Below are 134580 nucleotides of genomic sequence, written 5' to 3' on the forward strand. Positions count from 1 at the left end.
CCCTCTCTGATCTGTTTATTATACAAAAATGGTCTAACTATAAATGTTCTATACAGCAATATTTGCATAGTTTCTATCTGATTACAGCACTTTGCAAATACCAAATAAGAACACTGTACTGCCTTTTGCTGCTTAGATGGCTTTTCCCTGGGACTAGCCATAGATTTCATGGACTAGATACAATGATCACACAATGTGTGTGTCACAGGGGTCTGTGGGAGTACCAGCATGAATGAAAATTGCCTTGATATTGGAGTCTTTAAGGGGAATCCTACAGTAACTTGCAACTGTGGAGGCAGTGTAATATTCCAGAAATATCCTATAACAGTGACTATAGCATGAATGAAAGAATCACTAAATACACTGGTTCAGAAGAAAGGTAATGAAAGCTGAAGCAACAAAATGGAAGTTAAGAGTGGCATGTGGAGATAGAGGATAGTGAATGTAGCAAATGTTTCATCACAGGAATTTCAGGGTCTGATTTTGCCACATCTGACTCGTCTGAGTATTTTTAATTGGTATGATAGCCCCATCAAAGTTTATTTCAGGTTTTCTTTCTCAGGTGCTGGTGACAGTGTATAGCTGCTGCTTAGAATACACAACCTTTTTAGAAGAGAATAGTAAATCTAATATTGAAAATTAAATTTCCTCAGCTCAGCATGAAAATTAAATGTGTATCCAGTAATATACCAGGCAGCAAGTGATTTGAAGACAGCAATATAGAAAGCTCAAAACTGCAGGGATTTGGGATTTCTCTGGATCCATCTGTACTAGTAAATTAAACATACCAAGATTGTCCTTTGGCACTGAGTCCAGCTGACACGGAATAGCTATTGTCCATACATTTAAACTCTTTTACTCTCTGAAAGACGATGGCCACATCTAGACATTGTATTGGTAGCAGTCTCTAGCCTGTGCTAACTCCTGAACCTTGCCCAGGAACTGTTTGGCAGAGTGATAGCAAGCCTGGGTCAAAACCATGCCAGAAAACATGCTGATAATTTCACAGTGTAGACAAATTCAATAGCCTAGAAATGCTCCCTGGCATAACTTAATTTGCTGTTATAGGCATAGCCTGAAAGGGCAGCAGCTTCAGCCAGCCTTGGGTTAGGCTGACTTGTCTGTGGTGATAAGCAATGCAATGTGTTCACAAATGCTGTTCTGTGAGAAGGTTCCAAAGGAACCATTCCTGGGCAAAGAAGGTTAATGTGGTTGTGATGGCCAGAACACAAACTCTTTCTGGACCTCCCCTGTTAGCTGAAACAAGGTGAAATGCTGGGCAGCTTTTGTCATGGTTTAAGCTGCCCTCTGCCAGGTGAATGTTATCCAAGCTGTGGTCAGATATTGTTAGCCTAAAAAATTCCCCTCCCTCTCCTTTGTTTGTTTCTCTCCTTTCTACACAATACACCTGAGGTTTTCAACAACAGATGCTAAAGAGCTGCACAGCCAAGGAAAAGCCCATTATAGAACAGACAGAAATATTGTGTTCAGATCTCAGGGAACTGCCAGAAGTTCTTCATCCTTATATATCTTGGGAACCTTAGTTACTTCCAGAATTTGTATTTTTTTTCCTTAATTCAGGGATTCTTAGTGTTCTCTTTACTTTGCCCTGTTTATTCTGTATTCTGTTTCTTGTATCTGTTCTTTTGTTTATATTAAAGTTGCACCCATGGATCCAAGTCAGCTCAGATTTCCATTGTATTAGGTAAATAGCCAAGAAAAAAAAGGTCAAATAGTTAACTTTTTTTAGCCAGTCAAGTGGGAATGGACAGGTGGGAAGGGGAGATGGCTAATGTAGATATTTGTCAGGAAAAGAAAACTGCTTACCTAAAAAGCAGACAAGACAGCTTGACTTTTCTTTAAACTTTAGTGGATGTTAGTAGTTTATATAATCTATATAATGTATAAATAATGTAAATAATTTATATAGTTCAAAGGCATCAGAGCAGAAGCAAATATAAGCAGAGACCAAAAAGATAATGTGTGCTGCTATTTGAAGTTTGACTGCAATTGTTCATACAATGAGGCATGATGTGAGAGTAAGCACCAAAGAGTCTGAGAACGGGACCAAGAGTTTATGAGAGATTCACATCCAACTGATTAAATTTGTAAGTTGTCCTGGTTTTGGCTGGGATAGAGTTAATTTTTCTTCTCAGTAGCTAGACTAGTGCTGTGTTTTGGATTCAGTATGGGATTTGGTATGAGAAGAATGCTGATAACACACTGATGTTTTCAGTTGTTGCTAACAAATCAAGGACTTTTCAACTCCCCATGTCCTGCCCATGTGCAGGTGCACAAGAAGCTGGGAGGGAGCAGAGCCAGAGCACCGGACCCAAATTGGCCAATGGAATATTCCATATCATGCAACGTCATGCTCAGTATATAAAGGAAGGGTGACCAGGAAGGAGGGGGTTTCTCTCTCATTTCTTGGATTGCGATTGCGAGATCTTGGTATTTTGGGATTGCTAGGCAGGAACGGGCTGGGTATCAGTCTGTGGGTGGTGAGCAATCACGTTTTGCATTACCCATGTGTACTTTCTATTATTGTTATTGTTTTATTTTATTACAATTATTAAACTGTTTTTGTCTCAATCTGCAAGTCTCCCTTTCTCCCTCCAATTCTCTCGTCCATTCCCCCAGGCAGGGGGAGGGTGAGTGAGCAGCTGCGTGGTGTTTGGCTGCCAAATGGGTTTAAACCACAATAATCCAGCAGAAGAGTTTATCCAAGATCAGTGCTTTCTATATGCAGTGGTATGGTGGCAACTATGATTCAATACTCAGTGCTTCACATGCAGCATTGTTTTCTCAGAAAACCACAGTCTGTCCTGAGAAAAGAGTGGAATTTGATAATTTTATCATCTCTTAGTCTGGAGCATTTCCCCACTTCAGCAGAATTAGACTTTGTACTTAATGTTGGTCTAAAACAAACTCTGAAGTGGACAGATAATGACTGAGAGCTCATCTGCATTAAAAGTCTCTCTTGTACAGGTCCTGCTGGGTCTGAAATATAAAGCTTTAGAAGAAATATTGAGAGCACTTAGAGACTTGTGTAAGGAACTGAAGGAAGAAATGCCTCAAACATTCATCGACACAGAAAACCTCAAGGACAAGCTGTGGCCTTTGGATTAGTCTAAGGAATGTCACCCAAGGAAGCGGAGTGTATTGAAGGATGCACCCCCCACTCCCTTACAGTTGTACTGACAAGCTCCTTAGATAAGCCTCAAAGGGGGAGACATGGACTGAGCAGAAACCCTATTGTGCAAGCCAGACATCATGCTTGCTTTGTTAATGAATAATCAGAGAATCACAGAATCATTCAGGTTGGAAAAGCCCCTCGGGATCATCGAGTCCAACCCTCAGCCTGACTCTACAAAGTTCTCCCCTACCCCACATCCCCCAACAGCTCATCCAAACGGCCCTTAAACACACCCAGGGATGGGGACTCCACCCCCTCCCTGGGCAGCCTATTCCACTCTCTGACCACTCTTTCTCTGAAAATTTTTTTCCTAATGTCCAGTCTGAACCTCCCCTGTTGCAGTTTAAAGCCGTTCCCCCTTGTTCTGTCACTAATCACCTGAGAGAAGAGACCAGCACCAACCTCTCTACAATGTCCTTTCAGGGAGCTGTAGAGAGTGATGAGGTCTCCCCTCAGCCTTCTCCTCCTCACACTAAACAGTTCCAGCACCTTCAATCTCTCCTCATAGGATTTGTCCTCCAGGCCCTTCCCCAGCCTCGTTGCCCTCCTCTGCCCTCACTCCAGCCCCTCGAGATCTCTCTCGCATTGAGGTGCCCAAAACTGGACACAACACTCCAGGTGTGGCCTCACCAGTGCAGAGCACAGGGGGACTATCACCTCCCTACTTCTGCTGGTCACACTATTGCTGATACAAGCCAGGATGCCGTTGGCTTTCTTGGCCACCTGGGCACACTGCTGGCTCCTGTTCAGCTGCTTGTCAATGAGAACCCCCAGACCCTTCTCTTCCAGACAGCTCCAGCCACACCTCCCCAAGCCTGTAGCCATGCAGGGGGCTGTTGTGGCCCAAGTGCAGGACCTGGCACTTGACCTTGTTGAAGCCCATCCCGTTGACGTTGGCCCACCGATCCAATCTATCCAAGTGTCTCTGTAGAGCCTCCCTATCTTCATGCAGATCGACACTCCCGCTTAACTTGGTGTCATCTGTGAATTTACTGATGATACACTCTGTGTCCTTATCAAGACCATCAATAAAGATGTTGAACAGAAATGGTCCCAACACCAAGCCCTGAAGTGCTAAGGCTTGGACAATAAGCCCAAGCCAGAGTTGACCTATAGATGAATCCTGTACATTTTATAACTGATAACCATTGTGCTAATAGGTATTATACTAAGTTATAGCAAACCAACTATTCTGATGTAAAAGGTGGGAATACTGAAGCCTGAGCAACAGGCCCTGAACTGAAACTGCTAACTCTGTATGTAGTCATTAGTGAAATATGCATAGAAGACGTAGCTTAAACATCATAAAACATGTCTATCTTGAATGTATCCTTCCTTGTGTGTGTGAGCAAGATAACAGGGCCACAGAGACAGTTGTCTGGCCCTGTGACCTGGTGTGTGACCTTGCTCATAAACTAACTAGATAAGCAGAGAAACTCCCTTAGCTTCTCCCTTGAGCCCTGGCCAGGCTCTGGGGGGAACCTAACGTGAGATGAAAACCAGATATTTCCGCTTAAAACAAAGGTGCCAGCTATTCTGGCTTACTGATTTTAGGTATATAAGGCTGGACCCGCTCACAGTGACTTTGGAAGCCTCACCTACGGGTGGACGCACCGCGTAGGATTTCCCACTTGCCGGGACAGGCTCTCCAGATCCTCGCTGTAACCGGGGCTGCCCAGCGACTGCGGGTCTGGGTGATGATGATAATATATGCAAGTGGTGATGGATCTCTCTTAATCATTCTTCTCTCTCTCAGGTAGTAATGATTTGATGCATTACCCTGTATTTTCCTGTTTGTTTAAGTGCACTGTTCTGTCTTTTCTTACTGTATGTTTTCTGTATTATTCTGTTATATTATTTAGTTATTTCTAGTAAAATACGCCTGCTCTTTTCACTCTGGTGTCTGAGTTTAATTGATATCCCTAATCAGCAAAACAAGCCCTGAGGAACACCACTTGTGACCGGCCGCCAGCTGGATTTAGCTCCACTGACCACCACTCTCTGGGACCGTCCATCCAGCCAGTGCTTGACCCAGCAGACCGTTCGCTCATCCAGACCATGGGCAGCCAGTTTTTCTATGAGAATCCTATGGGGAACTGTGTTGAATGCTTTTCGAAAATCCAGGTAGACGATATCCACAGCCTTTCCCTCATCCAATAGTCAGGTCACCTTGTCATAGAAGGAGATCAGGTTTGTCAGGCAGGACCTGCCTTTCATAAACCCATGCTGACTGGGCCTGATCCCCTGGTTGTCCATTATATGGCTTTTAATGGCACCCGAGATGACCTGCTCCATGACCTTCCCTGGCACCGAGGTCAGACTGACAGCTCTATAGTTTCCTGGATCGTCCTTCCTGCCTTTCTTGTAGATGGGTGTCACATTTGCCACCCTCCAGTCCAATGGGACCTCCCCAGTCAGCCATGACTTCAGGTAAATCATGGAAAGCGGCTTGGCGAGCACATCTGCCAACTCCCTCAGCACCCTTGGGTGTAACCCATCCGGTCCCGCAGACTTGTGTGCAGCCAAGTGGTGTAGCAGGTCTCTGACCACTTCCTCTTTAATTGTAATGACCACAATTGTGATGGTGCATTCGCCACTGAAGTGGTAACAAGAACTGATAAGAGGTGATGATTTTTGGGATGACTGGTAAGATCTCTGGGAACAGAGGAAAAACCAAAGCTGGGCAATGACCACCGGCTCAACTGGAACCCCTGCTCCACCTTTTTCCTCGTCTCTCAAGGAAATGAATTTGTGGAATACCTGCCCCTCCTCGTCTAGTATACTAATCAGTTAATAAGATGAACTTAAAAGGGCAACAGAAACTTTGCTGGGTGTGCACCCACCACCCAGGATTACCAGACCTGAGACAACACTGGATCCAGGGGTGGTGATCCAGATTTCTTTGACTCTCTCTCCTTTCTTTTTCTTTCCTTTCTTTCTTACAGATTTATAAGAGACCACATTGCTTATTATCCTTTTCCAAGTTTAAGTTGTTTTCTACCACAAGTAAAACATTTTAACCAGTCGTTTGGTGTTGTTTCACCTTAATTTAACCCGAGGGGATCACAGAACTGTTGCGATTCTCTCGGCTTCTAGTCCGGGTCGTGACAGCTTGCTGCTATGAAAACAGAAAAGGCCTGAAGAAGATCTGGCGAATATCTGGACAATTCATAGATTTATGAATTTAGGTGTTGGAATGGGCTGCCCAGGGCAGTGGTGGAGTCCCCATCCCTGGAGGGGTTTAAGAGTCAGGTTAACCCAGCGCTGAGGGATCTGGTGGAGTTGAGAATGGTCAGTGTGAGGTTAATGATTGGAGTAGGTGATCTTCGAGGTCTTTTCCGAGAGGATTCTGTGATTTGCATATAAACAGTGCATCTCCCCACAAATTTGCTCAACTTCCTCCTTGTTTTATCTTTTAAACACTAATGTCCTCTGAGTTTAGTCCTCAGTTACTGTTGGAGTCGGAACTTGAAGGCTAACTGACAACACAAATTAAGCTAGCACTTGGGGATGGGAAACTTTGAGTGTCAGTCTGCTCCAACTTGGATATAGGACCTATAGAAAAAGGAGGAGTAAAGGTGTGGCCAAATCAGAAAGAAAAGCTAAAAGATCAAGCAGAAGAGCAATGAGAAGTCTGGCTAAGGTGCACAAGCAGAGGTGTACACATGCTGCAAGGCCAGATACAGTTTGAAGGCAAGTAAAAGGTGAAGAATGCCAACAACAGAGAGATGCAAGGTCTGCAGCTAGAAGTGGGCATGACAAAAGAAAGACTGAGCAAGCCAGTCAGAAAGAGGTATCAGATTCAGCATGATAGTAAACAAGATCAGGAACAAGAATGAAGTTAAGAACTAAGTGGGTTGGAAGAATATAGTACAGGAACTGATATACAGGGCTGGAATAGACAGAAGACAAAGAGAGGAGCAGTAAAATAAAGGACAAAGATGATGTAATCCAGAAATTGGCTGAATATGTGAGAGAAAGAACTCTGCAGACCCCAAGGTCAGTGAAGAAGGAGGGGGAGGAGGTGCTCCAGGTGCCAGAGCAGAGATTCCCCTGCAGCCCCTGGTGCAGCCCATGGTGAGGCAGCCGTGCCCCTGCAGCCCAGGGAGGGTAACGGTGGAGCAGATCTCCACCTGCAGCCCATAGAGGACCCCACGCCGGAGCAGGTGGATGCCCCAAGGAGGCTGTGACCCTGTGGGAAGCCCATGCTGGAGCAGATTTTCTGGCAGGACTTGTGACCCTGTGGGGAACCCACACTGGAACAGTCTGTTCCTGAAGGACTGCAGTCCATGGAAGGGACCCTCGCTGGAGCATTTCATGAAGAACTATAGCCCATGGGAAGGACTCAAATTGGAGAAGTTCCTGGAGGACTGTCTCCCGTGGGAGGGACCCCACGCTGGAGCAGGGGAAGAGTGTGAGGAGTCCTCCCCCTGAGGGGGAAGGAGCAGCAGAGACAACGTGATGAACTGACTGCAAACCCCATTCCCCATCCCCCTGTGCTGCTCAGGGGGAGGAGGTAGAGAAAAACAAGAGTTAAGTTAAGCCTGGGAAGAAGGGAAGAGTATGGGGAAGGTCTTTTAAGATTTAGGTTTTATTTCTCATTACCCTACTCTTATTTGATTGGGGAAATTAATTTATTACCAAGTTGAGTCTGTTTTGCCTGTGACGGTAATTGCTGAGTGATGTCCCTGTCCTTAACTCAACCCATGAGCCTTTTGTTATATTTTCTCTCCCCTGTCCAGTGATAGAGTGGCTTGGTGAACACCTGGCATCCAGCCAAGGTCAACCCACACACCTTTTCATTTTCGTGATTATTTTTTCAAGAATTGAAATGCCCTTCACTTCTGGGACACTGATGCAATCAGAGATTTAGAATATAATTTGTCTGATTGCACTGATTGCTGCTTGCTCTACACATACTGCCTCAGAACAGTTTTCTGACACATTGTGATTGGCTTGAATATTTTTAGTTAAAGCTTAAATAACTGTATTTTCATGTACACAAGCCAGTACAGCATAAAACGTGAGTGTCTGTAAAAATATCAAAACCTGAAATAAGTCCTCAGATATCCCATGTAAAATGAGAAGGAAAAAAATAAAAGTAAATGGAGTCTTAGCAAAGAAGCAGGCCTTCAGCAACCAGAAACATGGGCAGGCGGTTTAATCTTTCCCTGTTACTGCCCACAAATTTGTAAAACTTGCACTACTGCTAAATCCCAGACTTCTGGAGTGTTTGGGTCTTTTGTTGCTTCCCTCCCCACCCCACCTCCTTTTTGTAAAACACATAACCAATTCATATACTGTAAATAGGGATTAGGTTTTAAAATAAAATTAATGATTTTTCTTGCTGCATAAGCGCCTGTTGAGGTTTGAGCTCAGCCGGCAGCCAGACGCCACGTGGCCGGCCGTTCACCTCCCCCCTCTGGTGAAATAGGGGAGGGACAAAAAGAAGAGAATTCGTGGGTTGAATAAAAAGAAAGCATTTACTAAATATACCAAGAGAACAACAGTAACAATAGCGAGTCCAAAAAGGAACGGGTAAGATGCAGCAGTGGCTTACCGAGCGCGGCGACCGCCCCCCCAGCAACACGCGACCGCACCGGAACCTGAAAACGGCGCCCGCCCGAGAGAGCCCGTGCCCACCTGTATCCCTGGGCATGGCATCACATGGTATGAAATACTCCAATGACTGGTCCGGACCGGCCCTCCAGCTGTGCTCCCTCTCAACCCAGGGAAAGTTAACTCCATCCTGGTCGAAACCAGGACAGGACCTGTGGCAGGTGCATCCGCCCAATGAAAGCAGAGCTTCTTGGCTGCTGGAGTGCAGCAGCTCCCGACTGCCTTTGTTCTCAGGGCTCTGTGGTAATTGGCACAATTGCTGGGGGGGATGCAGGGGAGAGTGTTCCCATAGATTCTATGAAACTGCCACTGCCTGCACTATATGCAGTATAAATGCTATATATATATATATATCACATGATAGGTGTATGCCCAAGGTGTTAGAAAGATGTTTTGTTTCACATTATGAAAACATTCAATTCAGAAAAGAACCTACAAACACAGACCAGGTGAAAACAACAAAACTTCTACTTCAAAGTTTGACAAAATGGAACAAAATTTCCCCAGCTGCATTTTTTCTTTATTCTTTATCTCCTGGACGAAAGAACATCAAGAGAATTAAAAAATATCATCAATATTTCACCTTGACTAGAGAATGAACTGTTGCTTTCCTACACTTACGTTTTCCCAAGAAATATTACACTCCAAATTCAAATATGATTAATTAAAATGCAACAACAAAAATGCCCTTCTGGAAAGGGGTCTTCTCTACTCTGTGAGGAGAAGTTAAAAGACCCACCCACTGCATCAAGCAGAGAGCCTAAAGATCCTTCCAAAAGAAAGTGTCATACACAGGGCAAACAATCAGGATGGCTGCTTCTCAAAAGGAAGTGACAAAGATGGAAACAGAACCAGGCTTCCTGATTTGTAAACCATCAAGTCTTATTTCACAGCTCTTTGTGACTAAGCCAACAGTCTTTTCTATCACTTTATTCTGCTATTGCTTACATTATGTAGATTTTATTAATATAATGAATCCAAGTGACTCAGCATGAATAAGATGGTAGTTTGAGAAGGGAAGTAGATAAATCTTTAATTAAATAAGATGTTAAATAGAGGTGGTTGCTAAGAGAAGTGCCTCTGTGTGACATACAGCATACAGGAACATTCCTATGAACCTTACCAATTTGGGCAATAAATTTTGGCTTCTACAACTCTTTTCAGTCTTCTGCTTTATCTGTTCTCCTATCACATGCCACTTTCCCTTCCTTCTATTTGTTTGCAGCCTGCCACATGCTCCCCTGCTCAGAGGTAGTTCTTCCATCCCCTTCAAACACTACAAATGCCCCTGGATGCTGTACTATCCATAAGGAAAACATGTGTACTGGGTGTGGCTGAGCCGGAATTGGTTTTCCCCTGTAGCAGCCCTCACGGTGCTGTGTTTGATGTTGGGAGCTGGCAGGGTGTTGATAGCACCCTGGTGGTGTGGCTACTGCTGAGTGGTGCTTACACAGCACCAAGGCTCTTTCCGACATTTCCCCCCCCCACAGTGGGATGGGGTGGGCAAGACCTTGGGAGGGGACACAACCAGGACAGCTGACCCCAACTGACCAAAGGGATATTCCAGACCATCTGACGGCTGCTCAGTATAAAGCTGGGAGAAAGGAGGAAGGGGGTGGGGTCACCCTTGGTCCTCCGAGGCAACCCCTCCGCGTATGGGAGCCCTGCTTCCTGAGAAGGCCCGACATCGCCTGTTCATGGGAAGTAGAGAATAAATCTGTTTGCTTTTTTTTGCTTCCGCGCGCGGACCTTTGCTTCACTTTGCTTATATTAAAACTGCTGTTGTTTTACCCACAAGGGTTGGTTTTTTTTCCTATCTTATTTTCTTTCCCCTCTTTGCCCTGTTGAGAAAAAAAGGGGAAGGGGGGGAAGTGATAGAGTGACTTGGTGGGTACCTGGCATTTAGCCAAGGTCAAACCACCACAATATGCATCATGATTCAGTGGGCAGCTTAGCACCAAAACCATAAATCTGCCACTTCGGAATATCAAATATTGGTGGGTATGTAGAAGTATTCCTGCAATACTATTGAGTCACAGTTCAAACAGTTGCTATTAATTCTGTACTGTTATGGCCAAGTTAGAGTTCTTAATCTGCTAAATTTGCTATGTTCAGAGCACATTTCCCACATACACACTTTTGAGAAAACACTTTTGTTTTTAATATGAAGATATACACAACTGTTCTTACTCCTTCCTGTCCCGCATAACCACAACAGCTGCAAATATTCACTACATAATAGAGATGTTTCTTCCTTTGTAATATGCACTTAAGTCATCCAGCCAAGAAGCAGAAATAATACTAGTGTTTTACTATAGTGTAAATCAACTGACAGAGCTTACATTGATAATATTGATTTTATTTTATAGATTTTATCAACTTTATTTTATTGATTTTATCTATTGTAAAACTAGTGCTTTACTGTAGTGTAAATCAATAGATGAAGCTTATTGATAATACTGATTTTATTTTAGTCTAACAGTTGACTGAGGTGTAGTACTTCTTATTTACATAAGCCAAAAGGATTCATAAGGATCATTTCCAGTGTCCCTATTCCACAGATGTCAGGAGTATATGCTATATAGTCCCAGAGGGCAAAATTTCATCTTTATTGTATGCCATGTCAGTACAAATTTAATTAGACCCATCAGGTAGTAAGAGAAATAGGGTTCCCCCCTCCTCACATACCAGTTTCAGTCTGATTTGCAGAACATATCTACAGGATGGACACAGAATTGAGATAGTTCTACAGTCCTATACCTGAGCAAATACATCTTGTCTTTTAACCTGACTATACAGGCATATCCTTAGTCACTTTTTCCCACTACACCATAGCAACATTAGTACCCTACAGCAGGAAAATATCACAGCAGAGCTCCTTTACATGCACACTGCACATAACAAACCAAGGGGCTTATCTGCTGGCATACCTATTCTTTATACAAAAGAATACTCTCCATGTAGCACAGCTCTATCCAAGACAAGAGTACTGCTGGGATATTGATGTTAGCTGAGAGCATGATAATAAATAATTACTCCCATCCCCAGCCAACAGAACTACACCAGGAAAATTTTATAATTTATAGTCAAGAGAAAAGAAGATACTAGAGCATAATTGGACTTTCAGTTTTATTTATTTCATTTATTCCAAAAATCTAAGCTCCATAAGAATTTAAATCCCACTGTGGCAGTAAATCACACTTTGCAGTAAATCACAACTGCAGACTAATTGATTATGCAGTTGTCTACTGTGTTTAATTGTAGGGTCATAGAATATTTCAGATTGGAAGGGTCCTTGGGAGGTCATCTAGCCCAGCCCTCAGCTCCATGCAGGCTCAGCTATAAGACCAGACCAGGTTGCTCAGACCTGTATTCAGTTGGATCTTAAAAACATCCAAAAATTAGATTGCACAAGATCTCTGGGCAACCTGTTTCATTGCTTGACTATTCTTATGGTGAAAAAACTTTTCCTTATATCGAGCCTGGTAACCTCCTCATAGGTACAAGAAAGCTGCCCTAAGGTTTCTCTGAAACCTTCGCTCCTCCAGGCTGAGCAAGCCCAGGTCCCTCCTCACAAGGCAAGAGTTCCAGCTTCCTGGGCATCTTGGTGACTCTGTTGAACTTGCTCAGGTATGTTTATATCATTCTTGTATGTTGGGGAAGGTGGGGAGGGCAGGGGGAACTCAACACAGTATCATGGATGCACTTTAATGAGAGAAAGTGGAGAGGTGTGCGCTCCTGCTAATACAGTTCACAATGTTACAGAATTCTTTTATAGATTTGTCAGCAGCACCAAGGGTGAATCTCTATGTACTATGCATAAAAGACCATACAACATGTATGTATTAAAAACCATACAACATGTGTGTTTATACATGCACATTGTATACAGCTTAATTTGGGTTAACTGACAGGTAAAACTATTTTTAGCTGTTAAAGGACACAAAAACTTGAAGACTGCTAAGGAATCTAGTTCTACTTGAATCCCCAAGGGCTTTCCTGACCACTAAAAGGAAACCCATACTGGATGAGGTTCATCCAGCAGCATACTCAGCAACGCTATCAGCAACACTAATATTTTGCTCTCTTCATTCTATGTGCTCCATATCAGACTGACACAAATACCCCCAGATGTCCTCTTATCTAGCTGGTAGATCAGTTGACTTTTATTCTCACCTCCACATTAATTTTTCTTGGACTCACTCCTGTAAACTAAGAAAAACCATATGTTCGGGTTAATGCCTAAGCTATAGTGACACTTTAATTTAGGATTGAATGTACTGCACTGACCTTCTAAGGAGGACCACTAATCACTGGCTCTATTGTGTAAGCCTGATACTTTGTATAAACAATGCGAGCCCTGCTAATGACTATACCCTTGAAGAGGAGCTAAAAGACTCACAAAAGGGGAAGATCCTGCCCAAGAAGGCACCAAAGACTGGATAATTGCCTGAGAAGCATGAAGTCAGTGAAAATTGGTAGTACCTGGGGGAAAGGTCAAGGCAGCAGGGGGAGACTGTGACCACTGACTCAATTTAAGACCAAGAAGATGTGCCCCCCTTCACCCTTTGAGTTTACACAGAATAATTAAAAGGCACTGTAACTTTAAATCAAGATGAGGCATGTTGTTAACCAATGAGGGACAAAGTGATAAGAAACTACCCAATGGTCATTACAGTAAATGTGTATTCATGTAGTTTGAAGTGTATAAATACATTGAAGTTCTTCTGTGTGGTGTGCTAGCTTTGTGGAATTACCACCTAGCACCCATCTTTGCGCAAATATGGAATAAACTGATATCTTGGCTCTGTGTAAAACTGGTTTATGGCACACCAGGTACCGAACCCTGTTTGACGGACAACACTCCCACTTGGCTGTATTGGCCAGGCTGCTTTCTAATTAGAAGCTCAATCTGTCTCAGTTCATGACACCTTCCCACATTCTTCATAGATAGGAAACCTAATACTTGACCATTTAAGAAATCCCTTTGCTCAATATTACTTTGAAGGAAGGCTGTTCTCAGAAGAATTTGCAGGCTCATAATTTCTATTCCCAAGATAAACTGAAGATGTTGACCCTTAAAAGATCATATAACAGATATCATAGGCGTTTAACAACTGTCATGGTTTAAACCTGGCCCCAGCCAAACACCACGCAGCTGCTCACTCACCCTCCCCCTGCCTGGGGGAATGGACGAGAGAATTGGAGGGAAAAAGGGAGACTTGCAGATTGAGACAAAAACAGTTTAATAATTGTAATAAAATAAAACAATAACAATAATAGAAAGTACACATGGGTAATGCAAAACGTGATTGCTCACCACCCACAGACTGATACCCAGCCCGTTCCTGCCTAGCAATCCCAAAATACCAAGATCTCGCAATCGCAATCCAAGAAATGAGAGAGAAACCCCCTCCTTCCTGGTCACCCTTCCTTTATATACTGAGCATGACGTTGCATGATATGGAATATTCCATTGGCCAATTTGGGTCCGGTGCTCTGGCTCTGCTCCCTCCCAGCTTCTTGTGCACCTGCACACGGGCAGGACATGGGGAGTTGAAAAGTCCTTGATTTGTTAGCAACAACTGAAAACATCAGTGTGTTATCAGCATTCTTCTCATACCAAATCCCATACTGAATCCAAAACACAGCACTAGTCTAGCTACTGAGAAGAAAAATTAACTCTATCCCAGCCAAAACCAGGACATGGATCAAATTTGTTTGATAAATATTTGAGATCCCTTTGTATGAGACAGCTTTATGTCATATTTACCTGAGTCACTCTAACATTACATTGAATCAGATAATGTCTGTCATTGTGCAAATGATATACAAGCATAATGTCAAATTAATTTCTATAAGGTTAATATAATTCTGGTCAATTCAATAAATATGTGCCAAGCTGCCTGTTCTGGATCTGGATCAAATTTATACTGCAGTGTGTTCCCATATGTTACAAGCAAAAAGCAGGTGTGGATTCCTCAAGGATGAGGCATGACACTTGGCGACTGAAAGCTTTGACTTTATTGAAAGCGTAGCATTACCACAGTGGGAGCCCCAGGACACCAATGCTAGTCAAAATGGGGACCTGATGCAGCGGAGCCCTGCTCAGGGGTGAAGCTCAAGCGAAAGCACTGCAGGGGAACATAATAAAACCTGTGCTTATTAACATATCATACGTATGCAATGTCTTGTTTTGCTCATTAGCAAAATCACTGATGTAATGCAGGTGCTGTTGTCTGAATTCCGAGATCCACAGCTGGCTGGCATGTTGGTGCCTGTACAAAGGTGGGTGCAGATGGGGGGGGGGGGGGAAGTGAACTATCCTGGGTTACTGTGACAATGAGATAAAATGTGCTTGGGAGTCTACAGACTTGGATGGGAAGAAGCGAACTATGCCAGGTTACCGTAACAAAGTCTTCTCATGCCCTACACCGCATACTTGTGGAAGCATAAATGTCATTAGCATATAACTCAGAAGTTCCTAAAATATAGCTGAAAAAGACAAAATTTCTGGTAGAATCCAGTTGCTGTGATAACTGCATATATATTCCACAAGTCTTGATAAAACAGACTTTACATAAACATCAAGCTATAATATGCCAGAAGACTACATTTTCAGTCTTAAGATCACTGAGAAAAGCAATGAAAACACATTCATTTGTTACTGCCCTTGGGGCATGGACAGATGCAGAGAAGTATAATGTAAATTGCTTATGAAAGAAAAAAAGCTGCAAGTGTGTATTATTGTCCTAATGTTCCTTAGATATAGGTTTCATTCATATATGGAAATACAGAACTTCAGCATTTCAGTGTAGCAGCCTTAATATGTAAGCTCAGAATTATGTTGATGTGTTTTTCAGGAAATTGAAACAGCTTTTAGATTTTTACAGAAGACCTTTTGTGGAGGTGCTCAATTGGAATAATTCACCCATGTTTAATGGAGACTGTCTAAAACATTTTCCCTCCCTTAGTAGGAAGCTATGGGTAGGTATATTGCAGCATGAAGAAATCAATCCTTTACCCTGCTCACCCTGAGAAATTATTGGAAAAAATCCAGGAAAACCTCTGTCTTAAAAAAAATGATTGTTTTAACCTAAACTGCCTCATATTAAGAAAATTCTACAACAAAGATTGTACCATTTCTGGGTGAGTTCAGAATACAGAGAAATTAATCTTTTCCTGTAAAGGTGCTTTCTTTTTTTCTTGTCAGATGCATTTATCAAGATATACAATATGGGGATGTTGGTACAAATGTCTTTAATTTCTCTGACATCTGGCCTACCATAGCTAGTCTAAAGGACATGGAAAGCTGTTCTTTTAAATATCTGGTGTCAAGATGATTTCTATAGTGATTTATACAAGAGACAGTAAATAAAGGATGCTCTTGTTAAATTAAAATAGGTATTTGACCCTTAGAAATGCAATTGCTGTCATGTAGCTCCCCCTTCAAAAAATTTAATTAGGAAAATAAACCAATTAAAATAATAGTGTGCCCTCAATAGTGTGTCTTTGAACTTAATTCTGTTGTTCCCATTTGTTAAATAACACATCTTGTTAAGATCGTGAATTACACTTAGGAACCTGCTAGTACCGTGTACAAAGCTCATTTTCCAATAACGAGAGGCATGCTCTGTGACTGTTCCTCAGTCTGAAAAATGCTGTTTCTCCAGCATGGTATTTAATTTGCACCCAGTAATACAAAGCTAATACTTGAATGAGACTGAAAGGGATGATTTGGCCGCTAATGGCCCTGAAAGCCGGAATTTCCTGACCTCACCCTAGCAGCACAAGTTGCAGATCTGCCAAAGGCATTTGATAAGGAATGGGGGATTGTGATGGATATCAGAGTTCTGTGCAAAGCCTGTCCTAGTAATAGTAGCTGCATTTCTTATAATTGTGGCTATGTTTTTCATGTGGAAATAACGTGTGTGTGCATGTTTGTATTATCACTAAATCTCTCTTTCATTTTCTTCTTTGTTTCTTGTATTTAAAGTGCTTTAAAAAGTCTTTTCTGAAAAGCATTTTATTTTTTCTTTTTTTTTCTTTAAGTAAATGAGAGCCTAATTTTTGGCAAAGTTTTAGCAGCAGTAATGCTTGGATCACTTTGATCGCTATTGATATAAATCAAATAGGTATTTTACGAGATATTCATATTTCCCTAATTTGCAGTGAGGTTCAACTCTGAAATCAGTCTATATAAAGAACTGTGACTTTCAATGCTTGCCCAGAATTGGCAGCTCAAATGTCCAGTTAAAAAATAGAAATTCCAAGCCTGGTAATTCATGTCCTAGTAAACAGTTAAAATCTCAGTCTCCTTTTAAATATTTTTTTTTTTTGTTGTAAGTCAGCATCACTGTCAAAAATTTGAGCTCTTGTCTGCTTTTTTCATGATTACAGGTTTAATTTAGGGATTGGCTCATTCTGCTTTTATTCTAAATTTAAATAACCACAATACAGTAGCATGGGGATGTCAGATGTGGGGAAAATTTTGCCAATTTCATATAGTGTTTATGAAATAAATTTGTCCACAGCTCAGTGGCTATCCTTCAGCATATAGATGATGGCACATGCTATTGGGTTTTACAGCAGAGAGGTTTATCATTACTTTGTTTACTGTTTTTGCTCATATGAATTTATAACACATACTGACCCTTGCAGTTTTGGGGTTTTTACTCTGTCCTTCTAGTCATTAAGGAACTAGATCCATAAAGAGATTTAGAAGTGCTTAGACCTTTTCTAGAGGCCTGGTTCTTGGAGTAGAAATCACATACCTAGATTAGGCAACTGCATATTCCAATGCATACAGGTAGCTGAACATGTAGGACCAAAACTTAAAACATCCAGATGGTGCCCAGTGTGAAGGTCTGGTATTTGTAAAACAGCAGTAGGAAGCATAGGAAATGATAGGTCTGAAATTTTATAATCCTGAATTAGTTACATTCATAATGTCAGAATTCACAGCGTGAAAACATCTGCTGGGTTTAAGGGGCTTCTATGTTTTCTCTCTCTATGTTGAGTAACCAGTTTATTCCTAATCTGTCGGAGGTGGTGGTGGTTAAAGAATTTACCCAGGATGGGAGAATTCAGTGCTCACTGCTGCCAGGAGTCAGAGCCACTGTTCTCATCTTCATGGAGAAATTCCAAACTGTAGGCTCTGGAGATGAGTCCTCTTCTGTCTGTCTAAAGCTATGTCTCACTGAAGAAGCAATGCAAATTCCTGAGGCCAGAGACAAGAGAGGGTATTCACTAGGTGAGGGTAGTCACATGATAAGAACACTTTCCTGAGAAACAGGAAGCAGTCTTCAGCCCTTGGGCTGAGCAGGGTACTGAGCCTGGGTTTTTCTCTTTCCTGGATAAGAGCTATAACTGTGAGGTTACTATATAAAAAATGGTCAGTGACACGATAGCCACCACAGAACTTTGTTTTCCATTAGAAAAGTAGCAGTAGCTGCAGTGTTTTGTGCTGAACTCAATACTTTCGGCATGTGTCAAAGGCTGCTTTAAGAGAAGCTCTTTGGGGCTTTAGGTACATGGGTTCCTAGTTTGTGGTTTCCAAATGTACTGACATATAACAAGAGGGACCCCTGACCTAGACAGGAGAGGAATACAAAATACCTATTAGAAACAGTTATCTATAGTTTCAAAGAAGTAAATATTTTTAACTGTATCTTTCTTAAAATTCAGTTCTTAGCCTTACATTGATTAATTTTTATTAACACTATCAAACTCTCTCATATAAACCAGTGAAATACCCATTACACATCTCTGAGTGTATATGTAAATAATATAATAGTGGGAGGCATCTTTGTTCTGCAGTCAGGCATTGTGTTGCAATTGAGTTTTCTTTATTAGAAGGAATATAGTTCATGATAATTGTCCTGGTTTCAGCTTGGATAGAATTAATTTTCTTAAGCTGGGAGAGAGCATAGCTGGAGCGCCTGACCTGGATTTCGGCCAGGATAGAGTTAACTTTCTTTGAGCTGGGAGGGGGCTCAGCTGAAGTGCTGGGCCCAGATTAGCCATTGGAGTATTCCATATCATGTGACGTTATGCTCGGTATATAAAGGAGGCGGGTTCTGTGTGGCAGGATCTTCGTTCTGTCGGGATCGCTGCCGGGGGCAGGCTGCATATTGGTCGCTGGGTGGTGAGCAACTGCATTGTGCATTACCTGTTTGTACTTTCCATTATTGTTTTGTTACATTACAATCACTAAAACCTTTTTTTTTTATTTTCAACCTACAAGGTTTTTTTTCTTTTTCTTCCTCCCCTTTTTCCCCAGGTGGGGTGTTTGGCTGCCGGCTGAGTTCAAACCACGACAATAATACACAGCAGATTTCACTGCTTTAGGAGCAAGTGAACTCTGTACTAGGGATTCAATCGCTCTTCTCAGCAAGAGAGAGAGTTGGAAGGGAAGAGGAAAGCTGGCATGGTTAAAAGAGGTCTTGGATTTGATATTCTGTGCTGCTATACATGGACAACTCACTCAAGCTTTTCTATGTTTCAGACACTCCACCTGACAGGTATTCATTTTACCGATTTCATTGTACTATAGTGATAAATAGGTTACTAATGCACAAAGGAGCTCCAAGACTCAGAGAGAAGACAGAGAGGACAATGCATCATGTTTAAACTGCAAAGTATAGCTGTTGTATTGAGCACTAAGAAAGAAAGTGTGCCCTGCAGATTTTTCTTACTGTAGTCTTCAGTATTCTGTTATACTACTTACTGAATTAAAATACAAAAAACCAAACAAAAACCCCAAACAAGTCTGAACATCCTAAGTTAAGTGAGTTTTTATTGAGACACCATCATGGAATATGAATGATCTTGGGTCATCAATCAGGACCCATATTTCATCTATTGTCACTGGTGCCTCATGACCCTTGCTCATGCCTCACGTCACACTTCAGTCAGTTCAAACTTCACTAGCCCTAATCATAGTACATGGATTCTGGGGTGATAGTACTCCTATGATCTAGGATTTCTGCTTTTGTAAACATACATTTTGTTACTTAAAAGACAAACAAGCATTGATATTAATATTAGAGCTACAGAACCAACAAGTCTTTTTTCTCTAATTGTACTCTGCTTGAAAATTTCATGTTATTGGATCCCATAATCCACTGGTTCACTTGGTGATTTAAAAAGTAAACCAAAGGAAAATTAAATCAGTAGTGTAAAATTAGAAACTGAGTTTCTCAAAAAACTGGGAAATCTCTGTGCTTGGATTCTAAAAGGATCTGTTGTATTTGGGTGATGTAGAAGAAGTGAATCTTCGAAGTAATTGCACAAATTCTTAGGTGTAAAGTGATATAGCATCTCCCATGCCTTTGTGTATGTTGTGCTCTATAACTTTGTAAATGTGAATTAGAAATGGCCTTGGCACTTGGAGTCAGGTCCACCATATTCAACAGTCTCTCTCAGCCAATGTTTTTTATGATTCTGTTACTGCATGGATTTAGGATGAATAGGAATAGAGTAGAATAGAATATTTCGGTTGGAGGGGACCTACGACAATTATCTAGTCCAACTGCCTGACCACTTCAGGGCTGACCAAAAGTTAAAGCCTGTTATTAAGGGCATTGTCCAAATGCCTCTTAAACACTGACAGGCTTGGGGCATCCACCACCTCTCTAGGAAGCCTCTTCCAGTGTTTGGCGACCCTTCTGGTAAAGAAATGCTTCCTAATGTCAAGTCTAAACCTCCCCTTATGCAGCTTTGAACCATTCCCATGCATCCTGTCACAGGATACCAGGGAGAAATCAGCACCTCCCTGTCCATGTCCCCTCCTCAGGAAGCTGCAGAGAGCCATGAGGTCACCCCTCAGCCTCCTTTTCTCCAAACTAGACAAACCCAGAGTCCTTCGCCGCTCCTCACAGGACATGCCTTCCAGCCCTGTCACCAGCTTTGTTGCCCTCCTCTGGACACATTCAGGGACCTTCACATCCTTCTTAAATTGTGGGGCCCAGAACTGCACACGATACTCAAGGTGAGGCGGCACCAATGCTGAATACAGGGGGATAATCCCCTCTCTTGACCAGCTGGTTATGCTGTGTTTGATACAGCCCAGGATGTGGTTTGCCCTCTTGGCTGCCAGAGCACACTGCTGACTCACATTGAGCTGCTGTCAACCAGCACCCCCAGATCCCTTTCTGCAGGGCTGCTCCTCAGCCACTCCTCTCTCAACTTGTACTTGTGTCCAGCATTACTCTGTCCCAGGTGCAGAATCTGGCATTTGGACTTGTTAAATTTCATCCCATTGATGATTGCCCAATGCTCCACTCTATCTAGATCCCTCTGCAAGGCCTTTCATCCCTCGAGAGAGAGTCAACAGCACCTCCTAGTTAGCTATCAACAGCAAACTTGCTAATGGTGCATTCAACTCTTGCATCGAGATCATTGATAAAATATTGAACAGAACTGGCCCTAGGATTGAGCCCTGAGGGACACCGCTGGTGACTGGTTACCAACCAGATGTAGCCCCATTCACTATAACCCTTTGAGCCCTGTCATTCAGCCAGTTCTTCACCCAGTGCACCATATAACTGCTCAGTATCAAGACATTTATCAAAAAGGTTTTCTTGGTGGAACAAATGTGTTTTAAAATATTTAAACTAAACTCCATAGCCCAGGTCAGTTTTCTTACCCATTTTTCACCCATTGTTTGGTACTGAATTCCTGATGTTGTAAATTGCATATGGAAAACTTAATTCTTTGACGTGATGTCTTATCTTTTCCCTCAAAAATTTGTGTGCTGGTTTTGGCTGGGATAGAGTTAATTTTCTTCATAGTACGGGGCTATGTTTTGGATTTGTGCTGGAAACAGTGTTGATAACACAGGGATGTTTTCGTTATTGCTGAGCAGTGCTTATGCAGAGTCAAGGCCTTTTCTGCGCCTCAGACTTCCCTGCCAGTGAGTAGGCTGGGGGTGCACAAGAAGTTGGGAGGGGACACAGCTGGGACAGCTGAGCCCAACTGACCAAAGGGATATTCCACACCATATGACAACATGCTCAGCAATAAAACTAGGGGGGAGGTTGGTGTGGGTCCGCTGCTCGGGGACTGGCTGAGCATCAGTCAGTCGGTGGTGAGCAATTGTTTTCATTTGCATCACTTGTCTTTCTTGGGTTTTATTTCTCTCTGTTATTTTCCTTTTCATTACTATTATTATTGTTATTATTGTATTATAATTTATTTCAATTATTAAACTGTTTTTATCTCCACCCATGAGTTTTCTCACTTTTACTCTTCCAATTCTCTCCCCGCATGCTGCTGGGGGTGAGTGTGCAAGTGGCCCTGTTGTGCTTAGTTCCTGGCTGGGGTTAAACCATGACAGTCCTTTTTGGTGCCCAACATGGGACTCAAAGGGTTTGAGATAATAACAAATTGACCAGAGCATGTTAGAAGGGATTTATATCTGTTAACAGTTTCTGGTCATGATATTGATTTATCTGTTCTCGATATTAGTTTACCTGATTTGTGCCATGCTCATTTTTTTTGCTGTACATGTTAAAGACTGGTTTTGGCTTTTGCAGTTTGCTGTGCCCTGTAGTGCTTAGGGATGTTTTGCCTGGGAGATTTGTTATTAAAACACTGACCTTGAGCTTAATCTGGTATTTGGGCTCTGTACTGAAGCCATTACTGTACTTCGGGTAGCATCACATGGAGACAATTAACAATTATACTTCCTCCTCTGAGAGGTTTTTGTGGAGGAAATACAGAATGGCACCTTCACCACCTTCTTCCATGATGTTTTTCTCCCTCTGTATCGGGTCTGGCTGAGCCAGAATTGGTTTTCCCCTGTAGCAGCCCTCATGGTGCTGTGGTTTATACTGGGAGCTGGCAGGGTGTTGATAGCACCCTGGTGGTGTGGCTACTGCTGAGTGGTGCTTACACAGCACCAAGGCTCTTTCCGACATTTCCCCCCCTCTCACAGTGGGACGGGGTGGGCAAGATCTTGGGAGGGGACACAACCAGGACAGCTGACCCCAACTGACCAAAGGGATATTCCAGACCATCTGACGGCTGCTCAGTATAAAGCTGGGAGAAAGGAGGAAGGGGGTGGGGTCACCCTTGGTCCTCCGAGGCAACCCCTCCGCGTATGGGAGCCCTGCTTCCTGAGAAGGCCCGACATCGCCTGTTCATGGGAAGTAGAGAATAAATCTGTTTGCTTTTTTTGCTTCCGCGCGCGGACCTTTGCTTCGCTTTGCTTATATTAAAACTGCTGTTGTTTTACCCACAAGGGTTGGTTGTTTTGTTTTCCTATCTTATTTTCTTTCCCTTCTTTGCCCTATTGAGAAAAAAAGGGGAAAGGGGGGGAAGTGATAGAGTGACTTGGTGGGTACCTGGCATTTAGCCAAGGTCAAACCACCACAGTCTATTTTGGCGCCCAACATGGGGCGGGACAACAGCAGTTTTATATTAATTGTGCTATAGCTATAGCAGTTAGTAAGAGACAAGCTCTTGTGCTGGTCACGGGTTTGTTGATTGCGCTGCTTATCTTGATTTTGCTAAGCTTGGGAACATGCTGGAAGAAATTGGGAACATCATGAGTGGTTTTATTCTGCAGGCTCCCGAAGTACTTATTAATCCTTACGTTAGCTCTTTGATACTGTTCATTAATGCTATTCGCCTATTGTGGGCTGTGTGGAGCTCGGTAGGTTTTTGGTGTAAGAGAAGGCAAATTTTGGGTGAGACAATACCAAAATGTGCCCTGAGGCGGCCTGTCCCTGGGTGGCAGGGGGAGTGGAAGGATTTGGGCAGATTCCCAGGACGGTTATCACCTCCTGTAGCCTGGGATCTTACCCCTGAACAGGCAAGCAACCCCGCAAAATTGACACAACACCTGATAGAAGGGTGCCTTGTCTATCCCAGTGAACATCAGCAACTCCCAGCGCTGTACTGGGGCCTGGCCTGTGCTTATCGAGCTGCAGTTCAGTGCTCTCAAAGGACTGTGGTGGAGATGGGAACTCAAACAAAAACAATAACAGCAGAGATTGCCCCAGTAGTAAAAAAGAAACAGTGGACAAGGTGTGGTGGTGCAATCCTTACCCCCCCCCCCCCCCCCTTTGTTGGGCTGCTTGGTGCTAGGTGCGATTCCACCCACATCCCCGGAGCTATACACCAATCTGTGGAGATAAGGACTGACAATGTTAACGAGCCTGGCTCCTGCCCCTCCCGATTGCTCGGAAATGGTTAAAATGGCCCATCAACTCCTAAGGGCCTGGCACACCTGTGCCTGGGATGGGGTCAAATGGGAACAATAACAGAGTCGCACATTAATCAAATTCTTGTGTAACTGCTGGAAGGCACCAGAAGGCATTTGACAAAAGTCAATTATCTTGGACCCTATAAATGGCGACCACCAGGGAGACCCTTTGAGCTCTCCTGGATCGCAGTGGGCCTGTGACCAGCATCTCCCCTGAGCTGGGACGCCTCTCAGGTACCAAACCCTTAAGGTGTCGTCTGCTCCAGACGGAAGGCCAGGGCGAAGTCCCCTGCTCGAGTCTCAATTATCGCCCGTTGAGGAATGTCAAGGCATTGGGAGTATTTGCTCTAAACTCGAGAGGGAAATTTTCTTTGAGCTAGCTTCTCTTTACTCTGTGGGGGGGTGGGGGGGTGGGTACGTACCCTTGTTTCTGTGTGTGTATGTCCGTTCTGTGTTCATTCTACTGAATCCAAACACCTTTGTTTCTGTATGTTTGTCCATTTTGTTATGTGCATGCATGTGTGTATATATATATATATATAGGTACCGTTAAGTAAGTTAGTGTGAATCTTGTCATTTTAGAATCTGAATAAGTCGCTTTCCTTTCTTTTACTATTTCTGAATTATTTTATAATAACAAATTGCTGTTAGTTATTAATAAACCTAGATTTCTTATTAAATATTACCGTGTCAATACTTTCATCCGCGACACAAGGAGAACAACAGGTCCATACCCTCGATTAATAAGGGACGAAAAAGAGGAGGAAGAAGCGGGTCCTTCCGCAAAGGGGTCAGAAGAGGGAATAACAGAACTCAAACAGGAGGCAGAAACTACCCGGTCCCTGACATCATCAGAACTGCGAGATCTGCGGAAAGACTATCGCCGCCAGCCGGGTGAGCGGATTGCTGCCTGGCTGCTTCGATGCTGGGATAATGGGGCTGATGCTCAGCAGCTGGAAGGTAAGGAAGCCCAACAGCTGGGTTCCCTTGCTAGAGATCGAGGAATTGAAAGGGGAATTGGAAAAGAAACAGGAATTTGCAGTCTGTGGAGACGGCTCCTTTCAAGTGTTAAAGCAAGATATCCTTTCAAGGAAGATCTTACGGACAACTCCCCAGGGAAGTGGGCTACTGCGGATGAAGGTGTCCAGTACCTGAGAGAACTAGCAGTGCTGGAAGTCATCTATGGTGATCCAGATAGTGATGAAGCCCCTAAAAATCCAGAGGATGTCCTGTGCACACGGGCCATGTGGAGGAAGGTGATTAAAGGTGCGCCATCCTCGTATTCTGCGGGCTTGGCTGCGATGTACTATCCAGAAATGGATGTGGGAGAAGGACTAAGATGTACGCCAACTGTGGAGGCAGTCTCTTCCTGGCTTCAGAACTTTGAAGAGAGTCTTGGAACCTCCTCATCTCTACGGGCGAGTGCCTTAGATGTCAGGAGCACCCCAAAAAATCAGTTCTCTTCCACCCCAGTCAGAGGGAAAGGGAAACCCAGGCGCATGACACGTGGCGAACTTTGGTTCTTCCTGCGTGACCAGGGGGAGGACATGAGGAAGTGGGATGGTCAACCCACCTTCAAGTTGGAAGCTCGTGTACATGAATTGCGAGGAAAGACCCCTGCCAAGAAGAAGACATCCAAGAAGGTTGTTAATGTAGCTGGTGTGGAACCGCAAGAAAGTAATCAGCGATCTCCCAGATACAGGAAGACTGAGATCACCTCCCTTGGCCCTGATGAAGGAGTTTCCGGCCTGGCACAGCAAGGGTCAGACAGTGAATACTCTGACCAAGAACAGGAATAGAGGGCCCCTGCCTCCAGCCAGGAGGAGGAAAGGGATGATCGGGTGTATTGGACAGTGTGGATTCGATGGCCTGGCACATCAAATCCACAGAAGTACCAGGCTTTAATCGACACCGGGGCACAGTGTGCATTAATGCCATCAAGTTATAGAGGGGCAGAACCTATCTGGATCTCAGGAGTGACACGGGGATGTCAAGAACTGTCAGTACTGGAGGCCGAGGTTAGCTTGACCGGGGATAAGTGGGAAAAACATCCCATTGTAACTGGCCCAGAAGCCCCTTGTATCTTGGGCATTGACTACCTCAAGAGGGGGTATTTCAAAGACCCAAAAGGATACCGATGGGCTTTTGGTGTGGCCAGTGTGAACACAGAGAAGGTCAAACAGTTGTCTAATCTGCCTGGCCTCTCAGGAGATCCTTTTGTTGTAGGACTGTTGCGAGTTGAAGAACAACAGGTGCCAATTGCTACGAGGACCGTGCACCGACGGCAGTATCGCACGAACCGAGACTCTCTGGCTCCCATCCAAGAACTGATCCGTCAACTGGAGAGCCAAGGTGTCATCAGTAAGACACATTCGCCTTTTAATAGCCCAATATGGCCAGTGCCAAAGTCTGACGGAGGGTGGAGGTTGACAGTAGACTATCGTGGCCTGAACGAAGTGACGCCACCACTGAGTGCTGCTGTACCAGATATGTTAGAGCTCCAGTATGAACTGGAGTCAAAGGCAGCCAAGTGGTACGCCACAATCGACATCGCCAATGCATTCTTTTCAATTCCTTTGGCAGAAGAGTGCAGGCCACAGTTTGCTTTCACGTGGAGGGGTGTCCAATATACCTGGAATCGACTACCCCAGGGGTGGAAGCACAGCCCCACTATTTGTCATGGACTAATTCAAACTGCACTGGAAAAGGGTGATGCCCCTGAACATCTACAGTACATCGATGACATCATTGTGTGGGGCAACAAGGCAGGAGAAGTGTTCAAGAAGGGACAAAAAGTAATTGAGATTCTTCTGAGAGCTGGGTTTGCCATAAAGAAAAGCAAGGTCAAGGGACCAGCACAGGAGATTCAGTTCTTGGGAATAAAATGGCAAGATGGACGCCGCCATGTGCCTATGGAGGTTGTCAACAAGATAGCAGCTATGTCTCCACCGACCAACAAGAAGGAAACACAAGCTTTCTTAGGACTTGTGGGATTTTGGAGGATGCACATTCCAGGTTACAGTCAGCTGGTGAGCCCTCTCTATCAAGTAACCCGAAAGAAGAACCATTTTGAGTGGGGTCTTGAGCAACAACAAGCCTTTGAGCACATCAAACAGGAGATAGCTCGGGCGGTAGCTCTTGGGCCTGTTCGGCCAGGACCAGCTGTGCAAAATGTACTTTACACATCAACTGGGGAGCACGGCCTCACATGGAGCCTCTGGCAGAAGATACCAGGTGAAACTCGGGGTCGACCATTAGGATTTTGGAGCCGGGGATATCGAGGATCAGAAGCCCACTACACTCCAACTGAAAAGGAGATACTGGCAGCATATGAGGGGATTCGAGCCGCCTCAGAAGTTGTTGGTACAGAAGCACAGCTCCTCTTGGCACCGCGATTGCCTGTACTACATTGGATGTTCAAAGGAAACATCCCTTCTACGCACCATGCAACCAGTGCTACCTGGAGTAAATGGGTAGCGTTAATCACGCAACGAGCTCGACTGGGAAAACCCAACCGTCCAGGGATCCTGGAAGAGATCATGGACTGGCCAGAAGGTAGAGATTTTGGAGCACTGCCTGAGGAGGTGGCTCGTGCCCAAGAAGCACCGCCATATAACGAATTACCAGAAGATGAAAGGCGGTATGCTCTGTTTACTGATGGATCCTGTCGTGTGGTAGGAAACCATCGGAAGTGGAAAGCTGCTGTGTGGAGCCCCACAAGAAAAGTCGTTGAGGCCACTGAAGGAGAGGGCGAGTCAAGACAGTTTGCAGAAGTAAAAGCGATCCAACTAGCCCTAAAGATTGCTGAACGAGAAAAGTGGCCAGTACTGTATCTCTACACTGACTCCTGGATGGTGGCTAATGCCCTGTGGGGGTGGCTACAGGAGTGGAAGAAGACCAATTGGCAGCGCAGAGGTAAACCCATCTGGGCTGCTGCACTGTGGCAGGACATTGCTGCCCGAGTGGAAAACGTGGCTCTAAAGGTACGTCACGTAGATGCCCACGTGCCCAAAAGCCGTGCCACCGAAGAACATCAAAACAATGAGCAAGTAGACAAGGCTGCTAAAATTGAAGTAGCTCAGCTGGACCTGGACTGGGAGCGCAAGGGTGAGCTATTTGTAGCTCGATGGGCCCATGAAACATCCGGGCATCTCGGGAGAGATGCAACGTACAGATGGGCTCGTGATCGAGGGGTGGACCTGACCATGGAGGCCATCTCCCAGGTCACTCGTGAATGCGAAACATGTGCTGCAATCAAGCGAGCCACACGAGTAAAGTCTCCCTGGAACAGAGGGCGATGGCTGAGTTTTCGATATGGCGAGGCCTGGCAAATTGACTATATTGGACCATTGCCACGAAGACGCCAAGGCAAGCGCTACATACTCACCATGGTGGAAGCAACTACTGGTTGGCTTGAGACGTACCCTGTAAATCATGCCACTGCCCGAAATACCATCTTAGGTCTTGAAAGGCAAATTTTATGGCGACATGGTACTCCTGAAAGAATCGAATCAGACAATGGGACCCATTTTCGAAATAATCTCATAAACTCCTGGGCAAAGAAACACGGCATTGAGTGGGTGTATCACATCCCTTATTACCCACAAGCGTCTGGAAAGATTGAAAGATCCAATGGACTGTTGAAGACTATGTTGAGAGCATTGGACAATGGGGGATGGAAACACTGGGATATAAATTTAGCAGAAGCCACTTGGCTAATTAACACCAGAGGATCTGTTAACCGTCCTGGTCCTGCCCAAACCAAACCCCTTCATACTGTGGGAGGAGATAAGGTCCCTGTAGTACCCACAGGGCAATGGCTGGGGAAGGCAGTGTGGATTGCTCCTCCCTTGGGAAAAGGCAAGCCCACTCGTGGGATTGTTTTTGCTCAGGGACCTGGATGTACTTGGTGGGTAATGCGGGAGGATGGGGCTACTCAGTGTGTGCCTCAAGGAGATTTAACCTTGGGGGGAAAATAACCTGTGGGCTGAGTTGTATGTTGCAGGAAGTGATGGAGGAAGTAGGAACGACGAAGAGTGAACCAGATACATGCGATGATGACCCAAACCTAGCCGGTGCTGGAGTCCAACAGTCAAACATACTGCTCCTGTCCTGAACATCCACCTTGACAGATGGCAGCCAAGTCACTGAACATCTGGAGGAGTGAAGAAAGCTTACGGAATGGATAAATGAGTGTTATGTGGGACCTGGGCATGACGTAAATGGTATGGAATAAGGGGTGGAGACTGTATCGGGTCTGGCTGAGCCGGAATTGGTTTTCCCCTGTAGCAGCCCCCATGGTGCTGTGGTTTATACTGGGAGCTGGCAGGGTGTTGATAGCACCCTGGTGGTGTGGCTACTGCTGAGTGGTGCTTACACAGCACCAAGGCTCTTTCCGACATTTCCCCCCCACAGTGGGACGGGGTGGGCAAGATCTTGGGAGGGGACACAACCAGGACAGCTGACCCCAACTGACCAAAGGGATATTCCAGACCATCTGACGGCTGCTCAGTATAAAGCTGGGAGAAAGGAGGAAGGGGGTGGGGTCACCCTTGGTCCTCCGAGGCAACCCCTCCGCGTATGGGAGCCCTGCTTCCTGAGAAGGCCCGACATCGCCTGTTCATGGGAAGTAGAGAATAAATCTGTTTGCTTTTTTTGCTTCCGCGCGCGGACCTTTGCTTCGCTTTGCTTATATTAAAACTGCTGTTGTTTTACCCACAAGGGTTGGTTGTTTTGTTTTCCTATCTTATTTTCTTTCCCTTCTTTGCCCTATTGAGAAAAAAAGGGGAAAGGGGGGGAAGTGATAGAGCGACTTGGTGGGTACCTGGCATTTAGCCAAGGTCAAACCTCCACACCCTCGTTACAATAACTCTTCAGTATTCTGAACATCCTTGGGTAGTCAAAATACTTCTATTCGTATTTCTTGGGAATATTGCTTTGGCTTTTTCTAAGGTTAACAAGCAATTTAGGAATATGACCCAGCCTCCACAGCAGTGTGGTCATGTGTTGCAAGGCATGTAAGAGAATATGGGCAGGTATCTAGAAAGCTTCTCACCTCCGATGGTCTGGAACTTCACTCCCAAAGAAGTGTGGAATCCTGGTGAAGTGATAGAATGTTTAAAAATAAGAAGCTGTGGCTATTCCAAAGAGGCACAACTTATCACAGTCTTCTGGGGCCTGGCCTGCACCTACCGAACACTGCTCAATACTATTCAGCACCCTCAAGGAGAAGAGAGGGTCTCTGGATCTGAAAACATACCAACAGACACTATGGCTAAACCAGAGACTCAGCTCTCAAATATATAAGTTGCTCCTATAACTAAAAAGAAACAATGGAAGTGGATGTCAACTTGTTTAGTAAGGGATGAAGAAGCTTCTCCAAAGAGGGAGCGGGAGAGAGACTCAGAAGTGGCAGCCTGTTCTGCAGCAGAGCAGTCACAAGAACAGGATGAGGAAGAGCCTGAAATCATAAATGAGACAGAAACCACCCAATCCCTATCCCTAAGTTTGCTGCAAGATATGTGAAAATATTTCAGCCATCAACCAGGCAAGCAAATTCTCAGCTGGTTACTCTGATGCTGGGATACTGGGGCCAGTAGTCAGGAATTAGAGGGTAAGGAAGCCCGGCAGCTGGGATCCCTTGCTAGGGATAAGGCCATTGACAAAGGGATTGGAAAAGGGCAGGAGTCCTCAGTCTTTGGTGGCAACTCCTGTCGAGAGTGAAGGACAGGTGTCCATCCCTTCAAGGAAGAACTTGCAAATTCCCAAAGCAAATGGACCACCACTGAGGGAGGTATCCAGTATGTGAGGGAATTAGCCGTGGTGGAGGTGATCTACAGCAACCTAGATGACGAAGAATAGCCACGAGCAGGTTGAAAGCTTACGAGTAAGAATTAGAAACTGAGGCAACAAAGGGAACCTTGTGGTTGGTGTCTACTACAGGCTGCCTGATCAAGGGGAACCTGTTGACAAAGCCTTCTTACTCCAGCTACAGGAGGCATCAAGCTCGTAGGCTCTCATCCTGCTGGGGGACTTCAACCACCTGGACATCTGCTGGAAAAGTAGCACAGTGAGCTGTACACAATCCAGGAGGCTCTTGGAATGCACTGAGGATGCCCTGGGAAACTCCCCTCAGGGACAAGTGAGCAGAACAGAACTGGCAGATCTTTAAGGGCGCTTTCCATAGAGCGCAAGAGCTCTCGATCCCCCGGTGTAAGAAATCAGGAAAGGCAGGCAAGACACCAGCATGGATGAGTCAACATGACTGGCAAACTGGTAACAATGGATGACAAGGCTGAGGTACTCAACAACTTTTTTGCCACAGTCTCCACTGGAAACCTCTCTTCTCACACCACTCAAGTGGATTAACCAAAATAAAGGGACTAGGGGAGAAAAGTCCCTCCCACTGTAAGAGAAGATCAGATTCATGACCACCTGAGGAACCTGAACATATATAAGTCTATGGGACCTGATGAGATGCATCCCAGAGTGTCCAGGTTTTGGCCAGGATAGAGTTAACTTTCCTTGGGCTGAGAGGGAGCACTGCTGGAGGGCTGGGTCCCGATCGATCATTGGAGCATTCCATATCATGTGACGTCATGCTCAGTATATAGGCGGACGCGTGCTCTCTCATGCCCCGTTTTGGTTTTAGAAGTCAGCATGGCGGGATTTTTCTGGTGCAGATGGATTGCTGCTGGGGATGGGCTCTGTACTGGTCGCTGCTTGGTGAGCCACTGCTGCATTTTGCCCGTTTTGGACTTAATATTGTTACTGTTGCTTTTGTTACTATTACTAAATTATTTTATTCAACCTACGAATTTCTTTTTTTTGTCCTTCCCCTATTTTGGGGGGGGGGGGCGGGGGGGGGAAGTAAACAACTGGCCAATTGGCAATTTGCTACCGACTGAGTTCAAAGCACAATAGTTATTTGTCGGCCAACGTGGTGCCTGAGGTTTGAGATAATGGCAGAACGGGTAATAATGTTGATTGCTTGGCTCCTTAAGATTTTATCACCTCATTTGCTGTATGTATTTCCCATGCTGTTGCTCACAGTGCATCAGAGTTAAGTTAAGACTTTGTTTTTGCTGTACTATGTGATGCTTATCTATGACAGGGTGCTGTCATCGGCCTTGCGGCTATTTACGATTGTGTTTGAGGAATTCAGGAATTTCAGATACCTTTGCAATGTTGACATAAACATGGTTGCCGTGCTGTTAGAAGCTAGTGTGTACCTGAATGTGGTTCTGGTTTTGTTCAGGGTTAAGTAACTATTTAAGAGTATCCCTTGGAAATCTACCCCAAGGTTGGAGAATTATGAGTGGCTGGGGGTGTGGGGTAGCGTGGGCAAGTACCTAGAACAGTGGGCACCTCCGGTGTATTGGAACTTCACTCCCAAACAGGTGCAGAATCCTGAAGAACTAGTGAAATATTTGGAAAAAGTATGTTGTCACCCAGGTAATTCCAGAGAGGCACAGCTCACTGCAACATGCTGGGGCCTGGCCCATCCCCTACTGAGTGCTATTAAACACTGTTCAGCACTGTCCTGGTTTAACCAGGATAGGGTTAAGTTTCCCCAGCAGTGGGGGGAGCTCTAGCCGGGTTATTCAGATACCATGCGGACGTCACATCCTGGCAGGTCACATTTCCTGACGCGGGATCGCGGTGCACTCGTGGTTTTGTACATCTGCTCCTCTCACTGCTGTATTTGGTAGCTATTTTGCTCTGTTCATTGCTATCACTATTACTGTTATTGTTATTGTTGTTGTTTGTTGTGTTGCTATTGCACTGTTGTATTAAACCTTTCCTTATTTCAGTCTTGGGGCTTTGTATTTCACTCCCTTTGTGGGGGAGGGGCAGCGGCCGCGTGGTCTCAGACCCCGGCAGGGGCTAAACCACCACAACTTTGGCGCCCAACGTGGGGCTGGAGAAGACTGAGATAAGGACAAAAGGAGAAGTGTGTTAGAGCAATCTGTTAGGTGTAATTTTTTTTCTGTTTTTACTTGTATTGTTTGATAAGAAATGTTTGCAATGCTGGGCAATTTGCTTGCGTGGTGGGGCTGGATTAATCCTCACGTCCACTCTGTGCTCCTAGTAGTGGCATTTATTGTCGGTGGAAAATGTGTCAAGGGTTTTATTTTGCTATACTGGTTACTGTCTGCTTATAATGGGCTCGTTTCGCTGCTTGTGGGGGTGAACCGCTACCTGTTTGCTGCCTGGTCTTTTGTTTGGGGTCTCACCCCCTCTATGGGTGAGCCAGGGGAAGAGATCCTCTCGGTTTTTGAGAGTTTCAGCTATCCCTGGAGCACCCAGGCCACTGTGCTTGCGGCTCTGTGCTTTCTGAATGTCTGCCAGATCTTGTTTTGGGCCATGCGGTACTTCTCTAACAATAGCACCACCCGGAAACCTGCCCCGGGGGCAGATAGCTATAAATGGCAAGGTGTGTGGGAGAAGATGGGCAAGTGCCTGAGTCAGTGGTCACCCCCAACGTTCTGGGATTTTACTCCCGAACAAGTGCAGAGTCCTGATAAACTGGTGGAGTGTTTGGAAAAGGTGTGCTGCCAATCTGACAAACCCCGGGAGATGCAGCTCGCTGCGATGTGCTGGAGGCTTGCCCATGCTTACCGCATCGCCCTTAACACTGATCACTGCCCTCAAGGGGAAGAGAGAGCTGCAGGATCTGAAAGTGAACCTGCTGGTACAGCAGCTAGGCCAGGGGGACAGGCAGCGCCAGTACCGGTCGCCTCCATCAGCACAGCAGCTGAGCCGAAGGGACAAGCAGTACCAGTATCAGTTGCCCCGATACGAAAAACCAAATATACCAAAAAATCCCCTCGCAGTGCACAGGGTGATAATGAACCAGGCCCATCACGAGAGCAGGAGGAAGAGCTGGAGGTAACCATCCGATCTCTATCCCTCAGTGAGTTGCGAGATATGCGGAAGGATTTCAGCCGCAGTCCAGGTGAGCAAATTTGTACCTGGCTGCTCCGGTGCTGGGATAGTGGAGCTGCTGGTTTGGAATTGGAGGGGAGAGAGGCCAAGCAGGTGGGACCTTTAGCCAAGCAGGTTGGTATTGACAAGGCAATAGGGAAACAGTCTCAAACCCTCAGCCTTTGGAGGCGACTCCTGCTTGCTGTGAGGGAGAGGTACCCCTACAAGGATGATGCTCTATGTCGGTTAGGCAAGTGGACTGACATGGAGAAAGGCATCCAAAACCTCAGGGAAATGGCTGTGTTTGACATGATCTATGGTGATCTGAATGATGAGCAGTCACCATTGGATCCAGATCTGGTCCCTTGCACACAGCTGATGTGGCAGAAGTTCCTGCAAAGTGGACCAGAGGGACATTCCAAAGCATTAGCAGCAGCATCCTGGTTGCGAGACACTCAGACAGTGGATGAAGTGACTATGCAGCTCCAGCACTATGAGGGAAGTCTCCCTTCCTCCCAACATGCTTTGGTTTCAGCCGTAGAGGAACTGTCTCAGAGGCTCCAGAAAATGGAACAGGACATGTCCTATGTTCCACCTGCACGGGCCAATGTCTCAGCCATTAGAAGCAGGCGTTTCCCCACCCAAGAGAAGGGCGGTAGAAGGTACACACCACGGGGCACCCTGTGGTTCTTCCTCTGCCAGCATGGGGAAAACATGAGGAGGTGGCATGGACAGCCCACTCCCGCCCCAGCTGCACGAGTACAGCAACAGAAAGGGAAGACCACCATGAAAGGGGAGTCTTCCAAGAGAGATGCAGCTCCAGTGTCTAGTCGGAAATCCCCCAGACAGAATAGAATGGCCAACAGTATGCTTGACCCTCTTGAGGGGACCAGGAAGTCATTCCTGCAGGAGTCACTCTTAGATCAAGTGAGTGATGGTGAGCAGGATTAGAGGGGCCCTGCCTCCAGCCAGGTGGAGGAAAGGGATAATCGGATTTACTGGAAGGTGTGGATCCGATGGCCTGGCACATCAGACCCACAAGAATATAAGGCCTTGGTAGACACTGGCGCACAGTGCACCATGATGCCATCAAGCCACAGTGGGGTTGAACCCGTCTGCATTTGCGGAGTGACAGGGGGGTCCCAACAGCTGACCCTATTAGAGGCTGAAGTAAGCTTAACTGGGAAGGACTGGCATAAGCACCCCATTGTGACTGGCCCAGATGCCCCGTGCATCCTAGGTATAGACTACCTCAGGAGAGGGTACTTTAAAGACCCAAAAGGGTACCGGTGGGCCTTTGGTATAGCTGCCCTGGAGGAGGTTGAGCAATTGTCCACCTTACCCGGCCTCTCAGAGGACCCCTCGGTGGTGGGGTCGCTTAAGGTTGAAGAGCAGCGAGTGCCAATTGCCACCAAGACGGTGCACCGGCGGCAGTACCGTACTAACCGAGATTCCCTGGTCCCCATCCATCAGCTGATCCGTCGACTAGAAAGCCAGAAGGTGATCAGCAAGACTCACTCACCCTTCAACAGCCCTATATGGCCAGTGAGAAAACCTAATGGTGAATGGAGACTGACCGTGGACTACCGTGGCCTGAATGAAGTTACGCCAGCGATGAGTGCTGCAGTGCCGGACATGCTAGAGCTCCAGTATGAGCTGGAGTCGAAGGCAGCCAAGTGGTACGCCACGATTGACATCGCTAACGCGTTCTTCTCCATCCCAATAGCACCAGAGTTCAGGCCACAGTTTGCGTTCCCTTGGAGGGGTATCCAGTACACCTGGAATCGATTGCCCCAGGGGTGGAAACACAGCTCCACCATTTGCCATAGACTGGTCCATACTGCACTGGAGAAAGGTGGGGCTCCAGAACACCTGCAGTTCATTGATGATATCATTGTATGGGGGGACACAGCTGAGGAAGTCTTTGAGAAAGGAAAGAAGATAATTGAAATCCTCCTGAAGGCCGGTTTTGCCATCAAGCGACAGAAAGTTAAGGGGCCTGGAAGGGAGATTCAGTTCCTAGGAATAAAATGGCAAGATGGGCATCACCACATCCCAATGGAGGTGATAAACAAGATAACAGCCATGGCCCCACCAACCACCAAAAAGGAGACTCAGTCTTTCCTGGGCGCTGTGGGGTTCTGGAGGATGCACATCCCAAACTACAGCCTGATTGTGAGCCCTCTCTACCACGTAACCCGCAAGAAGAACGATTTTAAATGGGGCCCAGAGCAACAACAAGCCTTTGAACAAATTAAGCAGGAGATTACCCAGGCAGTGGCTCTCGGGCCAGTCCGGACAGGGCAGGAGATTAAGAACGTGCTCTACACCGCAGCCGGGGAGAATGGCCCCTCCTGGAGCCTTTGGCAGAGAGCAGATAGGGAATCCCGAGGCCGACCTCTAGGCTTTTGGAGCCGGGGATACAAAGGCTCTGAAGCTAACTATACCCTGACTGAGAAGGAGATACTGGCAGCGTACGAAGGAATTCGAGCTGCCTCAGAAGTGGTCGGCACTGAGACACAGCTCCTCCTGGCACCTCGACTGCTGGTGCTGGGATGGATGTTCAAAGGAAAGGCTCCCTCCACACATCATGCAACAGATGCCACGTGGAGTAAATGGGTTGTGTTGATAACACAACGGGCTCGAATAGGGAACTGCGACCCCCCAGGATTAGTGGAAATGATCATGAACTGGCCACAGAGCAAAGATGCTGGGATGTCACCAGAACAGGAGGTGAAACGTGCTGAGGAGGCCCCACCATATAACGAGCTGCCAGAGGAGGAGAAGCGATATGCCCTGTTCACTGATGGGTCTTGTCGCATTGTGGGAAAACATCGACGATGGAAGGCTGCAGTGTGGAATCCCACACGAGAAACCACTGAAACTGTTGAGGGACAAGGTGAATCGAGCCAGTTCGCAGAGGTGAAAGCCATCCAATTGGCTTTGGAGTTTGCTGAGCGAGAAAAGTGGCCGAGGCTCTATATCTACACTGACTCGTGGGTGGTGGCAAGTGCCCTGTGGATGTGGTTGCAGCAATGGAAACAGAACAACTGGCAACGCAAGGGCAGACCCATCTGGGCCGCTGAAGTATGGCAGGACATTGCAGCCCGGGTGGAGAACCTCGTTGTGAAGGTGCGCCATGTGGACGCCCATATACCCAAGAGTCGGGCCACTGATGAACATCAACATACCCAGCAGGCGGACCAAGCTGCTAAGATCGAGGTGGCTCAGGTGGACTTGGACTGGCAGCGTAAAGGTGAACTGTTCATAGCCCGGTGGGCCCATGAGACCTCGGGCCACCAAGGCAGAGATGCAACATACAGGTGGGCTCGAGATCGAGGGGTGGACCTCACCATTGACACCATCGCAGAGATCATCCACGGATGTGAGACGTGTGCTGCAATCAAACAAGCCAAACGGGTGAAGCCCCAGCGGAATGAAGATCGATGGATGAAATATAAATATGGAGAGGCCTGGCAGATCGACTACATCACACTGCCACAGACCCGCCGAGGCAAGCGCCACGTGCTCACAATGGTGGAAGCAACCACTGGGTGGCTCGAAACTCATCCAGTGTCCCACGCCACCACCCGAAATACCATCCTGGGCCTTGAAGAGCGAGTCCTGTGGCGACACGACACCCCAGAGAGGATTGAGTCGGACAATGGGACTCACTTCCGAAATAACCTCATAGATGCCTGGGCAGAAGAACACGGCATCGAGTGGGTCTACCACATCCCCTACCACGCACCAGCCTCCGGGAAGATCGAGCGCTACAATGGACTGTTAAAAACTACCTTGAGAGCAATGGGGGGTGGAACCTTCAAACGCTGGGACACACATCTGACAGAGGCCACTTGGTTAGTGAACACAAGAGGATCTGCCAATCGAGCTGGCCCGGCTCAGTCAAAACTCCCACATGTTGTGGACGGGGATAAAGTCCCTGTGGTGCACATGAGGGACCTGCTGGGAAAAATGGTCTGGGTTAGTCCTGCGCCGGGCAAAGGCAAACCCATCCACGGGATTGTTTTTGCTCAAGGACCTGGGTGCACCTGGTGGGTGATGCAGAAGGATGGAGAGGTCCGATGCGTACCACAAGGGGACTTGATTGTGGGTGAAAACACCGTGAGTTATACTGTGCTTTTGTTAATTTTTCTTTGTCAATGCTAATTGCTAAGTGGCAGCTGGATGTGACGCACATGGTATAGAATAAAGGGGTGGATTATGTCCTGGTTTAACCAGGATAGGGTTAAGTTTCCCCAGCAGTGGGGGGAGCTCTAGCCGGGTTATTCAGATACCATGCGGACGTCACATCCTGGCAGGTCACATTTCCTGGCGCGGGATCGCGGTGCACTCGTGGTTTTGTACATCTGCTCCTCTCACTGCTGTATTTGGTAGCTATTTTGCTCTGTTCATTGCTATCACTATTACTGTTATTGTTATTGCTGTTGTTTGTTGTGTTGCTATTGCACTGTTGTATTAAACCTTTCCTTATTTCAGTCTTGGGGCTTTGTATTTCACTCCCTTTGTGGGGGAGGGGCAGCGGCCGCGTGGTCTCAGACCCCGGCAGAGGCTAAACCACCACACCTAGTCCAAAGGGACCAGGGGTGGAGATAATCAAAATATCTTTAAATTGTTGTAATCCATGATTTGAGTTTCATGTTCTAGGAATTACTATAGCAGGAACCACCTGACCCAATGGAGGACAAGCCTTACAAGAAGCAGTGCAAGTGCAGCAGTGACCCGACCTGAGCTGGTTTTGGTGCCCAGTAACTCCACACAACACACCACCTCTCCTGTCCTGAGTGACCACCATAACAGATTGAGCCCAAAGTCATGGACTAAATGAAATTAGAAGACATTTTACGGACATTTTATGGACATTTTACAGGGGTGGTCCATAGACTAAGAGAACAATATCTGTGTATTATATCAAAGGATGGGAAGGGGGGTGGGGTGGTTAATGAGGATGTGTTGGATAGTGTGGGACCTGAGCATGACGTAAATGGTATGGAATAAGGGGTGGAGAATGGGCTGGTTTTGGCTGGGATAGAGTTAATTTTCTTCACAGTAGCTTGTAAGTGGCTATGTTTTGGACTTGTGCTGGAAACAGTGCTGATAATACAGGGATATTTTAGTTATTGCTGAGCAGTGCTTACACACAGTCAAGGCGTCTCTGCTTATCACACCACCCTACAAGAGAGCAGGCTGAGGGTACACAAGAAGTTGGGAAGGGACTGAAGTGCTAAGGCTTGGACAACAGGCCCAAGCCAGAGTTGACCTATAGATGAATCCTGTATATTTTATAACTGATAACCATTGTGCTAGTGGGTATTGTACTAAGTTATAACAATCCACTTATGCTGATGTAAAAAGTGCTAAAGCGTTGAAATACTGAAGCCTGAACAATAGGCTCAGAGCTGAAGCTGCTAACTTAGTATGTAATCATTAACAAAGTATGTATGCTCACTAGTGAAAGATGCAGCTTAGACAGAATATAATCAGTAGTGAGGATGAAATGCTGAGAGAATGTATCCAGCTTCCCTTGTTTAGCCTTGTTCAAGGCTGAGAACCCAAGTATTTGGCCTTGTTAGAAACTCCCTTGGTTCCCCCCTGAGCCCTGGCCAGGCTTTGGGTGGAATCCAACAGGAGAATGAAACCAGAAACTTTCTGCTCAAAACAAAGGTGCCAGCTATTCTGGCTCGTCGATCTCTGGTATATAAGGCTGGACCCGCTCACAGTGACTTTGGAAGCCTCACCTACGGGTGGACGCACCGCGTAGGATTTCCCACTTGCCGGGACAGGCTCTGCAAATCCTCGCTGTAACCGGGGCTGCCCAGCGCCTGCGGGTCTGGATGATGATGATAATATATGCAAGTGGTGATGGATCTCTCTTAATCACTATTCTCTCTCTCTCAGGTAGTAATGATTTGATGCATTACCCTGTATTTTCCTGTTTGTTGCTTTAAGTGCACTATTCTGCCTTTTCTTCCTGCATGTTCTCTGTATTACGCTGTTACATTACTTGGTTATCACCAGTAAAATACGCCTACTCTTTTCACTCTGGTGTCCGAGTTTAATTGGTATCCTTAATCAGCAAAACAGGGGACACAGCTGGGACAGCTGACCCCAACTGACCAGAGGAATATTCCATACCATATGGCATCATGCTCAGCAATAAAACTAGGGGGGATGTTGGTGGGGGTCTGCTGCTGAGCATTGGTTGGTTGCTGGTGTGCAATTTTTTTCATTTGCATCACTTGTCTTTCTTGGGTTTTATTTCTCTCTAATTGTTATTTTCCTTTTCATTACAATTTATAATAATTATTATATTATAATTTATTTCAATTATTAAACTGTTTTTATCTCAACCCAGGAGTTTTCTCGCTTTTGTCTTTCCAATTCTCTCCCCCCATCCTGCTGGGGGGGGAGCGAGTGAGACGCTGTGCTTAGTTGCCATCCAGGGTTAAACCATGACAGGAATCTTTGGATATTTGCAACTCTTAAATTTAAACTATTGCTACTTATTTCATCATTCTGTCATAATCCAGCTGAGGGCCAGAAAAGCCCAGTGATTATGGACAATACAAATTCTTTTATCTCTTGCCTTCATGAACCCCTTTATAATTATTGAAGCAGTTAGTGAAAACCAAGAAAAGTAATCAATAAAGGAAATAATTATCAGAATAGAAAGCTGAGGTAGATGAACCTGTGACAGTAATGAGGAAATTGCACAGAGGTATGCTCTTCTCATAGAGGATTTAAATCTAGTGGGAGTCCTAGCATCTCCCCTTCTATTCAGAACAGATGACATATACTGCATTTGAGATGCTTATTTTCAGTGATGATACCAGCACCTGCTGACTGCAAGCACTTATTAACATATGATAGAGAGTAGGCTAAGATGTTCCATCAATACAAGAGTATTGATCATGGATGGAGGGGGCAAAGAAGTAGAAAAAATAAACAAATTAATTTTTTTGCATCTTCAGTACCACAAAGCAGCAAGGGAAAAGGATCCAGGGAGAAGTGGATGTAATAGCAAAATTGGGATATACTAACCTCTTTACTCTTGCAACAGACTCAGATACATGAATATTGAGCAGGACTGACTGTATTTGGTGTGTCAATTATTGTTTATACAATATTATGTTTTCTCTCTGGATTGAAGGGCAAATGAATCAAAAAATGCCTTATGATTGTGAACTAAGCTGATATAGAAGAAACCAGAAGAATACCAATAACTCACTACTTCCTTCTGACAGGCTTTATCTTCCTTGTGCAGAGCCAGAATGCACACCATGCAATGAAAGGTTACACATTTAACCTTCCCTTGGAGAAAGATAAACTGATGATGCAGAAGCTGCATGACAGGTGTGACACTAACAAATTTCTGGTTCATTAATAGCCAAAATAAAGGCTAGTCAAAATCAGCGTTACCCAGAGCATCTCACAGGTTTTCAGTGTTTCAGTAGGAACTGGGTCTACTTTAAGGAAAATAAATTTAGCTTTGCCAGTGAACAAAACACAAAAGCTACCTTCACAGAAGACTCCACTACAAGTTTCTGAGGCCATAACTTTGTTTTAGAAAACTACATGCCATACTTCAGTTTTGACAGGTTATAAAGATAATAAAAATTAATCCAGTTCTTTTGGAGGGTAAACTGAGCCAATCTTTAATGTATATTTTTTTATAACATTATGCAAGGAAATATGACATATCATTTTGCAAAATGTTGCTACTCTAAAAAAAAGGAGAGAATAGGTAAAGGTGTAGGAGCTGATATTCTTTGTGTGTTTATGACATTTCTTCTTATGTAACTTAGTGATAATCCATTACCATCATTGTATGGAGGAAGTATATGCTTGCTCAATAACGTCCACTCTTGGGAATGTCCTGGGTCTCTAACACAATGCAATAAGAACTGACATGGCATTGATAACTCTGTAATTCTGTGTGGTGCCTAAGATGGGAGATAGGCATCACAGAGATTCATCAATCAGAATTTTCTCTTTTTAATCAACCATTTCTATCTGTTCTTACCTTGCACACAGAAGTACCTTCCCATCCACAATCCTCTGCTGAGTACTTTACTGAATCACATTCCATGTTTAATGTAATATACAAATAATTTTCTTAATAGTCCATGAATTAGCTTTGGTGCCTTTTCTGTACAGTGTTATTTCAAATAAGAGTACTAAGTGTCTGTTGTCAGAAGATTCTTTTCTGACACTAAAATGCAAATCCACTGGATAATGGTATATGGTATCAAATTAATATATTGTGGACAAAAGACATTCATGTTCAATCTGTATTTCTTACATATGTCCCTTCAGTTGGAATTACAATGAAGGACTAGAAGCCTGCAGGGCATACTTAATTTGTATCAATCAGGTTGCAGATGTACTTAATTTTTGCATCTTTGGCACAATCTCTGCATCCTGCTTTCTTCCCAGCTGTCAAATACACCTTGAAACTACTTTCCAATTTCAGTGTAGCAGGAGCACAACTATGCACTTGCTACATTAAAAAAAAAAAAAAAAAAAAAAAGAAAAAAAAAGGCTGTGCTCTAAGTTAGAACTATACTCTGTATTCCCAGTAACTCGTCTGTCTGAGCTCTAATGGCCATCTCTTTAGAAGAAAAGCCCACCAGGTGGAATGTTTTCCTGTACCTGTACAGCCAGCATGATGCAGCTGGCACTTAAAGTCTGACATTAAGGGCAGAGAGATCTTCCAACCTACTTCCTTGTATTTTGTGTCATGATAAAACAATATAAAATACATTTCAATATTTAATTCTTAATCCTACAACAAGGTTTACTTATGAGCAGACCAACCAATATAACACATTTTTCACGTTCGGACACGGTAACGATGCATGTTAATGAAGAGGTTTTGTGTCATGTATAATGACGCAAGCTGTGTCATACTGTGGAAAGTGATTTAGCAACTCACCACACAGAAGGCTGTACTTTTTAATTTTCTCCCCACTGAGAAACCCACCATTAAATTATCATCCTTCAAAGTTACTACTAAACATGCACAGTGCACACAAGCATCAAAAATTAGGATTTGAAAGGAAATGGAAAAAATCATTTACAGGAAAATAATATTAATGGAAACAATAAAAGGCAAAATACAGTCTGTACATGAACATCTTTTGAGTATCCCTATGGTTTCATGTTCCAGATTCTTCCAAATAAATGATCCTGTTAATCACCAATTTATGTTGATTGCACAGACTGTCACTGAAACTCTGAGTAATGACCCTAATCAATGCAGCTGATCCTAACTCCGGTATCTGAAAAACATAGCTGTGAAATAAGGGGATACTGAAGTCATTTACTAAAGCAACTATAGCATCTGTTTGAGTATATTACACTTTTAAGTAAATGAGCAATTTTCTGTCACTTTAAAATATTTTTTTTGCTAACCATTTTGTATTCATATATATATCAGGAAACAGATACAGACACATGTATATGTGTCCTCACATTTGCTGTTTTTCTTTCTTACAGTGATGTGCTTTTGATAATTTAAAAAAAAAAAAAAGATAGTTAAGCAAGCAATATTGATGCTGAACAAGTCCTTTTAGTCCTACATGCTTGTATCTAATACTTCTGTCCTCACTACACCAGCAATGCTCCCTTAACCCTGGACTGCACTACTCTGCCAAAGAGCTTCTCTTGCACTTCTGGGGTTACCTATTAGCCTCCCCCCCTTCAGCCCCACAGAGCACCTGCACAGCAATGGCATTTTGGAGGTAAAAAATTTTTTACAGGCAAAGTAAAGTTCTTTTGGCTTGTAACAACGCTGATAGTCCTGTAGCTATTGATACAAGGGAATAATCATCTGCTTTGCAACTTATTTACTTATAGCAACTTATAATGATTTCTGAATATTGCTTAATAATCCTGCTTGCCCAGACTGTTCTGCGGAATTTTACCAAGGGCTACTGTGTTCATCAAAACAAAGCAGTTTTCTGTGGAAACCTACCAAGAACTACAGTGTTCGGCAAAAATAAGAGACATGTCCTTGGAAAGCAGATGTGCTCTAACTAGTTTAGTCTTGGTAATGAATAGATAGCCATGTATGGACGGTAGAAATGGATACACTGGCACTTTTAGATGAGATAGAATGAGTAAACTGGCTGAAACCACTCTTGTTGTTCAAGAAATTGGCCAAGAGAATCTGCGCATGCTCCGAGGAGAAGTACAAGGTGAGGAGGACTGTGAGCCTTCCTCCAACAGACCCCTGAAGACACCCCCCAGGAGGCAATGCACAGGTGCAAAGAGAACATAAACTGCTGCCCCCAGCCTCTAGAGCTAACCCAGCCTCACTCATGCATATGGATGTTTGTGTTATGTAATCCAATGAATATGTATATCCACACTCGATAAGTTTTTGGTAAAGTGTGCTGTTGGTGTGCAAGCTTTGTGGAGAAATCCCCTTGCACCCCGGCGCTGGAGTAAACATACCTGCTCTATAACTCTCTCCGAGTTGTAGGGTCTGTTTCCGCAAATCACTATAATTTAGCTTGGTCACACAGGGTGATTTACTTTTCCTTTTTCTCATTTTTGCAATATATATGGGAAGTATCTGGCAACAAGATGTCCCTATTTCAGGGAATTTCTCATTAAAGAATTCTCTAGAATTCTGGATTGACTCTGTCTTTTTACTGTCATATCTCATTATGAAATTCATTGCATATTTGTGGCTATTAATCCCTTTTTGTCTGTTTTGCCAGGAACACCTTCCAAGTTTCTCTCATTTCTCAAATTTTCTGCTTTGGATTTTATTTCCTCTATTGTTTTAGCTTTCATTATTTTTCAAGTATAAATGAATTCTGCTATTGCTTCTCTTATATCTGATCTTGTTAGATCATTTTGGGTTTTCTCATTCAGTATTTTGCACAACCTCTTTCATAAAAAACTCAGTCTTATATGCACATAAATTGTGTTCTGAAATGCCTGTTTCCATGTTTTAATGAAGGGGTTAAAACTTACTAGGTCATAGAAGCCACCTGTGATAAATTATCTTGGACTATTCATCCAACTTGCAAGCCATGTGTCAGGACTATCACATGAATCATTTTACTTCTCACTGATAAGATAGCATTGTTTTACTATAACATCAAGGATATATTACTTTTGTAATACTACATTCTACACCAGAACTGGTATAAATCCTATTAGCACTTATCTTCTTATCTCCTGGAAGCAAAGCAAAAGAAATATTCAGAGCTATACTTGAACCCTAGACATAAAAATATGATTCCACCATTGTGTCCTTGCATCAATACCTGTTTGGAAGTAATTTCCCTACATGGCTGTACACTGCAAACACAAAAGATTTGAGGTCTGAAATTTTGAGTCAGAATATGTGTGGCTTAGTTTTCATCTGAACACTTGAGCTTCTGCCTTTTTTTTCAGATACCTGAAACTGGATTGGCAAAATGGCAACTGCCTTAAACCCACTGTTAAATGATACTGGTTAATCAGACGAGTATGAGTTATATAATTGTACCTTTCTTTTTTTCTTTGAGGCCCTGAAGGTAAGTTTTGAATTACTCTGGTCACACTTTGCTTTTGAGACACTGCTGATCAAAATTCATTTTGTGAGGGCTGCCAGGAGCCAGAGACAACAGTAAGAACCATTTCACTGTCTACATCCTGTCTGGCACAAGTTGTCAGGATTGTCCTACTGACTCACCCTGTGAGCAAGTAAACTGCAGGCTTATTTCTATTGACTCATGGAGGCTGATGGGAGGCATTAGACTTTAGATTTTGTTTCTAGGATTAAAATTAAAGTAAGAAAAAAATTGTAAAAAAATTAAAGTCTTGTGTATTCATTCAAAATGTCAGTAGTGCTGCTACCTGATTCACAAATCAAAAGACTGTGTATACATATGTATACACATATATATAGTTGCCTCTCAAGCCCTAGATTTTATATATTTGAATTTTGTTCTCCATCACAGTTCTTAAAACAAAAGTATAGTGCTTGTCCCTGACCCCAGAAGTCAGAACTAAAGGGAAATCCTGAGTATAGCGGAAGCTGTCAGCAACATATGCAGGCACAAATACAACTTTTTAGTAAAACATTTGGCGATTAGATTTTAAACTTTCTAACACTTTTGAAAACTGAACACAGATACAAGCTAAACCTCTCCTAAGGCTCTTTCATAAATTAAAGTTTATCTCACTCCTTAAAACATGCTGTTTAAACCATATTAGCTAACACATTTTTAAGGTTACAGCTTCCTCTGGTGATAAAAATGAAGTGTCTAATATTGTCTTATTGACACTTCATCATTGACTTCAGCAGGTAGAGACCTCTCTCAGAGGACATAACTGTGTGCATCAAACAGGTACTTGGGTAGACAGGAATCTTTGCATAGAAAGCTTAGAAGGGCAAGCATCACAAAATCAGAAGTTCATCAGTTAAATTGTTCTGTATCCCCAGCACGGTAGAGGATTACAAAATAATGAGATTCCTGAAGTAATGTACTAGAAAATCAAGAGAATAAAATATTTCCTATGCAATGTTCCAGAAATGAAATTACTCAAGAAATTGCAAACAAGTAAGCATGAATGAATGAGTTGGACATCAGGTCTTTATAAGGCATGGAGTACAGGAAATGACTGTGCTTTACTGGAAAGTGCTTCCAGTGTAGACATAACTATATCAACTAAACTGTATTTTGCCCTGGAATGTAATAAGCTGTCATGCACTGCCAACTTTGATCCAATAGCAAATCAAAATAAAGCAGTAAAACTTTTGCCCATATAAGCACATCTCTATTAGAGATGTCTCTTGGCACAGCTAGACAGGTTAAGAGTCAAAATTCTTCACAGCTCTGACATAGATGGGCTGGCAGAGGTCTTTTTGGGTGCAATTCATCTGGTCTATTCTAGACAACTGCTTTAGTATGAGATGAGTAATGAGCTAAAAGTGTCTGTTTCTTGCCATTGACCAAAAGGGATCCTCATGTGTTTTATTTGGGTATGGATGTCTTCAGTGTAGCAGCTAAATTTATTCTGAGGAGTCTTACCCACAGCTTTGGATGTTGTCAAGGTCTCAGAACTCACTAATAGACTACAAGATTTGTCTACAGAACAACAGTCTTAGGTGAAGGTTTCCCATACACCTTTACTTTACAGATCTAAACTAGCAAACACATCCAAGTAGACTTATCTCATACAAGAGAAAGATTTCTGTAGAGCTCTTGCACTCAGAAGATCATTTAGCTAATGAACTTATATAAGCTTTGCTGCTATGAAGCATTTCTAGCCAAGGCTTATCCCCTAAGGCACGTTCACTACCTGTAACTCAAGAAGGAAAACCATGGGATTTAACCTGTGGCAGACTACAAGAACAGCTGAGTACACCTGTGTGTGTATTGCAGAACTGCAGAAGGGTTACAGTATGGGCCAAGATGGCACCATCGCCTGCCATCCAGCTTCTTTTCTCCCTTTCCTGTATAGTCCCCACTGTCTGATCTCTTTCTCAGAAGGAGCAGAGGGCCTGTCCTCTTTCATCTCTACTGCAGACAGAATATTATTCTCCTCACTGTCGTGGTTTGAACCCAGCCAGCAGTCAAGCACCACACAGTCAGTCGCTCACCCTCCCACCCTGCCCAGGGAATGGGGGAAGACTTGTAGGTTGAGATAAAAACAGTTCAGTAATTGTAATAAAATAGAACAATAACAGTCATAGAAAGTACAAACAGGCAATGCATAATGTGATTGCTCACCACCCGCCAACTGATACCCAGCCCACTCCCAGCTAGCGATCTCGAAAGAACCAAGATCCTGTAGTTGCAATCCCGGAAGCGAGAGAAAAACCACCTCCTTCCCGGCCGTCCCTCCTTTATATACTGAGCATGACATCACATGATGTGGAATACTCCTCTGGCCAATATGGATCCGGCGCTCTGGCTGTGCCCCCTCCCAGCTCAAGAAAAATTAACTCTATCCCAGCTGAAACCAGGACAGTATCCACCCCTTATACCATACATGTTATGATCAGGTTTCCAATACATTCTAGACTAATGACTATCCCTTTCCCTGGTCTCAGATGTATACACACAGATATCATTCCCTTAGTCTATGGGCCATCACTCCAAAATGCATAGTGAGTTCATTTAGTCCATAATTTTGGGTTCCATCTCTCATGACAGTCTTTCAAGGCAGGAGGGATGAGGCAGAGTTGATTCAGTCAGTGGAGCAGGTGACCTTGTCGGATGTGGCAGGAGTATGGTGTGTAGTCTCTGCTATATTTGGAGGTCGTAGCTGATGTATCTGGCACGGCCCATGCTCACAGTCTGTGGGCCGAAGATGTCGATCTCAAGGATGTTACTGGGCACCAATTGCTGAAATCAGCCCTGACTCTATCAATGTTCATCTTCTTATTAAGGTGATGCCATTAGTATAATGTGTATAAACCATAGCAATGACAATATACAATAACAGGGTTACTTGACAGTTAACATCATACAATTCAATTCATTGGCTATTCTCACCTAAAATCAAATCCCCTCGAGGCACACATCGGACTTCTCCATCCTTCTACATTACCCACCAAGTGCACCCAGGTCCTTGGGCAAAAGTGATCCCACACATGGGTTTACCTTTGCCCATTGCAGGAGTAACCCAGACGGTCTTCCCCAGCATATTTTTAATGCGCACTACGGGGGCTTTATCCCCATCCACGGTATGTAGGAGGTTTGATTGAGCAGGGCCAGCTTGCTTGGCAGATCCTCTGGGATTGACTAACCAGGTGGCTTTTGCTAAATGCACGTCCCAGTGTTTGAAAGTTCACCCCCCATTGCTCTCAGTGTAGTTTTTAGCAACCCATTGTATCGCTCAATTTTCCCAGAGGCTGGTGCATGGTAGGGAATGTGATATATCCACTCAATTCCATGTTCTTTGGCCCAGGCATCTATGACATTATTTCAGAAATGTGTCCCATTATCTGACTCAATTCTTCCTGGCGTGCCATGTTGCCAGAAGACTTTCTTCTCAAGGCCTAAAATAGTGTTTGGGGCAGTTTCCATTGCTGTAGCCACCCCTGCAGGACACTTGCCACCATCCATGAGTCAGTATAGAGACAGAGCACTGGCCACCTTTCTCGCTCAGCAATATCCAAGGCCAGCTGGATGGCTTTCACCTCTGCAAACTGACTCAATTCACCTTCTCCTTCAGCACCTTCACCGACCCGTTGTGTGGGGCTCCACACAGCTACCTTCCACCTTTGATGTTTCCCCACAATGCAACAGGTTGACCCAGCGCTTGGGGATCTGGTGCTGTTGAGAACGGTCAGTGTGAGGTTAATGGTTGGATGAGATTATCACAGAATCACAGAATCATCTAGCTTGGAAAAGACCTTGAAGATCAACCAGTCCAACCATTGACCTAACATTGACAGCTCCCAATTACAGCATATCTCCAAGCGCTATGCCAACCCGACTCTTAAACACCTGCAGGGATGGGGACTCCACCAACCTCCCTGGGCAGCCCATTCCAATGCCTAATAACCCATTCTGTAAACAAATGTTTCCTAATATCCAGTCTAAACCTTCCACAGCGCAACTTGAGGCCATTACCTCTTGTGCTGTCACTTGGTTAAAGAGACTCATCCCCAGCTCTCTGCATCCTCCTTTCAGGGAGTTGTAGAGGGCGATGATGTCTCCCCTCAGCCTCCTCTTCTCCAGACTAAACAACCCCAGTTCCCTCAGCCGCTCCTCGTACGACTTGTGCTCCAGACCCTGCACCAGCTCCGTTACCCTTCTTTGGACATGCTCGAGTCATTCAATGTCATTTTTGTAGTGAGGGGCCCAAAACTGAACACAGGAATCGAGGTGCGGCCTCACCAGTGCCGATTACAGGGGCAAGATCCCTTCCCTGTCCCTGCTGGCCACGCTATTTCTGATGCAAGCCAGGATGCCATTGGCCTTCTTGGCCACCTGGGCACACTGCTGGCTCCTGTTCAGCCGGCTGGCAATCAACCCCCCCAGGTCCCTCTCTGACTGGCAGCTCTCCAGCCACTCCTCCCCAAGCCTGTAGCGCTGCTGGGGGTTGTTGTGGCCCAAGTGCAGCACCCGGCATTTGGCCTTAGTGAAACTCCTCCAGTTGGCCTCAGCCCATTGCTCCAGCCTGGCCAGGTCTCTCTGCAGAGCCTCCCTACCCTCGAGCAGATCAACACTCCCACCCAACTTGGTGTCATCTGCAAACTGACTGAGGGTGCACTCGATCCCCTCGTCTAGATCATCAATAAAGATGTTACACAGGAGTGGCCCCAACACCGAGCCCTGGGGGACACCACAACTGGATTTAACTCCGTTCACCACAACTCTTTGGGCCCGGCCATCCAGCCAGTTTTTTACCCAGCAAAGCGTGTGCCCATCCAAGCCTCGAGCAGCCAGCTTCACCAGGAGAATGCTGTGGGAAACGGTGTCAAAGGCCTTACTGAAGTCAGGGTAAACAACATCCACAGCCTTTCCCTCATCCAATAAGCAGGTCACCCTGTTGTAGAAGGAGATCAGGTTTGTCAGGCAGGACCTGCCTTTCATAAACCCATGCTGACTGGGCCTGATCCCCTGGTTGTCCATTATATGGCTTTTAATGGCACCCGAGATGACCTGCTCCATGACCTTCCCTGGCACCGAGGTCAGACTGACAGCTCTATAGTTTCCTGGATCGTCCTTCCTGCCTTTCTTGTAGATGGGTGTCACATTTGCCACCCTCCAGTCCAATGGGACCTCCCCAGTCAGCCATGACTTCAGGTAAATCATGGAAAGCGGCTTGGCGAGCACATCTGCCAACTCCCTCAGCACCCTTGGGTGTAACCCATCCGGTCCCGCAGACTTGTGTGCAGCCAAGTGGTGTAGCAGGTCTCTGACCACCTCCTCTTCAACTGTGCTGACCTCAGTCTGCTTCCCCTCCCCATCTCCCAGCTCACGAGTCTGGGTGTCCAGGGAACAGCCACTTCCACTGCTAAAGACTGAGGCAAAGTAGGCGTTGAGCACCTCAGCCTTTTCCTCATCCTTAGTTACCATGTTTCCCTCTGCATCCAGTAAAGGAGGGAGATTTTCCCTAATCCTCCTTTTGTTGTTAATGAATTTATGGAAACGGTTTTTATTATCCTTAACAGCTGTAGCCAAGTTGAGCTCTAGCTGCGCTTTGGCTCTCCTAGTGCTCTCCCTGCATAGCTTCACTACGTCTTTATAGTCTTCATGAGAGGCCTGGCCCCTCTTCCAAAGGCGATAGATTCTCCTTTTGTTCTTGAGATGCAGCCAAAGGTCCCTGTTTAGCCAGGCCGGTCTCCTTCCCCGCCTGCTTGTTTTCCGGCACACGGGAACAGCCCGCTCCTGTGCCTTTAAGACTTCGCTCTTGAAGTATGTCCAGCCTTCCTGGACTCCCATTTCCTTCAGGGCAGCCTCCCAAGGGATTTGGTTAACCAGTCTCTTGAACAGGTCAAAGTTAGCCCTGCGGAAGTCTAAGGTGGCAGTTTTACTAACTCCTCTCTTTGTTTCTCCAAGGATCGAAAACCCAATCATCTCATGATCACTGCACCCCAGACGGCCTCCGACCTTTACCTCCCCCACAAGCTCTTCCCTGTTCACAAGAAGGTCCAGGAGGGCACCTTCCCTGGTCGGCTCACTCACCAGCTGTGTGAGGAAGTTATCCTCCACACATTCCAGGAACCTCCTGGACTGTTCCCTCTCTGCTGTGCTGTGATCCCAGCAGATACCCGGGAGGTTAAAGTCCCCCACAAGAACAACGGCAAGTGACCGCGAGATTTCTCCCAACTGTTTGTAGAAAGCTTCATCCCCCTCACTGCTTTGGTTGGGAGGTCTATAGCAGACTCCCACAGCAAGATCTGCTTTATTGGCCCTTAACCTAATCCAAACACTCTCAACCCCGTTATCACTGTACTTGATTTCTGAGCTCTCACAGCATTCTCTTACATACAGGGCCACTCCGCCACCTCTCCTTCCCTGTCTGTCCCTCCTGAAGAGCTTGTAGCCATCGATTGCAGCACTCCAGTCGTGTGAGGCGTCCCACCACATTTCTGTTATAGCTATGATGTCATAGTTCTCGTGCTGCATGATGGCCTCAAGCTCCCCCTGTTTGTTGCTCATACTGCGGGCATTGGTATAGATGCACTTGAGATGAGCTCATGAGTCCAACACCCTTTTGTGAGTGTGGGCCCCATTCCCTACCAGACCCTTCTCAGGTGCTTCCATGATTTCTAAACATCTTTCCCTTCTCTCAAATGAAATGGCAGAGGGAGAGCCCTCAGCAGTCCACCATCCTTCAAGCCTTGTCATGCTTCCCTTGAGCTTGTTCCTAACAGGCCCAGTTATCTCCCTCTCCCCCCTCATATCTAGTTTAAAGTTCTGTCAATAAGTCCTGCTAACTCCTGCCCCAGAATCCTTTTTCCCCTCTGGGACAGCTGCATCCCACCTGTCTCATTTGTCACCAGCAGACCAGGTGCCTTAGAAACCTCGCCATGGTCAAAGAACCCAAAATTGCAACGGTGGCACCAGTCTCTGAGCCACGTGTTAATCAGATATGTTTTCCACCCTCTATCAGTGGTTTTTCCTTCCACTTGAGAGATTGATGAAAACACCACCTGAGCTCCCGAGCCTTCAATTAGCCACCCCAGTGCCTTGAAGTCCTTTTTGAGTGACTTAAGACTTCTCTCTACCACCTCATCATTATCTGCCTGGATAACCAACAAGGCATAGTAATCAGAGGACCGCACCAGAGCAGTGACCTTCCTTTTAATATCTCTAACCTGAGCCCCAGGGAGGCAGCAGACCTCTCTATGGTATGGGTCTGGTCGACATATGGGCCCCTCTGTACCCCTCAGAACAGAGTCACCCACTACAATTACCCTCCTTTCCTTCTTACTTTCACCACAAGCACTCAAGTTCCCATGGTGTTTCAAGGCCTCGGATACTCTAATTCAGCTGTAGTCAAGGTTAGGGCTTGTATAATTTAAATGGAAGGTAAATTAAAGTTCAATCTCAGCCCCTGTCAATGGCTTAATGTACAATGTAAATGTCATCCTGGTAGATCAAAGAGCTATAGTAGAATGTGCTGGAGAGAAACAACAGAAGGAAGAGAGAATGACTTTGAAGTTTTGCTGATAAATTTAGATCCTAATTTTAAAAGGTGAAAGATAAGAAATGAATGAGCTGTTGATCTTGTTTCAAAGCTCTGGGTTTAGATCAGGTTTGCATTAAAATGCAAAAATGCTTTTTTTAATTTTGTGGGAGAAAGCGTCACTGATTGTTTCTAAAAATATAGGAAAAATGTTGATAGCAGAAGAAAATGCTAAAAGACTGTCTTGTTTTAACAAGCAAAAGTAAACCCTGTATTGATATTATTCCTGTAATAATAATTCCTGACAGATAATCCTTAGTTTATTTGAAATCCAGAATTAAACAGAATCATGTTACCCTAGATGTCAAAATCAGTATTGTCTTTTTTGCCTTGTTACAATTCTGTTTGAAATTAATTTAAGGGGAATTTGCTTTGTTTTGACTTCTCCCTCTCTCTCTGTCTCTCTTTTAAGGTCAACTCAAATCAAAACATATTCTTGGGATAATGCCCAGGTTATTTTGGTCGGTAACAAATGTGACATGGAGGATGAACGGGTAATCTTCACTGAGAGAGGCGAACATTTAGCTGAGCAACTTGGTAAGAAAAGAAATTACAAAAGCTTTATGATTGCTTATGAGAATGCACAAAGTAATGTCATTAATTGCTATAGTACTTGAAATGTTCATGATACGCTCACTGTAAAGAAATAGTCATACACCACCTCCCTTTTGTTTCTGTAGGCTGAGGTCTGAACTGTCCTTGTTGATATCACTAAAACTGTAACATCATTAGAATGGACATGTGTCCAGAGATGACCTTATGCAGAGCTGTGACATGTCTGTCACCTAAAAGTGTCCACAAGTCCAGCACTGGCTCAGAGGCTGGCTTAGACTAAAGACATATCTGATAAAACATTCCTTATGCTGCACCTTAGATAGGAAGTACATTATGGCCTTTGTGATAAGCAGCAAGATTAAGCATGCGTATGTATATATACAGTATGTTTTAGTAATAGCCGTAGGCAGATACATCCTAGCCAGGGAAAAATTAAAAAAAAAAAAAAAAACAACAGCAAAAAAAACCTAGGAGGAGAGGAGAGGAGAGATTGAAGAAGCAGTTTACTCAAAATGTGAACTAGACCGTTATGTAAGTTCAGAACATTTGGGTTGTGATTTCCAATACCAATAATCCAAAACAGAAAGACACCAATATCCAACTCCCACTTGCACCTACTGCACGTTTACACAGGTGTAAATAAGATGAACCTCTGTTTCATAAAGTCTCCCTCTAGGATGCAAATGTTGTCCACACAGAAAATTATGGACCTGTGAAAATCTCTGTTCTTTCTGTTTCTATCCAGCAGTGATATCCTTTCATACCATGAAATGTTTTTGAGGTGACACTGGCCAAACTGTAATGGAAAAGCTCCAGAGCATCATAATAATACTACCTGGCCTGTTTTTTTCTCCAAATTTGCTAATATCTGGAGAGCATGTTCAGCAGGTGTGCACATCAAACCCTGGCATCATTAGAGGTCAATTTCTGTGCTGTACTGGGCATGGGAGCTTTGAGAAACTTCTCACAGGGGGCCACCGCTGTAGCCCCCTCCCCTGCTACCAAAAACCCCCACCACTCACTCAAACCAGAACAATTTCATATAAAATCTTACCATCCACAATATCCTTTAAATATACACAGTTTATCTGAGTTATGTGCTTCTGCTTTGAACTGGCCACTTGCTAGTTTTATTTGATGTTTCTTAACTGTTCTATTCTGAGAAGCAGTGAACAATTGTTTCCTCTTACCTGCTCTGTACCACTGTTGGGTTTAGAGACCTCTATCATACCCCTCCTTTTTCTCCAGGATGAAATTCCCAGAATATTTCATCATTCCAGATGCAAAGACCATTTCACACCTTATCCATTCCTTGTCACCCTATTCAGTACTTTTTGTAAGTGGTACATCTTTTTTTGAGAAATTAGTTCATGGTTGTTCATCATATTAGCATCATTAAAAGAGTAGTGTTAGAATGAGATGAAAACATACAGGATCAAATAAATTCAGTTGAGTCATGTAACTTTACCTCACAGAGATATCATACCAAGAAAATATAGAAATGTGACAAAGCCAGTAGAGACAACAAATTAACATAATGGTAATTGATGTGGGGATCACAGCAATCACATTTAAACAGGTTTATTCACTAATCACTAAAAAAAAAGGGTGTCAATCATAATGCTTATGCTATTTTGTCTCTTCATGAATGTTTACTCTGAGCACTACATGCATTGGCTATCAAGTGAAACCCCAATATAGTCAGCACTTTAAAACATTTTAGTAAAAAAGGCTTGGAACTTCTTGCAAGCAAATGCATGCATACTTGCCAGCTGCATTACTCACACAGCTTTTCAAACATATTCATCTCATGCATCTCAGCTGGGTTCAAAGCTTCATACATTCGTAAAAGTTTGGTGTCGCTTGTCAGAATAGAAATAAAAAGAATGACTCACAGATGGCATGAATTTCTTGGTTCCTTTTATTTGTGGTCTGAATGATATATTGTGATCTACATTCTGGCAAAGGCTTAGCAGGCAGAGGTGTGCGCAGAGCTTTGAACAGACACTGAGTAACTGCACACACAAATGGATGGTTGCATATGTAGTTTGACATATACTTTCCCAATTTATTTATGCCATTTGTCTGCAAATATGCCTGCAAATTAGGTACATAATTTTATATGTTTTCTTGCCTTTGGTTGTTCATGTACAACTCCTATTTGCTATGTGTATGCTACAAATCATTTAAACACTAATTAGTTTTTAATTCCAAATTCTGTCATTAGAGGGTATATTATATCTTTAAGACCAGGGCCCCCTAAGGTTGCTGCAGAAGTACAATCCTGTCATATGTTCAAACTATGCCTGTTCTCATGCTGCACCAGGTACTAGGGGGATACTGCAAGATGTGCCCCAAATGTCTGTCCATCTTTGCTGTAAGGCCCTATTTGTCCTATCCCACCTTTTTGGCTTGGGTTCATTAAGGCTCTAGAAAATTGAGCTGTTGTATCATAGAAACATTGGTTGGAAGGGACTGTGGTGGTTTAGGCCCTGCCGGGACCCGAGACCACATTGCTGCTGCCCCTCCCCCACTCTCCAACCGGATGGGGCAGGGAGCTAAATACAACCGCCGGGGTTGAGATAAGGAGAGTTTTAATACAACAGTGTAACAGCAACAAACCGAACAACAACAATAACAATAACAGTAATAACAATAAACAGAACAAGAGCCATACCGCACGGATACAGCAGTGAGGGGACCGAACCGCACAAAAGCCGTTCCTGCTCTTCCTGCACTTGGGCACCCAGATGCAACGTCAGCATGGTATTGAATAACCCGGCTAGAGCTCCCTCCCCACTGCTGGGGAAACTTAACCCTATCCTAGCTGAACCAGGACATAATCCACCCCTTTATTCTATACCATCTGCGTCACATCCAGCTGCCATTTAGCAATTAACAATAGCAAAAAAAAAAAATATTAACAAAAGCACAGTATAACTCACGGTGTGTTTTCACCCACAATCAAGACCCCTTGTGGCACGCATCGGACCTCTCCATCCTTCTGCATCACCCACCAGGTGCACCCAGGTCCTTGAGCAAAAACAATCCCGTGGATGGGTTTGCCTTTGCCCGGCGCAGGACTAACCCAGACCATTTTTCCCAGCAGGTCCCTCATGTGCACCACAGGGACTTTATCCCCGTCCACAACACGTGGGAGTTTTGACTGAGCCGGGCCAGCTCGATTGGCAGATCCTCTTGTGTTCACTAACCAAGTGGCCTCTGTCAGATGTGTGTCCCAGCGTTTGAAGGTTCCACCCCCCATTGCTCTCAAGGTAGTTTTTAACAGTCCATTGTAGCGCTCGATCTTCCCGGAGGCTGGTGCGTGGTAGGGGATGTGGTAGACCCACTCGATGCCGTGTTCTTCTGCCCAGGCATCTATGAGGTTATTTCGGAAGTGAGTCCCGTTGTCCGACTCAATCCTCTCTGGGGTGTCGTGTCGCCACAGGACTCGCTCTTCAAGGCCCAGGATGGTGTTCCGGGCGGTGGCGTGGGACACTGGATAAGTTTCGAGCCACCCAGTGGTTGCTTCCACCATTGTGAGCACGTGGCGCTTGCCTCGGCGGGTCTGTGGCAGTGTGATGTAGTCGATCTGCCAGGCCTCTCCATATTTATATTTCATCCATCGATCTTCATTCCGCTGGGGCTTCACCCGTTTGGCTTGTTTGATTGCAGCACACGTCTCACATCCGTGGATGATCTCTGCGATGGTGTCAATGGTGAGGTCCACCCCTCGATCTCGAGCCCACCTGTATGTTGCATCTCTGCCTTGGTGGCCCGAGGTCTCATGGGCCCACCGGGCTATGAACAGTTCACCTTTACGCTGCCAGTCCAAGTCCACCTGAGCCACCTCGATCTTAGCAGCTTGGTCCGCCTGCTGGGTATGTTGATGTTCATCAGTGGCCCGACTCTTGGGTATATGGGCGTCCACATGGCGCACCTTCACAACGAGGTTCTCCACCCGGGCTGCAATGTCCTGCCATACTTCAGCGGCCCAGATGGGTCTGCCCTTGCGTTGCCAGTTGTTCTGTTTCCATTGCTGCAACCACATCCACAGGGCACTTGCCACCACCCACGAGTCAGTGTAGATATAGAGCCTCGGCCACTTTTCTCGCTCAGCAAACTCCAAAGCCAATTGGATGGCTTTCACCTCTGCGAACTGGCTCGATTCACCTTGTCCCTCAACAGTTTCAGTGGTTTCTCGTGTGGGATTCCACACTGCAGCCTTCCATCGTCGATGTTTTCCCACAATGCGACAAGACCCATCAGTGAACAGGGCATATCGCTTCTCCTCCTCTGGCAGCTCGTTATATGGTGGGGCCTCCTCAGCACGTTTCACCTCCTGTTCTGGTGACATCCCAGCATCTTTGCTCTGTGGCCAGTTCATGATCATTTCCACTAATCCTGGGGGGTCGCAGTTCCCTATTCGAGCCCGTTGTGTTATCAACACAACCCATTTACTCCACGTGGCATCTGTTGCATGATGTGTGGAGGGAGCCTTTCCTTTGAACATCCATCCCAGCACCAGCAGTCGAGGTGCCAGGAGGAGCTGTGTCTCAGTGCCGACCACTTCTGAGGCAGCTCGAATTCCTTCGTACGCTGCCAGTATCTCCTTCTCAGTCAGGGTATAGTTAGCTTCAGAGCCTTTGTATCCCCGGCTCCAAAAGCCTAGAGGTCGGCCTCGGGATTCCCTATCTGCTCTCTGCCAAAGGCTCCAGGAGGGGCCATTCTCCCCGGCTGCGGTGTAGAGCACGTTCTTAATCTCCTGCCCTGTCCGGACTGGCCCGAGAGCCACTGCCTGGGTAATCTCCTGCTTAATTTGTTCAAAGGCTTGTTGTTGCTCTGGGCCCCATTTAAAATCGTTCTTCTTGCGGGTTACGTGGTAGAGAGGGCTCACAATCAGGCTGTAGTTTGGGATGTGCATCCTCCAGAACCCCACAGCGCCCAGGAAAGACTGAGTCTCCTTTTTGGTGGTTGGTGGGGCCATGGCTGTTATCTTGTTTATCACCTCCATTGGGATGTGGCGACGCCCATCTTGCCATTTTATTCCTAGGAACTGAATCTCCCTTCCAGGCCCCTTAACTTTCTGTCGCTTGATGGCAAAACCAGCCTTCAGAAGGATTTCAATTACCTTCTTTCCTTTCTCAAAGACTTCCTCAGCTGTGTCCCCCCATACAATGATATCATCAATGAACTGCAGGTGTTCTGGAGCCCCACCTTTCTCCAGTGCAGTATGGACCAGTCTATGGCAAATGGTGGAGCTGTGTTTCCACCCCTGGGGCAATCGATTCCAGGTGTACTGGATACCCCTCCAAGGGAACGCAAACTGTGGCCTGAACTCTGGTGCTATTGGGATGGAGAAGAACGCGTTAGCGATGTCAATCGTGGCGTACCACTTGGCTGCCTTCGACTCCAGCTCATACTGGAGCTCTAGCATGTCCGGCACTGCAGCACTCATCGCTGGCGTAACTTCATTCAGGCCACGGTAGTCCACGGTCAGTCTCCATTCGCCATTAGGTTTTCTCACTGGCCATATAGGGCTGTTGAAAGGTGAGTGAGTCTTGCTGATCACCTTCTGGCTTTCTAGTCGACGGATCAGCTGATGGATGGGGACCAGGGAATCTCGGTTAGTGCGGTACTGCCGCCGGTGCACCGTCTTGGTGGCAATTGGCACTCGCTGCTCTTCAACCTTAAGCGACCCCACCACCGAGGGGTCCTCTGAGAGGCCGGGTAAGGTGGACAATTGCTCAACCTCCTCCAGGGCAGCTATACCAAAGGCCCACCGGTACCCTTTTGGGTCTTTAAAGTACCCTCTCCTGAGGTAGTCTATACCTAGGATGCACGGGGCATCTGGGCCAGTCACAATGGGGTGCTTATGCCAGTCCTTCCCAGTTAAGCTTACTTCAGCCTCTAATAGGGTCAGCTGTTGGGACCCCCCTGTCACTCCGCAGATGCAGACGGGTTCAACCCCACTGTGGCTTGATGGCATCATGGTGCACTGTGCGCCAGTGTCTACCAAGGCCTTATATTCTTGTGGGTCTGATGTGCCAGGCCATCGGATCCACACCTTCCAGTAAATTCGATTATCCCTTTCCTCCACCTGGCTGGAGGCAGGGCCCCTCTAATCCTGCTCACCATCACTCACTTGATCTAAGAGTGACTCCTGCAAGAATGACTTCCTGGTCCCCTCAAGAGGGTCAAGCATACTGTTGGCCATTCTATTCTGTCTGGGGGATTTCTGACTAGACACTGGAGCTGCATCTCTCTTGGAAGACTCCCCTTTCATGGTGGTCTTCCCTTTCTGTTGCTGTACTCGTGCAGCTGGGGCGGGAGTGGGCTGTCCATGCCACCTCCTCATGTTTTCCCCATGCTGGCAGAGGAAGAACCACAGGGTGCCCCGTGGTGTGTACCTTCCACTGCCCTTCTCTTGGGTGGGGAAACGCCTGCTTCTAATGGCTGAGACATTGGCCCGTGCAGGTGGAACATAGGACATGTCCTCTTCCACTTTCTGGAGCCTCTGAGACAGTTCCTCTACAGCTGAAACCAAAGCATGTTGGGAGGAAGGGAGACTTCCCTCATATTGTTGGAGTTGGATAATCACTTCATCTACTGTCTGAGTCTGGGTGTCTCGCCACCAGGACGCTACTGCTAATGCTTTGGAATGTCCCTCTGGTGCACTTTGCAGGAACTTCCCCCACATCAGCTGTGTGCAAGGGACCTGATCTGGATCCAATGGTGACTGCTCATCATTCAGATCACCATAGATCATGTCAAACACAGCCATTTCCCTGAGGTTTTGGATGCCTTTCTCCATGTCGGTCCACTTGCCTAACCGACATAGAGCATCATCCTTGTAGGGGTACCTCTCCCTCACAGTGAGCAGGAGTCACCTCCAAAGGCTGAGGGTTTGAGCCTGTTTCCCTATTGCCTTGTCAATACCAGCCTGCCTGGACAAAGATCCCACCTGCTTGGCCTCTCTCCCCTCCAATTCCAAACCAGCAGCTCCACTATCCCAGCACCGGAGCAACCAGGTGAAAATCTGCTTGCCTGGAAGGAGGCTGAAATCCTTCCGCATATCTCGCAACTCACTCAGGGATAGAGATCGGGTGATCACCTCTGGCTCTTCCTCCTGTTTTCATGCTGGGTCTGGCTCATCTCCATCCCTTACTATGCGAGCTGACTTTTTGGTATATTTGGTTTTCCATATCGGGGCAACTGATATTGGTACTGCTTGTCCCTCTGGCCCAGCTGCTGTGCTGATGGAGGCGACCGGTACTGGCACTGCCTGTCCCCCTGGCCTAGCTGCTGTACCAGCAGGTTCACTTTCAGACCCTGCAGCTCTTTCGCCCCCTTGAGGGCAGTGATCAGTGTTAAGGGCGATGCGGTAAGCATGGGCAAGCCCCCAGCACATCGCAACGACTTGTGTCTCCCGGGGTTTGTCAGATTGGCAGCACACCTTTTCCAAACACTCCACCAGTTTATCAGGACTCTGCACTTGTTCGGGAGTGAGATTCCAAAGCATTGGGGGTGACCACTGACTCAGGCACTTGCCCATCTTCTCCCACACACCTTGCCATTTATAGCTATCTGCCCCCGGGGCAGGTTTCCGGGTGGTGCTATTGTTGGAGAAGTACCGCATGGCCCAAAACAAGATCTGGCAGACATTCAGAAAGCATTGTGCCGCAAACACACTGGCCTGGGTGCTCCAGGGATAGCTGAAACTCTCAAAAACCGAGAGAATCTCTTCCCCTGGCTCACCCATAGAGGGGGTGAGACCCCAAACAAAAGCCCAGGCAGCAAACAGGTACCGGTTCACCCCCACAAGCAGCGATACAAGCACATTATAAGCAGACAGTAACCAGTAGAGCAAAATAAAACCCTTGACACATTTTCCACCGAGAACAAAGACCAGCACTGGGAACACACAGGGGATATAAGGATTAATCCAGCCCCACCACACAAGCAAGTTGGTCAGCATTGCAAATGTTCCTTATCAAACAATACAAATAAAAACAGAAAAATTGCACCTAACAGATTGCTCTAACACACTCTGGTCAGGGTTTGTCTCTTTTTTTTGTCCTTATCTCAACCCTCTCGTGCCCCACGTTGGGTGTCAAAAAGTTGTGCCGCTGCCCCTTCCCCCACCCTCTGACCAGACGGGGCAGGGAGCAAAATACAAACCCCAGGGTTGAGATAAGGAGAGTTTTAATACAACAGTGTAACAGCAACAAACCGAACAACAACAATAACAATAAACAGAACAAGAGATATACTGCACAGATACAGCAGTGAGGGGACTGAACCGCACAAAAGCCGTTCCTGCTCTTCCTGCACTTGGGCGCCTGGAGGTGACGTCCGCATGGTATTGAATAACCCGGCTAGAGCTTCCCCCCACTGCTGGGGAAACTTAACCCTATCCTGGCTAAACCAGGACAGGACGTCTGGTGATCATCTAGTGTGATGTCCCACTGAAATCCACCTCTGACTCTATGTTCTGTGTCCTGGTTTTGGCTGGGATAGAGTTAAATTTTCTTGAGCTGGGAGGGGGCACAGCTGGAGTGCCAGACCTGGATTGGCCATTGGAGTATTCCATAATATGTGATGTTATGCTCAGTCTATAAAGGAGGCAGGTGCTCTCTCGTTTCCAGTCTGTGACGGTGGGATCTTCGTTCTTTTGGGATCACTGGCCGGGAGCAGGCTGGGTATCGGTTGGTGGGTGGTGAGCAATCGCATTGTGCATTACCTGTTTGTACTTTCCATTATTGTTTTTGTTTTGTTTTATTACAATCACTAAACTGTTTTTTACCTCAACCTACAAGTTTTCTTTTGTCCTTCCAGTCTCCTCTCCCATTCCCCGGGCAGAGGGAGGGTGAGCGAGCAGCTGTGTGGTGTTTGGCTGCCAGTCAAGTTCAAACCATGACATTCTGTCAAGCAGTTTTCAGGGCAGAGCCCTCCCCATCAGATTTTCTGTGCTTACTCTCTGCCACCCAGGGTCACCCATGGCTGGCAGCACCCAGAACTTCTGAGCATGTCTTAAGGTGTGCTCACATGCTTTGCAAATGTATCCTAGCACACTGTTTCTCTAAGAGGCCACCAACCAATGTCAGAAAACAAAACAAAGTGAGCCCTTTCTGGGTGAGCTCTCACATACCCTTCTACAAGGGCAGACAGAAGCCAGACCTCATGCTGAATTCAGGGCACCTGCAAAAGGCTATGGATGCTACGTGCCCCAGTGTCAGCAGTGCCCAGGGCTTCAGTGTGTCTCCACAGCTTGTCACTCACAGAGGTGGTCATTTTATCCCTCAGATTTTAACACATACCTTATTTTTCATATTTTGGGTCTTTTTTCCCCCCTCTCCATCCTCTCTCACTTCTTTTGTGCCATTTCTTCCTTAAAGTCTTTATTTTCAGCTTTTTCTTTCTTTTCTTCTCTTGATTCCCAGTGCTTTGAAAATATGTTCCACCAAAAATTAGAAGAAAATTTCTCACTTTAAACCAAAATCAGCCTGCCTTGCCTATTTTGTTTTCATTTTGTTCTTGGCTCAGGCATGTATATACATAATGGTCATGCTGGGGAGATGCCAGAGACCCAATTCAGGAGTGATCAGATTTCTTCAAATCAAACCCATTTAGCACCCCAGCAAGCCTGAAAGCAGAGCATTTCTCAGTGCAATGTGCTTATACAGGGTGTAATTTAGCACCCAGCACTTCTGTGTGATCTGACCAAGCCTGCAAGACCAGGTCTGCTCCTGAGATGGGGCAGGAACATGACTGGTTTCTGAATCCTGCCAGGAAATAGGCACGAGAGCAGCTCTGCAGCATCAAGACTGGGGTGAACCTTCACATGCCTTGGGGTATGAGCTCTGTGGGTATTAGGCATCTGTGTGCATTAGTCATCTGTGAGTTTAGGCAGCAACTGAAGAGGCATTTTTAGGGCTGTAGTTTTGGCATCTAAATTAGGAATCAAGTCGGACTTGGCACCTCAGCACACAGCTTGCTAGAACAGCAAGTTCTGTTTTGCCTCTGTGGCTGGCTAGAGACCATGGTGCAGAAGGCAGGGTCACCAGCACCTTCAGGAGCATGGACTTATGTCTGCATCTAACTTTGCATTAAAAAATTAAAATAATTGGGTTGTGCAGGAACATGCCTGTTCATAGTTCCACCCTTCACCATTTTTTAGTTCTTTTTAAAGAGCAAAGGTTAGTGCCAGAGGAAGGAGACAGACTAATGACACTGACAAACACCAGTCTTCTGTTTAGTTTGAACACACACAGGGTATTGGCAGACCAATTAAAGGCTGCTGTCCCCAGGATGGTTTTTTTTACAGGGGGGGAAATACCAGCCTGCCATTGTTTTCACGCACTTGGAGCTCCGTTACAGGAAAGTTACTTAATGACAATGAGAAGCAAGAGTAGTTTTCGCTCACTAAATGTCTCATGTAAACAAACAAACAAAAATTTATTTGCCAGGAATCTTATTTATTCCCCAAATGCCCTCTTTCAATAAGATATCTGGAATCCACAAACAAAATCAGTACAACTGGAACTTATATGGAAACCTGTTCTGAAAGACTGGAAAAGAAGGTATTTGCTGGTGCATTACCAGTAACTGCCTCTCATGTCTGTTTCTTCTGTCACAGCTGAGAGTCTCCCTTTAGCTTTTTTTTTTTTTATTTTTAATTTGACCACCCTAAAGGATGGATAACTATCTTACCTTTCTGTTAACAATGTTTACATTACCTCTATCCGTAATAGTGATAAAGTACTGCTCTTTGCTGAAATAATAATAGCAAAGTCCTATTTTGGGGCTTAATGTTGTTTTAATACTTTTCTTAAACTAGTCTAGTCCTTGGGCTTGTTTGGACAGCACAGGTCCCATCCAGCTGCTCTACAAAGCACAGCACAGTGTAACCAGATCTGCTACCATAGCTGCAGTTACAGGATATATTTTCATAGTGGTTTAGCCCCAGTAGGCAGCTAAGCATCACACAGCTGCTCACTCACTTCCCCCCAGTGGGACTGGAGAGATTTGGAAAGGTAAAAGTGAGAAAACTCGTGGGTTGAGATAAATACAGTTTAATAGGTAAAGCAAAAAGAGGAATTCAGTCACTCCTTCCCATCAGCAGGCAGGTGTTCAGCCATCTCCAGGAAAGCAGGGCTCCATCATATCTAACAGTTACTTGGGAAGACCAATGCTATAGCTTAAACATCCCCCCCTTCCTTCTTCTTCCCCCAGCTTTCTATGCTGAGCATGTTGTCATATGGTGTGGAATATCCCTTTGGTCAGTTGGGCTCCGCTGTCCCAGCTGTGTCCCCTCCCAACTTCTTGTGCACCCCCAGCCCCTCGCTGGTGGGGTGGGGTGGGGTGAGGGGCAGAAAACCCCTTGACTCTGTGTAAGCACTGCTCAGCAATAATGAAAATATTCCTGTGTTATCAACACTGTTTCCAGCACAAATCCAAACCATAGCCCCATACTAGCTACTATGGAGAAGATTAACTCTTTTCCAGGCAAAACCAGTACAGCTTTGAAGAACAACAATGGTCACCAGCTACTTTCAGCCCAGTTTTTTAGGAAAGATGACCTTTGCAATCCTGCTATGTGTGCCTGTCTCTCTCTTTAAGAGAGGGGTAGAGATCTCAAAGATATTAACAGTTCTGAGGAAGTGGACAACTGAGCAGAGGAGAAAGGTCTTGCAATTGCCTTGACTGACAGCCTGCAATGTGAATGCAAATCTTATTAGATACTATTCATAGCAGGCAAGATGATGAGTGCCTGTCAGTGCCCCCTCAGAACTGACCACAGGATTCAAATCCAAGAAAATAAGGCATCATTAGCTCCTCTCTTTTATATACTATAGCATCGTTAAATGATTCTTTCCCATGGCTTCCTAGACTTTGCCTTTTGTACACAGCTGTGTTACAAAGGGAGCAGCTTCCTGCAGCCACTTCTGACATTGCAGTCTCCTACTACTCCTCAAAATACTGGATTGAACAAGGCACTGACAAGAGTAGCACTAAGGATCACAGTTCAAGCTTTGTCTTCAAGGAAGGATAGCTATTGTGGGAACACACCCTTGAGGAGATCAGTTAACCATAACATCAGGGGTGGTAAATAAAATTGTCTTGGTTGTGGACAAACACTCTGAAAACAGGTCGTCTTCCTGATCAGCTGGTGAAACATTAATATAGTTCTTGTCTGTATTGGCTGTGGAATTGTGTTTAAAATGCATTAGCTAGTGTGTTCTTTTGATGTCACATTTTCTCAGAAAGATGGGAGGGTGCAGAATGTTCTTCCCTTTGCATATGGCTTGCCTTTCTGGCTTTTTTCTTCCTTATTTTTTGAAAGCAGGCATAAATAAGTGTTAATGAGCACTGATGAAGGAGCTTCTTTGGAGCCAGTACAAGTGTAAGGCAGAGAGGGAACAAAGTCAGTAATTCAGGATGCTTAGGTGTTTCAGGGTGGTTATCTAAACTGCTCTCTGTGCACTATAGCTCAGCAGGTGAGCAACACCACCATGTCCTGACTAGCCCTTGCTGTAGTGCTCTGCTGAGGCTGCTGAGAGCTTGCCAGCTTTCTTTGAGTCAATACTAGAGGGAAGAAGGTAGATAAGGGAAAGAGACATACTATAAGGACAGCAAAGGGAAAACTGAATGAAACACAAAAAAAGGGATTTAAGTGAGAATATCCTGATACATCTTACACACACAGTGTTCATATGTTCAGACAGCAAATGGATATTTTGGATTTTTTCAGATTCAGCTCTGCTCTGCCTTACCTACCTGCTTGCCTCTCAGGCTTTGTCATATCTTTGCAGTAATATGCTCTGCTTGTCTCATCCACATCTGCAGTAAAGATCATCATGGGTGGTGGGAACATGGTGTTCTTTGAGCTCTGCTGCCATCAGCATCACCAGGGAGTTTCCTCACTTCAGGCTCATACTCACATGTAAAACTTTTCCTCTCAGTTAATAACAAGCAGCGGAAAAAACCCTGAAGAAAGTATTAAAAGGCGGTATTGGGTTTGCACAGCAAGGTTTTGGTAGTGGGGGACTGCAGGGGTGGCTTCTGTGACAAGATGCCAGTAGCTTCCCCCAGATCCTATAGTGCCAGTGTCAGCTGGCTCCAAGATGGTCCTGCCACTGGCCAAGGCTGAGCCCATCAGTGATGGTGGTAGCGCCTCTGTGTCACATCCCAATTTCTCAGGATGATGACTCAGATTCGCCAATTCCCAGGTCAGGATTAAGGTGAAACGACACCAAGGATTCTTCAATTCACACAACTCAATTTTTATTCGCTCACAACAGATAATTGGCATGAAACTTTGTCAGTAATCTTTGCATCCTCTGCAACAGGCATTAAACTTACACCGACTAGTGGCAGATCTTATACCCCGATAAGCCTTAAACAGGCCCAAACAAGCCTTGTCTTATATGCGGGGATACAGGATAAGAATGGGAGAGAAAATGGGAAAGAGGAGAAGAGAGAGAGAGAGAGAGAGAGAAAGACAAAAAAGGAAAATTTCACCAGTCCTGGTTCCATTGTTAGTCCAGCCAGCCTAGGGGTCCAGTTCCAGTGGGGCACCACCACCCAGGGCTTTGACTTGTGTCCTTTTATTATTCCTTGCCCCTCCTCCAGGTGGGCACTTGGACTCGTTATCATGCCCAGTTTATGCTTCTAGAATTCTCCTTGCTTTTGGTACATGCACAGTTTGTACCTTCAGATTCTTCTGGAAATGAGTCAGTGGGCTTGGGGGTCATTGGGGAGTTACTCCCCCCTCCCCACAGGTGTGACCATTGTATGACCTTTCCTTTTGGCACATGAATTGTGAAAGCAGCTTCTCTCTTGGCTCTTCACAGAGTCACTCAGGATAGGGAAGTTCAGCCTCCAAAAAGTGTGGTCCCACCTTCACGGGACCCCCTCCTCTCACCGTGCCTCCCTGTCATTACCTGCACAGTCCTGGCATTTCCATAGAAACCATTTCCTTTGCCAAAGTTCTTTACCAGATGGTTGAGACATTAACTGTGGTTTCATCAGACCCTCACGCTCTGTGATAACATATTTAAGAAGGGGAAAAAGTTACTGTGCAACAGCAACTGCAGCCAGAGAGAGGAGTAAGAATATGTGAGAGAAAGAACTCTGCAGACACCAAGGTCAGTGAAGAAGCAGGGAGAGGAGGTGCTCCAGGTGCCGGAGCAGAGATTCCCCTGAGAAGCTTCTTGAAGCTCCCCCAGCTCCAAGTCGGACCTGCCTCTGGCCAAGGCCAAGACAATTAGTGATGGTGGCTGCGCCTCTGTGATAACATATTTAAGAAGGGGAACCTGGGAGGAGAAGGAGTTGTGAGGGAAATGCCTCTGCAAACACTGAGGTCAGCAAAAGAAAGGAGGAGGGGAGATTCACTAGAGCAGAGACTCTCCTGCAGCCCGTGGTGAGAGGGCAGGCTGTGCCCCTGCAGCCCATGGAGGTCACCAGTGGAGCAGATGCCCACCTGCAGCCCGTGGAGAACCCCACGCTGGAGCAGGGGGCTGTGCCTGAGGAAGGCTGGGACTCTGAGGGGAGGCCACGCTAGAACAGTTCATTGCTGGGAGGATTGCAGCCTGTGGGAGGGATCCACACTGGAGCAGATCGAGAAGAGCTGCAGACTGTGGGAAGGACTCATATTGTTACCATAAAAGCCATCAGAGGAACTGCTCCAGTGCAGGTAAGCCCGTACTGGGGGGGTTTCGCGGCAAAAGGGACCGGAAAGGAGCTTTTTTGGGGGGGACTTTTGAATCTTTTTGGAGACAGAAAGGCGGCTAGCCGGCTCTAAGGAGACTGGCAAGCCGGTGGGCGGGCAGCTGAGGAGGCGTGGGCTGTGGGCTGAGCCCAGGGCCGGTGGCGCCTGTTTCGAGCGAGGTGTGAACACAGCAACGGTCACTCGCCGAGGAGAGCAGCTCACACCCACCCCTCGATAACGAGCTGGGAGGGCTTCCTAGTTAGCGTGGGCGGAACCAGCACCACCCACCGTTAATTCGGTGATAAGAACCCTGTGGGTGATCAGACAGTACCTGTAAACCACCGGTAGCCTGAGCCATGGTCTCCACTCACCTCAAAAGCACCACCAGCAAAAACGTGGCAACCCACACAGAGCAACCACACAAACATGCAGCAGTCCAGGTCCCAGTCTGCAGGGAGTGCCTGAGCCTGTCAGTGCTGTTGGAGGGCCGCAGTGACAGCGCCTGTGTGCTTGTGTACTTGGTAGCAAGTGATGAGGGGAAGGCTGAGGTGCTTAATGCCTTCTTTGCCTCAGTCTTTAATAACAAGACCAGTTGTACTGAGGGAATCCAGCCTCCTCAGCCAGAAGACAGAGACTGGGAGAACGACCCCCCCACAATCCAGGAGACAGTCAGTGACCTGCTGCATCACATAGACACACACAAGTCTATGGGACCGGATGGGATACACCCGAGGGTGCTGAAGGAGCTGGCTGGGTGCTCGCCAAGCCGCTTTCCATCATTTCCCAGCAGTCCTGGCTGACCGGGGAGGTCCCGACAGATTGGAAACTGGCCAATGTGACGCCCATCTATAAGAAGGGTCAGAAGGATGATCCGGGAAATTACAGGCCTGTCAGCTTGACGTCGGTGCCCGGGAAGCTGATGGAGCAGCTCAGCCTGAGCACCATCACACAGCACATGCGGGACAACCAGATGCTCAGGCCCAGTCAGCATGGGTTTATGAAAGGCAGGTCCTGCTTGACAAACCTAATCTCCTTCTACGACAGGGTGACCCGCTTATTGGATGAGGGAAAGGCTGTGGATGTAGTTTACCTTGACATCAGTAAGGCCTTTGACACCGTTTCCCACAGCATTCTCCTGGTGAAACTGGCTGCTCGTGGCTTGGATGGGCACACGCTTCGCTGGGTAAAAACTGGCTGATGGCCGGGCCCAAAGAGTTGTGGTGAACGGAGTTAAATCTGGTTGGAGGCTGGTCACGAGTGGTGTCCCCCAGGGGTCGGTGTTGGGGTCACTCCTGTTTAACATCTTTATTGATGATCTAGACGAGGGGATCGAGTGCACCCTCAGTCAGTTTGCAGATGACACCCAGTTGGGTGGGAGTGTTGATCTGCTCGAGGGTAGGGAGGCTCTGCAGAGAGACCTGGCCAGGCTGGAGCGATGGGCTGAGGCCAACTGGAGGAGTTTCAATAAGGCCAAATGCCGGGTGCTGCCCTTGGGCCACAACAACCCCCAGCAGCGCTACAGGCTTGGGGAGGAGTGGCTGGAGAGCTGCCAGTCAGAGAGGGACCTAGGGGGGTTGATTGGCAGCCGGCTGAACAGGAGCCAGCAGTGTGCCCAGGTGGCCAAGAAGGCCAATGGCATCCTGGCTTGTATCAGCAATAGCGTGGCCAGCAGGGACAGGGAAGGGATCTTACCCCTGTACTTGGCACTGGTGAGGCTGCACCTCGATTACTGTGTTCAGTTTTGGGCCCCTCACTAAAAAAAGGACACTGAATTACTTGAGCGTGTCCAGAAAAGGGCAACGAAGCTGGTGCAGGGTCTGGAGCACAAGTCGTACGAGGAGCGGCTGAGGGAACTGGGGGTGTTTAGTCTGGAGAAGAGGAGGCTGAGGGGAGACCTCATCGCCCTCTACAACTCCCTGCAAGGAGGTTGCAGAGAGCTGGGGATGAGTCTCTTTAACGAAGTAACAAGTGATAGGACAAGAGGGAATGGCCTCAAGTTGCGCCAGGGAAGGTTTAGACTAGATGTCAGGAAGTATTTCTTTACAGAACGGGTTATTAGGCAGTGGAATGGATTGCCCAGGGAGGTGGTGGAGTCCCCATCCCTGGAGGTGTTTAAGAGTCGGGTCGACATAGCGCTGAGAGATATGGTGTAGATGGGAACTGGCAGTGTTAGGTTAATGGTTGAACTAGATGATCTTCAAGGTCCTTTCCAACCTAGTTGATTCTGTGAACTCTCTTAGACTTGTTTTGGAGTTCTAGAAAGCAGGCATTTTTTATTGTAGCACTGGGCACACACACAAATAACTTCGCAAAAAGTGAGCACGCCCCACATCTATGAGCAGTAGCTAAAATACATATTCATAAGTTTTCTAAGAAATGAGTTATATATGCATTAGATTTCCTGGAACTAATTACAATATCTGCATCCTAATTACGCATGTGCTTTCTTGCTGGGTGGTGGTCTCGAGGGGTCCCTGGGGGTCGTTGGTAGTCTTCCTCACCATGTCTGCTGGTTGACCTCAGTGCTCACACATGCTCACAAAGGTCTGTTTAGGAGGTGTTGTGCAGCTGTGTTGTGTCTTGAGCTGGTTTGTTTTAAGTTGTCCCGTCCTTGTTCCTGTTATTTTCAAGAATAGGCCCTAACGATCTTATTTATTACTGTCTTATCTTCAAACCCCTTTCTTCACAAAAGCACCAACCTTCAGCTGTGTCTGCACATTCCAGAAGCTGCATTGACACTGACCTAATTTATTCTCAGTAAAAAAAAATGTTTAGCAAGATGAAAAAGCAAGACAAAAAAAATGTTAGCAAGATGTTTTGGCTTACAATATCAGAGAAAGTTCATGGAGGAATGTCTCCCATGAGAGGGACCCCACGCTGGAGCAGGGGAAGAGTGTGAGGAGTCCTCCCCCTGTGGAGGAAGGAGCGGCAGAGGCAACAGGTGATGAACTGACCACAACCCCCATTCCCTGTCCCCCTGCACCACTCAAGGGAAGGAGGTAGAGAAATTGAAAGTAAAGCTGAGCCCCAGAAGAAGGGAGGGGTGAGGGGAAGGTGTTTTTAAGATGTGGTTATACTCACTGTCCTACTCTGTTTGATTGTTAAATCAAGTGGTGGTGTTGGTGGTGTTTAAATTAAATTGATGTTCTTTTTCTTCCCATAACGAGTCTGTCTTTTGCCCATGACCATAATGGGTGAGTCATCCCTTTCTGTCCTTATCTTTACTCCTGAGCCTTTTGACTGATTTTCTTCTTCCCATTCCTGAGGGCTCGCAAAACACCACAAACCACAGCTTTTCCTTTTCCAGGTCTCAACCTGTTCTCTTTCACCAAATCCTTTATTCGCTCTGCAGCAGTGAGTGGGGATTATCAGTTCAACTCTGCCCAATCTCTCCCTCTGGGAGTTGGGCAAGATTTATATGTTTTCAACAGCTCTAGCAAAGGGGAGCAGTCCAGATCAGGCTGAACCCGGGAAGCCATGATCATCTGCTGGAGGATTCAGACTCAGCCGATTTATATGTCCTCCTGTTACCGTAAATTTGGTCTCAAAAGAACCCCCTAAGACTTAGTTTGCAGTTTTAGAAGGCAGGCATTCTTTATTGCAGCGCTGGATGCACGGGGGATCACTCCACCTAACGCGCATGCTGAAAGACAAGGGCACGTTTATTATATACAATAAAAGAAATGAATATTCATGTAACTTCTGAGAAGTACCCACCTCTTTCCAGAGGATCTAATGCATGTGTTAATACATTGCGCGAGCATACTAAAATCTGGGGCAGGGTCTCCGAGGGGCTTCCATGGGGGTTTTCGGTGGTCTGTGGTGGTCCCTAGTGGCTGTTGAAGAGGTGTCTCTTGGTGTCCTTTCCGTGAACTCTGAGGGTTTTCATATAAGGCCTCGTCTTGGCTCATGGCTCTGTCTGTAAAGTTTCTCAGCTTTCTTATCTTTGGCTCCCACAGGTGTCTGTTGGTTTCTCTGCCCTCCCCGGGATGGACCCATCACAGTTGCAAAAATTATGTCCTTCGGTGCACTCTTGTCTGAGGCCCCTTACAGCAGTTAGCACCAACTGCTAGCAGCCATCAGCTAGTAGGCATCACTCTCTTCTCGAACTCAGTCGATATCCCTTCTGTGTTCCTCTCAATGACCAACTCAGGGAATCCCACTTCTGACACCAAAATTATTGTCTCGTCCCACGCGGTGGGTTACGAGGGGGTGAATCTTTTGAATTCCCCGAGATCCTGCGTGCTGGTGGAAGAGCTGGTCTGTGCTCAGCAGAGCCGCAGGGCGGGCGAGTCACCACAGTGACTCAGAGGAACAGTTGTGCTGGTGACTTTATTAACTGACCACTTTAGTAAGTGAATGGAGACACTTTGGCAACAATCAACTGATAACTGTCCGGGAATGAATAAAGGCACTTTGGCGATGAGACTATTTTCCTAATAACCCGTCAACAATCAACTGATGGCAATTCAACTCCTACAAAACTTATATACATGAATATATGTAAGAGAGAGAGAGAGAGAGCAGAAAGAGGAAAGAAAAGGAGAGGAGGAGGGGATAGGAAAAGGGGAATCACCACCCTTGGATCCCGTGTTATTGCAGAGTAGCCAGCTTGGTGGGTAGGTGGTGGGTTGACAAAGACACACGTGGGGTGTTGCCTTTATATAGTCTTTCTTACGCATGCGCAGTAGGTTGTTCCAGAAGGTTCTCATTTTCTCTGGCTTGTACCTGCACAGTTAGGCAAGTTCTGTCTCTGGGCAACAACAGGAGGGAGGGGGAGAGAAGCAGCCCACCGCTCCACCTCCGCAGAGCTTGCTCTGCTTCTCCACCCAGGGCGTCCCACTCGAGTTGTTTGAGACATCCTCTTGACGAACAGTTTCTTGTTTATGAACAGTTTGTGACAGGAGCATAATAGTCACGGAGCAGTAGTTTATTCCTTCACAGTGGCTGTATATATAGGGCATTTCTAAAATAATAGCACTCTCAAACTATTGTCAATTTTTAGATGAAACTGTTTTAAGTCGAATTTGTTTAAGGGAATGTATTTCGGCCAGTCCTGATTTCATTTGGCTTGGTATAAAGTAAATAACACTAATGTAGTTACTCTGATTGTGTTACAATTTTAACTGCTCTTGCAGTACTCACTCCTTTACATGTGTGCTCTCACATATTTTTTTTTTCCTGTGTGTGTCTCCACTCTTCCTTGCCCAAGAGAAGTTTGTATATTTATTTGAGATGTTGGAATATGTATCAAACATAAATGTGTTGTTTATTTTCTTAGGATTTGAATTTTTTGAAACAAGTGCCAAGGACAACATTAATGTCAAGCAGACATTTGAGCGACTCGTGGATATCATCTGTGACAAAATGTCAGAAAGTCTAGAGATGGATCCCACCATTGCTGCCGGCAAGCATAACACACATCTAAAGGACAGTCCTCCTCCTCCACAGCGGCCCAACTGCAGCTGTTAATGCAGCTATCAACAAAGGCAGCTCCAGTGCATTCTGTTGCCAACAGAGCATTTATGAATGGTCTATATGCCTTTATTTATATTGTCTTATTAATTTATTTGGGAGAAAAGTTTTTTAGTCTACATCAGCAGCTGGTTGAGCATGTGTGTGGAGATAGAGATGTTATGAGGTTGAAAGGACAATCCATTTTTTAGCATCTGGCTTTTGCATGCAGGATGGATATTAGTTTCTCTTTTCTTTTTGCTGTTTTACATTACACTTACTTCAGCTGGTGCCATATCCTCAGATCACATTTGCCTAGAATTGACTTTTGCTTCATGGGTTTCAGATTATACAGTTGAATCCTTAGGGTAGTGGCCAAGGTGTTTTAGAATAAGCTTCCTGATGTCACTTCTATTTTCTCCTGACTGAAAATCAATTTAGAAATATTGCTCTAGTGAGCCAATCACTCATTCTGTCCAGATCATTTATATAAGGGAAACTTCATGGAGTGTATTGCCTTGGCAAATCTATGCTCACTATGTTATACATCATGACTGCTTGGAAATTGCAGAAGTTAGAAAGGAAAAACCTCCAGCCTTCCTGGACCCAAAGCCACTGAACTTCCCTGTGAGTTTCCAACTGGATGTGGGTGTTCAGTGCAGATCCTCAGAGATATTAGGTACTTCATCCTGTTTGAATAGCTAGTATGCTTACATTTCCATGGGAGCTGCATGTCTATTTAATACCTTTCTGAAACTGGATCATTACAGAGATCCCAGTAGTACCTGCCCCAGTATTGGAGGGCTGACTAGCTCTTTTCATTTCTACCTGCATGAGATATTAAACACACAGTTCTGATATTACCCATGGCAGAGCCAAATCTATTATGCTCAGTTGTTCATAGCGAAAAACTGTCTTCTCATGTTCTGTCAAACCTGAATAGTTAAGCATTCAGGAATTTCATCTCCCATTCAGTCCCTGAGACAACCATCACCACACTGGCTACAAACACCTGTATTTCACTTAGACCTCTTGCAGAAGTGCTGCCGATATCAGTGAACTGGAGTTTGACCTCAATTTTACTTTGATAAGAATATCTTTTTTTTGACAATTCACAAGATTTTTAAAAACTTTAGGAATAATAAAAAATTGTCAACATTCCTGAAGTTAGGCTGAATATATTCATAAGATCAGCAAAAGGCTGTGAAGACAGCAGAATAAAGTACACAAATTCTTTTTTAATAAAGTGTGAACAATATTAATATTTTACAGTTTTAAAAAGTACTCCTCTAGTACTTGGTGGCAGTTTCTTACATCTGTGCCCTGGAGTACTTTATACAACTGCTTTACTTGGGTCACAGTGACATTTTTTTAACTAAATTGCATAATTGAAGAAGTGTTAACTGTTTTACTGTTCCTATTAGACAGGATTTAGGACAAGGCTGACATTTCTTAAAATGTCTGCAATGAGAAAAATTGGAAGACAAATTTAAAAAAAGAAGTAACACAAGTACTGCAAACTGCTCACAACTGCAAAGAAATCCCTCTACACACATTACCTTTTTTGAAGGTATTTTATATAAGCTCCTGAAACACACTAAGAGAAAATGGCCACACTTTTTTACTGGTTAAATAACCTGCATAAACTTTAACACAGTAAAAACAACTTTCAAACAAGGCATATAGACACACGTAAAATGGATATGCCATCAGGGCGCTACATTGGCTGCCTAACTTGAATAAATGTTCTTTCTTCAGTCTGGGGTTTTAAACAATGTCTGTCCTGTTAGCTAGCTTCCTTAAGCACTTGTTTTCCTAGTAGACATGGAGGCTGAACCTTCACTTGTTGACTTCCATGAAGGGAAAACACTGTCCTCTTTGGGGCCGATGAGCAGCCAGGTGGAAGAGGCATGTGCTGCCCCAACCATAACCCTGTCTCTCTCCAGAGATGCTGCTTTTCTCTCCCTCATCTAAGGTAGCATGTTGATAACTGTGCTGAGAGACTTTCCTTGATACCTCTTCACCCACTAGGTTCCAGCTGCTTTGGAAAAAGAAGTGATAAGAAGCTGAGGAAGCTTTGTGTGAGATGGTGGGCAGTTTTCCACCCTATGCTTGCTATGTGCAGTTATTCCTGCTGGAGAAAAGGGAACAGGGAAGCCTTGAGATAGCACTCAGCTGCAGCCCTCGGTCCTTTAGAAAAGGTTTAGGCTGTATTTTTAGTCTGAGCCATCATCCTCAGGCAAGGCAAGACAGCCTTACATGTCACATCTTACATGAGCTTGGGCATATCCTGGATCATGCAGCATGGCTACAGGTGCAAATATTCTCTCAGCTCTGCTCTAGGATGCTGGCTGCAAAATGGTCGTCTCCTGTGCATGTTGTAAATAGGAAAAAAGACCCCAAGATCCCCCTTGCTACAGCCACACCTTGCTTGCACTCCATTGCAATGAATTCCAGACCCTCCCTGCTTCTTTATGACCATATAGACTCTAATCAGTGGTGGCAATACATTATTAGCATATATCTTTTTAAAGAAATAGAGTTATAGATAAATGGTTCTTAAATAAGTTGAATTAATTGCTTTTCATTTTGCATCAAAAGACTGGGCAGAAGAGTAATAGAAAAATCAAAGAGGAAGAATCTCTCCTTTGGGTTTCTGAGACAACTAACCACCCAGGCCTCCAATATGTCTGATCTTCTGTATGGGATGGGGAAGGATGGGGGAAGCAGCTGCCAGAGTAAGTTCATTAGACTGCCAGCCATGTGCTATAAGGAAAAGGCTCATCTGAAGTACAACAGCAGAACCAGTCAGTAGATTAAAAACTCCTAGGATCTTTCTACTGACATTCAGACATTGTCATAGAGTTCAGAATTAGTCAGATTAATTTTTAAAGTGTTCACATCAAATCCTTGAAGGTTTTCAAGATCAGACTGGATAAAGCCCTGAGCAAATTGCTCGGACCTCTTAGTTGACACTGTTTTGAGCAGGAGGTTGGGCTGGATGACCTGCTGATGTCCCATTGAACCCAATTTATCCTATGTGTGGAAGTTCAAGTAGACCTTTTCTGAACAATCAGGGTTACCTGCTGTTGGAAAAGTAGGCTTTGATTTTCCATCACAGGTTGGCTTTTGGTGCCACATGTTTCACAGGAATATTGAGTTTTCTGCTATAAAGTTTGGTCAGATTTAGATCAGAAGCATCATGATCTCAGTATCCCTCTCAGCTGGAACCTGGCTATTATAGAGAAACACAAAAGACAGAAAGGCTTTAGGGAAAGTAGCTTGTTATCTCTTCCTCAAATATTCTAAAAATTTAGTTTGAATTCTGGGGGAACTAGCAGGACTGGAATTTTTATTCCATTTAAAATTATGCCCTGGCCTGTTTCATGGGGTAGGATTTCCAAAAGCAGCCTGTGCCAATCTAGTTTAGCTCCTATTGACTCATGTGACAGAATTGCAATTTTCTTAAATGCAAATAGAGTTAGGCTAATACTGAGCACTTCTGGAAATCCCATCCCAATCTGATCAAGGGACAAAATTTAAACAATCAATACCTTGTTCTTCACACATATCCATTGATTATGAGTTGTTGGATGAGACAAGCAGGATTTGGTTAGATCCCTAATCTATCCACTGTTGTAGCACAGTTCCGGCAAGAGAAAGTACCAGGCTAAAAAGAGATATATTTTAGTGATGGAAGAGGGCTGGATCATTAAAATGAAACCTGGGATAGGAGATCCAAAACTATTTTCAGCCTCATCACAATTCTTGGTGCAAAAGTACTCACACACTTTATGCTAATTTGTTGTCACTCTCAGCACAGAAATAGGACTGAATGTCATGGAGTCTTATTGGTCCAGCCACAGATAACCCCTTCAGCTGAGATTTAGGCCACTTGGAGAGATACAGCAGTTGACACACAGAGCACATTAAATTTATAAGAGATTAGATGCCTTTGGACAGAGTCCTGAGCTCCATAGTGCCAGCTGAACTAATACTACGCAACCCATTTTTCCAAGTTATGATCTAGACTAAAGCTTTTAGCAGCAGGCTAATCCTGTGCATGGGTAATGCACCAGCCTTATCATGCTCTGACAGTGTCTTGCTTGCTGCATGATCAAATTAGTGCTCAGAAAATGCCTTTGGAGCACATGACAGCATGGGATGTGACTGGTTCCTGTGGTGCCCCAACCCACCAAACAGCTAGCAAACCCTGCTGGGCTGAACCTTCAGATGCATGCTTTCAATTTTGATAAGAGTTCATCTTCACAACTGTTCTGATCCTGATAGCTCAACTAACTTATTACTGATGTTGTTGTTGTTGTTTGGTTTATTTAGACCTGTTTGATTGGTGTTTGAAATACATATGTGCTAGCCTGATTTTCTGTCAACAATACTCTCTCTCTCTGAACAGCTGTGTACATGACTGATACCTGGAACTGTTTGTTCCTTTGTGCTTATACTTAATGTAATGCCTAGAGAAACTACCTGAGCAACTACATCTATGTGGCCTTTGCAGAGCATCAGTCTGAAAGATTAAGTTTTCTTCCCAGTTTACTCAGCTCTTTATATTCAGCTGTACCACATGCACCTTCTTTATTTTAGGAATGAAGTGCTATTTCAGGGTGCACAAAATCTGCTGAAGTTTGATCCTAAGTTTGAGAATGCTTTGAGTTTAATTATCATTTTTAGGGAAAAAAATGGTGGTACAAGTTCTACATATGATGATGATGCCTTTGTTTCTTCAATAGCAGATGAATGATGCCTATTTGCATTCCAAAAGAAACACCCCCCCCAAAATATCCCCCCCCCCCCCCCCCACTACTCTATTCTATATTTGTTTGTGAGAGGCAAGTTTTATTACTTGCATTTTTAAGGGCATCAACTAAATTACTGTTCTGCTGACTGACTGTTAGGACATATTCCTCCTTGGCCTGTTTCATATAAACAGACACACAGTGTATGTGCCTAGTTCCTCTTTATGATGACAGATTTAGTGGTGTGAGACCATGAATATGTAAAACCTCATAGATAAACCCTCAGGGGATGTAAAGCAACAGATATTAATTTATGCCAACAGGGGAGTGAGTTGTGTTGATTTACATCATTTAATCCATAGGCAATAGTCACTTCAGAACACGCTGACTCCAGATTCTCCAAGTCTCATTTAAAGAGGCAACTCAGTTCAATTATTTTAATTATTTCTATCACAAAAGGGGAAAATGTTAATCGTTGCAATTTAAGCTTTTTTTTCTTTTTTTAAACTTTGTTTATCCATGGATGTTCATTGAAGCAAAAATTGTAACTACATATGTATAGTATACACATACACAGCAGTACGTCTTTGACACTCATTCAGTTCCCACTGCTACTTGTTCATGTTCAGTGCAGCCATCCCTAAATGCGACAGTGGAATTTATCCATAAATTCTCATTAGCACCAGAAATCAGCTGGGTTACATTTGCAGAGCATAGGATTAATATCCATAGTTCCAGCAGGTGTAGATGGCTTGTCATTTTATAGAATAAGGTACCTGGTATTTGATTTGGAGGGAAGCATAAGTCCTAATCTTCCAGTAACTTCAGGATCATGCATAACATGCAGAAATGAAAGCTAAGGATTGCTTACCACTTCTAGTGATAAATTTCCTTGAGTAATTCTGACATGTACCGGCAACTAGTGTTAAATGAAATGTTTGTGCTGTAACTCCTGTTTAATATGTCAGTAATGTCAGATGTGTCATAGCTCAGTTGGACTGTCAGAACTGAAATGTCTGAAATGTTGCATGAAAATATGTTATAAAAATAGGTATATTTTCTATTTTTTAATACCTCAAAACTGAGGAATCATGGGCCAATAAGTGCAATATTTAATGACTTAGTGTATATAAACTTGTGTGAAAGAAGTGTCATGTATGTGTGATAAGCTGTTGATGATGCCTGTGTGGCTTAAGATTTCCAGTAGCTGTATGTGTTTTGCAGTAAAATTTATATGGTAAATGCTTTACCAGTGTAGTGTAAGAATACTCTATTCTTAAGTCATTTGAGCTATTTTTCATATATGAGATGACAGTAAAAGATATCTGTATGTTTACTGCAAGTGCATGTCAATTTTGCTTTTAGACTTATGTCCTTTTTGAAAATGATCATTACACCAACACTAGTGACTTTCACTCAGAATATTCTTGTGACCATTTCTAAACTATTTGCCTATATTTTTAAAGCATGTTCTCTAGAAGCATTAAAAGAACCTCCCTAGAGCTCAGCAGTTACAGTGAGTTATTTATTCTTAAAGAATCAGTTATATGCTCTGTCTGCCTGTATTGCATATCATGTGGGCATGTTTGCTTTAATCTGATACAGTTAACTCATAATACTTAACTGAAATATTAAATAGGAGTACCCAATACTCTTGCAGATGACTCAGCAAACTTCAGTTGGTGCACTGAGTTAACATTTTTGGGAACAGCTTGAAGGTCACAGTCAAAACGGTCCAGCACAGTGGATGGTGACCTTAATTAGTCACTTCTGCCAATTAAGTTTCTTAACTTTTCTAGATCCTAAAGATGGAAGATACATCCTTAAATATATTGACTCAGACTCTTCACTCAACTGTTACATGGCCCTCAGTGATGAACAACTCCACTGTTAGCAGTAAATTAAAAATTCAGCCCATTACCTAACCATGATATTAAAAGAAGACATCCAATAATTTCTTTTCCCTTTCCAGTTATCCTTGCATATTTCTAATAATTCTCTAAGCACACAAGCAAGGCCATCACTATTCAGAAAAACCCTTGGGTACATTTGGCACTTTAAACCTTGAATCACTGATCTGCCGTGGGTTCCTAGCTGTGCCAACGGACACTGCAGAGGAGAAGCTCATTCTGCTAATTCTTGCTACATCTCTGGTTTCAAAAGAATGCATCATGCACCTTGGGAATTTGCTAAATAGAGATGGGCCACTGAGTCTGGATCAAGGAGAGTAACTGTTTTTGCTGAACAATTTTCATAACAAATTGTTTTCATTAGTAACACATGAAAAGGTACATAAGTAGATTTTTAGTTTGATCTGATGCATTTTTGTGACAATGTAAAAGGTTGATTTAGGTTTGTGGTGTTTGTTTTTTTTAATTAGCCTGGTCAGACAAAGAATCAAACTCTAAGTCCCACTGGAAACCAGTAGCATGGGTTTCCTTTCCTGTGTCATCAAATAGTTTCTCTGTGAAAGCAAAGTAGCCAGATTGCATTAAGCAGCACAGGAAGGTACTTGCAATGACCTGAGCAGTCCTTAAAATTCTTCCTGTTTTTATACCTTCTGCCATGAAAACTTCTGCAAAATTATAAAGACCAGAGTGAAATGAAAATGTATTCGGAGATAAATTTGGGATTGCTTAATAAAAAATGAAATTCTGGATATCTTTGTAGCTGAGCAGCAGACAAAGTAACAGTCATAATATGAGGTACCACTTAAATACAGATATACAGGCTGCTACAGGACTGAGGATGCATTACCTAAACATTTATTGCTAAGTGACCTGACTGTTCAAGGGCTGGCAGATAATTTTACCTAGTATTTTTATTATTCCTCATAGACATGTGATTACATACACAAAGATAAATGCTTACCTTGAAAATATGTAGCTGTTCTGTCTCCCTCAAGCTAACTTACTTGCTGAATTGTTCTTGAAGAAAAGTTGAAGTACTTGCTTAGGATACATTTGTGAGGGGGTGAGACTCAATCTGTCCCTCCTCCCCCAACTATTACTGCAATATAGTGACTGTGGTTCTAAAAACTGATAGTTTAAAATGCTGCTGAGTGACAAATTTTGTGAATCTTCTGCATACATCCATGGGAGCTCTTGTCTGAACATGAAGTACAAGTTTTATTGATGCGCAGAGTTTTAATTCTATGTGGAAGTAGAGACCGCGTGTATTCCATTGGACATTCTGTTTGTACGTGTTCCATATACCAAGTGGATTTTGTTTGTTTAATTTTGTTGTTGAAAGTTTTTTTCTTTTTGCGATTACAATAAATACTCAAGAGACTATATTCATGGATATCTCAGTTGTGGTGACATGGTCTTACCCCTCTCTCTGTTTATTTCCTTTCACTTACTAAAACTGTGAGAAAATTACTTGTTTTGATAAAATAATGGACAATGATACCACATCATTTCATTAATATCCCCTCAGTAGCACTGGTGAGTTGTAGTTCTATCTCCATATCTCCATCCCACAGAATTCACTGGAGATTTTGCCCTAGGAGTCTGTAGGAGAAAGATTAGACATTTCTCTACCAAAAGCTGTGTTGTGACAGCCTACACACTGGCCCTTTAGCATGGGGTAAAGTTTTTTCTTTTGACTTTTCACTGTATAAACTGTTAAACAGTGTCTGGTTTTGGATGCTATTATTAGTTTGCCATACAATCTTAGCCCATGTAACCCATCTTAATTGTGGGGGTGGTAGTTCACACAGTGTGATATATTACTGTCCAGGTATTGCTTTTTTCTAGACACACAGACACCCTTGTGCTAGTTTGAACCCTACTGCAATTCCCGAATTTATCTTCCCTTCACATAAATCCTAATCTTCATCCAATCTGTTGAAAAGGTTGCACTGTCCCCTGTGCCTTCCAGCTCCTGCTTGCAGGGTTCTACCTACAAATTCCTTTAGCTCATGTTCCCTCTCATTGTTCCACTGTGTTTCAGTCAAGTCCCCCAGTTTTTCTAGTATATTTACATCTCATCTGCAGAGTAAACATTGCCTAATTAATGCCAAGTTCTCATTCAACAAGTGCTTTCAAGCTTATTGCTCAGGGCTCTGTATCTCTAGGCAGGTTTCTGCTGAGGGGTCTATCTGTGCAGCTCGCTGCCCTCACTCATAGAGCTTCTCTTTCTTGCACCAACTCTTGCCACCAAATCACATCTGAGAATGAAACGCCCTTGTTCCTCCCAGCTATCAGCAAATTTAGTGTCTTCTCCATCCACCTTCCTCATGCTCTGTGAGATTGGCCCTAATGTATTTGCTTTGCCTACTAGGGTGAGTGGAAGACAAGAGAATGAGGGATAAGAGGGCGTTTTGCTGATCAGGGATATCAATTAAATTCAGACACCAGAGTGAAAAGAGCAGGCGTATTTTACTAGAAACAACTAAATAATATAACAGAATAATACAGAAAACATACAGTAAGAAAAGACAGAACAGTGCACTTAAACAGGAAAATACAGGGTAATGCATCAAATCATTACTACCTGAGAGAGAGAAGAATGATTAAGAGAGATCCATCACCACTTGCATATATTATCATCATCACCCAGACCCGCAGGCGCTGGGCAGCCCCGGTTACAGCGAGGATTTGGAGAGCCTGTCCCGGCAAGTGGGAAATCCTACGCGGTGCGTCCTCCCGTAGGTGAGGCTTCCAAAGTCGCTGTGAGCGGGTCCAGCCTTATATACCTAAAATCAGTAAGCCAGAATAGCTGGCACCTTTGTTTTAAGCGGAAATATCTGGTTTTCATCTCACGTTAGGTTCCCCCCAGAGCCTGGCCAGGGCTCAAGGGAGAAGCTAAGGGAGTTTCTCTGCTTATCTAATTAATTCATGAGCAAGGTCTCGCATCAGGCCACAGTGCCAGACAACTGTCTCCATGACCCTGTTATCTTATCCATGCACAAAGAAGGATAAATATACATTCAAGACAGCTACATCTTCCATGCATATTTCATTAATGCTTACATACTGAGTTAGCAGCTTTGGCTCAGGGCCTGTTGTTCAGGCTTCAATACACATCAAAATAGGTGGTTTGTTATAACATAGTATAATACCTGTTAGCACAATGGTTATCAGTTATAAAATATACAGGATTCATCTATAGGTCAACTCTGGCTTGGGCTTATTGTCCAAGCCTTAGCACTTCAGATGGGAAGGATAACAGGGAAGGAATAGATGACTTCTGACAGATACCTTGTGTCCTGGTTTAGCCAGGATAGGGTTAAGTTTCCCCAGCAGTGGGGGGGAAGTTCTAGCCAGGTTATTCAGATACCATGCTGACATCACATCCTGGCGCTGAAGCAAGAGGGTCAGTTAACACGTGTGTTATGCCATCGCTCGGTTCTCACTGCTGTATTGGTAGATATTTTGCTTTGTTCATTGTTATTACTGTTTTATTGTTATTGTTGTTGTTTGTTGTGTCGCTGTTGTACTGTTGTATTAAACCTTTCCTTATCTCAGCCCCAGGGCTTTGTATTTCACTCCCTTTGTGGGGGAGGGGCAGCGGCCGCGTGGTCTCAGACCCCGGCAGGGGCTAAACCACCACACCTTGGAATGAGGCTATTTTTGAATTGCTGTTATTTTGAATATGTTGGAACTTTTAACATATAGAACTAGAGAAAATTACAGATGGGTAGATCTACTAGGATAAAAACTGTCTCAAAAACAGGTGTTTCTTGCTCAAGAAAATACATTTTTATCTTATTTCCAGTCAGAAGACTGGAGACGGGGATAGAATGTTCCTAACCACCAAAGAAAAAGATGTCAGAAATGATGCTGGAAAGGAGAGATATAAAGTGGCACAGAAAAGATTCCCAACTTTGAGTAAGAAAAGACAAGCGGGCAGAATGTCCCAGTGAAGTGAGGGTGGATGATTTAGCAATGGGATCCACCAAAATCAAGACAGACAAACTGTGAGCTTACATCTAACTGAAGGGACTCTGCAAGTTAATCAGAAAACCAAGGCAGTTAAGTGCAAGAAGGGTTAGTTGTTTTTGTACAGATCTGTACAACTCTTGAGCTGTAAAGTGAAAAACAAAGGTGTGTTCAGAAATCTTATGAAATGCCTTACTATATCTGTGTATCTGTTTTGCACCCATGCAAGATCCTGAAGAGTTAAACTGTAAAACAGAAGATTTACAGCTTAACCAGTTGACATCAGGAAAAGATGTGCTTTAAGCTGTGGTGAACTCAGGTCATCAGTGGTAGGCACAGGTGATGGGAAGCTAGTGTGAGGTCCTATCCTTCGTGATGTGCTAGCCAGAGGGTCTGCCTAGAGTCTGGTCCACCAGACCAGCATCTAAGGCTCCACCAGGGCTCAAGAAGCTGGAGGTGCTGAAGGAGTGGCAGGATGAGGAGGCACCTCAGCCCAATGAGCAACCAAGTGCAAGAGTGAGCTCAGGCAGCTCTGTGACCCACCACAGGGGGATGGAAAATGAGACCAGAGATCATTCCAATAGTAGAAAAAAGGTGTGGAAGGGCCAAAGGCCCACCCAAACCCCCTGTTGTTAGGAAGATAAAAGACATCTTGGAGAGTTAGAAACTCTAGTGTTACGCTTCCTAACAGCTGCCCCAGGGGAGGATATCTGGGGCCTCCCCTAAGCAGGAACATGCTCTCCTGAGGAGATATTGCCTTTTCCTCATGTCCAAGTACACACAAAGAGTGACCCTGGGCAGGCAAATTATCAACCCCTAATGATGCAGTGCAGGCTAGCCTGATACAACTCAGTCAGACACACACAAGCATGCTTATAGCAGAGAAATCTTGTTCTGTGGCCGGTACTGGGGTGCTGGGTTTTCTGAGACCCCAGGAAGTGCATATGCACTTGTTTCAAACCAATGCTTGTGGTTAGAAAATAACTCTATGAATAGTTTTAGAACATCTGGGGATGCCACACAAGATGTCTGCCTCTAGCCAGCCTCTTAAAGCTTTAAAGCTTAAATAAGGTTTTAGGAATATAACATCAGGCAACCATTTTTTAAAAACATGCCCTGCTTTTCTTTCAAGATGTACCGTAAGAGCAAAGCTGGCCACCACATATCTTCACTTTTGCTGTTATCTTTAATACTCAATAAGGAAGAAAAAAGCTTAGCCCCTGACACTGATACTACCAGATCCTTTGCAGGTCAGCAACGCAGCATGTGCACCTTGCATCTGAGAACATGATTTTCAGGAACTATGCAGTAAAGGGGGGAAATTAAACAATCTGAGGGAATATGAAGAGGAGGGGGGCAGAAGAACTGGCAGAGTGCCTTGTTTGGAATCGAGAGGGGTCTCACCACAGAGCTGCTGAGGACACCTGTGCAGCTGCAAGCAGCTCTGAAGCTGAACATCATTTATAAGGGCTGTCAGATTTGATTCAGCAAACGTGTGCAAAATACTTTGTCATGACAATTTTTTGTTTGACTTAAAAATGAAGGCAAAACAAGTAAAAATATTGCAATCCTTTACAAAGGCCAGCTCTGGAAAATAAAGTGTTAAAGGATTTCACCAGACTGTGGGTATCGGGTTTGTCCAGAGGAATATCTGACTCTTCCTCTCTTGTGCCCTAGAGTCCCATCTGGGTCGTCAATTCTGTTAAAGGATTTCACCAGACTGTGGGTATCTCTAGGCTGGCTTTATTAACAACTCAGATTTGGGCCATCACCTCAGTGAGTGGCCACAGCTAACAAAAAGCACCCTCTATATATATGATATAACATACAATACAAAGAGTCTTTGGTGATTTTCCAGGAACTTTCAGCTCTCAATTAATCATCAATTTCAAAAGTCCATTGTATTCCACTGTTTCAGCTAGTTCTCATTGTTCCATTCCAATTCCTCTTCGGACACCACTGCTCACTGATGCAGTCTTTGGTCATCATGGTTACTTATCTTCTGAACAATCTTCATCATAATTCACTTTTAGACTTCTGAGAAAAGACTCAAAATGTTCTATTTAACATATACTTAAACTATAGGCCTGACACCAGATGCACAAACAGCCCATAGGCTGTAGGTCCGGTTGCATTCAAGAGAAGCCGTCAGGTTCACGAATAGTACAGTTTATTCTTATGCAACATCTACAGATTCTTTGAGATTGCCTACGAGAAATGCACAGACTGCAGGTTGGTTATATAACATTACACACAAAAAGGAAAACAATTGCAATCACACACATACTAAGTTCCCGGGTAATCACTCGGCCTAGCCAAGGGAATCCTACCAAAAAGTGTCCCTTCTGGGGGGGGGGAGGGCGAGAGCACAAACCCGTTGATCTGTCCCTCTGATTTGGTGTTGGATTATTGTCCTCCCCAGTTAGGTACAAACTTGGGGTAGTATTTATCATAGCATGTATGTGTGAGTGGGTGGGACTGTGGTCAAGCCATTATCTCTTGAATAATGACACAGTACATTCCTTGGTGCCAAGGGTGCACTGGTTTTTGTGGGAGAAGAGGAAGGGTGAGAGACAAGGTGGCAGACTACTGCAAAACAGTCCTTGAGAGGAGATAAGTGAAAGAATGGGACCGCATGGCCTCCACCTCGCTTCACATTCCTCCTTGGTGCCACAGCAAACACAAATCACCGGATCTCCATCCTGTCCTGTGTTTGTTCTGGGCACCATGTGTCAAGGAAATGTGTGTTTTGCAGATTTTTCATTGTTTTGCTTTTCCCACACTTCCAACACCTAATAAATGCCAAGCGCTTCTGTAGTGCTAGGGCCTGAATAATAGACCCTGAAACAAAGTTGACCTCTAGATGAACCTCACAACCAAACACTATCCATTATTAGTATCTGTTAATTAGTAAAATCTGTATTACCATTAGCATTTATTAATTAGTATCTGATCATTAACGAAATATGTATGCTCACTAGTGAAAGATGTAGCTTAGACAAAATGTAATCAGTAGTGAGGATGAAGTGTCATGAGAATGTATCCAACTGCCCTTGTTTAGCCTTGTTCAAGGCTGAGAACCCAAGTATTTGGCCTTGTTAGAAACTCCCTTGGTTCCCCCCCGAGCCCTGGCCAGGCTTTGGGTGGAATCCAACAGGAGAATGAAACCAGATGTTTCCACTCAAAACAAAGGTGCCAGCTATTCTGGCTCGTCGATCTCTGGTATATAAGGCTGGACCCGCTCACAGTGACTTTGGAAGCCTCACCTATGGGTGGACGCACCGCGTAGGATTTCCCACTTGCAGGGACAGGCTCTGCAAATCCTCGCTGTAACCGGGGCTGCCCAGCGCCTGCGGGTCTGGATGATGGTAAAGTATGCAAGTGGTGATGGGTCTTTCTTAATCACTATTCTCTCTCTCTCTCAAGTAGTAATGATTTGATGCATTACCCTGTATTTTCCTGTTTGTTGCTTGAAGTGCACTATTCTGCCTTTTCTTCCTGCATGTTTTCTGTATTATTCTGTTATATTATTTAGTTATTTCTAGTAAAATACTTCTACAGTTATGTTCAAATTAGCCATCTGAGTCACACAGGAGATCCAGTAATCCATGTGGCCCTATGAGTCTACAACAATTCAACCTACCTATTGCAGATGCTCATTCTAGAAATTCTACTTTCTAAATAACTTCTATCATGAAAGCTGTTTATACATCTTCAATGAAAATGCTCTGCTTGAAAGCAACTTTAAGAATATGCATTTGTGTTGAAATCAACTTTGCGATGAGTTACCTCAAATGTTATTATAAATGAAGCAGTTATCTCTACCTCCGCGAAGTTCTGGAGCTGTCAGCACTCATACTTCTTAAACTATTTCTTAGTTCCCTATAAAGCTCTGTACTATTGCTATAGTCAGAAAAAAATTACTATTAACCTAAATTTTATTTTCCTTTCACAAGAATGTGAAGAAATTCATTATTATTTTATGATGCTGAACAGACTGAGATGACAATGTCCTTCTGAATTATTTTAAGAGAAATACATAGTAAAATCCAGCAGCTGAACTCTTTAATAAAGGCTCCTTTATACATTATAGAAATAAAAAATACTTTCTGGTAAAATACATAATTCAGTGTTTGTATTTACTGCCCTTAAGCTATAATATAAGCATTAGCTATGGATATAAAGGAACACATTATCTCAGGAGAGGGTATTTTAAGGACCCAAAAGGGTATCAGTGGGCTTTTGGTATAGCTGCCTTGGAAACAGAAGGAATTAAACAGCCGTCTGTGTTACCTGGTCTCTCAGAGGATCCTTCTGTTGTGGGATTGCTGAGGGTCAAAGAACAACGGGTGCCAACTGCCACTACAACCGTGCACCGACGGCAATATCGCACCAATCGAGACGCTGTAATCCCTGTTCATAAACTGATTCGTCAGCTAGAGAGCCAAGGAGTCATCGGCAAGACGCGCTCCCCCTTTAACAGCCCCATATGGCCAGTGCAAAAGTCTAATGGAGAGTGGAGATCGACAGTGGACTATCGTGACCTGAATGAAGTCACGGCACCGCTGAGTGCTGCCGTGCCAGACATGTTGGAACTGCAATATGAACTGGAGTCGAAGGTGGCCAAGTGGTACACCATGATTGATATTGCCAATGCATTTTTCTCCATCCCTCTGGCAGCAGAGTGCAGGTCACAGTTTGTTTTCACCTGGAGGGGTGTCCAATACACCTGGAATCGACTGCCCCAGGGGTGGAAACACAGCCCCACCATTTGCCATGGACTGATCCATGCTGCACTGGAACAGGGGGAAGCCCCAGAACACTTACAGTACATTGATGACATCATTGTATGGGGTAATACAGCAGAAGAAATTTTTCAGAAAGGGGAGAAAATAATCCAAATCCTTCTGAGAGCCGGTTTTGCCATAAAGCGTAATAAAGTCAAGGGACCTGCACAAGAGATCCAGTTTTTAGGAGTAAAATGGCAAGATGGACGTCATCAGATCCCAATGGAGGTGATTAATAAAATAACAGCTATGTCCCCACCAACTAACAGAGAGGAAACACGAGCTTTCTTGGGTGTTGTGGGTTTCTGGAGACTGCACATTCCAAATTACAGTCAGACTGTCAGCCCTCTCTATCAAGTGACCCAGAAAAAGAATGATTTTACATTGGGGCCTGGAGCAACGACAGGCTTTTGAACAAATTAAGCAGGAAATAGTTCATGCAGTAGCCCTTGGGCCAGTTCAGGCAGGACAAGATGTTAAAAATGTGCTCTACACTGCAGCTGGGAAGAATGGCCCTACCTGGAGTCTCTGGCAGAGAGCACCAGGGGAGACTCAGGGTCGACCCCTGGGGATTTGGAGTCGGGGATACAGAGGATCAGACGACCGCTATACTCCAACCGAAAAGGAGATACTGGCAGCGTACGAAGGGGTCTGAGCTGCTTCAGAGGTGATCGGGACTGAAGCACAGCTCCTCCTGGCTCCCCGACTGCCAGTGCTGGGCTGGATGTTCAAAGGGAGAGTCCCCTCCACACACCATGCAACTGATGCCACATGGAGTAAATGGGTCGCGTTAATCACACAAGGGGCTCGAATAGGGAGCCCCAGCCGTCCGGGAATATTGGAAGTGATCACAAATTGGCCAGAAGGCAAAGATTTTGGAATGGCGCCAGAGGAAGAGGTGACTTGTGCTGAAGAGGCCCCACCATATAATAAACTACTGGATAATGAGAAGCGATGGGCCCTGTTTACCGATGGGTCCTGTCTCATTGTGGGGAAACATCGAAGGTGGAAGGCAGCTGTGTGGAGCCCCACACAACGGGTTTCTGAAGCTGCTGAAGGAGAAGGTGAATCAACTAATTTTGCAGAGGTAAAGCCGTCCAGCTGGCCTTGGATATCGCTGAGCGAGAAAGGTGGCCAGTGCTCTGTCTCTGATGAATCTACACTGACTCATGGATGGTGGCAAATGCTCTGAGAGGGTGGTTACAGCAGTGGAAACGTAGCAACTGGCAGCGCAGAGGCAAACCCGTCTGGGCTGCTGAATTATGGCAAGATATTGCTGCTCGGGTAGAGGACCTGGTTGTGAAAGTATGTCACGTAGATGCTCATGTACCCAAGAGCCGGGCCACTGAAGAACATCAGAACAACCAACAGGCGGATCAGGCTGCCAAGATCAAGGTGGCTCCAGTGGATCTGGATTGGCAACATAAGGGTGAACAATTTATGGCTCGCTGGGCCCATGACTCCTCAGGCCATCAGGGAAGAGATGCAACATATAGATGGGCTCATGACTGAGGGGTGGACTTAACCATGGATGTTATTGCACAGGTAATCCATGAATGTGAGACATGTGCTGCAATCAAGCAAGCCAAACGGTTAAAGCCCATTTGGTATGGAGGACGATGGTCAAAGTATAAATATGGGGAGGCCTGGCACATTGATTATATCACGCTCCCACAAACTCAGCATGGCAAACACTATGTGCTTACAATGGTGGAAGCAGCCATGGGTTGGTAGGAAACTCATGCCGTGCCCCATGCCACTGCCCGGAACACCATTTTAGGTCTTGAGGAGAAAGTCTTATGGCAGCATGGCATGCCAGAAGGGATTGAGTCAGATAATGGGACACATTTCCGAAACAACCTCATAGACACCTGGGCCAAAGAACATGGCACTGAGTGGATATATCACATTCCCTACCATGCACCAGCCTCTGGGAAAATTGAGCGATACAATGGGTTGCTAAAAACTACACTGAGAGCAATGGGGGGTGAACTTTCAAACACTGGGACGTGCATTTAGCAAAAGCCACCTGGTTAGTCAATCCCAGAGGATCTGCCAAGCAAGCTGGCCCTGCTCAATCAAACCTCCTACATACCGTGGATGGGGATAAAGCCCCCGTAGTGCGCATTAAAAATATGCTGGGGAAGACCGTCTGGGTTACTCCTGCAATGGGCAAAGGTAAACCCATGTGTGGGATCACTTTTGCCCAAGGACCTGGGTGCACTTGGTGGGTAATGTAGAAGGATGGAGAAGTCCAATGTGTGCCTCAAGGGATTTGATTTTAGGTGAAAATAGCCAATGAATTGAACTGTCAAATTACCCTGTTATTGCAATTCGTGCCCTGTAACATCCTCCTGCCACATCCAAAGCCTCCTGCTCCACCGACTGAGCCAACTCCGCCTCATTCCTCCAGCCTTAAAGACTGTCATGACAGATGGAACCCGAAGTTATGGACTAAATGAACTCAGCAGATATTGTGGAAGGATGGCCCATAGACTGAGGGAATGGTATCTGTGAGACCTGGGAAAGGGGTGGTGATTCCTTAGGATGGATTTGGAACCTGAGCATAACGTCAATGGTATGGAATAAGGGATGGGGACTGTCCTGGTTTTGGCTGGGATAGAGTTAACTTTCCTTGAGCTGGGAGGGAGCACAGCTGGAGTGCCAGGCCTGGATTGGCCATTGGAGTATTCCATATCATGTGATGTCATGCTCAGTATATAAAGGAGGCAGGTTCTCTCTCATTTCCACTTCTGGTCGGCGTGGCAGGATCTTTTGTTCTGTCAGGATCGCTGCTGGGGGTGAGCTGGGTATCGGTCACCAGCTGATGAGCAGTCGCATTGTATATTACCCGTTTGGACTTCCTATTGTTTCTGTTGTTTTGTTACCATCACTAAACTGTTTTTTTTAATCAACCTACTAATTCTCCCTTTTTTGTCCCTCCCCTATTTTACTGGGGGGGGGGGGGGGGGGGAAGATAAGCGATCAGCTGTGTGGTGATTGTCTACCAGCCAATTTCAAACAATGACAGCAACCAACAGAATCAAATGCATAACCACAATCCAGCAGTTTTGTCCATGAAATTATTATTGTGAACAGCATCTGATGTGAACAGAAGGCTTTTCAAGTTTTGCCCTAAAAAAATTGTTAAAAAACACTTTACCTTTACTGAGAGACAATACAAATCACATTTTTATAGATGTGTTTTTATGTATACACAGCATATTGATATAAACCTACAATATATTTGCATCACAACTGGAGAAGCTGTGAAACAACAGGGTGGTTATTTATACCTCCAGTCTGGAAATGCTTGAAAAACATCCTAGGCGAAGACATGATTTTTTAAAATAGTGGTTATATTACTGTAATGTTAGTTGAAATACCTACTCCATTCAGAGTTAATTCATCAGATGAGGATATTTCTCAACAGACACCAAACCATTTTGCTCAAAGATTATCTCTATATCTATAAAAGATGCTGGCACACAAATCAAATGTGTGCTCAGCTTGCACTGGACATGAGTTCAGGGAACCTGAACCAAACAGTGAAATTTCATATTTCATATTTTAATATCTACTTGATATGCAAAAATCTATTGTATTTATGCAAGCTATTGTAATAGCTACATAATAGCGTTATACATCAATATAATGCCTCATAAGGATATTCGTATTATGGGATAAGAACACAGTAAAGTTTAAGCCTTTCCCAAGACAACTTGTGCTAAATCCATAAAGGTAGTCACACTAGAGAAATTATAAAGGTGGTTTCTTCTAATACTAAAATGTTCCTCTACAAACAAGCACTGTGTCATTTAAGCATCATAAAAAGAGAAAAAGGATTTTTTTTTTCTAAAATATATTTTTAGGACATTCTAAAAGTTCCCTTCTTACTGAATGGAAAAGATTTGGCTTTAAACACATGTGACAAAGTTTTTCTCCTTTTCCTATCTCATATCTAGTTAGCATTTGCCTAGTTAACACTAGCAGCCAGATATAGTAGGTAAAAAATACAAGTAAAAAATTCCAGCTTGCCACCAGTAAAAAGCAGGAACATTGCACTTATTGCTTGATCACCCCACAGATCTCATGCAAATATCAGGTTGTTGCAAACAATTTAGGCATATCTAGAAAGAAAAACTTTTGCGTTTTTCCCCTCCTTTTGTCCTTTATGAGGGTGTTTTTTTTCCCCAACATGAGTGCCAATTTGGGCTAAGAAATAGGTCTATAATAAAAGGAATATAAAATGCAGAACCATAACATATATATATGCACCCTGCAAGTAAATAACCTAACCCATAAATATTTACTGTAGCATAGCCACAAAAGAGGTTTGTACCCACATTATGCACTTTTGCAGACTGCTATGTCTAACAAATGTGCAAAGAAGAGCGATTTCTAAACTCTCAGAGCTGTGATGGCATACTCACCCTAAGGCTGATACAACTATACCAGTAAAAACTGAGCTTTACGGGTATTGCCTATTTCACACAGAAAACTGGCTTGCTACGTAGGGACAAAAAACAGCTTCAATGGTATGGCTGGATTCATCTTACTTCTCCTGTAACGTGACATTCTTATTTTATTGAGGTGTTCCTACTGTAGACCTGGCCAAGCGCATGCTTTAACAGTTCATCAGAAATCTTGTTGAATGGTAGCCATACTAAAAGAAATGAGTCTTTTAATCATCTTTTTTAAAGCTACAGTCATGCTTAACGTACATACTGTTCTTGTGAAAAAGCAGAAATTGCATATGACTTATTTCTAATGTATATGAAAACCAAATATGAACCAAACTTATTTCCTATCCTTTAAATACTACCGCTCAGTTTAAAACAAAAATGATAGAAGGTAAAAGCCATCCTACAGAAAAAAGCAATGATACTACAGACAAAAGCAAGGAATTGTGAACTGTGAAGTAACACTACTAACAATGCAACAAGTTCAGTATGGCTCTGATATAAACACGCCTTAGCAAGCACCTGTAAATCATCCACAGTAGATACCAACATACCAACAGACTGCAAGTTGTTTCATGCAATTTTGTTAGTTCAGGCTCCAGTTCTTATTAAACCATGGCTTTTGTACTTCTAACTAAAGTGCATTGATAGTGTCATTGTTCCTTCAAAGAAAAAAACTCAGCAAGGGTTATTGTGGGGACTCAGAAGGAGTCCCTGCAAGAAAATGGACGTGTGAGCAATCCTGTGTATGAGCGAGGATGTGACGAGGAGATGACCCTGGAAGAATGAGGAAGAACCCAGGAAGGTAAACAACTTCAGGGTGTGGGTCTGGGCAGAGAAGAAGTTTGTACAATGTCGATGTGGCAGTTCTCAGCCAATCAGAAGAGAGCTTAAGGAGCATGTGCAAAGCTAACTGTCCAATCAGAAAGAATTGTACCATGTGATTGTATCTCATGATTCTCACCTTCATGATAAAAGGCTTGTCCACCATATTAAAGTAGGCATTGCTTAATCACTGTGTGATGATTTGCATGCGTTTAACTCCCGCACCAATCTTCTGCAGGTTATTCACCAACAAATATTGATTCCGTTCTGTCCTTCATACCTTTAATTTGATTATGTAATTAGACTACATGCTCTAAATCTATGTAGATTCAAAAAAAACCCAAAAACTATCTGTCCAGAATAGGACAAATAACCAGTCTCATCCATTACACTCTTGTCTCACACATACATGGAAACACACAAAAATTTAATGCTTCTTTTTTGTCCAAGTCAGTGCTTCACCCAAATGCCCCTAGGTCAAATTAAGCAAACAAGCACAAAACTCAAGTGGTTTCCAGTTCCACAGTCAGGTGTACTGTGAGGTCGGTTTTACCCATACGCATGAGAGAGAGATTAAGACAAGATAATAAAACCAGGCCAAATGCAGCTCTGTAGTTTCCTGAATTGCATACTTATTACCTGTGTCCTGGTTTCGGCCAGGATAGAGTTAACTTTCCTTGAGCTGAGAGGGAGCACAGCTGGAGGGCCTGACTGGTCATTGGAGTATTTCATATCATGTGACATTATGCTCAGTATAAAAAGAAGGGTGCGTGTGGTTGGGATTGTTGCTGGGGGTGGGCTGTGTACTGGTTGCCAAGCAATTGCATTGTGTATTACCTGTTTGGACTTCCTATTGTTACTGTTGTTTTGTTACTATTACTAAACTGTTTTGTTTGTTTGTTTGTTTTTATTCAACCTATGAATTCTCCTTTTTTTTGTCCCTCCCCTATTTCACCAGGGAGGGGGGAAAAGTAAGTGACTGGCTGCATGGCGATTGGCTACCGGCTGAGTTCAAACCACGACAACCTGTGTGACTTAAACCTCTTTTATAAGAAGTCTCAGTATTTGCATGAGGAAGCTCATGGTATATTCATGGAATTGTTTCCTTGCTCTCCCATCTACTGATACCAGTAATTTGGCTCTTATCCTATGCATAGGATCCAAGTGTGTTTTTGGGCGCTGACTTCTTGTGTCATGCTTACAGAGCATGGTGGGGTGCTGCTCTGTTAGGATCACACAGAGAGATTGCTCAGATCTGTCTCCTGGTACATGGTTCCCCAGCCGTGGATGTTTGCATATATGGCCGGGGTTTGGCAGGTTTCAGATCAGGCCACACGGGGGAGGTGTTGGCTGAGTGCTGGTAAGGAAGAGTGATGCACCCACGCCTGACAGAGAACACTCCTCGCAGTCCCATGCAAACACAGATGGGTTCCTTTGGGTTTGGCAATCCTATTTAACCTTGCTCTGGAGCAGAGTGGGCAAGTGTCATGACTGAGTCTCAGACAGGCAGCAACTGACAGCTGAGAAGCAGGTTAAGAAATGGCCTGTTACCATCTTTCATCTCTAGCTACTGGAATTTCTATGTAGCTCATTATCCGTAATATAGATGGGAAGGAACATACAAAGGATTGGATTTGCTCTGAGGAGCACGCTCTTGGAAACTGAACACATCGGGAACAATGACTGAGGGTCAGGAGATGCAACTGGATGCCTGGTTCTTCCATGAATGTAGACTTGCAGTGTCAATCTATCCTGTGAACATTTTGTTCCTTCCTACCACACACCATGGACTATTGCAAGACAGGGGGTATTAGCTCAGAACCACTCTCATGCTACATGGCTCACATACCTTCCAGACTGGAGATGGTTCTTGTCTTACCCACAGACTACAGCCAGGAGCCTTCCCAAACACAGACAGTTTTGCACTACTTAAGGGAGCCATGAAAGCACAACTCCTACACCTATTAGTCTCTAATACAGTCTCATCACATCAGTGCTCTAGTTGAAAGGACTTTGTATGAGCCCTCTGTCACGTCCCGCTCAGATGAGGGAGACAAGTGACTCAGATTCGCAAAGCCCCAATGGAGCAGACAACAAGTCTCCAAGTCCAAACATTTATTAACTACCCACAATGTACTAATTGAACACACGATAATTGGCTAAGTATATAGCGAGTTGTGGCAAGCAATACAATATGCCTTGCATTGCTTAATGGGAAACGGGAAGGAGGGAGATAGAGAGAATAGAGGAATAGAGATCACCAGTCTGGGTTTCTGCATCGATCCCGCCAGCGAGGGTTCCAGGAGGCATCTGCCTTTTTCACTTCACTGCACTCTCCAGGCCTCCCCCTTTGCCCCCCCTCAATTTATACCCACTTTCCTTGGGTCCGTCCCCCAGGTCGACCCACATACCTACATATCCCATGTATGGGGAGGGCTCAGGAGTTTCATGGGATGATGTAATTAGCATGATCATGTCAGCCTTCATTAGCATACTGAGGGGTGTTAACTTTAATATGCATTTTGTGGATAATGAAGCAAAGGTCATTCACCGGACAGATGGCCCTTGAAGTTTTGGCCAGGTGCCCCAGAGCAGAGCCGTCCTGTCTCCACAGGGCTCCCTCCTCCAGCTGCATCTTGTGTTATTTGTAGGGAGTGGCGTTCGGAAGATCTCGCGATGTACGGAAGGAATAGCTGTAGCCCTCCCTTGTTACGAGGTAAGGTGATGGACAGGCTTGTAATGTTAAGGGCACACCCACGAAGGAGGTACTTGGTGAATGTATATAGGTAAGATACACAGTTTAATAAACGGACATTTTGTATCCATCATATTGGTGTTTGTACTGATGTCCCCGTGAAGGTCTTAACCTCCTGCAGCATTAGTCTGCGATCTGAGCGCCACTGACATGTGGATTGGCAGGTTTAATGAGGCAGGCTAATTGCGGTGTTGCAGTGTTAGTCTCTGCGACCTGAGCGCCACTGACACGTGGAGAGGCAGGTTCAAAGAGGCAGAGCTAACTGCAACAGTTATTGGGGCAGCCTTATCAGCTTCGACCTCCACACCATCCACCCTGGGACTTAGAGTTCTGTCTTGCGAGTGTTTGAGACATTCCTTAGCTCGGGGGGGGGGGGCCTCCACTCCCCCTGCTAGTTTTTATCTCTTTCTCAGGCTGTTTTTCTCAGTTCGTGTTTCTCGCAGGCTTGTTCTTACAAGTCTCTCTGACACCCTCTCACTTGGGTGAATTTTGCTCCTTGTTATGAAATGGAACTAACACCAAACAAATCACCGAGACTATCTCTTGAAGTCATGCAATATATAGGACTTCAGGTGAGGGGTACTCTTTAAGTAATACTGCACCTTTTTTTAACATCTTTGCATTATTCACAGCTGATTGTTCAAATGCAGAAAACATTTTTATGCTAACTTTTTGAGAACAATAAATAGTCTGGAATATACAAACAGATATCAAGGTTTACTTGCCACATCAATGTACTCACTCCTCAGTAATGTTACTGTGGGTTGCTCCTAAGCAATCTCCATTTGGCAGAGCACTAATAAATTGATATTTACAATGAAACAATTTTACAGCTAAATCAATAATTCCTTTGAAAATGTTCAAATACAGCTTATATTTAGCAATTTTCAGTATGCACTGTAACACCATACTATAATCACCTTTTGTAAACACTGCTTTTGTTCATGGTTTTTAACCAGTGAATATTTTATATTGTTAAACGTATGTCAGTAATGAATTCATTAATATGCCTTAGCTTTGATAATTTAGGAACTTCTATAGCATAGCAAAGCATTAAAGACAACTCATTGCATTTGAAACGTAAGACCTCTATTTAATCAGTGATAACCCATCATCACTTATTTTCTTTTCTGAACACTAATTTCTAACAAATCCTGCCATTGATGCAAATTAGAAACCAAAGGGAGACTTATAGTTAAAATAACATCACATACTGGAAAATAAAGTAATTAGGTTCCACTAACAAAAGAAAAGTACATCATTAGATTAGGGTATATTCTCTGATAAACTTGTAATATGGATAAAAAATACACAGACATTATTCAAGTAAAAGATTACCTATTAACCTTTCATTATTACTAGGTATCTTATCAAGGAACAAGGCATTTGTCATATTTCAATCTGCTTAAATGGATACTTTTAAGTCTCTATAAAATCATCCCTAGTTTGAAAAACATCTTAAAAATGAAACAAAACCAATATGCTCTAAATAGATCTGGCATCTGACATGCAGAAACAAACTCTACAACTTGGATAGAGTTATAAAGCAGGTATGTTTATTCCGGCTGGGGTTCAAGGGGATTTCTCCACAAAGCTTCCACACTGTCTCAGCAAGTAACCGGGTATTTATTACACTAAAACATACATATTCATAGGGTTACACAATACAAACATGCCTATGCATAAGTCGGGTGGGGTTAGTTAAAAAGGTTAGTGTCAGCAGTTTATGTTATCTTTGCGACTGTGCGTTACCTCTTGGTGGTCGTCTTTGGGGGTCTTCTGGAGGAAGGCCCACAGTCTTCCTCGTCATGTAATTTTCACCCTTTGAATGGAATGCTGAACTGGCAGGGCCCCAACTCACAGTGCCAGTCTCCACCAGATGGTTGCTCTCCCAAAGATAACGGAGTCTCCAAGATGTCTGTGTTATCTCTTTGCTTTGTAACTCAAGGTTAGCTGTTACCTTCTTATCATACTAGCTAATCCCCTAACTGTCTGCTAGGCTACACTTAATCCACAGAACAGTCTGGGCAAGCAGGATTCTTAAGCAACATTCAGAAATCATCATATGTTGCTATAAGTAAATAATTTGCAAGGAAAATGGTCATTTCTCTGTATCACATCTTCATCTTTGGCTTGCATTTTTATTAGTAAGAAAAAGCTGGGGAAATTTGGCTACTTTTTGCCCAGTTACACATTTACATACAATGTTTGAAGTGATGCGTGCCAGCTGATGGCTGCCAGCAGTTGGTGCTAACTGCTGTAAGGCGCTGTCCTGGTTTCGACCAGGATGGAGTTAACTTTCCCTGGGTTGAGAGGGAGCACAGCTGGAGGGCCGGTCCGGACCAGTCATTGGAGTATTTCATACCATGTGATGCCATGCCCAGGGATACAGGTGGGCACGGGCTCTCTCGGGCGGGCGCCGTTTTCAGGTTCCGGTGCGGTCGCGTGTTGCTGGGGGGGCGGTCGCCGCGCTCGGTAAGCCACTGCTGCATCTTACCCGTTCCTTTTTGGACTCGCTATTGTTACTGTTGTTCTCTTGGTATATTTAGTAAATGCTTTCTTTTTATTCAACCCACGAATTCTCTTCTTTTTGTCCCTCCCCTATTTCACCAGAGGGGGGAGGTGAACGGCCGGCCACGTGGCGTCTGGCTGCCGGCTGAGCTCAAACCTCAACAGGCGCCTCAGACAAGAGTGCACCGAAGGACATAATTTTTGCAACTGTGATGGGTCCATCCCGGGGAGGGCAGAGAAACCAACAGACACCTGTGGGAGCCAAAGATAAGAAAGCTGAGAAACTTTACAGACAGAGCCATGAGCCAAGACGAGGCCTTATATGAAAACCCTCAGAGTTCACGGAAAGGACACCAAGAGACACCTCTTCAACAGCCACTAGGGACCACCACAGACCACCGAAAACCCCCATGGAAGCCCCTCGGAGACCCTGCCCCAGATTTTAGTATGCTCGCGCAATGTATTAACACATGCATTAGATCCTCTGGAAAGAGGTGGGTACTTCTCAGAAGTTACATGAATATTCATTTCTTTTATTGTATATAATAAACGTGCCCTTGTCTTTCAGCATGCGCGTTAGGTGGAGTGATCCCCCGTGCATCCAGCGCTGCAATAAAGAATGCCTGCCTTCTAAAACTGCAAACTAAGTCTTAGGGGGTTCTTTTGAGACCAAATTTACGGTAACAGAAGCAGCTAGAAAAGCTCTGAGCAGCGCATGAAACACTGGAGAGACCTTGGTAGACTCAGAAAGACAGCAGTTTATCCGTTTACACAGGGGCCCACACACACACAAGCCCATTTTTGCCATGAGAAGGACAGATACATTAAAAAGCCTCACAGTCTGCAACAAATGAAATACCTCCTCCAGTTCTCCAAAGACCCTGCTTAACAGTTGGTTCTACCAACTCTTTATCGAAGAGATAACGATGCTAAATAAAACCAGCTATGGACTCCATCCACAGTCTGATTAAGTCAATTTAAAGACTCTAATTAGTTCCAGCAGATCACGTTCTAGTTGAATTCAAACCAACTGTTAAATGCCCCAGGCAATGGGATGCTCTAGTACCACCACCTTCCAGCCCCCAATGCCATACTTTTGCTCAAGCTCCAAACCAGAGAACAAAACTGAAAGGGTGTAACAAGCATAGTTCACCTGTATATGACTGTATAATTAACTAGGGAGTTTATGTCTTTTTTAAGGCAAATTCCATAAAAAAATAGCTAGGATGTAAAATTTGATAACTTCAGTGAATATCAAAGTTAATTTTCATACTCACTTCACAAGATTGATATGCCTATTCTATTAATTACTGCTTAATTTAATGCTACATGTGTAAAAAGCATATTCCTAGCTTTTAAAAACCAAACATACTGCTGATTTTTAAGACTGTTTTCTCAGCACTCATTAGGTGACATGAATTCCCAATATTGTCTAGACCACTGTAAGCACAACACATACTTTTGCTGACTAGAACATTTGCCTTTTCTGTTGTTCAGCATACTGTTGTATTTAATCACCTCATAATAAAATAACAGTATAAATACATAAAGTCCCAGGTCTTGATTAGAAAAATTTCCAAAAGCAAAAGAACTATGAAGCAAAGCTGAGGTATTCGTCTGAGTCTTCAAACAGACTCCTTGAAGTCCTCTGGCAATCAAAAGTTACAAATCAAAATGGATCTTATCACTTCCAGTGCTGCCACCTACAAGCCTGTGAGCAAGGCATCCAGCAGACACAGAGGGGGTCGGTGTGACTCTAGCCATTTAACAAAGCTGCATGCACCAGCAAAGGCAAGAGACCATCACCGGGCAGGATGTGGGGTGAAAAGACAGATTGGGGAACAGAAAGATTTGTGTAGAGCATGTTATTTCACAACAGCCAAGACACTGTGGAAGGAACCAAAAGAAGAACAAAACCAAACCCTAGATGATTCCTCCTTCAAGAGCAATTAAGGTGCGGCTTCATACTCAGACACACTATTCAAATGACAGGGTGTAAGCAAGATCAAAGACCAAGACCTGTCCTCTCATCCTCCACTTAAGGTTTGTCAGGCAACTTCAGTTTTCTACAACCAGGACATTTTTCAAGCTCTGATAATAATTGCAAAAACAAAACCCCCTATGTATGTCAGCATGCTTTTATTTATGCCACATCTATAAAATCTAAAAGACGCATGAGCACAGTAATAATATCTACCTGAAAAGACAAAAAAAGAAAATAATCACAACATAGTTATAACATTCTTTTTCTTCATGAAGTTCTACTTTATCCCAACAGCAGTTTTATTTTTTGTTATATCATTCCTATAACCAATCTATATTTCACACAGCTGAAACTGTGAAACGTAAAGATCAGACTACAGATGTACATTCCTGACCACCAAAGAAAAAAAGCATTACTTAAGTTTTAGCCCCCAAATGCTAAGACTTGTTTCTGCAGATGTTTTCCAGTACACTTTATCTTCTTGTATTTAAAATTTAGTCATTCCATTTTAAAAATCCAGTTCTGTAAGCAGGGATGTACTGAAAGCTGTGCTAGAAATGCCAAGCACTGACTATGTATCAACCAACTGCATCATCTTCACAGTGATAAGCTTTAAGAGCTCTCCTATAATAAAGCCTCCAAAACCTTTTCAGCAACAACTGAAAAGAGCTGCAGCAAATCCCTCCCAGCTAGAAAATGTACATATTTGTTTTTACTGATGCTAAGAAAAGAGGAAAAAGCAACTAATTACCAAATTATGAAATGAAATCTTACTTGGGTCCAGTATTCAGACATACAGAACTTTGGCCATGCTTCATAGTACAAGAAAAACACAGTCATTTTACTGAGAAATTTGAGCTCTGGGCTTTAAAGTTTATGCATCCAAAGAGATATTCTATGATTTGTCAATAATTCCTCACATTAATATTTCTGAGGAGTAAATGTGCTTGTAAATTTTCCAGCTAAAGTTTCCATTGCAAGTGAAAAATGATTTCATTTAAAGACACCCTTACATACTTAATTTCAGATTTTGTTTTTTGTAAACTGTGTTCTTGCAAGCAGCGTGTTTCAGAAAACCTCTGATGCGCACATACATAACAGCTTTGTAAATCCGACAAGATACACTTTCTGACTTCTTGTTACAGAATCACAGAATCATCTAGGTTGGAAAGGACCTTGAAGATCATTTAGTCCAACCGTTAACCCAGCACTGACAGTTCCCAACTACAGCAGATCTCTCAGCGCTATGTCGACCCGACTCTTAAACACCTCCAGGGATGGGGACTCCACCACCTCCCTGGGCAGCCCATTCCAACGCCCAACGACCCCTTCTGTAAAAAAAAAAAAATGTTGAGCCACACTAGCCTGCATTTACTCCAAAATGGCACCCTCATCTCTGCTTGTTGCTATGGCCACACCATATGTCAGGCTTGCACTTTTTTTCCAGACCTGTTTGTTTATGACAGGCCTAGGTGCTTCCTATTATGGTGCCTGCATCAGCACAGCATGAATTTGCAGCAGTGGCACAAGCTGGCAGCTATCACCAAAGTGATCGGTGTGCAGCAGAGGACCGAGATGCTGAGGAATCTGAGTATGCTCCCTACAACACTGCACACAAGGGCTGCTTCAAGAATCATTGCACGCCATACAAATAAGGCATCCAGATTTGGCTGAAAAAGTTCTTTTAACAATAGTTTTCTGTGGCAGCAAAAACTGAACACGGGTGAGCTAAGGCTAAGAAGGGAGAATCCCAGGGAGCCACATGTTTAGAAAGCAAAATAAATACTGCATTTTGCTAGGTCTGCCCCCCTGATTCCGAGATGCTGCTATTGAGCATCAGAGGCAAGCATTTTAATTCACATAACAAGAGCACAGTAAAAAAACATCTTTACAAACCTGTTCATCATTAACTTTCAAATCTAATGCCAGTATTTTATAGCTTGTTTCACTCATTTCAGCTACTAAACTGAAAACATTTTGTGTGTCTCGTGTACTTGGAGGGGAGTGATACAGAGAAATGATTACTTGTTTTAAGACTTATTTACTTATTTACTTATAGAAAACTGCTTAGCAACTTATTTACTTACTTCTAGCAAGTTATAGTATTACTTATAGTATTTTTGAATATTGCTAAGAATCCTGCTTGCCCAGACTGTTCTGTGGAATTTTACCAAGGACTACTGTGTCCATCAAAACAAAGCAGTTTACTGTGGAAATCTACCAAGAACTGCAGTGTTCAGCAAAATATCATGTTTTTGTCCTTGGGAAACAGATGTGCTCTAACTAGTTGGGTCTTGGTAAAGATAGCCATATACAGACAGTAGAAGTTCCATTGGTTCTCTTAGATAAGAGAGAATGAAGAAACCAGCTGAAAAACACTCTTGTTATTCAAGAAATTGGCCAAGAGAATCTGCGCATGCTCCGGGGCAAAGTACAAGGTGAGGAGGACTGTGAGCCTTCCTCCAACAGACCCCTGAAGACACCCCCCAGGAGGCAATGCACAGGTGCAAAGAGAACATAAACTGCTGCCCCCAGCCTCTAGAGCTAACCCAGCCTCACTCATGCATATGGATGTTTGTGTTATGTAATCCAGTGAATATGTATATCCACACTCAATAAGTTTTTGGTAAAATGTGCTGTTGGCGTGCAAGCTTTGTGGAGAAATCCCCTTGCACCCCGGCCGGAGTAAAACATACCTGCTTTAGAACTCTCTCTGAGTTGTAGAGTCTGTTTCCACAAGTCAGGAGGTCCCTTTGTGCATGGAGAAAACATGGCCAAAACCAAAGGTATGGTAACTCACATTACCCACGCATCACTTGTAACATATCAGGGCTTACCCACTGTACAGCAGGAAGCAAAGTCACCAGTGCCATGTTTGTGGCAATAAAGCTTGCCAAAGTTTCATGATACTGAGGACATACTCAAGAACACCAACCACTTGCAAATCCAGCAGTAGCAAAGCTTATAGCCCAGTCATCATCATTCAAAATAATTTAAAAGAAACAAAACTTTTTTCTCAAAAAAAGCACTATCAAATCTTTAAAAAAAAAAATCAAATGTTCCCTGTAGTTGTCATTATGATACCAAAAATTTAAACAATTTAGTTAATATACCAATAACGGGCCCCTTTGTATAAGCTCCATACCAACAAGATAAGCAAGCCTACATGCCGAAGAGTGACCCTTCCCCAATTCAGTACACTTTGTACTGACAAGGTAAGTTAGTCTGTGTGCATGGAGGCAGTCTCACAATGTATACATTAGATTCCCTGGAAATAATCAGGTACTTCTCAGGAATTATATAAATATTCATTTTTTAATGTATATAATGAGTGTGCCTTTGTCTTTCAGTATGCATGATAGGTGGAGTGAACCCCCATGCATCCATCACTGCAATAAAGAGAATGCCTGCTTCTTAATGCTACATTGGTGTTAAGAGGTTTATTCCCAATTTCGGTGACAATTACTTATAGCAGCCCCAATAAAGTTTGGCAAATTTCAGGCACAGAAAATATGTTATCTGCTCAGAAGTCTGCATGCATAAAGAAAAGTCTATTTTCTATCCCTGTCTTGCCCATTTTTCATTAAAACATGCTTAAAGATGCTCAAGTCCACAACGTGTACTCAGCAGCCTACTTTTCAGTTGTTTCTGCTCTTCAAACTCTTTCTTGCTCTATTAATGAAACAGCACTATCTTGCTATTTCTTTTGTTCTTACACTAACCCCTATTGTACCTTTTTTTTTTTTTTACCATTCTTTCCTACTGGTGTTGCACTACTTTTCCACTGTCCCAAGGATGAAGTTTTTAGAAACACTGCTAAAGAGTACAGCCAAAATATCACCTTGGGCATTTATCCTTTCTTTGTTCAGATTGATGTCTCTAGGAAATTTTCTACTCTGCTCATTCTAAACTTGTAAATAGAACAATGACAGGGTAAGTCACTGATTTAAAAGTGTTGTGATCAAAAGAAGGAACCTGGAGATAAGGGAGTGAGTTACTTCAACTTTGTATAAACAATGCACATCTGGTTAATGTTAAAAAGGCTGATAGGAGGGGATCATCCCGCCCCAGGAGGCGCCACAAGATGGATAATTGTCTGAGAAGAAAATCAGCAGTAACTGGGGAAAAGATAAAGGCGGCAGGGGGGAGACTGCAACCACCAACTCAATTTAAGATCAAGAAGACATGCCCCCCCCCTTTTTGAGTTTGTGCAGAAGAATTAAAAGATACTGTAACTTTAAATCAAGATGAGGCATGTTGTTAACCAATGAGGGACAAAGTGATAAGAAACTACCCAATGGTCATTACAGTAAATGTGTATTCATGTAGTTTGAAGTGTATAAATACATTGAAGTTCTTCTGTGCGGTGTGCTAGCTTTGTGGAATTACCACCTAGCACCCCACTCTGCACAGACATGGAATAAATAAATATCTCTGCTCTGTGTGTATATTGGCGTACTGCACACCAAATAAATGACCCCACTTGAGGGACAACAAGACACCTCTGAAAAATAACAACTATTTCCTTGTGTCAGTGAGTACACATGAATCATATCCTCACTTTGCAAGAATTACTCTTCATTTAGACCACCCTTTGAAGCTCCAATGGGTGGCTGATGTATTATAAAAATCATTGTTTCTACATATAAGAAACCTTCAGGGCGAAGTATCTTTCAGTTTACATTTTACAGCGTCTCATATACACTGATATGTTGAGAAAGAGTAAGAAAAATATATTTGGCACCTTCATTTCTAGTCCCTGCAGTTAAAATAACTTTTTCAGTACAAACTGGTGTAGTGCTGCCTTCCTAAATCTATTGACTGGTATCAGTATACAACAAGATAAGGGTATTTTATGATAAAATTCCACCTAATCACGCTGTGGTCCTCTTAAAATTTGATTTATGGTAATTAAAATATCAGTATTGTTAGTTATTTTGCTCTTGACTATTAGAAAAGACATCTCTGTTACAACTGTTCATTCTGAATCGCAAAAATCAGTTTACGAAAACATTACCATGTCAGCTGGCAGTGTGAGATTGCCTGTAATTCTGGGTAAAATTATTGCATTAAAGCTGTACAGTCAACCTTGGATACAACAAGATTAAGTAGTCTAGCTTAAATATGTTAACGCTTGCTTGTACAGGTCTTTTTCAATCATGTAAACTAATTCAGTTAAAAAACACAGAACATTATATCCATCAATCAATACTCCTGGCCTTATGTATCTGGGGAATATGACTGATACAACAGAATGGTTACAAGGCTGCAGTTAACTGTATACATTTCCTGTAAGATCCAGATATTTATTCCAGAATAAAATGAATGGTGGCTTTTTTTTGATTTCTTCATATGACTTTGAAAAACCTGCTTGTAAATTTCTTCAAAAAGACAAACTTCAGGCAAAAATAAAATGGCACTGGTTAGTATAGGGTGCTTATGAATACAAGCAGGAAAAAGCTACCATTAACACACATTAAATTAGTGAAGGAGAATGATGGAGGAGCTTGAAAACCATCCTGGACTAGTGCACATTAAAATAATTGCTGCCTCATTAACATTTTACCAACATCTGGTGTTGATGAGAGTGAATTGCATTCTGATGTTCAGAAAACCTGCTAATGAGTGATCTTTCTAGCTGAAAAACTAATTTACACGTGAATGTATGCAGTGGGGAGTGCAGGGAAGTCCTGCTGCTGAGCTGTGCATGCAGACACTAGCTGGACAGCACAGCTGAACACGTGAAAGCAGCAGCAAGACACTCTGAAGTACGTTTCCAGCCAGTCAACAACTGCCACAATTAGCCTGCCTCTTTAAACCTGCCAATCCACATGTCAGTGGCGCTCAGATCGCAGACTAATGCTGCAGGAGGTTAAGACCTTCACGGGGACATCAGTACAAACACCAATATGATGGATACAAAATGTCCGTTTATTAAACTGTGTATCTCACCTATATACATTCACCAAGTACCTCCTTCGTGGGTGTGCCCTTAACATTACAAGCCTATCCATCACCTTACCTCGTAACAAGGGAGGGCTACAGCTATTCCTTCCGTACATGGCGAGATCTTCCGAACGCCACTCCCTACACTTCCCCCTCCCTATGCTTTATAACATCATTATTCCTGATTGATTGTCATTATTGCGCTGTTCCAAGCGGTGATGAGCAAGACCCATATGTCGATCTAAGAACAAAACATTAACCTTCTTAAACAATCTACGAACTACGGCACTAATACATGTAAAGGCAATACAGACAGCGAGAAGCACACCCCATATTCTAATAATTCCCCAAATGAGCCAATCCCAACCAAGCTAATTAGTAATCTAAGTCCACACGTTGTCAAGCCACCCAAACCATTCTGGTTTTACAAAGGTGACTGTGATGAAGACATAGCAAGATTCTGCCCCTGTATCCAGAGGAAAACAGACGTCTTCGCGGTGATGTGCTCGTGCCCGCTCTCTCCAATATCCTGCGTGAGTTGGCAACACGCAACCAAGGAGGGTGATCCACCACCAACGCTGTAACACAAAACTCCATCTTATGTTAGATCAGGTTTTACACACCGTGCGGGTATCCATTTGATTAGGCCGTCCTTTTCCACTGCTGCGTACCCACGCCCAAACACCCTCAGTGACCACCCCGACTCCCCAGCTATCGCACCCGGTTCCCTGATCTGGACCAAAGGATAGTTTTTCGTCGCCTGGGCTGGTATAAGGTGTTTCCACAGGGGAGGTGTAGACTCATCGCCTCGAACAGAATGATTTAAGGTATACAAAGCGCGTGACAAAAGAGCCTGTTGGCGGTCTATGGGTATTGTCCCTCTATGACCTTCCCCCTCCCCAAGCTGTTGGAGCTTTGCTTTCAGGGTGCGATGTGCACGTTCCACTATCGCTTGTCCTTGACTGTTATAAGGAAGGCCGTGTACTAATTTGATGTCCCACAATGCACACCATTCTTTTGTGCGTCTAGCAACAAAACAAGGGCCGTTATCTGTTTTGATCTCTTGTGGCTTCCCTAACAAGGCGATAACGCCCTCCCAATGAACAATAGTGTGTCTGGCTGTTTGCTTACGAGCCATTGTGGCTAATATTGTAGAGCTAAAGGTGTCAATGGTTACTATGAGATACTTATTTGGTTTTAACAATTCACATGTTGTTACATCAGTTTGCCATATCTGATTGGAAGAGAGACCCCCGTGGATTGACACCTGCCTCCCACAGTTGGCCTTTTTGACAGTAGGGACAAAGTGCCACTATGTTTCTTGCTTGTGACAGAGAAATATGACATGGTTTTGCTAAGGCTTTTGCTCCAAGGTGTAAAAAGGCATGTAAACTCTTTGCGGCGCCCAATGACCACACACCCCGTGCCGCTTGGTCAGCCTTATGATTGCCTTCTACAATCGGACCTGGTAGGGATTGGTGACTATTCACATGTGTAATAAAGGCCTGCCCTATGCGCTGTTGTAGAGCTTCATAAAGTAAGGTCGACACTTCCGTCTGCACAAATCCTACTGTTGCCATTTTGTGTACAAGTTTATAAACATATAAAGAGTCTGTAACAATATTAACAGGATTCTCTGCCTCTTGCTGGAGTGCCATTTGGACTGCTTTGGCCTCTAACCATTGTACAGATTTGTTAGTCTGAGTCCACATCCTCTTTTCTTTGTTTTGCAGCAGCACCTGCAACACTTGTTTCAAGACTTTATGAATTAAGGGTTAGGGAAACTTCAAAAAATGCAGCATACTCAAAATAGTTCCACAGAAGGCTAGAAACAATACAGTAGTTACAGTTACTAGTTAAAAGAGTAGGCTAATTTCACTACTTTGAGGGATATGACTAAATACTACAAAAATAAACAATAAGGAAAATACGGAATAGCACACTTACTTAATGGGGTACTAACATTCAGATCCGCAATTGCTGGGGAACCCTGGATGCAGCGAGAATTTAGAGTGCCCTTCCTCGCAAACCGGAAATCCTACGCGATGCGTCCATCCGTAGGTGAGGCATCCAACATCGCTGCAAGCAGGTCCAGCCTCATATATCTAAATCAGCAGGCCAAAATAACTGGCAACTTTCTTTGAGCGGAAACATCTGATTTCATCCTCCTGTTGGGTTCCACCCAGAGCCTGGCCACCACTCAAGGGGGAAAACCAAGGGAGTTTCTAATAAGGTTGAACACTTGGGGTCCTGCTTCGTGATACTGCTAAACAAGGAACTTAAATACACACATTCTTACAGCATTCCATCCTTATTAATAACTACATTTTATCTAAGCTACATCTTTTACTGGTGACTAATAAGTTTATATATTTCATCAAGGAGTTACAATTACTGTCAGCATTTTCTCTTAAAAGAGTTGGCAACCATAGTGTGATTAAGGACCGAGATATTTTGTCCTATTGCAGCAGCAAGCATTACCCATACATTCTGCTTAAATGATCAGCTGAAGAGATTGCAAACTGTTGGCACAGGGGCACCCACAGCACCCACAGCCGGCTCCTGGGTGTCCACCAAAAGCTGCCTCTCACGCCTCGGGTGTGGTCACACACAGCTTGCTGGTAACCACCGGGACTGTGACCTGTGAAAACACAAGCATAACCTCTTCCCCAGGTTATTAAAGGATATGGTCCTTCCCAATTACCACTTTCCAGGACTTGAACCCTGCCCTGGACTTCTTGTTGATCTGGTATCTGCGACGAGAAGTGACGCAATATTGGTGGCACCTTTCATGATCAGTTTGGCAAACATTTCTGGATGAGTAGTGACCATCTTGTGCATTTGGTGTGACAAAAAAAAATCCATTCAATAATAACAACAGGGTCATTAAGTGTTTCATCCCACTGAAACAGCAGAGCATAGGGCTGCCCTGGAGGGTTAAATAATATCAGTTGATAGGGATGGCCGGGCACACATCACTTGTCTTTCTGAGATGGCGTTAGCCACACGGTGGAGATCTTGTTTCACTTTCTCTGAAAGTACTCTGGGTGATGTCAGTGAAGGATCTCCTCGCAAAATATCAAACAAGCTATGCAGATCATCATTAGTTAGGCCCAACAATGGCTGTATCCAATTTATGGCTCCCAACAGTTTCTGTCAATCATTTAAAGTCTTAACATCAGTTTTAAGTTTAACCTCTTGCGGGACAATGGTCTGTTCACAAATTCTCCACCCCAGGTACTGCCACGGTGATGATCTCTGTACCTTTTCAGGTGCTATTTGTCACCCCATTTGAGATACTGAGTCTTTGGGTAAAGCAAGAGCCTTTTCCATGATCTCCTGTGTTTCTGCTGCTATGAGGATGTCATCCATATAATGATATATAACAGCCTGGGGGACCTGTATTCTAACAGGGCTCAAAGCCTTTGCAACAAACCACTGACACATCGTGGGGCTGTTTTTCATGCCTTGTGGCAAAACAACCCAGTGGTACCATCTTGCAGGTTCACTGACATTAATACTGGGAACAGAAAAGGCAAATTTAGGTGCATCATGCGGATGCAAGGGAATGGTAAAAAACCCAATCCTTTAGATCAATTATTACAAGATGCCAGTTTCGGGGAATCGTTGTTGGGGAGGGCATTCCTGGCTGTAACGCACCCATATCCTCCATGGCATCATTAATGTGTCGGAGATCATGTAAAAGTCACCATTTACCACTTTTCTTTAAAATAACAAACACCAGGGAGTTCCAAGGACTGGTGGTAGGTACGAGATGTCCTGCACTTAATTGTTCCTGAACTAAATCATTAAGGTGGCACAACTGTTCCATTGGTGAGGGCCACTGACCCACCCACACAGGTGATTCTGTTTTCCAGGTTAGTCTCAGGGTGGGTTTAGGGGTGGGCTGTGCTGCAGTGGCAATTAAGACAAATTTGATCCAATTTGAGTTCCCCATCGAGCCATACAGTCACGACCCCATGATGTAATAGGGGTTTCCAATATAAATGGAGGAATATTTGCTACCCAGTTTTCTGGGCCCCTTACATGGATGAGATCTTTGCTTTGAAACGTTACAGCATGACCACCAACCCCAAAAAGTGCACAAGTTACCTGAGGTAATGGCCAATGCTGTGGCCATCTGCTCACAGATATTATGGTCACATCCGCACCAGTATGTAAAATGCCTGTCAGTTCAACAGATTCTTCTGCTTTGGTGAGGGTATATTTTACCAGAGGTCGACCTTGTGTCACTGATTGGGCCCAAAATATTTGAGGAGTACCTGTTGATCCAAATCCTGAGTCACCTTGGCTTCTCAGCATACTATTAGAGGGAGCTGCAGTAAAATAAACAAGCTGAGCAATTTTTGACCCTTTTGTTACTGAACACGGGGGTACAGGGGTCCAGGCCATAATTCTGATTTCCCCTTCATAATTGGCATCTATGACCCCTGGTAAAACGAACAACCCCTGTAAGGTTGTAGATGATCTTCCCAGTAATAATGCACTTTTTCCATTTCTCAACGGCCCATATACTCCTGTTGGTATCAAGGAAACCGTGGTATCTAATGATGTTACTGACTTGGAGGCTGCCAGGTCCACGCCGGCACTGCCTCGAGTGGCTGCACATAATTCTGATGCATTTGGGGATTTACCGGAATGATTTGTGTCTTGGCGCGATTCCGGCCTATGCTCCTTGATTGGTTTCCCGAAATCAGCCTCCCCTCTTTATCAAATTTGGACCGACACTGATTTGCAAAATGTTTACCCTTCTTACACCGCGGGCAGACATTAGAAGCTTTGATCTGCTTTTGCTGATTGGACATTGTTTTTTGAGATGGCCTGTTTGTCCACACCCAAAACAGACCTGTTGTCTCATATTAAGAGAAGCAAAAGCAGCAGCTGTTGCCTCATATTTGTGATCAACAGTGCCAATTCTATTACATGTTTCTATCATTTGAATAAGATTCGGATTGTGCAATGGCAACAACACTTTCTGACAGTCAGTATTGGCATTAGTAACTGCTAGTTTAAATAACAACATTTGACGAGCGTCCTCATTAGGGATCTGTTTGTTCAAACTTTCTCCCAGTCTATCAATAAACTGCATATATGGCTCCTTTGCACCTTACTTAATGTCGGTAAATGATTTCATAGGTTTGCCAGCTTCAGGTACCTGTAAAAATGCTCGATATGCCAGATCTTTTATATCATCCAACACACACCATGGCATCTCCCACGCTTGTCGAGCAGGATCACGCCACTCCCCTTTACCCACCAAGGCATTGAAAGGGAGAACTGCTGCAGGATCAGTAGGCGGCAAGTTTAGATATTGTAGATGTTTTTCTTCTACAAGCCCATGCCATGCTGACTGCCACATATCATATTGAGTTCCTGTCAATATTAATTGCATTAAGGTTTTGCAGTCTCGAGGAGTCAGGGTGTAACTCATCATTACTGAGCCCAGCAAGTTAGTAGTATAAGGAGATGTAATCCCGAAGTTAATCGCTGCTTTTCTAAGTTCTTTGATAACAGAAAAATGCAGTCCTTCCCAATGTGGCTGACATCCTGGCTCATAAATTCCAGGAGCAACAATCTTTCTCACCATGTCCATATCCCCTTGCGCCAAGGCTTCTTGCCTCACTTTTCCCCACGGATCATCCCCAGCTAAGGGAGGACACAGGCCAGGGTCTCTTTTAGGATTTACAGGGTCAGGGTCTAAAAGATTATCACAGTCTACAGAGTCAGCATATAAATCTTGCTGCCGGGGTTCAACATATGTGTCCTCGCTCTCTGTGTTCTCATCCTCTGTGTTAACAGCCTGGCCGCGTTCATTATTTTGTCTTTTTATTATCTCAAAAAGAGATCTCCATGTCGCTAAGAGTTCTGCTGCAACCTCATTCCCTCAGGTTGCACACTCCCACAATCTTACTCCTGCTTCATCCCATATCAGAACAGTGAATATAGTAACTGCGTCAACTCCTGGTATTTCTGCTGCTACCCACAGTAAAAGTCTCTTCAAGGCGTGCGGGTTAATATGGGCGTCATATTTAGCTAACAGTCTTTCCATCAGTGCAAGCACTGACTTTTCTTCCGAGGATATTGACCTACCCACCGCTTCCCCACAGCTCATCTTGCTCACCCTGCAACGGTGATTGATGCCGGCTCCTGCTTCCTCACAGCAGCTCTTCAGTTCTGAGGGGTTTGCCACCGCAGTGATCCAAGCTGGTCACACTTATCACTGCCTCACACGGGGCACCATTTGTGGCAATTGAGGCACGGACTCTCCATTGAAGTGCAGAAGGAAAGACCCTTTATTCTTCCAATAGTTCATACTTCTGCTCTCGCCAAAGCTCTTACTTCATCATTAGCAAATCAGCAATCAGACAGCTATCAACCTTTTCTCCTACCAGCATCAGACCCCTCTAACTCGGCTGTGCAGACCAATCACCCTCTCGTTCACGCGCTGTTCACGCGGCGGTAACTTCTCACAGCTCAGCACTTTCCCACAGCTCAGTGTTGCAGCTGGCCGTTGTTTTTCCCTGCCCCCTTGGCACAACTCGGCAGTTTCTGATCTTTCGCCCAAGGCCTGTTTCTCATCAAAGCCTGGCTGCTTCTCAGGGGCTGCGCAGAGCTGACAGGCTGATGTTGACTTGCTTCTCTCCCACATATGATGAGGGTGTGCTCCATACAAACTTCCTCCACATGGGCCGGGTGCATTGGACTTCATCTGGATCTGTGGGTAGCCGCGCATTATCTGGGTCATAGTAAACCATCTCCCATGCGGCTAGCTCCCTCAAGTATTGAATGCCTCTCTCCATATGATATAGTATACTTCACATTTGCTAGTAGCCATGGTTAATGATTATGCTAGTAGCTATAGTTACCATGTGGGAACAATTGTGAGGTCAAGCAAGAAGAACAAGCTTCGATCTCCAAACCTTAGAAAATAGGTAGAACGTCCTGGACCATAAAGACAATGTCTGGGATTGTGTTGAGGATGAATTATTTGACAGTCTGACAAAGTGATTAATCGATCAGTTAACTTGGCAATGAAACCAACTTTTGGGTGTCCTGTAGTGAACTACCTTCATTATAATACTAAAACCACACCCACAGGTCATAGAGACCCCTGCCCAGGTTAAGACCCTTCCCCTGAGCATGCAGAGTAGTAGAAGCATTAGGTAAGCCGTATTATAATTGTATGATAATCACGAACCAATCAGTATCTAATAGGCGTGTTTGGAAAAGTACTAACCTCTGAGTTTTGTGTATAGAAGAAGCATGAAAACCTGCTGTTGGGGTATTGGGGTCACCAGTAGCTGGGGTCCTTATTTCTCCGTGCGGGAACAGGAACGACACAACACCAATGTGATGATCAGGTCGTCCATCTTTTTTTTATTCCTTTTCTGGTTACATTTATATCCTACTAAGTTCCGTACACGCACTCATCTATCTTCTAATAGGCTACAGATCATCTGCACGCGCTGTTCACGCGCCTCTACAAGCATTTGCATTGGTTAATTGCAATTAGCACGTAAAGCCCCAAACTTGCCAAAACTCCCTTATCTCATACCCTGTTTTGCTCAGACTTGTGTGCTTTTGCTGACCACAGGTGTTTCTCACTTATCTGCTATCTTGTGTGTTTTTGCCAGCCTTATTTTGCTGGCCTTGTCTTCGTCCTTGCATTCTTCTGCCTGCACTAACTTCCCTCCAGCGCGGCCCAGACTCCTACAGAGGGGTAGCGATAGGACAGAATGGAAGGAAAAGACAAATCAAGCACGCATCCGGAATAGAGTCGCAAAAATAGTCACCACCATGGATCCAGCAGCGTCCTGATGGTCCTCTCTTCAGTTCTTCGGTGGTCAGTGCACATGGATCTAGCTTCGATGGTGGGTGCACACACAGGGAAGTTCTCTGTTAGCTTTTAATCTCATCTTGTTAGCTTATTTGCATACTAGACAAAGAGAGGCAGGTATTCCAGGAACTCATTTCCATGAGCAATTGAGTTGGTGGTCATTCTCGCCCTGCCCACCTTTGTTTTTGCCTCAGTTCCCACAGATCTGCTGACTTCCTGCTTCTTGAGCAATCATCTGGCTTCTGGGGCAGAAATGATCACCTCTTATCAGTTCTTATCACCTCCTCACTGGTGAAGTCACAAAGTCGTTAGCAAGGCATGCATGGTGTCTGGCGTACACAATAGAGCCACAAAGTATGGGGCTTACACAATGGAGCCAGTGATCAGTGGTCCTTGTGCTTGATGGGAAACAGTTGGTTTCACTCAGTCCAGTTTCCCCCCCTTTGAGGCTTATCTAAGGAGTTTGTCAATACAACTGCAAAGGAGTGGGGGGTGCATCCTTCCATACACTCCTGTGTCCTTGGGTGACATTCATTAGATTCATCACAAAGGTCACAGCTGGTCCTTGATGAATGTTGGAGGCATTACTGACACCACCGCGTGACTCAAAGCACACACACGAGCAAGCTTTGAGACAATCAGTTGACATTTCAGTCTCTCGAACTATGACACATCTGAAATACAGTGTTTACAATTCAATGGGGTTGTTTTTTGTTGAGTATAGGTTAGTGTTGTGTTCACTGAAGTGGCAGGTTAATCATTATGCGGGCAAGCACTGTAAAATTTTCTTTCAACGGTTCTGCCAGTTAATCTCAATCCCAATTTCTTGTTCTTGCATTGCCTTTTTCCAAAAGTGAATGCACATTATTCAAAATTTTGGAGTGTTTTTGCAATAGTCACAAGTATGCAAAGTTTAGCAGCTTTGAAGAAACCCGAAGTTCTTGATGCATGTGCCCTGAAATGTAAAAAGATACAAATCTAATGTCCTAGATGTTGAACAGTAATGCACTGAGCTATTTGGCACTAGTCCATGCTGGAGTGTTTTATTTTAAAAGGGGTTTAGTTAATTTGTTTGCTTGATTTATTCCTTGTCTGACATTTCGAATATCTGGTTAATTTCATGTGAAACAAGTTTAGTGAGATGTTTTAGATGGGAATAACAAGCTCACTGAACAAAGATTTATCTACCATTGAGTTATGTTTGCATGTAGCTTGTGGGGATTCGGAAGGAGTCCCTGCAAGAAAACGGACGTGTGAGCAATCCTGCATATGGGCAAGACTGGCAAAGCCTCAGCTTTGGCAAGGATGTGATGAGGGAATGACCCTGGAAGAATGAGGAAGAACCCAGGAAGTTAAACAACTTCAAGGTGTTGGCCTGGGCAGAGAAGAAGTTTGTACAATGTCGATGTGGCAGTTCTCAGCCAATCAGAAGAGAGCTTAAGGAGCATGTGCAAAGCTAACTGTCCAATCAGAAAGAATTGTACCATGTGATTGTACCTTGTGATTTTCACCTGCAGTATAAAAGGCTGGTCTACCATATTAAAGTTGGCATTGCTTAATCACCGTGTGATCATACGCATGTCTTTATCTCCCATATTTGGCACCAAAACATGGGCCACGAACAGATTAGCACAAGTCTGAAAAGGACTCGATGATGTGCAACTAACTACGGGAAAGCCGGTCGAAATTTATCCAGACGCTGCCCCGGTGTCTGAAGGTGAGAATCAGCGCGCTGTAACTTTAAGGCTCCGCAGGACGGCAGCCAGGGATCCGCGAGAGGCGGCGGCCGGGGAGGAATGGGGTCTACGCTTACCAGGGATGAGCAGGCAGTAGTGAAACTCCTCCAACCTATCCTCTCTGTGAGAGGGATAAAATATGACAAGTCCGCGTTAGAAGGCTTGTTAAAGTGGAGCCGAGAGAAGGGACTTATCCCCAGTCCAGGGCTTATATTTGAAGCCACTACCTGGGAAGCCATAGGGAAACATCTATGGGACTCGGTTAGTGATGGAGGAAAATCAGCAAAAGAAGTGAGCGGTTACACCACGTTGTGGAAATTAATCCAAGAAACATTGCAGGAGATGAGTAGTGAGCGTGCGGCAGCGGCGTCTGCCGCTGCGGCCCTCGGACCAGCCTCTAATCTTGATATATCAGCCACGCCGCCGCTGCCGCCGCTACTGCCCTGCCCTGAGCACCACCGGAAGGACGGTCCGGCCCTTTCCCCCCCCTCAACCCCCTCGTCCCGGAGCGATGTGGGAGGGGGGTGCTCTACGCTGCTTGCGGCTCCTGCCATGCTGGGTCAGCCGAAAAATCCGTTTGTCTCATCGATTGTGCCGCCAGGGCCGCGGCGGGCTACAGGAGCTAGACCCAAAACTGTGCAGGGAGGAGCTGCAAGCGCCGGAAGTGTATCTGATGCCAACCGGAAAGAGACTGAGAGACCGGAAGAGACTAGAGACCCTGATAGTGGGCGGGACTCAGATGAGGGCGTGAGTAGCAAGGACTTGTACCCGCCTCCGCCTCCCTCACAAGGCAACACCACAGAAGAACACACCCCCGCCTCACAAGTCGGCTCTTCAAACACTGAAACTTTACTCCTGCAGCTTATAAACAGCCTGGAGAACCTGACTGTATCACAGGGAGGGAAGATGGAGCAGAGACCATATACCTTTTCGTCAAATACGGAACTACAACCATCTGCTCCTCCTGATCCATCGCTCGAATATTCAGTTCCCGTGCCTGTTACTAATTCCTTCCCTTCATCTTCATCACAAACGGTGACTGCGTTCCCACCATCTCATCCTGCAGCTTCACATCTTTTCTCTTCACAGATGCAGAGTGCCTCTGTAGCTACGCGCCGATGGAAGGGAATTATTAGAGATGCTATAGTAGAAGGATCCTTTATCCCAGAAAATGTACAAGCCTTTCCAGTTTCTTTTAATACTGTTACTGGGGCCAATGAGTGGGATCCCTTAGATTGGAAATTGCTGGAAAAGGCTAGGGCTTCAGTAGTTCAAAATGGTCTCCACCATCAATTAACCAAGCAAATCATTAACTATATCTTCTCGTCATCATTGTTAATCCCAAAAGATATCGATCAAATAGCGGCAGTTATTTTAACTCCATCTCAAAAAATGCTATTCGAAAGCGCGTGGATGAAGTTAGCTAACGATGAACAGGTTTGTCCACAACAACGGGGTGATCCCCTTCATCTTGTCCAAGCACAAATGCTATTGGGTACAGGGCCTTTTGCTGCAGTAGATCTACAGGTCAATTTTTCTAACGAAGTGCTACGGTTATCACAGTCAATAGCCTGTCAGGCCCTAATGTCTGTACCTGATACGGAAGGAAAGAAACAGGATAAGTTTGTAACAGTAAAACAGGGACTTAATGAACCTTTTTCAAAATTTGTAGATTGTCATTATGACTCTCTAGAACAACAACCTGACATGACCCAAGAGATGAAGGAAAACATGTTTAAGTTAATGGCTTTCGAAAATGCCAATCCATCTACTAAACGGCTATTAGTGACCCTCCCACAGGGAGCATCTGTGGCTGACATGATTGAATTAGCCGACAGAGGAATGCAACAGGCCAATGTTGCAGTCTATGCCACTGCAGTGCGTGAAATGGTTGCACCATTTTTTAAGAATGAGAGAGACAAATGGGGGAAAAAATGCTACATTTGTGGCAAGGAAGGTCATTTTCAAAGTCAATGTAAGAGCTCAACAATTCAAAAGTGGTGTGATAAGTGTCGGAAGGACAATCATTGCACTTCAGAATGTAGAAGGCTTTCGGGAAACTTGAAGAAGAGCGCGATTCCCCCTCGCGCTCAGACACAAATGAGGGGTGTATGGCAAGCTCAACATCAAGAGCAGGAGGTGGTTTCCTGTCCAATATCGTCTCCGCCACAGCAGGGAGTGCCAGAGTGGACGTGGAAACAGCAGTAGACATTACAATACAAGATCAGAGGGTCCACTTAGTAGATGGTAATGTAACAGGACCGTTAGGGTTTGGACTGAGTGCTCTCTTAATAGGGAGATCGTCAACGACTCGTCAAGGCATTCAAGTGCTATTAGGAGTAATTGATGCAGATTATACTGGTGTTGTAAAAATAATGGTTCAAACTTTAATACCACCTGTGTTTATCCCTAAAGGTAGCAAAATAGCTCAGCTTGTGCCATTTAAAGCTTGTGTTCCCAATGTAGGAGAAGGTAATCGAGGGACTGGTGGATTCGGATCAACCGGCGAACTGCAAGTATATTTATCTTTTGATATAGGTCGAGTAAAACCAGAATGTGACATGATTATCCAATCCTCTGATGGGACATGGAAGAAATTAAAAATGTTAATAGATACAGGAGCTGATGTTACAATCATATCGGCACAACAGTGGCCTACCTCATGGCCTACCATTGCAGCATCAACAGGAGTGTTTGGCATTGGGGGGTCCCAAGCCACCAGAATTAGTAAAGATCCCATTGTAGTCAAATTTCCTGATGGAGCTCAGGTCACCACGAAACCTTATGTGATGGAAGTTCCTATTACCTTACTTGGGCGAGATGTCCTAAGTCAAGTCAAAACAACATTGGTTACACAGCCTTTTCAGTGATGGCCATTGATGAGCAGCCCATCCTCAAGCTCAAATGGAAAACAGAAAAGCCTGTGTGGATAGATCAATGGCCATTGAAACAGGAAAGGCTGCAAATCGTCCATCACTTAGTTGAAGAACAATTACAAGCGGGCCACATTGTCCCTTCACAAAGTGCCTGGAATACTCCAATCTTTGTCATTCCCAAAAAGAACAACAAATGGCGACTGTTGCATGATTTAAGAGCGGTCAATGCAATAATGGAACCCATGGGATCCCTGCAGCCAGGACTGCCTTCTCCTTCAATGATACCAGAGTATTGGTCAATATTGATCATTGATCTAAAGGATTGCTTTTTCACTATTCCTCTTCATGAGGATGATAGAGAGAAATTTGCATTCTCTGTCCCATCCATTAATAAGGCCGAGCCAGCAAAACGTTATCATTGGGTAGTGCTGCCTCAAGGAATGAAAAATTCACCTGCTATGTGTCAAATTTTCGTTGTCTGGACGTTGGAACCAATTAGGAAAAGATTTCCCCAGTTAATCATTTATCATTACATGGACGATATATTAATAGCTGGTAAGGACATGCAACCAGAAGTTATATTAACTCACTTACATGCAGAATTGTCAAAAAGGGGCCTTGAAATAGCCCCTGAGAAAGTACAGTTTACTTCACCCTGGAAGTATCTAGGGTGGATCATAACCGATGCTACCATTCGACCACAGAAATTGAAGATCAATACAGATATTCGCACACTAAATGATGCGCAGAAAATGATTGGAGACATTCAGTGGGTTAGAAATTTGTGTGGAATTACAAATGATGACTTAAAACCATTAATGCCGTTACTGAGCACTGCTGTACAGGCCGATACAAAGAGAACCTTGACACAGGAACACAAGATTGCTTTACAAAAAATTACAGATAAAATAGAATCCTGTCATGCCCAGCGAATACAATTAGAACTTCCATTACAATTGATGATTGTTAATAGCGGCGGAAACAGACAATACCCATTAGCTATCATTATACAATAGGATTCAGAACAGAAACAACCATTACGTATTCTAGAGTGTATCTTCACATCATACACTCCTAAGAAAACAGTAACTACAAGAGCAGAATTACTATCGCAATTGATCATACAAGGTAGAAATAGAATTATTGAGATCTCAGGCAGAGATCCCCAAACTATTATTGTTCCCCTGGCACAAGAATATTTAGAATAGCTGCTTACACAGTCAGAAGTGTTACAAATTGCTCTGGAAGATTATACTGGTCAGTTGTCCAATGTCTATCCGGCCCATCATTTACTGCCATTATTAATGAACCAAACAATTGAAACTTTTCCAATGCAATCAGAAACACCAGTTCAAGGGCTAACAGTTTTTACAGATGCTGGAAAAAAGTCAAGGCGAGCTGCATGCACCTGGTTAGAAGAAAACGCATGGAAGTATCATATTATTCAGGGTCAAAAAGAAGACTCTTTACAAACGTTGGAACTTCAAGCAGTTTTGTGGACGTTTTTATCTTGGCCAGATGTAGGATTGAATGTAGTATCTGACTCATTATATGTAGTGGGAATAGTGAAGCGGATTGAACGTGGGCAGGTAAAGGAAGTAAAAAATGAACGTTTAGGCAAACTACTACAAAAGTTAATTCACACTCTTGATCAGAGAAAAGTTTTCTACTTTATTACTCATATCAGAAGTCACCAATCTAAGGAGGGGTTAGGCTATGGGAATGACTTAGCTGATCAATTAGTTGCTCCAGCCTGGTCCGGACCTTCTCCAGATTTGTTTGCACAAGCTAGAGAATCTCACAACTTTTTTCATCAGCCAGCAAAAATGTTACATAGGCAATTCAAAATTCCTCTTGCAGATGCGAAAGGAATTGCAGCCTCCTGCCCGTCCTGTCAAGAAATAGGGTTTGGCCTCGGAACAGGAGTTAACCCACGGGGCCTGTCACCTTTGCAACTATGGCAAATGGATGTCACTCACATAGCAGAATTTGGTAGACAAAAATTTGTACATGTTGTTATTGATACCTTTTCTATGGCCATTTGGGCTACAGCCCAAACGGGAGAAACAGCAAAACATGTAGAAAAACATTTGTACAGTTCCTTTGCAGTGCTTGGAGTACCACGAGAAATTAAAACAGACAATGGTCCTGCATATCTTTCTACTCGCTTTCAGCGTTTTTGCATTTTATGGGGAATTAAACACAACACAGGAATTCCACATTCTCCCACTGGACAAGCGATCGTTGAACGTGCCCATCAAACTCTGAAGCAGTTGCTTCAAAAACAAAAAGGGGGAATGTCAGGAATGATGCCAGCTGAACGTTTAAACAAAGCTTTATATGTTTTAAATTTTCTGCGACTTACAGGAACACGTCAAGAACCTCCAATGATGATTCACAGTTTAGCATTAAAGGGCGATGCCGAACAGTCTATGGGCACACAGCAACCGTTGGTCATGTTCAAAGATTTAAGCACAGGCCAATGGGAGGGACCTGTTAAAGTACAATTAACTGGCAGAGGTTATATGTGTTTGCTTACAGATCATGGTCTGCGGTGGGTTCCATCTCGTTGGGTACGGCCTTGGAAAGGAAATCAAGCTTGTGATGCTAGGCCTCGTAATGGTTCTGACAGCGATTAATGCTCATCCAGCAAATATAGAGGCTTACTAGTCACTAGTGAGAGATGATGTAGCTTAAACAAAATGTAGTTACTGAGAAGGATGAAATGCTGTAAGAATGTGTGTATTTGACTTTCTTTATTTAGCAGTATTAAGAGTTAAGGTCTTAATTAAGTGTTTAACTTTATTAGAAACTCCCTTGGTTTTCCCCCTTGAGTGGTGGCCAGGCTCTGGGTGGAACCCAACAGGAGGATGAAATCAGATGTTTCCGCTCAAAGAAAATTGCCAGTTATTTTGGCCTGCTGATTTAGATATATGAGGCTGGACCTGCTTGCAGCGATGTTGGATGCCTCACCTACGGATGGACGCATCGTGTAGGATTTCCGGTTTGCGAGGAAGGGCACTCTAAATTCTCGCTGCATCCAGGGTTCCCCAGCAATTGCGGATCTGAATGTTAGTGCCCCCATTATAGGATGGTTGAAGAACTTGTTAAAAGGAGTAATCATTGTAATTATTGTGATTATTGTGCTTGCTATTATTTTGCCATGTTTCATTTCTTGTGTTAGACAATCGCTGCGAAAAGGCTTACAAGGAGTTTGGATTGCTCAAAAACAAAAAGAGGGATATGTGGGGATTCAGAAGGAGTCCCTGCAAGAAAACGGACGTGTGAGCAATCCTGCATATGGGCAAGACTGGCAAAGCCTCAGCTTTGGCAAGGATGTGACGAGGGAATGACCCTGGAAGAATGAGGAAGAACCCAGGAAGGTAAACAACTTCAAGGTGTTGGCCTGGGCAGAGAAGAAGTTTGTACAATGTCGAGGTGGCAGTTCTCAGCCAATCAGAAGAGAGCTTAAGGAGCATGTGCAAAGCTAACTGTCCAATCAGAAAGAATTGTACCATGTGATTGTACCTTGTGATTTTCACCTGCAGTATAAAAGGCTTGTCCACCATATTAAAGTAGGCATTGCTTAATCACTGTGTGATCATACGCATGTCTTTATCTCCCATATGTAGCTGATCCAGAAGCATGCATGCCAGGAGTTTCAAAATTTGATGTTTTAGATACACAGCTTGCAAGACAGCATGCCCCGACTAAAACGCACTCAGATTTGAGTTCAGTGTGGAGAAGTATTTTTCCCTTCTGCTCTACATCAGAAAAAAAAGCCAGGCTTTGTAGGAGAGACTTGAACCCTAGACATGGGATTATTTTTCTGATATTATTTGCACACTGACTGATCTCCTGCTGTTGCAGAGTTATTGAAGAAGTGAATGTCTTCCCCTCTGTGAGTGAAACCTGCAAATTTTGAGAGTTAACTCCAATGTGACATATAGTAATTTTGATTAAACCATGACTTTCCATACCATCACTGGGGTCCATTTCCCGTATTGTGTTACTGGGTCCAGTTCCAAAACTTTCATCAGCCCCCTGAGCTGGAAGACAGGGACGGGGAGCAGAATGAAGCCCCCATAATCCAAGGGGAAATGGTTAGCGACCTGCTACACCACTTAGACACACACAAGTCAATGGGGCCAGATGGGATCCACCCAAGGGTACTGAGGGAGCTGGCGGAAGTGCTCACCAAGCCACTTTCCATCATTTATCAGCAGTCCTGGCTAACCGGGGAGGGCCCAGTTGGCTGGAGGTTAGCAAATGTGACGCCCATCTACAAGAAGGGCCAGAAGGAGGATCTGGGGAACTACAGGCCTGTCAGTCTGACCTCGATGCCAGGGAAGGTTATGGAGCAGATCATCTTGAGTGCCATCACATGGCACATACAGGACAAACAGGTGATCAGGCCCAGTCAGCATGGGTTTATGAAAGGCAGGTCCTGCTTGACAAACCTGATCTCCTTCTATGACAAGGTGACCTGCTTAGTGGATGGGGGAAAGGCTGTGGATGTTGTTTACCTGGACTTTAGTGAAGCCTTTGACACCGTTTCCCACAGCATTCTCCTGGAGAAACTGGCTGCTCATGGCTTGGATGGGTGTTCTCTTTGCTAGGTAAAAACTGGCTGGATGGCCGGGCCCAACTAGTGGTGGTGAATGGAGATAAATCCAGTTGGTGGCTGGTCACAAGTGGTGTTCCCCAGGGCTCAGTGTTGGGGCCACTCCTGTGTAAAATCTTTATCGATGATCTAGATGAGGGGATCGAGTGCACCCTCAGTAAGTTTGCAGATGACACCCAGTTGGGTGGGAGTGTTGATCTGCTCGAGGGTAGGGAGGTTCTGCAGAGGGATCTGGACAGGCTGGAGCGATGGGCCAAGGCCAAGTATACGAGGTACAACAAGGCTCAGTGCCGGGTCCTGCACTTGGGCCACAACAACCCCACGCAATGCTACAGGCTTGGGGAGGAGTGGCTGGAGAGCTGCCTGGCGGAAAAAGACCTGGGGGGGTTGATTGACAGCTGGCTGAATATGAGCCAGCAGTGTGCCCAGGTGGCCAAGAAGGCCAGTAGCATCCTGGCTTGTATCAGAAATAGTGCGGCCAGCAGGACTAGGGAAGTGATCTTACCCCTGTACTTGTCACTGGTGAGGCCGCACCTCGAATACTGTGTTCAGTTTTGGGCCCCTCGCTAGAAGAAAGACATTGAGGTGCTGGAGTGTGTCCAAAAAAGGGCAGGGAAGCTGGTGAAGGGTCTAGAGAACAAGTCCTATGAGGAGCAGCTGAGGGAACTGGGGGTGTTTAGTCTGGAGAAAAGGAGGCTGAGGGGAGAGACCTTATCACTCTCTACAACTATCTGAAAGGAGGTTGTAGAGAGCTGGGTGTTGGTCTTTTTTTCCAAGGAAAATGTCTTCAAGAGGAAATGTCTTCAAGTTGCACCAGGGGAAGTTTAGATATTGGATATTAGGAAACATTCCTTCACTGAAAGGGTTGTTGAGCATTGGAACAGGCTGCCCAGGGAAGTGGTTGCGTCACCATCCCTGGAGGTATTTAAAAGACGTGTAGATGTGGCACTTAGGGACATGGTTTAGTGGTGGACTTGGCAGTGTTACTTTATGGGGGTACGTGATGATCTTAAGGGTCTTTTCCAGCCTAAATGATTCTATGATAGGGAGGAGTGAAAAAGTAACATGCAGAGATGCAGGTAAAGTAGTAAGTAATAATTTCCCTTGTGGTGGGTTTGAGTGGCGGGGGTTTTTGGTAGCAGGGGAGGGGGCTACAGCAGTGGCCCCTGTGAGAAGCTTCTTGAAGCTCCCCCAGCTCTAAGTCAGACCCACCTCTGGCCAAGGCTGAGCCAATTAGTGACAGTGGCTGCATCTCTGTGATAATGCATTTAAGTAAGGGGAACCTGAGAGCTGGAGGGACTTTGAGAAGGAGTTACAAGAACACTGAGGTCAGTGTAAGGAAGGAGGAGGAAGGGGGAATGTGCACCAGAGCATGGAGCCCCCCTGTATCCTGTGGGGAGGACTCACAGCAGAGAGAGTTTGTGAAGGACTGTCTCCCGTGAGAGGGATGCCATGTGGAACAGGGGGAAGAATGCAGAAGAGTGCTTCCTCCCCACTGTTGTAAGGGGCCTCAGAGAAGAATGCGCCAAAGGACATAATTTTTGCAACTGTGATGGGTCCATCCCGGGGAGGGCAGAGAAACCAACAGACACCTGTGGGAGCCAAAGATAAGAAAGCTGAGAAACTTTACAGACAGAGCCATGAGCCAAGACGAGGCCTTATATGAAAACCCTCAGAGTTCATGGAAAGGACACCAAGAGACACCTCTTCAACAGCCACTTGCACACCCACCGCACATTTTACCAAAAACTTATCGAGTGTGGATATACATATTCACTGGATTACATAACACAAACATCCATATGCATGAGTGAGGCTGGGTTAGCTCTAGAGGCTGGGGGCAGCAGTTTATGTTCTCTTTGCACCTGTGCATTGCCTCCTGGGGGGTGTCTTCAGGGGTCTGTTGGAGGAAGGCTCACAGTCCTCCTCACCTTGTACTTTGCCCCGGAGCATGCGCAGATTCTCTTGGCCAATTTCTTGAATAACAAGAGTGTTTTTCAGCTGGTTTCTTCATTCTCTCTTATCTAAGAGAACCAATGGAACTTCTACTGTCTGTATATGGCTATCTTTACCAAGACCCAACTAGTTAGAGCACATCTGTTTCCCAAGGACAAAAACATGATATTTTGCTGAACACTGCAGTTCTTGGTAGATTTCCACAGTAAACTGCTTTGTTTTGATGGACACAGTAGTCCTTGGTAAAATTCCACAGAACAGTCTGGGCAAGCAGGATTCTTAGCAATATTCAAAAATACTATAAGTTAAAAATACTATAAGTATAACTTATAAGTAACTTGCTGTAAATAAGTTGCTAAGCAGTTTGCTATAAATAAATAAGTAAATAAGTCTCAAAACAAGTAAACATTTCTCTGTATCAATTCCCCCCCCTTTTCTTTTCCCTAAGCAAATTCTTTTGCAGTCAAAAGGGTTTTATTATATTTTATTACTGTTTGTAAGGTCTATATCTGTTTTGTTAGGTTCTTCAATTTACATCAAAAGATAAAATTTACTGTTGTTAATATTGTTGTGATTATTAGTAATATCAATATTGGGTGAGTCAGTATATTTAAGATTTTGGTAGCTGAAGGGGAACAGCCTGTAAATACATCCCACCAATAGTGTTCTCCGTCTGACTTCACTCGTTTCATGACTTGGTGTATTCTCTCTGTATCAGGCTGGACAGTAATTAAAGTCTTTTGTCCACTTTCTTGGACCTGTTTCATCAATCTTTTTAAATTTTCATGATGCAAAAGTTTTCTTACTAGGGTCAGATCCATTCCAATAGGGTGGGCTGCCAATCTTGAACTAATTTATAATTAGATCGTAACAATTGATAAGTTGTGACAGGAGCAGTATAATTGAGATCACACCCTGTAAGACTAACGAAATTGCAGATACAGATGTTGGAATGATTACTTGTATCTATTATAAGGTCATCTACTTGTACAAAGTCACACAGGGTTCTTAAACAAACACATCCCACACCCATGTAAGTTATAACAGTCTCTGGGGTTTCATTAAGGTGAATCTCGAATTGGCAGACGTTTTGTTTGGTGTCCAGACAGATGTCATGTCATATATTAGAACGGTTGCTAAATTCATCCCCAATAGATTCTTTCCCATAATGCCTGTATGTCCCAAATAAGCATCTGTCCAAGGCCATTCCCAAGCACTTTTTAAATTACAGTTCAGCAAAATTATAACCACCCATACCCATATCACCGTTTTTTGGATGCAAAGCTTTAGCAGTCCCACAGGTGTTGATTCCCATTTTGGCTTAGGGGCCTTCTTCACCCTAGTGTGGTGTATCCAGGATGTCTGTTCCTTAATCTTGATTGCTGTATGGGAAGTTAATAACACCTGACACGGACCTTCCCATTTTGGTTCCAGAGGTGAATCTGAAGAAGATCTGATATACACATAATCACCGGTTTAATGTTGTGTACAGCCCCGTCCAGACCTCGAGCCCTGGTCCCCAGGACCAATGTCTCTATTTCTTGCAGCTGCTTTTGTAGACTTATAACAGAATCTGTTAGTATTTCATCTCCAACCTGGGCTGATGTTCCTGCTTGTATCATATATGGTCTCCCATATACTATTTCAAGAGGACTTAATCCCTCCTTAGTTCTGGGTTTGGTTCTGATTCTTAGAAGGCCTAAGGGCAATGCTTGGGGCCAGGACAAGCCAGCTTCCTGGCCTAGTTTTACTATTTGTTGTTTAATTAAATGATTCATTTTTTCTACTTGACCACTGGCTTGTGGATTATACAGGGTATGTAATTATGTAATTGCCAGTCTATTCCTAAAAGTTTACTAACCTGCTGGACAATTTTTGCCACAAAATGTGATCCCCGATCTGAGGATATTGTTGCTGGAACCCCAAACCTTGGTATTATTTCTTGTAACAATACCTTAGTTACTTCTCTGGCTTTATTAGTTCAGCAAGGGAATGCTTCTGGCCACCCGGAAAAGGTATCTGTCAGGACCAAAAGGTACTGAAACCCCCCTTTTCTTGGGAGTTCAGAAAAATCAATTTGTATTTTACCATCTGGAACCAAAAACTGCACTTCTACTTTACCTTCTTTAGCCACTCTTTTGGCCTCACGATCTGCCATAGTGTTGCCAAGTTCATGGGTGGAACTTCCTCTCTGGTGAGCCTTGCAATGCATTATAGCCACCTTTTCAGGTAGCTGCACTGCTTCCAGGAGTTTGAGGAGTTCTTTGGCATGCTTTATATGTTTTCCCTGTGCAGACAGGAGTCCTCTTTCTTTCCACACTGCCCCATGAGCATGGAACACTCCGAAAGCGTATTTAGAGTCCGTCCATATATTAATTTTCATGCCTTTGGCCATTTCCAGTGCTCGTGTTAGAGCTATTATTTCTGCCTTTTGTGCTGAGGTATTTGGAGGAAGGGCTTTGGACTCTGTTACCTGATCTTTGGTGGTTATTGTGTATCCTGCCTTGCAGATACCTTGTCAGACCAAACTGCTCCCATCTGTATACCAGGATTCATCAGCGTCCTCTAATGGCTCCTCTTTGAGGCCTGGCTGGCTGGAATAAACTGCTTCAATCATTTCCAGGCAGTTGTGTGTCACTGGTTCTCCTGTGGTTCCACTGAGAAAAGAAGCTGGGTTGACAATATTAGTAACTTCTATTTTTATATCATCCTGTTCCACTAGGAGGGCTTGGTATTTCAGGTACCTTTGGGGTGAAAGCCAGTGTCCTCCTGTTACTGATTTGATATGTTATTGATTTAATATAGATTAGTATTAATTTGTTTAGTTTTAATAGGAATATAGAAGATATTTAGTAAAAATCCTATGCTGCATTTGCACTCTATACAGGAACCAAGGCTACTACGAACTCCCTTGTACAGCCCTGTACCAAGGCCGAAAGAATTGGTCAGAATCACCTAGTAGGAACATTTAGAACTAGATAACAGGCTTAAGATTCAAGATGATTTATATATATAACTTTTACTTATAAGGTATTTAATAACCTGAAAGAATGCAGAGAGATGTCAGAATCCAAATTAATGGGAAAATGGGGAAATCGGCTGAAGCAACATGTAAGTTTAAGCCAAGAAACAGTGTCCTCAGGCAATAGGTAACTCCGACAGGGGGAGATCGCGACCACTGACTCATTGACCACCGACTCACATTACACCCCAGACCCATTTCCAGGTGTTTCTGGACTCTACGGCGCAGAATCGGAAATAGGAGGAGAGTATGATAATGATTTCCAGGAATTGTTATGTTTATGCATGAATACATAATGAATATGTATGAATGAGTTCTATATAAGGTGTATGATTTTGGTGCATGGTGTGCGTCGTTGGTGAAAGGATTCACCCGCGCACCCGGCCGTCAATAAAGAAGTGTCTGCTTATCTACATCAAATTGGTGTTGATAAGTTTTATTCCGAGTTTTTCGGTAACACTCCTTTCATGTCTAGTACTGCAGACACTGTGTGGGATACTAGTACTGTGATTTTCTGGCCCAATGTGAATTTGCGTGCTTCCAGGATATTTAAAACTACTGCTGCTACTGCCCTCAGGCAGCCAGGCCATCCTTTGCTCACTTCATCGAGTTGTTTAGAGAAGTATGCCACTGCCCTTCTATCTGGTCCCAAATTTCGGGCCAGGACCCCTAGGGCTGTTCCCTGTTTCTCGTGGGAGAATAACCAGAAAGGCTTAGTGATGTCTGGTAAACCCAAAGCAGGGGCACCCATCAGCTTTCTTTTCAGCTGATGGAATGCTCTGTCCGCCTCTCCATTCCAAGTGAGGGTTTTTGGATTTGACTTTAATAGTTCATAAAGGGGTTTTACTATGAGTCCATAGTTATATATTCACAGGCGACACCATCCGGTCATTCCTAGGAACGTGTGGAGCTCTTTAGCTGTCTGTGGCCGAGGGGTCTGACAGATGGCCTCCTTCCTTCTAGTTCTAGAGTCCGTTGACCAGCTGTGACCTTGTATCCCAGGTAGGTTACTTGCTGCTGAGCTACTGGAGCTTTCTGTGGAGAGACTCGATAACCATTAAGTCCCAAAAAAATTTAATAAACTAATAGTCCACATTATGCACATTTCTTTAGTCTCTGTGGCTATTAATAAATCCTCTACACACTGCAGAACTTGCCCAATTCCATGCGGTTGCTCCCATTGCTCCAGGTCTTTAGCTAGTTGGCTTCTGTGGTGGTGCAATTCTTACCCCCCCCCCCCCGCCCCTCCTTGTTGGGCTGCTTGGTGCTAGGTGCGATTCCACCCACATCCCCGGAGCTATACACCAATCTGTGGAGATAAGGACTGACAATGTTAACGAGCCTGGCTCCTGCCCCTCCCGATTGCTCGGAAATGGTTAAAATGGCCCATCAACTCCTCAGGGCCTGGCACACCTGTGCCTGGGATGGGGTCAAATGGGAACAATAACAGAGTCGCACATTAATCAAATTCTTGTGTAACTGCTGGAAGGCACCAGAAGGCATTTGACAAAAGTCAATTATCTTGGACCCTATAAATGGCGACCACCAGGGAGACCCTTTGAGCTCTCCTGGATCGCAGCGGGCCTGTGACCAGCATCTCCCCTGAGCTGGGACGCCTCTCAGGTACCAAACCCTTAAGGTGTCGTCTGCTCCAGACGGAAGGCCAGGGCGAAGTCCCCTGCTCGAGTCTCAATTATCGCCCGTTGAGGAATGTCAAGGCATTGGGAGTATTTGCTCTAAACTCGAGAGGGAAATTTTCTTTGAGCTAGCTTCTCTTTACTCTGGGGGGGGGGGGGGGTGTGGGGGGTGGGTACGTACCCTTGTTTCTGTGTGTGTATGTCCGTTCTGTGTTCATTCTACTGAATCCAAACACCTTTGTTTCTGTATGTTTGTCTGTTTTGTTATGTGCATGCATGTGTATGTATATATATAGGTACCGTTAGGTAAGTTAGTGTGAATCTTGTCATTTTAGAATCTGAATAAGTCGCTTCTCTTTCTTTTAGTATTTCTGAATTATTTTATAATAATAAATTGCTGTTAGTTATTAATAAACCTAGATTTCTTATTAAATATTACCGTGTCAATACTTTCATCCGCGACAGCTTCCAAAAAGAGTGGGGCTATTTTTAAACCCCTGGGGTAGCACAGTCCATGTTAATTGTGTCTTCCTTTCGTATTCCGGGTTGTCCCATTCAAATGCAAACAATAACTGACTTTCAGAGCTCAAAGGCAAGCAAAAGAAGGCGTCTTTTAGGTCCAGTACTGTAAACCGAGCCAATTCTGGTACTAATCTAATTAATAATGTATATGGGTTTGCTACAACAGGATGCAGGTCTCCTCCTCTCTTATTGCTATATACTCTCTATGCTCTGTCCAACAAGGTCTCCAAACTGCTACTCTCTGGCAGTTTCAGCTTCTGCAACTTCTTTTGAATGTCACGTGCTGATTGCCCTATAAATAATGACACTAACTGTTGTATTCCCACCTCTGATCCTGGATCTAAGGGTGTGTCACCTCACGGTATCCCGCAGCCTATCCAGGAATTCTGATGGAGTATCTTTAGGTCCCTGCCGAATGGCGTATAGGGCCGCACAGGTAATTGCTTTTGGTATAGCCCGCTCCATGCCCCTTACAATCCAATCTCTATGTGCATTTAGCAATCTCATATGGGCTCCTCTGTTGGGGTCCCAACGTGGGTCCTGCAAGGGGAAGTGATCTTTTATATCTTCCCCTGTACTTTTGGGGTGATCAGTAGCCAGATCCTGGGCTGTTTTTAATATTAATTGTTTTTCAGTTTCTGTCATGTGATCCAATAATAATTGTATATCACCCCAATCGGGATCATGTTGTTTTATTAGAAACCTGTGACACTTCAAACACTGACCCGAACAAACAGGCAGCACCAGTGACCCAGCGGGCGGGCACTAGGGCACTCTGCACTAAGGAATGTTCCCTCGTCCTGCACTACCCCCCACTGGTACAGAGTCTGCCCTGCGCTTCGTTCCTCTGCGGCCGCTTCCCTCGCGGGGTAACGGAACTGCGGGTCAGAGAACTCCGCACTGCGCAGCTGCAGCTGGGCTGCGTCTCACACCCGCAGAACAGTCCCACACCCACACAAAGGGGCCCTTACACTTATTACTCACACAACATCAAATGACAAATACTACAGACATCAAAACACCAATTACGACAATGGCTAAATCATAAATGCCATAAATCAAAGCCAAAAGCATAAATCGTATACCATGAGCCATTTGCCGTTTATCATTTACCACAGATCCACACCTGATCGATATCGACTAAATTATTATAAACGGTACCAGATTTTACATTTGATGGTAACACGGCAATGCCACACCACTCCTCTAACCGTGTACTAGGAGTACCCAGGTTGACCCAGGATACCAATGTGGTCAGAGTGTTGAAACCACTCTGTCACCCACGAGCCCACCACAACTTGGGGACTCATACCCCAACCCCAGGGGCGGGCACAAAGGCTCTTTACCTCATGTAGGACGTCTCCTTATGACTTACAGGTCCCCCATTCTCCAACATACCTGATCGGCCAATAGATGGTCCTTGTCTGCCCCTGCCGAGATCGGGAGAGGGAGGGAGGTTCTCCAAGAAAGAAACCTTGGGGCGTGCCTAGAACGTCCCCTCTCAGCCGGTCCTGCAGCCGGACAGAGAGGGTCCCATCTGGGGTGCCAACTGACTTGTGGAAACAGACTCTACAACTCGGAGAGAGTTCTAAAGCAGGTATGTTTTACTCCGGCCGGGGTGCAAGGGGATTTCTCCACAAAGCTTGCACACCACCAGCAGATTTTACCAAAAGCTTATCGAGTGTGGATATACATATTCACTGGATTACATAACACAAACATCCATATGCATGAGTGAGGCTGGGTTAGCTCTAGAGGCTGGGGGCAGCAGTTTATGTTCTCTTTGCACCTGTGCATTGCCTCCTGGGGGGTGTCTTCAGGGGTCTGTTGGAGGAAGGCTCACAGTCCTCCTCACCTTGTACTTTGCCCCGGAGCATGCGCAGATTCTCTTGGCCAATTTCTTGAATAACGAGAGTGTTTTTCAGCCAGTTTATTCATCCTATCTTATTTAAGGGAAGCAATGAAACTTCTACAACCTGTACATGGCTATCTTTACTCATTACTAAGGCCCAACTAGTTAGAGCACACCTGTTCCTCAAGGATAAAAACATGATATTTTGCTGAACGCTGCAGTTCTTGGTAGATTTTCACAGTAAACTGCTTTGTTTTGATGGACACAGTAGTCCTTGGTAAAATTCCACAGAACAGTCTGGGCAAGCAGGATTCTTAGCAATATTCAAAAATACTATAAGTAATACTATAACTTGCTATAAGTAAGGAAATAAGTTGCTAAGCAGTTTGCTATAAGTAAATAAGTCTCAAAACAAGTAATCATTTCTCTGTATCATGGTGACACCACCTTGGAGGATGTTTTGCTGATTAAGGATACCAATTAAACTCGGACACCAGAGTGAAAAGAGTAGGCGTACTTTACTAGTGATAACCAAGTAATGTAACAGCGTAATACAGAGAACATGCAGTAAGAAGCAGCAGAACAGTGCACTTAAAGCAACAGACAGAGTAATGCATCAAATCATTACTACACGAGAGAGAGAGAGAATAGTAATTAAGAGAAATACATCACCACTTGCATATATTATCATCATCATCCAGACCCGCAGGCGCTGGGCAGCCCCGGTTACAGC

General features: G+C 44.4%; 2 protein-coding genes across 2 annotated transcripts; both read left to right on the top strand.

Moving 5' to 3' along the window:
* The first annotated feature begins 50357 nt into the window (after positions 1-50357).
* Positions 50358-81907, top strand: LOC141917641 (ras-related protein Rab-3C-like). Its single transcript, XM_074810995.1, has 3 exons — positions 50358-50434; positions 53542-53666; positions 73679-81907. Exons 1-3 carry the CDS (start codon positions 50394-50396, stop codon positions 73867-73869), a joined length of 357 nt encoding a protein of 118 aa, XP_074667096.1. The 5' UTR covers positions 50358-50393; the 3' UTR covers positions 73870-81907.
* On the top strand, positions 69592-119566 carry LOC141917623 (uncharacterized). Its single transcript, XM_074810955.1, has 2 exons — positions 69592-69647; positions 116834-119566. Exon 2 carries the CDS (start codon positions 117419-117421, stop codon positions 119564-119566), a length of 2148 nt encoding a protein of 715 aa, XP_074667056.1. The 5' UTR covers positions 69592-69647; positions 116834-117418.
* Positions 119567-134580: the final 15014 nt, after the last annotated feature.

Source organism: Strix aluco, chromosome W (genome assembly GCF_031877795.1).
Source record: "Strix aluco isolate bStrAlu1 chromosome W, bStrAlu1.hap1, whole genome shotgun sequence".
NCBI lineage: Eukaryota > Metazoa > Chordata > Aves > Strigiformes > Strigidae > Strix > Strix aluco.

Excerpts from the sequence above, each read along its gene's own strand:
- LOC141917623 (XM_074810955.1), top strand. The coding sequence starts at position 117,419 with ATGGGGTCTACGCTTACCAGGGATGAGCAGGCAGTAGTGAAACTCCTC.
- LOC141917641 (XM_074810995.1), top strand. The coding sequence starts at position 50,394 with ATGCTGTGGGAAACGGTGTCAAAGGCCTTACTGAAGTCAGG. Across the intron at positions 50,435-53,541 it reads AAGGCCTTACTGAAGTCAGG|GTCAACTCAAATCAAAACAT; the intron begins GTAAACAACATC and ends CTCTCTTTTAAG. Across the intron at positions 53,667-73,678 it reads ACATTTAGCTGAGCAACTTG|GATTTGAATTTTTTGAAACA; the intron begins GTAAGAAAAGAA and ends TTATTTTCTTAG.